This window comes from Miniopterus schreibersii, assembly GCF_964146895.1.
Source record: "Miniopterus schreibersii genome assembly, chromosome: 13".
NCBI lineage: Eukaryota > Metazoa > Chordata > Mammalia > Chiroptera > Miniopteridae > Miniopterus > Miniopterus schreibersii.
This window is the reverse complement of record NC_138113.1, coordinates 29576240-29717734: the sequence shown is the minus strand read 5'-3', so window position 1 is coordinate 29717734 and position 141495 is coordinate 29576240. Positions and strand designations below refer to the sequence as shown.

At 38.2% G+C, this 141495-nt stretch overlaps 1 protein-coding gene across 3 annotated transcripts; it reads left to right on the top strand.

Moving 5' to 3' along the window:
• Nucleotides 1–79557: 79557 nt before the first annotated feature.
• Nucleotides 79558–139351, top strand: EFEMP1 (EGF containing fibulin extracellular matrix protein 1). 3 transcript variants are annotated; one of them, XM_081155829.1, is made up of 11 exons: nt 79558–79868; nt 81115–81202; nt 85602–85650; nt 85821–86231; nt 119372–119494; nt 123687–123806; nt 124796–124915; nt 126469–126588; nt 133096–133219; nt 133304–133499; nt 138727–139351. In XM_081155829.1, exons 1-11 carry the CDS (start codon nt 79567–79569, stop codon nt 138886–138888), a joined length of 1815 nt encoding a protein of 604 aa, XP_081011955.1. In that variant the 5' UTR covers nt 79558–79566; the 3' UTR covers nt 138889–139351. The 3 variants fall into 3 exon arrangements, with proteins under 3 accessions (XP_081011955.1, XP_081011957.1, XP_081011956.1); XM_081155831.1 differs by lacking the exon at nt 79558–79868 and adding an exon at nt 80225–80498; XM_081155830.1 differs by lacking the exon at nt 79558–79868 and adding an exon at nt 80588–80653.
• The last annotated feature ends 2144 nt before the right edge of the window (nt 139352–141495 follow it).

Genomic DNA, 141495 nt, shown 5'->3' with positions numbered 1-141495 from the left:
GGAAGGAAGGGGGGAGGGAGGGAGGGAGGGAGGGAGGGAGGGAGGGAGGGAGGGAGGGAGGGAGGGAGGGAGGGAGGGAGAAGGAAGGAAGGAAGGAAGGAAGGAAGGAAGGAAGGAAGGAAGGAAGGAAGGAAGGAAGGAAGGAAGGAAAGGAGGGAGGAGAACCTAGGACACACTCTGGGAAGTATTGTCTTTGGAATGGGAAGAGTTTTTAGCTCCACTAAAATCACCACCCAACACCAATGAGGCCAGATGTCACTGGGAGAGGCAATCCCTGTCCCCTGCCATGAACTGGGAAAAGAAACTGAGTACAATGTTAGTATAGAAGAATTACAAGCCACTGCACCCTGATATCTCTGAGTAAGCACACTCTTGGCCAGATCATGTCATGCTACAACATTTGCACTTTAACCTAAATATTTACTCTGATTTATAATACTGGCTTGACATGAATTATTAAGCTTTCTGTATTGCTAATAACAAGAGCACACACACACAGAAGCATACACACACAGAAGCACACAAAATAATTCCAGAGCTTTACCTGTAATTGATGCTGTGAAAGAGACAACACTTTTTACTACATTTGAAACAAGGGCAATATTTTCTACTGTGAAAGAGTAGCAGTATCTGGTTTCATAATAAAGAGGATCTTTGTTAAAACAAGATGTTCCTTCCCACTATGATTTCATACCAGTACCTCAGTAGAGAGGAAATGTAGAATTCAAAGGTAACAGAGTTAACTTCTCTGTCCCCAGGAGCTTGAGCAAACTGGACCACCAAAACTCAAAACCACCTTTAAAGGGGTCAGCTTTCAGGTGTGAAATTTCTGGCATCACCCTCCTTTGATGGTAGTAAATGCTGTAGTGGGCATGAGGGGCTACTTCTCGCACCCATCGGGAACCAGAATGATGTAATGGAACTGTTTCTGGTTGACCACACAAGGCACAGATCACAATGGGGATGGTTCAGAGCCATGTACATGGACATTCACTATTTCTATGATCTCTCTCTTGCTGTAAAACCCAAGAAAAGAAATTATAATTGTAATACTCTTGGAGGCTTCAAAGAAAGTCTAGAAAAGGACAAATGATGTGTTTTCTGGAATTCAAAGGCAATTTACTGATACTTTACATAGACTTCATGACTTCACAGAACATGGTAAAGGAAGGTCTGCTCTCCCAAGGATAACCCTGGGAAATGACTGCCCAGAAATATACCCTTCATGACTTGTATGAAGATGGACAATAATCCTGTGGTCAAACCATTATTTCAGTTTTTCAGCAGGTCAAATAATTGGAAAAATGAGACAGAGAAGTGTCTTCACATATCTGTAATCATTAAAGAGCTGCAAGGGGGCATTCTTCAGTCGCAAGGGTAGAAGGTTCCTATTAGGTTTTCTGATGAAAGTGTAACTACAATTGCTATGTATCATCTTCCACTTCTCTTTACTGCCAATCTTCTTGAAAATTGAGCCCACTCTTGATGTCCCCCCTCTATTACTCCCATTCTCATCAGTCTGGCTTCTGCTACTGGGGGGATTCTCATACCACATTCAGTAGGGAATCAACCCCCCCAGTCCAACAACCTCTTCCACACTCACTATCCCTGCTGCCTTTTCTCAAATTCATTATTCGTGCAGTATTTATTGAGATACCACTAGATGCAGGCATTATTCTAGACCCGGGTGAAAACAGCAGTGAACAAGAGAGGCAAGGCCCAGCCCTCATGGAACATTGAGTCTAATAGGGTGAAGGTGAGATAAATAGATAATAACTGAGAGGGAAAAATGAACAGGAGTTTATCAACTAGCAAAAAATACTACAAAAAAAGTCAAATAGAGTACTAGGATAGACAGTGACAAGGAAGGGGGCTACCAAAGACAAAGGAGCTTTTGAGTACTGGAGCCAGACCACCTGTGTTCATATCCTGACTGTGCCACTAATTAGTTGTGTGACCTTAGGGGAGCTGTGTCACTTCCTTGTGCCTCAATTTCCTTGCCCATGAAATGGAAATAATAATAATACATGCCTCACAGGGTGGTTTTGAGGGTTAAATTAATAAGTGCTTTCTATAAGTGCATAGAACAGTGCTTCACATTAAGAGCTTAGTAAATGTTAGCTGCTGGCCCACTATTTCTATTACTATTCTCATTATTACTTACATTGGATGGTGAAGAGAGACCTGTCTGAGGAGGTAGCATTTGAGCTGAAACCTAAATGATGAGTAGAAAGCAGCAGAGGAAAGATATGGGGGAAGATTATTCCAGGCTGAAGAAAAGCCAAGATGGGAAAGTGCTTGAAAGGTTTCCAGGAATAGAATAAAGGACAGTGTGACAGGGTCATGGATGATGGGGAGAGTGGAGAGAAATGAAGTGAAAGTGGTGAGCAAGGCCAGATCAAGTGGGGTTATAAAAATATGGAGTGCCTCTCTGTTCTGTAAGTAACTGAAAAGTTTGCCCATCCACGTGGACTTTAGCAGGCTATTGTCCCCACGAGGGCAACCCAAGCAATAGCATAATTACCAGCATGTGTGTACAGCTTTGCTTCTTACTGACCATCATAAAACACTAGATAGGTAGTCAAGGGATTTGGATGTGGTTCTTACTGGGTAAGTGATAGAAGACAAATGACTTAACTTCTCTACATTTGTTTCTTAATCTGTAAAATAAAATGGATTGAATTAGAGGTCCTTTCCAATCTGTGATTTTATAGCCCCTTTCTTGCATTTCTGCTAGATATGAAAACAGATCTAGGTCAGTAGGGCTACTGCATGCTTTATATAAAGCTATATCCTTCCTTTACCTATCCTATTAATGGGTTTGTTAATTAGAAAATAATAATCTTCTTGAGTTATATTGCTATGTAAAAGTAAAAACAACAACCAAAATCTGCCTTCTCTAAGACTGTGATTTTGTAAAAAAAATCTTAGCTTCTGGTAAATACAAAATCTGACTGCAAGACTTTTCACTTCTTCCTATGTGCAATTAACAGCAAACACCTCGTCATAAACATTTTTGAAAGGTCAGAAATGGCAACAATTTGCTAAAGAGATAAATAGTCAAATAAAACACTGCCCTGGTAATTCCTGGGCTTCAAAAAACAGCATAAATCTGATCAATAATAAGACACACAAAAGGAATTGTGGGATAAAGGGCGGGTCCAAATTGAGGTATTAAAAACTTGCCTTAGTCATTTTTTCCCCCAACACATCTTGTGTTGCAGCTGATACTGAAGCCGTTAATGGAAAACTCATATTTACAATGTTAGAAAAATAAGATTCTGGTTATGAAACAAAAGACTGTTTTAGGTTGAAGAAGTAAATAATAGTAAGAATAGAGACTTTTGCAAAGCCAAGGTAAGAACGTTTTCCCTCTGTAATAAATCAACTATTGAACTCAAATTCTGATTGTTATTTTCCATTGTATTTGTTGACTTTTACGCTTATCCTAGCACAAACCACAAGAGTTCAAAGAATGCTAATTTATTCCTAAAATGTATATGTATATATTTTAAGCTTGTCTAAAAAATAGCATGTTTTATTTATATGTTCCTATCTATTGCTGTTGTCTTAAGTGTAAATTTAACTTTTTATGTGTTGAAGAGGTAAGTTTATTTTTTAATTTTTTCATTGTAAATTTTAATTTTTTTAATCCAGGCTTTCATTTCCAGTTCTTAGTGAAGATTTTATATTCCTGGAAAAAGTATTTTATCACTGAAACTGCATTATACATTGATTATCTATTGTCTGTTCATATTAAGAAGCCTCTATTGTCACTTAATGTTTACTAAACAATCAATAAAATTTAACTGAAACCAGAATAAACTCAAACAAATAAGTGGGCTGAAATTCAGAGAAAATTGAGACCATATCCACTTTAGAAGGGCAGCCTTTGTGAGAAGTCATTTCTGCCTAAAAGAGCTAATTTATCTTTTTTAATGCCATCAAATTTAATAACGGATGACATGTCTTATAGCTTCAGTGATGCAGCAACTTGTCGATAACATGGAGAATTTAGAAACCAATTCATCAATTCATGATTTTTTAATTGGACCATGGATGGTTAATTTTAAGTCATTAGACTCTCCAATAATAAAACCCTAGAAAGAGAGAGTTATTGACTACAGAATTGGGTAGCTGTCCCCTATCTCTTCAATGAAAACTCAGAGCTCCTGTTCTGTCTCAATAACAGGTGGCACTTTTCACTTTGTGCACTTTTGGGGCAGGTTGAAGGTAAGTTGTGTGGAGTGGGAGAAAGTAAGGTAGAAAAAAAAGAAGGGTCTAGATAAGTATATATAATTATATATGTGAGTTATACTTATATTTATATTTATTTTACATATTTATTTACATATAAATATATATTTTGTTATATGTATATACACTTAACAAATACCTCTCTCCCAGACACCCACAGTGAGTCCAATATAGTCTGGGAAAATCAAAAGGAATACAGCTTTCTCTTACTTTTTTACTCAGAGGGGAGGTGGGATGGTTAAAACATTTCCCCATGTCTCAGTTCTGCACTTATTGATGGGTAAGGGGAACCAGAGGCTCAGGGACACTAAGAGACCTGTCCAAGGTCACGCAGCCAGTTAGAGATAGAGTCAGCCATCCTCCAGATTTCCACACCCAGTAATCAGTCCACTCCACCAGGCTACTCTCCTCTCCCCTGACCAATAACATATCCTCTGACACTCACAATAGAGAAATTAATGAGTCTGCAGGTTAAAGATTCATTTTAAACAAATTGGTTCATTATTATTTAATTGAGGAGGCTTTGGAGCAATAAAAACCTTGCTTACCAAAACTAGATAAGCAGCTCATGAAACATTGAGCTGAAGAAATGCAAAAACTGTCACAAGTCAATATGTGCTGCCTTTCTGTTTGATAAATGCCACCCAATAGCTTCAGAAGTATCAGAACTAATGGTGTCCCGGCACTCTGTAGGCATACATTAATGGGATCAGGAGCATAAAATATAAACAATAATGTACATATTGATTATTCCGGACACTCGAAGCCCAACAAACATTTGAAAGGTCAGTCATTCTGCTTGCATCAAATTACAGTTAAGTCATTTGCTTGAAGCTGGAAACTTGGCTCTCCATGTAAATTTAGCTTGTGACCTATAAACTTAATCACGCCATACCTCTATTAGCCCCCTTAGGTTGTCTGGCATGAAAAATATACTGTAGGTGCTTAACCCCATAAAGCATGTACAAATAAACAACAATATACACATTGCCAGGAAGGCAATACAATACACATATTGTATAGGTGAAATCTAGGCTATAGGCTGAATAAATATCATGAAACAGCATTTTTCTCCAACAGAACATTTTCAAAGGTTTCTGTAAGTCAATTACTACATGAGCTTACAAATGGAAATGTATGCTTTCAGGATGTTTCAAAAATATACACATTTAAGAAGTACAATGTCATAATTATTTTTACTTTTACCTAAAAACTAAAATCTGGTTTGACCGGGTCACACTAGAGTTGAGGCAATTTTTTCTACAATGAAAGATTTACTCCTTTTCAGAGCTCCTCTGAAACAAAATTTTAAAATTTGAAGGTTGTATGGTTTCCGTGGAGAGGAGCCCATCCCTTTGCCAGCACTTTCACACCCAAAGGCACCTCTCCTCCAGAGATGGGCTTCTATCTAGCATGCTTGCTGGGGCTCCTACATCTGGACAAACTGGATGGTAGGAGACAGTTCACAATCCCACAGCCCCAGTCCCTTTTCTGAAGTGATAGGTCCCTCAGTGGAGTCAATATCCCCTTGCTGACTTTTAAAAAGGGCAAGAGGGACTTTGAGAGGCTGAAAGAAAGACTTGCAATTTATGTCCCCTTTATGAGAACTGGCAAGGGTTGGAAGTATTCCACCTCTCCTTGACAAGGGCTCCAATTATCCTCAGCTCAGAGAGCTCCCCATTTGCTGCTAAGGATCATTGTCAGGGTAAGAACCAAGCTTTCAGAAATGTCTCCCACTGATCAGGAGGGTGAGGGGAACTGAAGCAGGACAATGCCATCTGTAAGAGGCCTTGCAAGAAAACTTATATAATTTCCTCTGGCAGAAGATATTGCTCTGTCTGTAGAAGAGTGAAAATATACCTGCCTTTAGGCTATCAGTTTTAACCCTAAGTATACTCAACTGTTCCCTTTGAGTAAGGTGACCCAATTCCCTCTTTCTGAATTTTACATTACATGAATCTTTCACACTGATTCATCCCAGATTCTACAACAGCTAAAACCAGACAATTTGAAAATCACATTTCCTTACTCATGAATCACATCAGTTTTAAAAACACTTTTTAAACTCATATGACATTCACTAGCAATTGATAACCATTGTAAAATCATATATTTGCCATTTACATTAAAATATCATAATCCTAATAGTACAGCAGAATTAAAAACTCCAACAGAAAAAAATGGTGATATATTTGGGAGCCAAATGACCTGATTTTAATGTTAAAGATAACATTTTATAGTTTCCTAGTAAAATAATTGTCTAAAAGAGATTATTCTATTTTAAAATATACATAGAACCTTAAATGAACCAAAGGAATTAGTAAATATCAATTTAACCAAAATCCAATTATTACACTTGGTCGAAAAGGGAAGAGCATTTCAAAGACAGACCTTTTGTTTCCTCTTAAAGCAGATTCACTGTGGATAAAGTTCCTAAATGTACGTTGTATTCCATCAAAGTAAGTAAGCTTGCATTGTTGTTTTCCTGCTATGTAGATTTTAAAAGGCTCCAAAAACCTGAGTAGCTCTAACATCTGTTATCATAATCAAAACTCAAGTCAATCACATTAATATTTTGAGGGAAGAGAATTCGGGATTTTCATGTTTGATAAATTAAGTTATATTCTGAAATTCAGGCCATAACTTCATTTTGTTCTAAAGCTATTAGAATGCTAAAGAAAGGCAGCAGCTTTTAATTGCAAACACTATTTTTAGCATATCAAAATGTATCTTTTACTGAGTAAACTTTTAATCACAAAGACCTGCTGGCTAAGCATGCTCTAAAAAATAGTTCTTTGTATTTCAAAAGTTTTTCTGCACTTTAAATTTCAAACCAAGACTTTGATGATCAATGAACAAGAAAAACTTTTAATTTGAAGCCAAAAGGAAAAAAAAAATCCAATTTCCCCACTGCTTATAATAAATTCAAAAAATGTTCACACATCCAAAAATGCAGGTTTATAATGACACTTAAGGACAGAGCCATCTGAAATATCCAGTTGAAGTAACTGCAGAATTCTACTAAGGAGGTCTGCAGAACAAAAATAAATAATAAAAGTATACTTATCATATTCTCCCTTTAAATGTTTCCTCAAATGCTATGCTAATTATTCAAAGCTCAGGTCTAATGGGCAGACTACTTCTTCTCTACTTCTTGTTGACAATGTATCACAGGACCTTGCAATGGCTGTGTACCTCCCAAGCGCTGATCATGCCATTTCAGTTTTAGAAAAATGAAACTAGGCTCTCAGTGTGACCTGAGTTTCAAAGGACCGTGCTCTGCCACAGTACCTAAATGCGAAGGATTTCCTTTTGACACGAGGCTTGCGGTGATGTGAAAGGGAAATGAGAGTCCCTACTGGGACTGCGAACATCATCACATTTGTGAGGCCAACTGCCACACTCCTGCTTTTCTTGTTCCCTGACAAGGCTTGTCCCAGCCCTCTCTCCGGGAAGCCTTTGACAGCCCTTACAAACAACAGAAGCCAGCGGGAACGTGTAAGAACAGGTGCTGGAGCCTCCCAGGGCAGCCGCCTGCAGAGAAGGGGCTCCTCAGAGCAGCCCTGGGACATCCCACTTCCGAGAGCCCTCTTGCTCTCAGCCATTGCAGGATCGTGTTCTTTTCACACAGCAGATGTTTGGAAAGATTTGTGACAATGCATTATGACTTCTAAGCTGCTGTTGGTAAATTTTCTTGGTCAGCTTTTAAGGGAACTTTGGTGGAATCTCCAACAATATAAAGTAAGGATGGAAAAGGTCATTCGTGGGTTTGTGTTCAGATAAGGGAAACAATAGTAATGAAAGGCTAGGACTTCTCCCTGGTACTCCATTATTCCAGTTTACTGTTTTCTACTTCCTACCAATCTCAGCCAAGGGGACATTCCTAGGTTCAGGGGATCTCCAGCATTGGACAGGAAACACATCAGATAACACTTCATCCACAAACAGGACAGGAATATTCACACACTCCAGCATATTAGACCCCACTTCAGGGGCATCTGGCCAACTACTGTTAATCTTTAATCTTTTCATATATTAAAATCGCTTTGTGGTCAGAGTACTATGCACCATGGAGATAGTCACCTATACAAGTGAACAAACCACTCACATGGCTGCTATGGCTGCTTCTCAAAGTGTGGCCCATGGACCAGCAGCAGCGGCGGGAGCAGCAGCAGGCATCACCTGGGAGCTTGAAAAATCCCAGGCCTATCCTAGACTACTGAACAGAATTTAAGGAGATGCCCAGGTGATTCATAGGCAGATTCCAGTCTAAGAAGCTCCAGACTACAGTTTCTTACAGCAGCTCTGTGCTCAGGATTCACCAAGCAAGATGCTGCCCTCTGCCAAGGCAGTGATTTCCACTGCTCCAAGAGCACTCAGGGGCATTATCTAAGCCTCAAACTCCCCACCAAATACAGGCAAGAATCAATGAATCAAAGTTATAGTTGAGAAGACCAAAGTTAAGCAGTAGATGATTGGTGGTAGTAGGACTCAAACTCAGAACTCTCAAACCCTACACTCTGCCCTTTCTGTTGCGTCAGCTAGACCCTAAGGAAGAGCTGGCTCTTTCATGTCTGGGCCAAGAGATCTTTTTTTCCCATTGGTATAATTGGTATAGTAGAAAGAAGACTTCAAATCTTGATTCTGCTTTACTCACCCCCATGAGCTTGAACACATCAATATAAAAAATAATAATAATAATAGGTTGGAAGCCAAATAAAACAAACGATATTTACAAAATAAGGTGAATAAACTAAAAATAGAAAAGTAGGGCCATGGTTTACTAATAAGTAACAATCCTACAAAAATATTCAAGTTATAATCTAATTTGTAATCTAATTTCTGAAAATTTATCCTAAGAAAATACTCCCAAGGAAGTATTTGTGCTGTATGCACAAAAATGATCATTAGAGTATTATCTATAATAGAGAAAAACTGGAGGCAAGCAAAATATTCTATGCTTAGGATATGGCTAATGAAATTATGAAACATTTACTCATTTAAAATGATATTCACCAAGACTTGGCAGCAACATGAAAAATTCTGATATAATGTTAAGAGGAAAGTAGTTATAAAATTATGGTACATTATGATTCCAATTATATAAAGATAGGTACACTTCTAGAAAAAAATGAAAAACATTTGCAAAACCTAATCATATTCTGTCAAGATAAGGTTATAGGTGATTGTTTTCCAAACTTTCAATAGTTATTAAATTGCTTTTATTATTTCTTTTTTAAAAGTAAATATAAAAAAATTAAAACAAATGTAATAACCATGAGACCTAATATAGTAACTATAAATTATTAAACCTGGCGTTGAATTCCACAGATAACAATAACAAAAATGAACAATTCATTGCTCATTAAATCCTCTGAGGTCAGTAATATTACAATCCCCATTTTACAGAGGAGGAAACCAGAACACACAGCACTCAGCCTCTTTGAACCTCAGCTTCTTCTTTTGTGAAGTAGAGGCAATAATAATATCTACCTTTCAGTTTTCTTATGAAAATAAAATAAAATATTGGCTTGTCGACCTGTATGGTTCCATGTAAAGGTCACAAAGAGAGATAGAAACTAAATTGGGGGAGTGGGGGGATACTCTCCACCTTTCTGTCCAGATGAAAGCAGAAGCAACTCCCTGTGGTGGTCCTCACACCCTGTCACCACACAGGGGAACGAATTCAGGTGGCATCCTCAAACATCCTAGAAGCAATATTATTTTCAAGGCACATGTGCTAAGCAATAGAAATCTGTGTTACATTTAAGGTGGGATGGTTCTGCCAGCAATACCTGGCCTAGGAATCAGGAGCAGTGGAACCTAAACCTGAGTATGTCATTTCTTGGGCCTCAGCTGCCCCATCTGTATAATGGGGACATGTTGTTGGTATTGCTCAGCCAATGAGTGGATCAGCTCCTCCCAGGCAAGGATCAACTCTTCCCCAGCTAACCCTTTTCCCACATTCCTTTCAAAGTGGTCATCTCAAAATCTAATTTAATCATGTCAACACATTACGATGCTGCTTCAAACAATCCGTGTGCTCCCAGTTGCTCTTAGGATAAAGCCCCATCATCCTTAGTGCAGTTCTCACTGCCCGGCAAGGCCTGGCCCTCCCCAGCACTCTCCACTTCACATTCCATGCTGCCCCCACACCAGCTTCCTTTGGGTCCTCACACTAGCTTGTAAGCCCTTTGCCTTTGGCCATGCTATTCCCTCTGCCTGGGTATGTCTTTTCTCTCTGCCCTTCCCCAGTACGCCTCAGCTCAGTCATAACTTCCCCAGGGCACCTGGGAGACCTATTGGACAGAAAAGCTCACATTTCATAGCTTCATGTCTCTCTTCCTCTTGCTACTTACAGCAGTCGCAATTTTATAATATTTCTGTGATTCTGTAACTAAGTCCCTGTATGTCCTGTCATCATACCCCTTCCCACCTGCTAAAATGTAGCCTCCATGAAAGCAAGGGCCTTTTTTCAGTCTCCCCAATTGTTAGCACATGACAGGGCCTTGAGAAATCTTTGTTGAATGGCTGAAAGAATATTATCCTGTGCCTCCCCCCAAATTACCACAGAGCTGTACAACTAGCAGATGCTCAATGAATTCAGTAGACTTGAATTGGCTACAAACATAACAGTAAATATGACATTTAGATTCTTCTCCCTCACCAAAAAAAAAAAAAGGTATTATGCCAGATCAACCAAGAAAGTCAGAAAGTCAATGCAAAAGAATATTTTGTAAATTCTAAATTACAGTGTAAACTAAAGACCTGCCTCCACCCTTTTTAGAAACAGCTACAATATAAATATATACATAAAATACAAAATACTGGGTATAATTGTTACTGGCAGACTATAGAGCAAATTAATGTTAAATTCTCTGAAAGGATTTAAACGTAGTCAAGTCTCATTGATATATGGCTTTTTTTAACCAAGATTTGGATAGCCAAGAGTAGACTTGTCTGGGTGTCAGATTCTTTGTCTCATGAAGGGATCCACGAAACAATCCTTAACATCCCTCAAACTCTGAGATTCTGAGATTCTGACAACTAAGAGTATAACACTGAAAATCAAGGAAGTGTGCACATGCACAATGCAAAGCAAGTCCACTCTATGGACACTGACCAGCCCTCCTTAGGTGAAACCCTGAGGAAGCTCAAGGTTGTCTCCCTGGTCTACACCCCTTCTCCATCTGGAGGTGCCTCCCTTCCTGCTCACCTCAGCTTCTCTTTGCTCTCAGAATAACTGGCAGCAAGATTGATTTAAGTCCACGTGCTCCTTTTCCCTCCAAGCATTTGCCTTTGCATCTTCTCTCTCCATGTGGTGAAAGTTGTTTCCTGACCCTAGGAGAAGAGTTCAGTTATTAACACACTGCTGGAAGAAGTGTTTACTGAGCAGGGGCCGTCTGCCAGCAAAGGCAGCTTCCTTCCTCAGCTTCTAAATGAGATCAGCACCTCTTAGGACAAAGGGCAGGTGAGGAAAGCTCAGAGAAGGGGCAAAGCTCCAACTCAAATATTACCTCTTTAGACTTCGTTCAAATGCATTCATGCATATGTTCATGAAAATCTATATGGCTGAAGTCTTTTGCAAAGCTGAGGCACAAATAATCCAATCTTGTAATATTAGAAACTATTTGTTATTACTTAACTCATTTTGACATTGCAAATAAATCATTTCTTGGACACTTTAAACAACAAAATCACCTTCTGGTTGTGCAATTTATTAAAAATATTTTACATAAAGTATTTCAAGCATTTATATGTAGGGCTCTCAAATCTCTGCAAAGTCTACATATAGCACATTGAGCAAAATGCAAATGTAAAAAGTACACACTTGTGTAAATCTAATCATCAATTACTTAAATACTTCTCCACAATATCTTCTTGACAATGATATTACCCATTCAATGAATAATTAGATGCTATAGTATAGTATATCTAGTACCTATAGTGTATCTGCATTATTATTATGACACATAGTATCTTAAATAACAATTTTCAGCATTCGGGAATATTGGAAGAAAGATTAGAAAAAACAAAGAATAAGTCAAAATAAAGCACAAAACTTAACTGAAAATTAAAATTTGGAATAATTCTACTACAAAAGACCTCACTTTTTTCAACTTTTAGATTCTAAACTATTATTATTTTATGATTTTGTGTTTATGGACATTCCTCTAAGTTTTGGAATGAACTGTGTATACTAGAAATGGTATTCTAAATATAAAGATTTTAAATCATACCTAAAAGTAGTCATTAAATATACAAAAAGTTTAAATGTACGTGTGATGCAAAATAAATTAGTACTTCTAAAAATATGTAGCACTTAGTCAAAAGCAATGCCATTTCCAGCTCTTCATATTATCAGTTGATATACTATCTTCCATACAAGTGCAGCATGAGCTAGCTACACCACACTTACTTTAATTGATTTTATTATGATTAGGCTTGTTCATTTTTTAGAATTGATTATGCGAGAGAGAGGAGAGAAAGTGTGCTCTGAATGAGATTCCTTTTTATAAAGCAAGAGTTTAACTCGTTAAAAATCTCTATTTTTTGGAAAGAAGTAAACTTGTTGTTTTATGTGTGTTTAATTAAACTACACTAAGATAAATGTTGAGAACTTTCCAAAACATTCATCATTTTAGCTATGAAGTTGACAAAACTGTACCAAACAGTGTGCATTTTCCTTATTTGTAGTATTAGCTATTTGGAGTGTAATTATGGAGTTCCTCAATCCACACTTTCTTCTGTTGATAACCAACAAGAAAGGACCTAGAAGACCTCACTGAGTTTTCTGAAATTTGATAGATCGCAGAGTGAATTTCTTACCCCAACATCAGCGTTACAATGCACGCAAGTCTAACCACAGTGGGCCTTCCATTCAGTGCTTTCCAGCGTCTTGGAGCGAAGGCGTGATGGGGGAGCGAAGCTCTGACAGATGGCACTCCGCTGGGCCCCCGCCGCGCTCAGCGGGGCCTGTGCTCTCCAAGGCTGGGCTGTCAAAGTGGCTCTGTCTATCAAGCCAGGAAGAAAGTGTAGTCGGCCTGGCTGTTTCTTACACAAAACTTAGGCTTCATGTGCCGTCACTGTCAGTCTTTCTGCTGCTTTAATCACTTCCAAGGAGAACTGAGGGTTCTGATCCAGGCGCACTATTTAAGAAACTACTTGGAAAGGGGATTCTCAAGGGCTGAGAGAGGTAGGCTCAGATCTCGTTTCTTTTTCTTTAGTTTCTCTCTAAGGTTTCACAGTTTGAAAATTATTCAGAGGCCACAAAAGGTCCACTTTTGGCTAAAAGCTAAATGTGAAACTTTCAAAATGAACTTAATTATGACTCCTCAACAGGGTAAAATGTTTCTAGTAAGAATCCTTGGGATGGTTATTCAACTAGAGATATTGACAATGAAAAGGAAATGTTTCTATTATGAAATACATGGATGTGTTTAGATGTGTTCGTCAGGGTTCATTTTTTCACCTTTCATAGATCTTAATATTAACAACACTCCCTCTTTTTTTTTTTCCCACCTGTCTAAAGTCTTCACATGATCAGAGAAAGATAGAAAACTGAATAATGTCATCAAAATTTGCCTTTTGTCTTGTGCTATTACAGCTATTTTTCTTGGTAAGTCTGTTTTTCTATGCATATTTTGTGATTTCAAGATTTCATATTTTGTTATTGACCTCCTGGGAGCCTAATAAAAGGCCTAGTGGCAGATTCATAAGCCCAGGCTTTTTATTAAGATGATGCTAAAGTTAGGATTGTGGAAGTGCCCCTGAATAAGCTACTAACTGTGTATTTCAATGTTTAACATAACATTTAAAGCAAAAATTCTGGACAAAGTAAAATAAAGATGTGGCATATTGAAAGTGACATGCTTTAATCTTGTCCTGTTCCTAAGCACACCCACTGCTATTTTGGACAAGCTGATGTAAGTACATATTTGCCTGTCTTTTGACGCTGGCTTGAGCAGACACATCCACTCGTGTGGCGATTGCTCCCCACAGCATGACCAAGAGAAGACATTCCAGCTGTGCTCTTTCTTCAGCTATATTCTTACTATACCTGAAGAATTTTCCTCTGCAAACACTTAGTTTATATAAGCCCCATGATCATATGGAAATGTTATTTGGAAGGATGACTATTTGTTACTATCATTCCCAGCATATTTAGTTACTTTGAACATTGAAACAAAAGTTTTGAAGTATTTACCTTCTTTTAAAACTTTTTTTAAAAATCCCAACCCAGCAGTCTCCTGTCTGAGACACTATATAGCAGATGTTCAGGAAAGGTTACTAAACTGAAATAAATAGGATATTAAATATTAAAAAGAATAATTCTTGAATTGAAATAAAAGGGTAGAACTTTTACATCAGATTATTATAAGAAATTATCAAATGCCAATTCAGCACAAACCCTTTCCTATTTGTGCTTTTTATCTTGGAAACGTATGATGCTTTTCATCATCTCTGTAGAGAATAATGATATTAAACAAATTTTTTAAAAAATTCTAAACCAAGATGAAATTTTCTTCTTTATCTTTCTCTACCTCTTTGCTTGCTTTGTCCAGTAAGGCAGCTTCTGACCTCCTTTCTAAAAGCCTATACCATCTCCCCAAAGGAGTTTTTGTTAATGGTAAACTTGCTGAATCATATTTGCTTTTCATGTGTTTGCATTTTTGAAGTCTCTGTGGGGTTTCTTTACGTGTCTCTGGGGAAAATATGCTTGTGTAATTTCATTTGAGTTCATAAACTATAAGGCCCTGGAAATTAAATCCATCCTTGGCAGAAAGTCAGCAATCTTAGAGAAAGGAAACAGAACTAAAACAGATATGATGTTCGAGAACTGTTATCATGCACTTAACCACCCACCAAAAACGTTTGGTTCCAACCCACAGCACTGGCCCACAACTCTGGGGCCAAGAAGTCAAAATGTCCAGGGTTGATTAATATAACTAATATGCTCTAATTACACTAGACCTTTCAGTTATTTCTATTTAATTTTTTAAAGTTTTTAATTGTGGTAAAATACACATAACATAAAATTTACCATCTAAACCATTTTTAAATTTACAGGTCAGTTGTGTTAAGTATATTCATATTGTTGTACAACCAATCTCTAGAACTCTTTTCATCTTACAAAACTGAAACTCTACTCATTAAACAACTCCCATTGCCCTTTCCCAGTGCCTATCAACCACCATTCTACTTCTGCCTCTTTGAATTTGGCTACTCTAGCTATCTCATATAAATGGAATCATGCAGTATTTGCTTACTTGTGAATGGCTTATTTCACAGTTTATCCGTGTTGTAACATGTGTCATAAATTCCTTCTTTTATAAGGCTAAATGGTTCCAGTGTATGTACATATCACATTTTATTTACCTATGCATCCACGGATGGACGCTTGGGCTGCTTCCACCTTTTGGCAATTGTAAATAATGCTGCTATGAACATGGGGACACAAACTTCAATTGCTTTATTTTTTTAATCCTCACCTGAGGATATGTTTTTTATTATTTTAGAGAGAGAGGAAGAGAGAGGGAGAGAGAAACATTGATTGGTTGCCTCCCATTGACACCCTGACCGGGGATCTAAACCACAACCTGGGTATGTGCCCTGACCAGAAATTGAACACAAGACCCTTTGGTGCTTGGTGTGATGCTCCAACCAGCTGAGCCACACTGGCCAGGGCATCTTCAGTTGTTTTAGAATGTGATTGTTGCTGCTACAGAGTAAATGAAAACCACAGCACACACTAGATTAAAAAACAGCATAAAATCAAAATAATAAAAACAACATCCAATGTTTATCAAGTGCTTACTATGTGCCAGGCACTGAGCGATGCACATCACTGGTATTAACTCTTTGAGAGATGTACTATTATTATCCTTATTTCATAGAAGTGAAAACTGAAGCACAGAGAGGTTGGTTAACTAGTCCAAAGTCACTCAGCTAGTAAGTCACTGGGATGCAAATCTGTGAAATGGGAGGCAAGACTCTGCCCAGTTGGAGGAGGAGAGAAATCACAGCCATAGCCAGGTAGTGAAGAGCTCCTGGATCTCTGCACAGGGTGTGGCCTGGCCAAAAGAGCATGCAAACGGGAGCAGCAAAAACCCTTTCTATCACCACCTTGGTGGAGGGCCCCTAGCAAGACACCTACTCTTTCTGGGCTCAGTGCTATAAATGGTAGGTTGAATTGGGTATCCAAAGGTCTGTGGTCTCCAACAATCCTTCATTCCAAATGAGGTTTCTATTTAATACTTTATTACTTGGCATATTGTTTCACTTGGACATAAGGGTGTAACTTAATTTTTAATGTGTGCTTACGTCTCTAAGCTTTGATAACGAGTAGTTTTCTGATTCTCACTCCACTATAGCCAAGCCGTTCCTTGTACCCCTCTAAGGAAACTAAAAAGTAAGGCTACAACAATGGTACCAATGCAGATGTGTGGGGTAAAATGAGGTTTCTCTTTCAGAGGGTCTCTAGGTGTGTCTACCCAACAAAAGCAAAATAGAGAATTGTGAACAGCGCTCGTTTAATATATAGTCACATAATTAGGGTCACATAATCCCCATATTCTCCACTGAGTCCCCAGTGAGAGGGGTGAATCTGAGTGAATCCATGTTTTCCTCTTCACAGTCAAAATTCATCACTTCCTCGGGTCTCTAAAACAAAGACTGTATCTAAGGACCCTCACCATCATAAAGAGTTTTATCAGCTCTTTTGGTTCTATGGTTCTGAATTTAGGATCTTCCTGTGTTAATTTTCAGAGCACAACCCTAATTCTTGTTGTAGTGATTAAATTGGTCCGAAGGAAACATAGGAAAAATAATTCTCAAAGAAAAAATTGTAAAGCCTTTTAAAAATTCTAAGGTCCTAAAGAAGAGCATTTGAGTGCCAGTGATCTAATTTATAAGTACATGTTTGGAAATGCATGAAGAATACTTACCAGAAAAGGCCTTGCAACTCAGGCTCAAGAGAAGCCTTGGGTTATTTGAATTCTGTGCAAATCAAGTGACCAATGCTTATGTAACCAAAGCCCATGTATTTCAAATACAGTTCAGACAAGCGATTGATCGGGTCTGCATTTTTTAATAAGTGATATATGCAGATAAAGTACAATATTAACTTTTTTTAAATGTTTTCATTTACAGCAGGGTTGATGATTTTATTTGAAACCAAATTATTACAGTGGAAGCATCCTCCATATTCCAATTCATGGATTGCTATTCCACAGACAGTAACTACATTCATCCTTCAGCCAAGCTAGAGAATTCTGTGATACATACTGTATCTTTCATCTGTGGTTTCAGGAGGTGCAAATTCTCTAAACCAGACAGAAGAGGGAGCTATCCATCTGGAAATTAACTGATCCTTTCAAATATATGTTAAATAAATATAGAAGAAAATTCTAATATGATCAAATCTTACCTTGTTTGGTCTTGTATTTTATAGCAACAGTATAAACTTTCTGGTACATAAAAAAAAGTCAAGAAAAAAACTACCAGCAAAGGCAAAAACATTGAACTGAATTAGAAGAGGCAAAATACAAAAATTATTAAAAGTCCAATTAAACATACACTCATATTTTATGATTTGATCTCACATTTTGTAGTAAAATATGGAACCAGAACACACACCCCAGAAAGGCCAAAATAATATTGTACTTCCATACCCATCACTAATATTTCCTTGCTATAGCTCCTGATCATGAATGGAACTCTCACTTTAAAATTGATAACATCTGGAAATAATGGCAAAATTGAAAAACTGTTGGGCTGCATCTGTCTTGAAAATGCTATGTAATAAGATTTACTTAATATATTTGAAAGGGGAAAAAAATGTTTTGTTCCCCAATTTGTTGCAACATCTGAAAGTTCATGAGGTTATGACCCCTCTTTAAGAAGGCATCTCCCACCACCTGCAAATACCCCAGGAAAAGCAGTTGGAAACAATAAAACACGTGCTAGTTAACTGTTTCCAAGGAAACGGTTCTGGTTCACCAATCTGAGCGCCTGTGCTTCCAGTGGCTTTGTCGGAGGGAGACATGCGCCAGCTGTTAGTGAATAGCCATTGTTATAGATCATCAGGAAATCGCAGTCAGCAGGCAACCCAGCCCCACTGGAAATTTATTTCTCATATTTGTTCATCACCAGGGCAATCCCCCATCTTTAAAAGATCCCCTTAGGCTGCGTTAACTAAATAACACCCTATACGAGCAGGGTCATTGAAAGGAGGCAAGTTGCAATATGGTCTTTCTGTGCAGCAAACGGGAATCTAACTTTGATTCCAATCGCATCACCCTCTTGCTCCCTTCACTTTCCGCTGGGATTACAGAGCAAATATCTGAAGTCAGTACCCCTCGCCTTGATCGGCCACTTAGATACCGCCCCCCCCCCCCCCCACACACACACCCCAAGAGCTTTCGGAGATCACTAGCTTACCCACAGTAATGAAGGGCTCTGCAGAGGCCATTTGGAGAGGCCATCAGGGGAAGGCCTCAGAGGATAAAACTCTGGGTCTCTGCCTCAGCAGCACGTGCTTCAGCCAGAACAACCCCGCTTTTACCAATTTCATATATTATTCTATAACTTATAAATTCATAGATTTTCTTTGAAATAAGATGGCATTGCTTATTTAAAGTTTAAAGGGCAATAAGCTCCAAATCCATCCAATTATCAGACTCATCTTGATAAAGAGATTTCTAGACTTACAGTTTCCTATGTGGCACATAAGGAGCTTAAAGTCACCATTCCGTCTTAACAAGTTGTAAGATGAATAACCTGAAAAATCAGCAACTCATCTTAGATTCATCAGAGAAGTGAGTTCACAGGATAAACACTGCCCCCAAAATTGGAGAGACAGATGAGTACAGAGAATCACAACTTACTAGAGCAGAAACCCAAGAGCAGAAACCTCCACGGGAACCAGTGCCAGGGGAGGAAAACCTGAACTGCGACTGATGAGTTGCTGGAGGCACAGTGTGGACAAGTTTGAGAGTTAAACACTGCAGCCATAGAGGGGCTCCCACGCTTGTGAGTTTTACCTTGAACAACAGGAGATTAGAGTTGCCAACCCCATCCTGCGCAATTGAAAATCCAAGTGTAACTTAAGTTGGCCCTTCACATATGGGAATTCCCAACCTTGAATCAAAAATACAGTTGACCTTTGAACAACACAAGTTTGAACTGCATGGGACAGTTCAAACCCATGTTGTGCAAGGGTCAACTGTATTAGAAAAAAAGGAAACTCTAAAATCAATCATCTAAACTTCCACTTTAGGAAACCAGATAAAGAAAAATAAATTCAAAATAAGCAGAAGAAAAGAAATAAAAATTAGATCAAATATCTATGAAATTGAAAACAAGAAATCAATAGAGAAAAATCAATGAAACCAAAAGATAATTCTTTGAAAAGATCAATAAAATTAATAAGCCTCCAATGAGGCTAATGAAGAAAAAAAAAGACACAAATTACTAATATTAGAAATGAAAGGGAGGAAGGACACCATTACAGATCCCATGAACATTAAAAGGATAGTAAAAGAATATTGCAAACAAGTCCATGCCCACAAATTTGATAGCTTAAATGAAATGGACTGATCTTCCAAAACTTACACAAGATGAAATAGACCATCTGAATGACCTAGAGCTATTTAAAGAAATTAAATCAATAATTAGAAACTTTCCAAAGAGAAAGTACCAGACTCTGATAAGTCACTGGAAAAATTCTACAGAACATCTAAGGAAGAAATTATACCAATTTTCTACAATCTCTTCCATAAAATAGAAGAAGGAATACTTTCTGACTTATTCCATGAGGCCAGCATTACCCTAATACCAACCAAATCCAGATAAAGACTCACAGGAAAATAAAACAATAGACCAATATCTCTCATGAACATAGATGCAAAAATCTTCATCAAAATATTAACAAATTGAGCTCTGGTTGGGCAGCTCGGTTGGTTGGAGTATGATCCCATATATCAAAGATGTTGTGGGTTCAACTCCTGATCAGGGCACATACCTAGGTTGTGGGTTCAGTCCCTGGTCGGGACAGTATAGAAGGCAACTGATCAATATTTCTCTCTCACATCAATGTTTCGTTCTCATCCCCCTTCCTCCCTCTCTAAAATCAATAAAAACATATCCTCAGGTAAGGATTAAGATAAATATATTAGCAAATTGAATGAACAATGTATAAAAAGAATTATACATCATGACCAGCGGGATTGATCTCAGGAATGCAAGGCTGGTTCAACATTCAAAAATATCAATTAATGTCATTTATTACATCAATAGACTAAGGAAAAAAATCACATGATCATATTAGTTGATATAAAAAAAATGACAAAATTTATTCATGATAAAAACTCTCAGCAAACTAGGAATGGGGAGGAGCTTCCTCAGCTCTATAAAAAAATCTACAAAAAATCTACAGCTAATATCATACTTAATGATACGAAACTTAAAGCTTTCCTGCTAAGATCAGAAACAAGGCAAGGACGTTCCCTCTCACTATTCTTTTGAACATTGTACTGGAAGTTTTAGCTAATGCAGTAAGACAAGAAAAGGAAATGGCCCTAGCTGGTATAGCTCAGCTAGCTGGGTGTCATCCGAGTACCAAATGGTTACTGATTCAATTCCCAGTCAGAACACATGCCCAGGTTGCAGGCTTGATTTCCAGTAGGGGGTGTGCCGGAGGCAGCTAATTGATGTATCATTCTCACATTATGTTTCTCTCGCCCTCTCCCTTCCATTCTCTCTCTCTAAAAATCAATTTAAAAAAACCCTTTTTAAAAAAAAGGAAATAAAAGTAGACAGAGCGGGAGGGAATAAATAAAACTGCCTTTGTTTGCATATGACATGACTGTCTATATAGAGAACTTGAAAGAATCAACAAAATAACTCTTGGAACTAATAAGCAATTAAAGCAAGGTTGAAGGACACAAGGTTAGTATGCAAAAGTCAATCACTCTCCTACATACCAGCAATGAATAAGTGGAATTTGAAATTAAAAACACATTGCCATTTACAATAGCACCCCAAAAAGTGAAATACTTAAGTATAAATTAACAAAAGATCTATATGGGGAAAACTAGAAACTCTGATGAAAAGTTTCTAGAAAGTACTAAGTAAATGGAGAGATGTTGCATGTATAGAACAAATTAGAGAGCCCATAAATAGATCCACATATATATAGTCAACTGATCTTTCACAAAATAGCAAAGGCAATGCAATAGAACAAAGATAGCTTTTTCCACAACTGGTGCTGGAACAACTAGACATCCCATGCAAAAAAATTAATTTACACATAGATCTACACCCTTCACGAAAATTAACTTAAAATGGATCGCAGACCTAAATTAAAATATACAACTACAAAAACTCCTAGAAGGTAACATAGGAGAAAATCTAGGTGACTTTGGGTATGACTTTTAAGATACAACACCAAAGGCACAATCCATGAAATAAGTAAGTGGGCTTCATTAAAATTAAAAACTTCTGCTCTTCAAAAGACAAGAGAATAGGAAAATAAACCACAGACTGGGAGAAAATATTTGCAAAAGACACATCTGATAAAGCACCAATACTCAAAATATGCAAAGAACTCCTAAAACTCAACAATAAGAAAACAATCAGATTAAAAAATGGGTTGTTTTTTAATCTCACCAAAGACACTTCACCAAAGAAGAAATATAGATGGCAAGTAAGCATATGAAAAGATGTTCAACATCATATGTCATTAGGGAATTGCAAATTAAATAGCACCCCAAAAAGTGAAATACTTAAGTATAAATCAATAAAAGATCTATATGGGGAAAACTAGAAACTCTGATGAACAATGGGAGACCACTACACATCTATTAAAATGGCCACAACCCAAAACACTGACAACCCTAAATGCTGAAAAGGATTTATAGCAACCAGAACTCTTTTTCATTGCTGAGGGGCATGCACAATGGTACATTCACTTTGGAAGACAGTTTGGCTGTTTCTTAGAAAATTAAATATACTCCTACCATATAATCCAGCAATTGTGCTCCTTGGTATTTACCAAAGTAAATTGAAAAGTTTTGTTCACACAAAAGCCTGCACATGGATGGTTACAGCGGCTTTATTCATAATTGCCAAAACTGAAGCAACTATAAAGTCCTTTATCAGTAGATAAATAGATAAATAAACTGTGGTATATCCAGAGAGTGGGATATTATTCAGTGCCAGAAAGAAATGAGGTATCAAGCTATGAAAAGACGTGGAAGAAATGTAATTGCATATTATTAAGTGAAAGAAGCCAATCCGAAAAGGCTATAATACTGTATGAATCCAACTTTATGACTTTCTGGAAAAGACAAAATTATGAAGACAGTAAAAAGATCAGGGGTTAGAGAGGGAAGGATGAATAGGTGGAACACAGACAATTTTTAGAGTAGTGAAATTATTCTGTATACTACTACAATGGTAGATGCATGTCATCAAATATTTGTCAAAACCCATCCAACAGTAAGAATAACTCTAATTTAAACTATGGACTTCGAGTGGTAATGATGTGCCAGTGTAAGTTCACAGATTGTAACGAATGTATCACTAGAATGCAAATGACCATAGTGGGGAAGGTTATAGGTGTGTAGGAACAGGGAGTGCAGCAGGTTCCTCCAACAATATTGTTTCGTTACAACTTTGATGAGATACATAGGAACTTAACTCTTGTTTATATCAATTAACCTATGGTAAAACTGATTCCCTTACACATTTCACTTAAAGTAGCAGAACCTATTGACATTAAGTACAGACTTACTGTACATGGGAAATCTCTATACTTTCACTCAATTTTGCAGGGAACCTAAAACTTCTCCAAAAAATAAAGTGTATTAATTTTTTTTTTTAAAAAAAAAAAAAAAGAGAGACTTCTCTCTGTAAAGAGAGACTTTACATCTTAGAAGTTCAGATTCAGGAGGTCTTGGTTGGGGCATGGGAATCCATCTTTCTATAAATTCCAAGATGATTCTGATGCTCAGACAGGGTTGAGAACTACTAGTTAGATCTTGGCCTCCTGATCTTTCAAAATGTAACTACACTATTCGTTTTTTTCAGACCTTTCATATCTTCTGGGCACAGTCTTATAAATTTATCTGTACTGATATGTTAATGTCAAATAATGCTTATATATAAAATATTTGCATTTATAACAGAGTCTCTCTCTACATACAGCCCATGTGCCTACAAGACTTTTTAAAACATGCAATACCTGACTATTTAAAACATGCAATACCTGATCTCTTTTCCCTTAGATTGTCATATTAAAAAATGACAACAGCCAACACAATAATAGTCATCCAGTGTGAATGAATCAAAACTATACCTATTTTTTTGTCAGGTTGGCAAAAAATATATTTTTTGGTGTGCTGCAGAATTTTAGTAATTAGTTTATGTGTGCCATGAGATGAAAAAGATTGAAAGTCACTGCTCTACGTAAGTGCATAAACTAACAAGAGCCCTGTGTTACGGGCTGGCTGTCTCTAAAGAGCCTCATCATAGAGCTAAAATGATAATGCTATTCCGAAGCCCTGATCCGTTCATTCCTTCCCATGGAGCAAAGAAACAAGCAAGATATCAACAATCAGGAGCACGGCAACTACGAGTCCATCATTCACAAGTTCAATTTTTTTTTCAAAAGAACAAATAATGCTATTAACCAGACCCTGCGAGCACATATAAAACAAAAAATGGCATAAGAAGCCCTTTCATTCTCCCATAGCCAAAGCATACTAGTCCCACCCTTTGGAGCTTCGATGAACACAGTGAGGATCATGGAGTTCCTAGCACTAGGAACCCAGAATGATGTAGCTCTCTATTTAAAAAAAGAAAAAAGAAAAAAAAAACAGTAAAAAAAAAAAAAGATGAAAATGTTCTCCCTTGAAGCCCAGATGTTTCCTATCTTGCTAAGCTCCAATTATTTCAACACATTATTTAGCTCCACTCACATCAGATCAGGGCCACCTGTTATGTCCTCCACACACTTACGAGAGATTTCATGTTAAGTTTGTATTTGTGGTAAGAGAGTCAGAATGCAATTGAAAGGATGCTTTTAAAGTCATCTTGAGGTCAAAGGATGTGTATATGGCAGATTAACAGATAATCAAGACACTGTATTGTGTAGTGTAAACATAATCAAATCACTTTGGGTATTCATTATTACATAAATTTGGATATAATCCAGGGCTAAAAACTCATTATCTGAAGTAAAGCCACATGCAAGAAAAGCATAATATAACACTATAAGGAAATTACTTTTTAAAGTTCCATTACAATGTATTTTAATAAAGGAATATTCTTTATTACCAAGATATATTTTTCATATTTAAATGCTTTGTTTTTATCTTGTCTGAAATAAAACATATTCACTCTGATATCAATAAAATATGTGGCTTCATGTATATGTATTGCCATTCTAATGGTAAACAAGCATTTGCAAAAAATAAATCCTAAGTAAATTAATGTCCATTCAGTAAATAAATATTATTTACTGCACCTATTATGTGCCAGGAACTGTTCTCTGTGCTTGGGTACACAAAGAAGAAAATATACAATGCCCTTGCTGTAGTAAATGTTGAAATAAATTTACAGTTAACACTGGGGGGAAAAATGTTCTGGCAAAGAACTACAACAAAAAAACAGGAGAGTTAATGATATCACAAAACTCACAAATTAGATTATTCTTAAGCTTCTGAAATAAATATTGCTAATTTTTCATTATTGCAGCACTTTAAAAATTAGCAGTAGGTGATGTCATATATCATAAGATAGCAATTAGGTAGAAGAGAGAGGGGAAATAAACATGAGAAGCACACCTCATTCCACTCATCTTACTTGTAATTAGTTAGGCATAACTGTAAATTAAGAAAGACACAGAAAACCAATTGCAAAGTCTGGCCTTTAGATAAAATTGCTTGAAACTCAAGGATATTTACTTAGATTGTCTGTAAGGCTTTCAGTGTAGCTAAAACTCTGTTACAAATGAGATTGGTTGTGGTTTGGGGAAGCTTTGGATTTCCCATTTTCCTTTATTCTCCTTGGGCTGTGTGGCAGGATTAGAGAGTATCCATTCTCATTTAGTCTCCTGTCTGAACCTCAACTATAATTCCTTTTTCATTCAATTTTCTTTTGAGAGAGAGAGGGGGAAGAGAGAGAAAGAGAGAGAGAAACATTGATGTGCGAGAGAAACATGGATCAGTTGCCTCCTGCACACGCCTGGACAAGGGATCGAACCAGCCACCTTTGGTGTATGGGGTGACCCTCCAAACAAATGAGCCTCACCAGCCAAGACTTTCCATTCAATATTAACCTTAGATAAATATAGTTTTAAATTTTAGCAGTCCTGGGAAAAGCACTGTAGAAAGAAGACAACTTTTTTCCATGTTAAATACAACTTCAAAGTGGCAGACTGGAAAATCTCTGCAGGCAAATGTGATGTCACTAAAGAAATCACACACTTACCTGTAGAGATTCTACAGTCTGACATCTTCAAGCATCAAACCATTTCAGCAGTCATACTTTTCTGTATGCAGTTCCTGTACTACAAATAAATCTGGAGTGGTCAAATAACCAAACTATAGCTAACTTACTGAACTTTAGCTTCTTCTAAACCAAGGGGATGTACATGCCTCATGATAACTGAATCTCACCAAATTAAATTGTAAAATAAGAAGGTTAAAATGGCTAAAAGCAGTTGTTATCCAAGGGTTATCCATATTTAGCATCATCAGCATTACCTGGGAACCCAAAAGACATGCAAATTCTCACACCCACCCCAGACCTCCTGAATCAGAATCTCTGAGAATGAGACCCAGCAATCACCTTCCAGGTGATTCTGACTCACACTCAAGTTTAAGAGCCACTGGCTTAAAGAAAACAAAAAAGTTATTGCTGGAACACTGAACTCAGAGATCTTCTGATGTTCGCGATAATATATTGAAAAAAATCTTACAAAATAATATGCAATCATAAAAATATTGTCTAGTATACATTTCTAAAGTGGTTATCTTAATAATTCGCATAAGAATTAATAATGAAATGAAACATATTCCTTTAACTCTTACTTTGCCAAAGGAATTGCAGAGCTCTGCTTATTTCCTTAAAAACAAAGAGTGAAAAAATCTAATTTAGGACAAAACATTTTCATGTTTGGGAGGATTCAAAGGGTACTGACGTCATCCAAGTCATGAGCCATAATTCTTATTAGATTTTATTGCTGCATTCTTCACACAGCTTTGGAAAGTTATTCCTAAGAGCACAAAATATGTTACTTAGACTGCACACAGAGAAGGAGCATGCTCTCACAATGAAATTATTTTAGCCTGACCCAATAATATTTGAAAGGCTCACAACTTGTTCTCTATGTAACGTATCTTTTCAAAATAAGAGATGAGTTTATATAAATCTCTTTTTCAATATCCTTTTTAATTTTCCCTCTTAACAGCTTAACTTGGCTTTGAAAGATCTAATTTCTGTGTATAATATTTAAAAAAATTATTTTCTTTTCCTCTCTGATATTATAAAAATCTCATGGATGAAGGGTTAAAAAAAAACACACCAAAAATAAAAATTATTCGAAATTATAATCTAACTTGACCTTCCATGGCAATGAACAGAATACACAATTAAGTTCTTGTATATCCTAATGTATTATCTGAAAGGTTGGTGTGCCTATTAATTAATAACTTCTGGTAGCATGTTAAAAATTCATCTTCAGTTTCATTCTTAATGAATTCATTTTTATTATTTCTGGACCACACCAATTTCCCATGATGTGATGGAAAAAAATTGTAACATTCATAAATTGAATTAGATCACACACAAAATGTCAACTCACTCAGATTGTGATAATAAGGTTTCGCTTATTCATTGAAAAGTGAGAGCTCAGCTATGTCCAGATTCTGCAATGACACTGCTAGAGATCAGCAAAATGTTTCAGATACTTCAAACAATCTGAAAAAAGTGCATTTACTTTGAGGATGGAGAGGCTCTCTAGATACCAGGTTTCTTTGCTTTATTACAATTAAATTATGTCAGTATTGATGCAATTGCTGATCAGAAGCTCCAACTGGCAGCCTTAAATACCTTTGATAATAACAAATATATTATTAACAAACATATGCACTTTGATATACCAAATGTTTCAAAACATGGGGCTCATTGGCGGAAACAATAAAAAGGGATGCTATCAATTTAGATCCTCCCAGGCAGTAAGAGAGCTGTTACTATCTGATAGCGACAACTAATAGCTACTACTGCGTGAAACACTCTATGCACGTTTATCTAATTTAGTCCTTGCACAAAACTGGTAAGGAAGGTATTATTAACAGTTCCATTTTACGGATGAAGAGACTGAAGCTCAGAGAGACATAAATGGGAAGGAAGGACATTATCTGAGCCTGCACAACTATACACCTGAGACAAAATAGTACTGAGGAGGAGCAGGTCAGGAAACCTGTATTTTGAATATTCAACTCTCCCACCCTGGCCTCTCTGGGTCTCAGTTTCCTCATCTTTAAAACAAGCAAAGTATCCTGTTTCCTGTTTCCTTTCCATGGCCAGGAAAACACTTGCCAGTGTTAAAGAACTGGAAAGATATAGGATATTATTATTATGCTTGGGGTGAACTGGGCAAGCTTTGGAAATGGCCTGGTCTCCTACGATCCACCCCTCCCCCCCAAAAAACAACACTGCACTCATTGCTGTGGAAACTATAAGGGAGAGGATACTGATGGAAGTATTAATTCACCCCTGTTATTATCCCCACCCAGAAACACTGGCCTTCTGTCTTTGTTCACCCTCCTTTGCAGGTCTAGCCATGCTCCTTTGTCCCAGCTTGTTGATCCCAAAGCCACCCTTCCCTAAAGCAAGCAAACAGCTTCTCTTAAAGGACTGCGCCAGACAAGGCCAGAATGTCTTTCCTCTTTTGACTGGTAGCAGGGTACCTCCTCTTTCTTTCAAGGGATGTCAGGTTTTTCAATAAATGTGTAGCTGAAATAGACCGATGCCCAAGGGCCTAAGCAGAAGTGCAGCCTGGCTACCATGTGCCACACCTCAGGACACTGAAGTTCCTAACTGGATACAATCCTGACACACTGCAGAAGCTAAACCTTTCAGGTCTGGAAAGGAAAAGAGGGACCACTTCACACGGACCCAAATTGAACAGAGACTGTGTGCTGGGTGTTTCACATGCTCTGTCCCGTTGAATCCTTCTCACAACCTTATATGACGTGGGACTATTAGTGGCCCTACTTTGCATATGAGAAAACTGAAGCACCTAGGGGTTTAATAAGGGTCTTGAACCAGGTCTGTTTGATTCCAAAGCCCATCTTCTTAAACACCATCCAATTTTAGGATCCAGAGGTTAAGTGGCCACAGCTGACACTTAACAACTGACTAGTGATAAACCTGAAAGTAGACCTCAGTTTCCTTTACACCATATAACACTTACTCCTAAAGAACTTACTTGAACAGTCGATATTCTTGTAAAAGTGCCTTAAAGAATTATTCAATTTGTCATATAACCGAAATGGCTGACTCAAAAGCAAACCTGCTAACTCATAACCCACTGGCTAGAGTGGACATCAAGGAAGAAAGTTTCATAGCAACTCTGCATTTATTTATACTTTAACCGCAACAAGTAAATGCTAAAATTGTGTCTTTCTATAGCTGAGAACATGACAAACCATCAAATTTACACATTCTTATAAAATAAGTGGCTCATCCTTTCCTAATTTCTGCTGGCAACCAAATATCAAGGCAAAACAAATCATTAATATGTTTGTAGCACAGCAGGGGTCATTTGGAGGTTTTGTAAAAACAGGCTTGACTTAGCACTAATAACAGGTAAACGTTACCAGACTCATCACTCACGGTCCAATTTACACATCGCTTGTCTACTCTGTCTTCTGTAAAGTTTCAACTGCAGGGCCCATTAAGGATATTACCGTCTGTAAAAAAATAGATCATCTTTCCATTTGACAAATGGCTTTTAATTTTCTGTCTTAGTGGTCACCCACCATGGTGGAGAACTCCCTTCAGCTTACAAATAATTACCTACCAAAATAAAAGTAGCACATAATGAAATCGGACCCAATAAAAGGTGTGGTTACGTTCTACGGTAAGTCGTCATGGAAGGAAAAGGAAGGACAAAGGTACCTTCCTGAGCGGCTGTAGCGCACGTTTGTTTTCCCCTCCCGTACTTCTGTTCCTCATCATCTTGCCTCTTATTTTCCTTCCCTCCTTCCCTCCTCTCCCTCCTCTCTGTAAAACGCAACTCTGTGTTTGGTTGTGGGAAAGGGAGGAGGTGAAGGTTGAAATCATTGCAACTGGTGCGTGAAACACATCACCACTCACACAGATGATTCTCTCTCCATGGGGCTCCAGCCAGGAGCTTTGGGAGAACTCAAATCCTATTTCTTTCACAGGTTATCGCTTTAGGGAAACCAGGGGTCTCTGTGTATTCTATGAAAAAGGTAACTTATCACCATTATTATTATTATTATTTGCTGAGCACAGTATGGACTTGGAGCAGTGCCAAATGCTGTATGTTCTTTAAGGCGCCAGGCAGTGAAGACAAGGTATTCCTTGTTTTAGTGGGGATTCCCCCCTTAACTTTAATATTCAATGCCCTAATGGGTTTGGGAGGTGCATAAGACTATCCCTTGCATCAGTATTTAATTATACTTTATTCAGATTTTAATACTCACTTTTATGGATTTTAAGTGTTTTCACCAACTCATGTTTTAGAACAATCCCTTTTCTCATTTTATATATAAAACATCTAACTGGCCACATTTGACTTTAAATATCTATGTTAGAAGGACACAAGTTCATTTAAGAAACGAATCATGTGAAAGCTATGAGTAGTAAATATTTATAAAGATGTAATGTTCTCTTTCTTGACCTGGGTGGGGGTTACATGGGTGTGTTCATTTCCTGATAATTCATCAAACTGTACACTTGTGATTTGTTCATTTTATGTAAGTGTACTTACTTCAATAAAATAATTTTTAAATTTCTATTTATGAAGGGTCTTGACATCCCCTCCCCAAACACATGCAAAGCCACAGTCAGAATAGTGGATTTCAAAGGCAGGTATTTGCTCTCCCTCTCCTGGAGCCCTCATTGCTTGGCCTAGGGACTTTCATTCTTCAACCTCAGTCCTCAGAGGTTGTTCTAGGGCCTCCCTCTCATCAGATATTCTCCCTTTAGGCTTTTTTCCCCATGGGCTTTCTTCTGTAGACTGGACCCCTATCTCCTCTAATAGGTCCCAATCTTTTCTTAGTATCTCAAAAAACAATGCAAAAAAAGTTTCCTTCATTTTTTCCCTCATAGTACTGACGATGCCTCCTCTCTCTCTCTCTCTCCTCCCTCCCTCTTTTTCTCACCATGTCTCTGGAACTTGTATTTCTGGAAAAGAAGTCCCAAGTTGCTTTGTAACTGCATGGTAAAGTACTGCTATTGAACATTCTTCCATTTTCAGTTTCATTTCTGTAAGAACCCTCCTGATACGGTTGTCAAGATCAAATGAAATCATCTACATGATATACTTAATACAAGGCTAGGCACATGGTAATCACTCTGTAAATAGCAGCTCTTATTATTGTTATGAGTAGTAGTATGATTAGCTAAAGTTGTTTTTTGTTTTACAATGTTTTCTCAACCTATGCAAATTATTATGATGCTGAGGAAATAATCAAAGAGCCGTTGCTATTTATTTATATATTTATTTATTAATCCTCACTCTAGGATACTTTTTCCACGGCTTTTCAGAGAGAGTAGAAGAGAGAGACAGAGACAGAGAGAGAAACATCCATGTGAGAGAGACACATCGACTGGTTGCCTCCCACATGTTCCCTGACCAGGGCCAGGGATCGAGCCTGCAACTGAGGTACGTGCCCTCGGCTGGAATCCAACTGGGACCCTTCAGTCCACAGGCCGATGCTCTAACCACTGAGCAAAACTGGCCAGGGCAGCAGTTATTATTTATTAAGTCTTCTATAGCAGGCATTATTAGGCATTTTACATGAATAGTCTTAGTTAAGCCCCTAGCAATTCAATGAACTAGAAATTGGGATCCCATTTTAAAATGAGAAACCTGAGCACTTGTAAGGGTTAAGCCATTTTGCTGGATGACTAGCTAATTAAATTGACCATGGGGACACATTTGCTTCTGCAATAACCATCTTCTTGCAGGATGTGTATCCTGCCAGATTGTGGCATGGCACTCGACCCCTCAATAAGAAGCTGTTGGGCCCCAACTGGGCACAGTAAGTTACAGAAGAAGTCTCAAACTGGGCTGTGCCTCCAAGGAGCAGACAGTGGGTAAGTCAGCCCTGTTGCGACCTTGCCCAACATTTTGTCATTAAAAGTTTGCAGGCTTCAAGTACCTAATTATCTTCCACTCTTTCATTTGTTGCCTTTAGCATCTCCTTCATCACCCCAAACCAAGTATCCTCTTTAAAAACTGTAACAAGCTTACAGACGAAAGTTTATTCTCTGTTTCAAGAATCTTCAGAGGTCTGGGATTCTAGGCACCTTCTCCTAAAAATTTCCAGGATAAACTCCCCTCCTTATTTACTGCAGGTGTAGTCTACAAAATAAGACAGGTTTAAGCTGATTCAGCCACTACAACTACAACCCTGTTGGCCATGAACAGTGCTTTGTCATTGAAGCTAGTTATTGCTAATGTCTGTGGTGACCTTCAAAATATTATCTTTTGTTTTAAGAAAGGGAATGTGGCATAAGCCTAGTCTTAAGGGTTGCACCCCAGTTATACACAGGCAACCTCTAATGACTTCTAATAGCAACTACTTCATGTATTTCTCTTCAGTTACTCACGTCAGCATCACTATCCAACCTGCTAGTGGCTTTCCTTGAAGAGGTTATTTACTCATCTGCTTGGCTCCAGCTATGAAGGATGCACAGCGTCCCTGGGAGTAGAGCTGGTTTCTTTTTAAGGCTTTGTAAAAACTTGAACTGCAGAAGGATGAAGCCTTTTTTATGGGAACCACCCTTTCTATCAGTTACACTTCTGCTCTGTCATGAATTGTGACTGCCTGTTCAGGAATGTCTCCGCCATTCAGAATGTGGAAAGCAAGCCTCTGGGAAGCTCAGCGCAATGGCAGTCCCGGCTCTGGCCTTGGGCTGGACACCACTTCTGCACAGTATGACTCAGACTCCCTTCTCGTAACGCCTGATCTCTAGACACCATTCTCCACGAATCCCTTTCTCTGTTCGTAATCCCTTGTAATCCTCGTGCTCCTCTATCTGACCTTCTCTTCCCACAAAAATTCAGAAAATATGCGCTTAATAAACAAACAAATCCATTGACAAAGATAGATGTGTTCAGGGCAGCTTCACCAAAATTCAGCTTCAAACCGGTATTTAATAAAACTCTAGCCAAAATACTCATTTGTAACTCCAGCCAGCTATTTTATTGAAACCAATTCAAAGCCAAACATTTTCTGAATGCCTACGAGGCAACAAAAATAATAAATAATGTTTGGCTATCTTTCAAACCCTGGAAGATTCAGAGTCCCAATCCCAAAAGAACATGAAGACAAGGTAACAGGAAGCCGACCTGAAACTGTTTATAGCTTTAAGAATGACTCCCACTTGGAAATCGAAGACAGGAACGGTGGGGAAACCTCAGGTTGTCACCAACTGCTAAGAAATAGTTCAGAAGACAGTGACATTAAATAGGTTCTTATAAGTCTTCTCTTCCACCAGCACCTTTTCAGTTAACTTTTTGTAGATTTTCTTCCTTTGTTCTGAGTTAATTTTCAAAAGGGCAACCGCAAAAGACATCCAAATGTGACAAAATTAGTGCTACTCAAGCACCTATGTGAGTCTGAATACCCAAAGACCTGAGATGTTTCAGAATTTAAACTTGAAGACTTCATTGCCATGCCCCCAAAGATGCCTGTAGAAACGTCCTATTATGGATTTAGAGGCTCCTTTCCTTCGGTAAAATCCTGAAGATATTTATACAGGATGTATAGATAGTGTTAGAAATAGCTTATCCTTGATGCTTCACTCTGCTCCTATGGTTTCAGTTCATCTGGCCTATAGACTATCTAGCACATTAGAGTAATTTTGTTACTAAACCTAAACCACTTTATATCAGTTTCCTCCGTTTTCTTTTTAAATGCCCACCACAACAACCCAGAAAGGTGGGCAAGGCAGCAAAGTATGTGTCTGTGCCCTCTCTTCAGAGCCCTCCCAGCTGCAGTGGTGGGCAACACACCCTATGCCTTGGGCTCACCCACAACTATCTCTTCTTCACCAATGTCCAGTACTTCCAGTTACGATCTTCTTTCCCTAATATTTTCCAGTAGAGGGAAGAAGGGCTAACTCCTTACCCGCCCTCTCTCTTTACAGTCACTCTTCACTATAAAACCTCCTAGGGAGAAAGAAACGTCAAATCTAATGCTAAGAGAAAAGAAAAAATGAACCATCACGCATGTTCTTCAAAGTGGGGTTTGATTCATACTAACCCCTGGAGAGAAAAGACATGATAAATGGCAGGCCCTTGTTTCTTATTAGGATAAGGATCTATTTATTTTTGATCTTGAGGAATTTGACTCCAGAAATAAACTTAGCACTATAGTTTAAATGTTCAACTCCGGTGAGCCGACATTTTTATTTTTCAAAAAAGTAGCCTTTTACTTAGGAGCTCATATGAGAAACAAGATTATATCCACTTGTTCTTTCTCAATTGTTCTGTAACTTTATATCTGCCCAAGTTTGTTTTTTCCACACAAAAAGCCATTTTTTTAACTCGGCAAATTATCACTATGCTAATTCTGTCAAGTCTCGGTTATTTAAGGACAACTTAGGAACTGGAATCCATAATTCTTTGCATCAACAAACACTTGATTTAGTTCAACAAATTTTTATTGAGTACTTATTAAATACCAGATGCTATGCTGAGAATGTTATGGCTGAGACTATAAAGATGAATAAGCATGGTCCCTACGTTTAGAAATTCTCCGTCTAATAAGGGACAATAACACATAAGCAAGGAAGTGCCATGTGTGTAACAGGTGCCGGAACGGAAAGAGTACAAGTCGAACGTGGCCGCAGAGAAGGGTGGCTGGAGAGAGAAAGCAGCGTCTGATGTTATCCTAGATTCAGCGTGTGTGCGAGCCTGTGCACGTGTGTGTGCTAGGGAGGGGGGGAGGGAGCAGAGAGCATCCCAGATGTGAGCAAAGGCATAGCACAGCTCATTGGGTTCTTGCAACTTCAGGTGGTTTGTTGTAGCTGCAATGCTCAACGGAGGGCAGAAATGGTCCGGCATGAAACGAAGCTAGAAAGGGGGGGACCTATTCGGTAACAAGCTTCCCTGGTGCTTCTTGGGCTCACTGAAGTTGAACCCCCACAGCCGGTGATGGAGAATCTGTGCCGGCACCTCCCCCTCCCTCCTGCCTTGATCTTAATTCTCCTGTTGATTAGCAGCACCCGGGGGACGGACTGGGCTAGGACTCGTGGCTCCATTCCACTTAGGTGGAAGAAAGCAGCGTGGCAAAGGGAAGGGCACAAAGCTGCCACCTAAGAAAGGTAGAGGCCTGGACCCCCACTTTCGCACCTGCCCCTTTGGTGAGTATATGGGCATTACTTTTTTGACTTATATAATTGGTGGTTTTACTGCGATTAGGAAATATTTTAGGGTGTTTGGTTATGAAGAATTCCTAAATTCTTCACAAAATCTGTTTTAAAATGGTTTTCAAGTGACTGGTTTTATTTACCTATACTGTACTTCTACTTGATCGTATTTCTTCTTATAGAAGGATTAAATAGACAAGTCCTTTCTAAATGCAAAAATTATAGTGTTACAGCGTTACATGCAAGCAGGCACATGCCAGAAATGTGTGAAAATAAGGTTTTAAGTCAGCAAGAGACATAGCTTGATAATTTCTCATCAAGAAAAAAGCAGGGAGACGGGATACTTCAATGCCAGGTTTCCAGCTGGCGCACTCAGCGACCCGCATGATTCTGACCAAGACAGTTGTGTGCTTGTGCTCACGTGATTTTCTTCTTGCAGGTCTAACTTGGATGGCTGTGAGTTGGCTTAATCTCAGCTGGCAACTGTGAGATGTTCACACAATCCCCCACAGTGGTCTCTGGGATTATGCTAAACAGAGCAATTTCCTTGCCCTCGTGTATCAAAGGCCTTGCATGGCCTTGGAAATGAGAGTACATTTCTGTCTCGCGGACCAAGGGGAAAACAGCTGCTATAGTTACTGTTTCGTGTTTAACCTCTTTTAATCTTACTGAAGTCTTTTTCTGAAGCCTTTCTCTGAAGACCCGTTGTACTGAAAAGGCAACCAGTCTTGGGAATTAATTTGCCTTTATTGGTTTCACATGCTATTTAAAGCGGTCCTTCAATGCTATTTGGCTTTTTAAAAAAATTTTAACCAAGGGAGTTTGGGTGTTAGAAGTGGAACCTAAAGTGTTTTCCTTCTGAAAGCTTCTCTCACTCCGTTGATGGGGGCTGCTCGGTGAAATTCCAGGCAGCCCAAAAGAGGATGATCTGCCCGCTCAGGGGGCTCAGTGTTGAGCTTCCACCTAAGAACCAGAGGGTCACAGACTCCAGGTCAGGGCACAGGCCTGGGTTGCGGATGGCCAGTGGGTCCCCAGCAGGGAGCATGCAGGAGGCAGCCAATCAATGACTTATTGTTGATGTTTCTCTCTCTCCCTCTCCCTCTCCCTCTCTCTGAAATCAATTTTTTAAAAAAAAAAAAGAAAAGAAAAGAGGATATCTCCTGCCGGGCCCTCCTCAAACTTCAACTGCCTGATTAGCACGCTGAACGACCTTTCTGTATCGCTTCTGTGAGTGTTTCACATTCACCTGTCCTCACTGATACTGAAATTTAGAATCAACTCTGGCTCAAGCTAAGGTCGCCACAAGACTTGAGCTGTACCTAGCTTTAATTCTCGGTGACTCCTGCAAACAGGAGCAGAAAACTGTATTCTGCAAAAACAATGGGAACAAATGTAATTCCTCAGGGTAAAAAAAGCAAGGCCTGTTCTCTTTCTCATTCACCTAGCAACACAAAACAAATTAGATGGTGCAGATTTGTAATTAAATGTAAGATTAAGTTTAACACCAAAAATTATTAAAGATGCTATTTCGGAGATCTTGAACGGCACCTGCTTCTTGGGTATCTTCAGGAAGACAAGAAGCCCATTTTTCTATCTGATTAAATTACATTTCTGCCATTGAAGCAGATTAGTATGGTATGATATATTAGGTTTTCTTGCCAGAAATTGATGTTGGGTAGCAGGAGGTCGGTTTGAGAACTAATCATTCCCAGACTAACAGGATAAATACTAAACTTTAAACCAAAAAATAACTTACCTTTGGTAAGAAGAGGGCTTCATATTAATTCTCGGGGTTCATTAAGGTCCTTTAAAGCAGCTGAAACTTTCTAAATGTCATCTGTATCTTCCTGGTAGTTGAAATAGCATTTTCCCCCAAACCTTAAAAAATTCCCAATTCTAATTCTTGGTGACAATTTTTCAAACAGGGTTGAAAATTATTATTTTTCAATAGGTAAGAAAATGAATGCAATTCATTTTTAAAATAGTTGAGTACATGCTGTGTGTCAGGAACTGTGCTTGTTGCCATGCTAGTACATGCAGTAACTGAACTGTATTGTTGCAGTCTGTCAGTGTTTGCAGTACTCTCTACACACAGGCACCAGGGGAGCTTCTAGAAATGCCAATGCCAAGGATTGCATCCACCACAGACAGGTGAAATCAGAATGCCTGGGGGTGAGCTTAGCATCACTATTTAGAAGTTACCCAGGGGATTCTAATGTGCATCCATGAGTGAGAACCACTGCATCTGAGCCTGACAAGAAGACTGTGGATGGGATGGAGTGAGCAGAAAACTGGCAGGAAATGAGGTTGGAGGGGTAGTTGGGTGGACCATAGTAAGGATCGGGGGTTTTAATGTGAATGACTTGAGAAACAAGTGGCAAGTTTTAATTAGAGAAGTTGCAAGACTTGTTTATATGTAACATAGATCAGATAAAATTTTCTGAGAACCTAATCATTTATAAACTTTCTCTAAAGAAAAATAGTTACTATGGGTTCCAAATAACTCCCTGGCAATTAAACTTTAGGAGTGTAGACCACAGGATAGGCAGGTTCCTACCAAGAGGAAAACTAGTATGAAAGATCAAAAAGAAAACTGGCTGAGGAATCAGGAGCCCCGATGTTTGGCAACTAATTGGCTGTGTTGCTGTTTGAAGGAAACTAATCACCTATCTTTTCAGCCACATGGAATAAAAAATTCTAGAATTACATCCAGGTAGTAATTAGCATCAAAACAAGGGAAGGCTCTGACAGGAACGGGGCTAAGCTCAGCCAACTTGCTTGACTAAGAAGAAACTCTAGCTTCAAGTTCTGCTCCTCCCAAAATATAGCTGCTTTTCATTTTCCCTCAATAAGAACTTGATGCCTGTGAGGTACCAGGCTCTATATTGGGGATGTGGCTGTGAACAAAGCATCCCTGTTTTCAGTCTAGAGACAGAGGTGTTTGTTAAGTCAATCATGTAAATATCCCCATTGTAATTCTAGATGGTTAACTGCTCTGAGCAAAGAATGGGGAGACCTGGTCCAGACTGAAGATGAGGCAGGGATTCGAAGACGGAGTAGGAGTAATGGGAACAGTGTGGTGAAAATCTTGAGAGAAGAGAGGCATTCAATAAACTCTTGGAACACATAAGGTGCCCCCTACCTGCCTGAGGGTCTTGTCACCTGGAATAGACATACCAAAAGGATCTCTCAGGAAAAACTGTGGGGATATACTCTGGAAAGCATGACCCTCCACTTTTTGGTTCTATTATGGACACCTCAATCAAAGGAAGATGCTCTTAGCCTATATAATTCTCCAAAGGTTGCTAAAATTGTGACCTGGATTTTAGGATTCCCGGCTGTTTCATGATGGCCTATCTCTGAGTTGTCTTCCCTTGTTACCATTTCACACTGTTAACAGGCATACTAGCTATATTTCTAACTCAAGTAATCCAGAGAACTGCAGAGTTTCAATTTTTATGATTTTTCTAGGGTGAAAAGAAATGAAAAGAAGTTGCAGATGTACTCCTAAAAGATCTATAGTCATATAATGATGTCTAACCAGTAACATTCCTGAGCTCCAATAAGTAGTAGGACTTGAACTTTTGTGGGTGCTTGGATTCTGGCCTTTTTCCTTCTAGATCATGACACTCATCACAGTCCTATCTAAGATCACTAGTTTCCAATAGCCCACATAGCCTCAGAACAGGCTGTAGCAGTAGTTCTCAAATTATAGTTCCTGGACTATATCACCAAGGAACTTGTTAAAAATGCAAATTCTTGGGCCTCATCCAAGATCTACTAAATCAGAAACTCTGTGTCTCAGCAATCTGTATTTTAACAAGCCCTCTGGATAATTCTGCTGCATGCACGAGTTTAATGACCACTGGCCTGTGAAGGACCTTCCATCCACCTCCATGAATCCCTCTTCCCTGTAGCAGTTTGTAATGAAAGATGATATTTCCCTATCTAACCATTCCACCCATCCTACCCAGTCAGGACTTTCAAAACGTATTGCAGTCTTACACTAGGCACTCCAAATAGTCAATAGAAGCCTAGAATCTGGACATGTGGGCAATTGGACTCCTGCCCCATTGCTTTTGATAAATGATGCTCCTTAGAGAAGATCACACAGCATATTTGCAGCGATCAAATCTCGAAGGACCCCACTCTTCACCTACTTTTATTTCCTTATCACATTCCTCCTGCTCACAAAATGACACAATACCAAGTAATGTCCCAGCAGCTGTCAGAGAGTTGTTAACTCAGTCCCTAACCTGTCAAATCTAGCTGTAAACACTAAAACTGTAGCTACAGAGAGACCATGAGAAGAGAAGCTATAGGGGACTATCATGACAGGCTGACTTTTTGGGTCCTTCTCCTGGTGTTCCTTCTCCAACAGAGGTCTTTAGGGTCCCTGATACCATTCGCTTTACAAATCCTTTGGCTTACCTACACGTTCTATGCATATAAACCTTAAGAAAATATCTGTTAAAAAAACTGAAATAACATACTTAGATAAGATAATAACAATCATAGATAAGAACTCTATAAAAAAGAAAGAGAGACCAGCTCGTGTGGTTCAGTTGGTTGAGCATCAACCCATGAACCAAGAGGCCCCGGGTTCGATTCCTGGTCCGGGCACATGCCCAGGTTGTGGGATCAATCCCCAGTAGGGGGCGTGCAGGAGGTGGCCCATCCGTGTTTCTCTCTCATCGATGTTTCTATCTCCCTCTCCCTTTCTCTCTCTCTAAAGAGAGAGAGAGAGAATAAGCTGGAAATTATGTCTCTGAAGTCTTAAATGTATTCCAAAATTTCACAATCTATAAAATAAAAATATGAAGAAACCTTAATTCTTAGTCCTAATGGGGATCCAGATAAACGAAGACAGACAGGTAGCAATCAGGGAGTGAACTCTCCAATCCCCATTTTGTCATCTCCACCATTCAGCTCCACCTTTATTCTACTTCCACATCCCATACCCAATTACTTCTAACCCTTTATGTCCCAAATACCCCATGTAAACCAGAAGTTCCCTTGGACAGAAGGATGGATTTGCTAAGTAATACTGGAGGCCTTCATTCCTTCTATATTTGGGGGAATTCTAGAGGATTAATTAGAATTTTCTAATAAGATCATCAAAAGCTGACCTAAAAAGCAATTGATCAGGTAGAAAACCAGTAACATTCTTGGGGTTGTATGTTTGGCCATTACATTCTTCTTGGTAACATGTACCTCCTATATCTGCAAATTCTAATTCTAACCTTATTTCAGTGAGCTGGAATTCTAGTATAGTTAAAAAGACATGATAAACTTATCTTGAAAATGTACATGCAGTTCATCCTAATTAATGAATCTGAAATTAAATGATCATCAGATTATCTCATTCATCTATGCCTTAGGATTTTAATATTTTTAAAACTATCATTATAAAACAGGAATGAGTGGCTTAAGGAAACCTATTTTTCAAATATCCTCTCTAAAAAATACTTATCCACACTAGTTTGCCATGAAATAACTGATTATGCTAAATGAGTGTTAACACACATTAGATTTACAATGTCTCTCTTGGTAAATTGGGGAAATGATCCATTAGTGTGACTTCAAATTGATTTATCATGCGACATGTTAAAAAGTTACTTAATTGAAAATTTCACGTGTAGGAACAGGACAAAACAAAGTTGCTGCATTTGGGGAAAAAACGAGACTTAATATAATGATTACAGAGTTTTTGATGTCGCAGATACTGCATCAGGAACTGATCGGATAAGAATGGGTCACCGTCAGTTCCTAATGCATTGCCTTCAGCATCTAAACAAACATCAGTGAGCACCTCCAGTTAGATTTGCTGTGATGTGTTTATGGTTATACAATGAAATAAGCACTCTTAATTTAACCCTGAAGAGAAATTTTCTAAGAAAGGGGGTCACAATCTGCTAAAATACCAATCATTAGCCTACCACTCAGATTTATCACTGAAACCAGAAAAGTTAATATAGTTCCATGTTTATGCCTATAATACACTTGTACCTTCCTTAATAAATTCATTACTAAATAAAACAACCTAAAAGTTGCTGGTCATTTTTATAACTTGGGAGGAAAATGAGTATATATTTTTGTTTACCATCTTTGCTTACCTTTCTTTTTTAACTTGAGAGTTTATGGAGTTTGAACAGGTATTGCCATTTGAATAGGGGTTATTTCCCACTATTATCACTAAAATTAATGTTTTAAGAGAAAAATTCTACAAAGCAATTGCTATAACAGATAACATGTTAGTTAAATTCTACTTTTAACTAGTCTAAATTCCTTTGCATTTTCTGCATTTTCTAATTGAAGGGTCAAGGTGCATTGATGAGCAAGCTCATTTTATTTCATGTACTAAATTCATTTCTCAAACTTTTATTGAACACCTATTATGTACCGGCTATTATTCTAAGCACTTGTGATACAGCAGTGAGCAAAATACTAGCCTAATGGAGCTTACATACTAGTGAAGAAGGCAGACTAAAAACCAATTTATAATATTCTGTGTGAATTCAAGAGTTTTCAGGGGAGTGACCGTCCTGAAATAGACATTCTTCAACATGGGTTGAACATGATTATATATATATATAAGCGGTAATACCACTTTTGTTGATGCTCATAAAATAAATTTAATAAACAATAAGTTACCATATACTATATACTATACATACACTATATATATTTTCATAGGCTCAGCTGAATATATTCCCCAAAGGGAGAAAAGACTAAGCCCCTCTCTCCCCCTCTCCTTCCCTTTTAAGGCCCTATAGAATGAGGCTCCCTAGCTTCCCCCAGTCAATTCCTGACACTCTCCCTTGCTTTCCATACTCAATTCTTCTTCATTCTCCAGACACTCACATAGTTAACTCTCTCACTTTAAGTCCCTACTCCTTTTCAGAAACACCTTCCCCAACTACCCTATTTAAAATAACCCTTCAATTAATCACTTTCTATCCCCTTACCCAGCTTTATTTTTCTTCGTAGTACCTATCACTTCTTGCATTTGGTTGTATACTTGTTTGGTTTTTTACTGTGTCTTCCTCACCAGTATGTAGATACCTTGAGGTCTGGGACTGTGTAGTGTTTTCACTGTGGTATCCCTAACACCTAGAAGATTTTCTGGCACATAGTAGGCTCTTAGTAATTGTTTGAACAAATGAGCTGTTTGTACTGGAAATCATCATTTTAATTCTTCTTCCCAGAGCAATGATGCATACTTGAATATGAAAGTTTAGAAACTTTCCTAATTAGGTCCTCAGGCCTATTTCTCTATAGTCTCTCCTGAGGGGGTGGGAGTTTCAGTATTGAGTCCCATATCTTTAAATACTACCTAAAAACTACCTATATGCTAATGAATCACAAATTAATATCTCTAGCCCTGACTATTCCCTGAGCTCTACACCAATATAGCCAACTCTCAGATTGGATTGATTGGAATAGGATCCTGAAAGTTGGAAAGGAGATGTGGGAGAAAACCCTGATGAAACAGGGGACATTGAACCCCTAATTTCTGAGAAGCTTTCTTTGTCATTGACGTGGCCTCTCCACCTCCTCCTCACCCCCATCTGAAGTGATTAACTCTGCACTGCCTGAAGAAAACCTAATGGCCTCCACCATGGCAGTTTCCATGCAAAACAATGCTAAGTCTCCTCAGGATCTACCCCTACCACTCCTCTTTGCTTCTAGATCTATAACTAGACACACAATAAATAAACAAGCAGAACAGAAATAGACTCATAGATACAGAGAATACTTTCACAGTTGCCAGATGGGAGGAGAGTTGGGGAAATGGGTGAAAAAGGTAAAGGGATTAAGAAGTACAAATTGGTTGTTACAGAATAGTTATGGGGATGTAAAGTACAGCATAGGGAATAGAGTCAATAATACTCTAATAACTATGTATGGTGTCAGATGGGTGCAAGATTTACTGGGATGATCACTTAATAAGTTATGTAATGTCTAATCACTGGGGTGTACATTTGAAACCAATTTAATAATGTATGTCAACTGTAATTGAAAAATTTAAAAATTATTTAAAATTAAAAATATATTCTGTAATGATTGCACTTTGTCTTAAAGTAATGACAGTTTACAAATTCAGACGGGATATCTTTAAGCCTAGCATTTTGATTTAATTATGAGTACAAAATGAAAATATGGATTTTTGAGAGAAAGGGCACTAGAAGTGACCCATATTGGCCCTAGTGTACTCCCTCTTTAAAAGAGGCAAAGTGCAGTTTGGAGTGTGTCATTTGAAAAGGACTTGTTTGTACTGTAAGGACTCTGAAGAGATCTGCGAGGCCTGAGAAAAGGACTGTGTCTCATTCCTCTGTATCAGGCCATCACCCAGCAAAGCTCCTGGGAGTAAGGCTGGAGGGTAGAAGGGTTTGAGGAACTTTGTGAAATGCTTACCATCCACATCACAGAGGTGAAGTCAGGCCACACCCAGAAACTAACTGCCACCATCTGAGGTGACTTTCAGGAGGCAAGTGACAAACCACAATGCTGTAACTTCTCACCCATTTGACTAAACAATCCCAATCTTATGTTTATTTGGACCAGAGGCATAGAGTGGGCCTGTCTGTTCCCTTTACTAATTCACTTAACTGTACTTAGAAACAATTTGGGAATGGGGAACATGGCCCATATCACATCAGTCACAGATAAACACACACACACACACACACACACACCCTAGTTTATAAATAATAGGCCCTCCGAGAACCCACATGACATCCCAAGTGCTGGATGGTACTTCTGAAAGTTCCGAGAGAGCTGAAAATCACACACAAGCAAGTAAGTCCCTGATGAATACACATCTAAGGAGATGTGCATGCACTGTTTATGCCAGCAACGTTATGGAAGAAATTACACACAACAAATTAGTTTCAGATGGTAGGATATGAATAGCTGATGTGCAGTATAAAGGAAAATGAACTCCCACTTTTGACCCAACTACTTCCCATCTCAAGCATCTCAGACTCAGAATCCAGATGCAATTCATTTTTGAAAATGCAAAGATCAGAAAGTTAGTAAGTGGTGAGGATTAGAGACTTCAAAATGCAATTTATGAGTATTGTTAACCCATAATATTGTCCTATGAGTTTTGGTTGTTTTTGTATGTGAAACCATGGTAAAATTGAACTCATCCTTCCTCCTTCCCTTCATTTTGCACAGCAATCAAAAATAAATCTCTTCCTGACATTTTCTACCTGTACAGAAATTACATAATAGATTCAAATCAACACACATTTCGAAACCTCTTAGCATACCACTCCGGGACGATTACTTATGTTCCTGAAAGAGATATAATGTCTTATTTCACCTAACCAATCTTTATTTTTAATTAACGCAGTAAAAGTGACTTCTTTTGGTGTATAGTTCTATGAATTTTACTACATGTATAGAGTCACGGAACCACCACTGCAGTCAGGGTACAGAATAATTCTATCACCCCCAAAATGCTCTGGTGCTATTACTTTCACCCCTGTCAAACCACTGGTCTATTCTCTGTCACTATGGTTTAATCTTTTCAAGAATGTTATATAACCTTTGTCATGTAACTTTTTGCTCAGAAAAATGCCTTTAAGATTCATCCAAATTTTTGCTTGTCTTAATAGTTTGTTCCTTTTCACTGCCAAGTAGTATTCCACTGTATGAGTGTATCACAATGTGTTTATCCACTTACCCATTGAAGGATGCTTGAGTTATTTCCAGTTTGAGGCAATTATGAATAGAACTGCTATAAACATTTGTGTACATGTTTGTTGTGAACATAAGTTTTCATTTCTCTAGGAGTGGGATTACTGGGTCACATGGTAAACATATGTTTAACTCTATAAGAAACTGCCAAACATTTTCCAGAGTGGCTGTGTATAATATCTTTTACATAAGTAAAATAATAAACTATTAACAGTGACCCCCAATAGCTTGTTCAGTTGTGTTTAGGTGATTCCAAAATATTATTCACCAAGATAAAATATTGTCCCTAAAATAATCAGAAACATCTGACTTCCATTTTTCTTCTTTTCACTTTTAAAGCTTCAATCAAGTATTTAGTATTTTAACATAATTTTAAGAACAAAATTAGATGATTCACAGTTATAGAAATGTAAAACCTGATGAACCTGCTTATGAGGAAATATTAATGAAAGAGGAAGAACCAGGGGAAAGTTTTCATCACAACTAAGTTTGAGAACTTAACCCAGTGTCATATGCATCAAGTCCAATTTTCAATTCATAAATTAGCCTCCCCCTCCCTTCCTCCAAAAACTTCCACCCCAGGCTAACTAGAGAAGAAGAAATCAGAACATGAGCCCCAGCCAAAAAAAAAGATTCACAGTTGCCACTCTTTAGTTGCTACTTTAATGGGAAACACATGTGCAAGATACCACCCAGGAGATGACTGACCAGTGTGCTCTGCAAAAAGGAACGTCACCAGAAAATGAGCCACACGAGATGGCTTACTCTCTTGGACAGGCTGAACCCAGCCAGGAAGAAGGTTGATAGAATTTTTGTTCTTAACAAATATGTGCTGGTCCCAAGATGAGATGCTTGGACAGAAATTAAGCTGTAGCAACAAAGTTGAAAGGCAGTGATGTGAATTAGCCCTCACTACTTATCATCTCAGCCACATGTCCTGCAATCAGTTTACCATCAGATTTCGGGAGTTCTTAGAAAAGTTAACATGAGTAAAAATCCTGCAAAGGAATTGGAAGAAAGAACATAGTGCTGAATGTAATTACTAAATAATAAGGCTAATACTCATTAGCTGTCCCCCACTAGAGGTAACCAGCGCTGATCCAAGAGCTATACACACAGGATCTCATTATATCTCTGATTTACAGGGTAGGGATAATCTCCACTGCATTAGCTTTGGCTGCCATAACAAAATACATATACCGGTGACTTAAACATCAGGAATTTAATTCTCACAGTTCTTGAGAAGAACAAGATCAAGGCACCAGACAATTATATTCTTCATGAGAGCTCTCTTCCTGGCTTGCAGATGGCCACCTTCTCACTGTGCCCTCACATGGCGGGGAGAGAGGGGATGGGGAGGAGAGGGAGAAGGAAGGAGGGAAAGAAGAAAGAAAGGGGGGAGGAAAAGAGGGAGGGAGGAGAGAAAGTTCTCTGGTCTCTTCTTATAAGACTAATTCATCATGAGGTTGTCAACTTCACGACCTCACCAAGCCTAATTAGCTTCCAAAGACTTCATCTCTCATCTCCAAATACCATTATACTGGAGGTTTCAACATATGAATTTGAGAGAAACACAATTCAAACCACAGCATCCACTTTACAAATAAATGTTTTGAAAGGTTACAGAATTTACAATGGATCATTTAGTCAGCAATCAGCAGAACTTGAACTTGAATCCAGGGCTATCTGGCTCTAGAGAATATCTACTATTTATTGACTGTCCACTAAGGTCCAGCTACATCTATACAATATGGCTAATCTTCACAGAAAATCTTCCAAGTCAATATTCTTTTTGGAAACTCTGGCCCAACTTTGGAACCATCTGAACCTAATTTATTGCATACAATGTATCCTAGTGGTTCTAAAAGTATGGTCCTCAGACCAGTATCATCACCATCATTACTTGGAAACTTCTTAGAAATGCAAATTCTTGGGCCAAACAGTGGACCTACTGAATCAGAAACTCTGGTGATGGTATCCACAATCTATATTTAAACATGTCTTATAGGTGATCCTGATCCTTGCTGATGTTTGAGAACCATTTGTTCCATAAATTTACTGTAATAAATTAATACATTAAAAACTCAATAATAAGTGGTAAATCCAAGAATCAAATACAGATCTGTTTTATGCCAAAGCCTGTGGCCTTTTGCTATGCTATCCCAACTTTACCAAGGGAAGATCTTAGGGATGGAACATATTTTAAATGAAGTGTGATTGTAGAGCACAATTCTGAATTCTGCTTGGCCACTACAATGCTTATCAGTTCTACCTACAACCCTGTGATACAGGAAAATTTCTGAAGGACAGTCCCTGAGAATTGACAATGATGCTCTCCACTGACCAAAAAAATATCTCATGGTATGAACTAGAAAACCAAGCTTTGGGAAATTTTTATTCAGGCCTGACAATTATGTATCTCATTCAGTGAAAATGAAAACTAACCTAGAATATGCAAACAGTAAGTATGGAACAGTTACTTCTTTAAAAAAGCAAATCGAATCAACCACAAACCACTCCTTATCTACATGTAGTTACTGGATAGTTACACTATTTTTCCCCTGGAAGGAAAAAAGACAATAATACATACCATTTTGGAAGTCTGGATAATTTACAGAAAGGGATAGAAGTCTCCCAATAATAGAAATAGCTAATTTCTGGAGAGTAGTGCACGAAGGTTCTTGATCTCACACCAAGGACTTTAAAAAATAATTTACAAAGTCAAAGCACTTTGAAAGGGATTATTTTCAATGCAAATATGATCACCTGCTCTTGTGAAACTATCATCTCTAAAATATTAACTATTATGAACATGTGTTGGTCATTGCGCTAAGCTTTTTACATTTGTTAAAACCCTTTCAATCATCACAAATATGTCAGGTAGGATCTACGATTATTTCCATTTCACAGATGACAAAATTGAGACTCGGGTTAAGAAGAAACGTGCCACTGCTCCTCAGCCTCCTAGGAAGTACAGGGCTCCAGGATTAAGCCTATTACAGAGCACCAGCTACACTTTCATTCAGACACAGACGCTGGGCTGAGAATGGATGGGCTCAATGTTGCTCTATATCTAGATTAGCTCCAAAGGTCCATCTGTGAGCCTGCCTGACCCTTGGGTAGGACAGTGCAGCCTTCACAGCCTTGGCACCTCATCTGGATAGAGTGAAGGTGAGCAGCAAAGTGATGATGGTGCAGCAGACCTGGCAGGACCCTCCATCTAGTGGGAGACACAGATAGAAGTGATAAAGGGACACAGTGGGAACTGTAGCTCTATTTCCTTATTTTTTTCCCCCCTCTGAGTCTTAAAAACAGACCTTGTAATCATTTATTTTGTGGTTTTGTTACTTTCACAAAATAACACATTTAAGTCAACGAGGCAAGGATTAGCAAAACCTCTGGATGTCCAAACTTCTCATATGGAAGAGGAATTTAAAACCCTTTGAAAGCATCACAAGCCAGCAGAAAGATTTTAATATTTTTCTGCTGCAGAGTTGTAGATGGATGTGACTTAAGCCCTAATTGGGAAAGACTTTATGTGATTTATAATAGCAGATACTCTTTTAAGTAAACTTCTCATACTCTTTTATTCCATCTACCAAAACCAAAAGCTGTTGAAAGCAAATCTGAAAAGCAGAACATGTTGAGGTGAAAAGGGCATTTTCCAAAGAAACTGTTGTGTGTGATTTTTTTTATTCTGTCCTGATTTGGGGAGTTCATCTGGGCCTAAGATCATTTTGTGCAGCTGACAGGAAGTTTGATCAATGGCTTTTGCCTTGCTCACCCCCCACTAGCTTTCTCTCTACAGGCAGATTTCCGACTTTCACTCTTTTCTCTCTTCTTCTTCCTTCCCTTCACACATGCCTCCACTCCTCCCATCTCCTCTGATTTCTGTGCATTAACACCATAACAAACACTGTTAGGAAAGGAGGCAAAGGTGTTTTATAACATTTGGGCGGCTTTCAGTGCAGTGATTAAGGGCCTGGCTAGACCTGACATTATGGTAAAAATGGTGTAGATGGAGAGCCTCTTATTTTGAGTCCCTCTTTCATTACTTTGTAAGCATTTGAGCTCATTGAATATGCTGGGAACTTCAAATAGAGCAAAGATTCAGTCCCTGCCCTCAAGGAGCTCATGCTTCCTTGCAGGGGGTGGGGGGGGCAGGCGGTACAGTAGGTTTATGGATAACAAAGCTCTCCCAAATTAATCTGGACCCAAGTTGATACATTTAAGGCAATTTTCCTTAAATCTCTTTGTGAAAGACATCATGTGAGGTATCAAATTCACAGCAAATCTTCCTGGGTCGAGGATGGTGAGCTTTCTGGTAAAACAATGGGTTTTGGAATCATATCCAGTTAAGGCCAAATCCCAAATCTGCCTTGGACAAGTCACTAAATCTCATAGAGCCTCAGCTTTCTCTGCTGTAAAATAGAAATGACACCTACCTCAAGAGTCTGCATGAGGATTGAGAAAATGTCATACAAAGTACCTGTTATAGTTCCTGCCACATAGGAGGTGCTCAATAAAGGTCTGTGCCCTGCACCCCCTTCTCTTCCCAGGCCTCACAGGTGTCTTAGTAAGAGGATACAAGGAGACTTTAATAATATTAAACACTTCAATTTCACCTACTATGTCCCAGGCACTATTGTAAGCACTTTATATTTTTAACTCTTTGATTCTTCCTTAAATGCTATGAGATAAGTACTATTGCTATCATCTCCATTTCACAGATGAAAAATCTAAGGCACAGAGATGCCAAGTAACTTGCCAGGGTCACACAGCTAGCATATGGTGGAGCGGTGATTTGTACCCAAGTTGTCTAAATCTTAACATCATGCTATTAGAAAGCAGGTCAACAGAGAGGAGTTAGCTCAGCTGGAATCAGAATATACAAACTGACAGTCCTCCAATAATGAGCTTTGTTTGGTTTGTATGATGTTTTAAAAGTCAAGGGAGTTCACGTTAAAGTTTATATTTCTGACTTCTTTCAATAAAAGCTGGAAAAGCCTGGCCATTGACTGTGACTCTTCTCTGGACTGAGCAAGTGTTCTCTAACACACTACAGTTGCCATTAGGTAGGGTCTGCTTCCCTTCTGACCTGCAAACACATTTGAGCTTGTGATCCAGAATTAGGCAATACTCTAAATGTAGTCTTGTCCACAAAAATATTATAAGAGCTATGTTCAATAATGTGCACCCAATAGTTGAAATGTTTGAATGAAATGAAAGAACAAATGAATGGAGGAATAGATCTAAGTAAAAAGCAATCAACGGCCAGGTTTAAATTACAACCACTTTCAGCTTATGATATTTTCAGCTTAATGATGGGTTTATCAGGACATAACCCCATTGTCAGTTGAGTATCACTTGTAATAGCAATACTCTCCTAGAAACCTAGAAAATGTGGGGAGAGGAAGTCATGGAGCCTTCTCTGGACAAGCCTATAAGAGAAGAGGAATCATCTAGATTTACAAGTAAAGAAATAGGCTGAAAAGTTACCCAGCCCAGCTGGTGTGGCTCAGTTGGTTGAGCATCAGCCCATGTACCAGGAGGTTGCCAGTTTGCTTCCAGGTCAGGGCACATGCCCAGGTCTCAGGCTCAATCCCCAATAGGTGGCATGCAGGAGGCAGCCAACTGATGTTTCTTTCTCATTGACATTTCTCTCTCTCCCTTCCTCTCTCTAAAACCAATAAAAATATATATACATATCTTTTAAACCCAGCATATTCTGAACCTAGTGTATTCTTTCCAAGACCTCAGCCTACTTTTCTCAGAGCCTATCTACCTGATAATTATGTTTAAAGAAGTAATCTATGATATCACCATTTGTACCAAAATATCACACACCCAGCATTTAAAAGTCTTCTAACAAGTATATCTTTGGTCAAGAGGAAGCTCTAACATTACTCATCAATGACCCTGCCTTTGTAAATGTGAATTGTTTTTAGTTTTACCTTCTCAGTTTTATTACACTTGGATTAGAAAAAGCCTCATCTTTTTACCAGTTTAAGATGATTTTATTATGAACATGCCGTAATGTTTATTATATTTACAAATCTCTAAGTGAAATTTTTAAAACAATTTTCCTCCTCTAATCTCGCCCATCCTCCCTTCTTAGAAGTACACAGAGCATTTCAACCACTCCCAAATTCCCTCTTGTAATACCCTAAATGATTCTGAAATATTTTGTCATTCCCCAAACACCGCCCTAAAGACAAATCACTGGACTCCGAGCTCTTTACACTGCCAAGTTGAACAGAGTTCAAATGTTCTATCTAACCAAACTCTAACTTATAACAAAGACACATACAGTAGGTGATGTACAAGATATTCATTCCGAAAACACCAAGGCAACAGGGAGAAAAAATCTGTGTCATCAAGAGGTCCTCACACAACTTCTTGTAATCTGAAGTAATTACTTTTATCAGGATTCTGTAACCTGATTATAGCACACATGTGTAAAGCCATATAACTAATAACAGAAGTCAACTTTCATTTTAGAAATGTATAACTCAAGGTTTCTCACATCCAAAACAATGTTTCAAAATTTATGATTGTTTCTCTACTGTACGCACTGGAGTATGTACAAGGATTTGAGAAGGAAACAAAACAAGAAAAATGATATTAGCATGATAAAATTTAAAAATAAATAAAAGCATAAATCATTTCAAATTAAATCTTGCTTTTTGAATTAACCATTCCTCATCATGGTATCAATGTGAAAACAGAACATGGAAAAGGCATTTTCCAAAAGGATACGGAACCTACTATGGCTTCCTTTTATATTAAAAAATATCCCATGAAAGAACAGTTTTCAGAATGACCAAAACATAGCCAGGCACCTCTTCCACTAGAAGCTTCACCAAAAGGCACACTTACCTTGACCTCAAAGTTTTGATTCCAACCCAGTTCTTGCCCAAATTTACTGAGAGTTTTGCTAAGCTTCAAGCTGATCTCATCTGGAAGATCTTCGGAGACATTTAAAGTTTAAGGTAAATCCCTCTTACTATTTTCAAAATCATATGAATGTAAAAGCAAACTGTGTAAAGCCACATAAAAATGACTGAATTTAATTTTTTTAAACTATAATATCTTAAAGACAAGGATTCTTGTTCTGCATCACTTCTGTATTACTTGTACCTCAAATAACGCATAGCACAGAACAGATACTTAATAAATTCAGTACTTGTATGAATAAACTGAAAACATTCTCAATGACCAATGGGGCAATCCTACAGATCTCCCTATGGCCCGGAAATTTTCAAAGGTTTCATCACACAATTCCCCTACTGGTTCCTTTTAGTCATAAAGTCACATAGCCAGAAAGGAAAGAAATCCCAGAGACAGGAAAGCAGTTTGCCCTGTCCATCAACTCACATATTTATAGTTTTAGAGCTAAAAGGGACCTGAGAATTCACCTTTGAACCCTCGCATCTTACATATGAGAAAAATGAAGTCTAAGCTCACAGGTTAGGTGACTTAGCTTTGATTTCCAGCTGAGATTTGTCAAAGCCCTTCCTATTGTTATTCCCTACATCTGTCCCTGCAGTGAATTCCCACTGCTTCCCTCAGAAAAGTATTTGTGGACTTGAGGATTTCATTCTTAAAATCTTCCCAGAAATCTCAGGTGACTTCTCTTAGGGTATGGTGGAAAGGGCCACAATTTTAATATAATCCAATAGCCAACTAAAGAGTATGCATTGACTAACCTACAAGGTCCTTGCTTTGGGGAAAGGGTCATTTAGTCCATCTGAAAACTTGAAATGTTTTACTATTCTTACACTATTGCATTAATAGCTCCAGGTGGAGAAAAAGAACCTTTTTCCTGCAAGTATTGAGACAGAAAGGAAAAAAAACCCAAAAACCTAATTTGACCACAAGAGGGCAGCTGCATTTTCTCCTTGATCTTTGTAGTTCTAAACCATGACAAATTGGGCATTTTAGACTCAGCCTGCCATAAACATCACAGATAGCACCTTTCAACTGAATCCTCAATATGTCACAAACATTCTTTCATGGTGTTTCTTGGGACTTTTTTTTTGTTTAAGTTTTAAACAAATTATTTTCCAACTTCTTTCCAAATCTAGAGAGCCCTCTTTTAGAACTCTAGCTAAGATTACCATCTACAAAGATCTTTGGAGACCAATAAATCATTAGGTTATTTTGGAAACCCACAGAAAATGTTTTATTTTAATTATGTCTGACCCCAGATAAAAATAAATACAGTAATAATCATCTGATTCTGCCACACTTAATAAAGCTTGCTCTAAGTGCTTTACAAAATTTGCCAAATATTTGCCTCATCTCATAGCCTTCATTTGTCTTTCCCATTTTTGTGATATCCTGAAATTTTTCAAGTCAAAATTTACTGTAGAGTTTTATCACTAAGATAAACAGTGGGAGGTCTGCAAACAACAACAACAAAAAGCAGAGATTAGTGATAGCTAAATTCCAAATCCTTACAGTTCTACAAAAACATAAGATCATATTTATTTCATTTTTCTAGGTAAATGGAGTTGGAGTTAATTTTAAAAGTAAATGCTAGTTTGTGTGTGTGTGTGTACTGACTAATAATTGATAGCTAGTTTGAATGTTTTAAATTTTTTTGTAGTTTTTGAAGATTTAAGGAAACCTCCTTAAAATAGATAATAACCCACTCAATCAGATTTGAAGCATATTTCTTAAAGCAAGTATCATAAACAATACTTGGGTTCATGATTGTTAAAAGTATCCTCTTGGATGTTCAGATCCAGCTAGGCTCTGTTTCAGAAGTCCATCAAACCTGAACTAAATTCTCCACATGAACATGGTCCTCTAAAAGTTGTCACAGCATCACATGAGCAAAGCAGTGGCATAAGGAGTGTGACTTAGCAATAAGGAGTTCAGAGCTCTAGTTCTCTCTTTTATGAGGACACTAATCCCATTCATGAAGGCTCTACCCTCCTGACCTAAGTACCTCCCAAAGAGGTACTGCCACATTGGGAATTAGGTTTCTACATATTAATTTGGGGAGACACAATATTCAATAAATATTTGCTGAACAAATGAATGATAAAAGGCTTTGTGCCAGTGTCCCCCAAGGTATAGAGCTCTGCTAGGTCCTTGCCAGTACTCCCTTCACATAAACCTCTCACCTGCTGACAGATTCCCTGATGCAGGCTGACCAATTAGCAGTCTACACTTCTGAGGGTCGCCTCTTCCTCCATTCTTACTGCTGTATTCAACCACCTTTAGGACTTCTCACTTATTCCACTAGACTCTGTAATGAATCTAATGTAAATTCCATTAGACTGTATGCCTGATCTGCTCTTGGTTGCCATACCCAGTAGAGACCATATCTTACTTGCTACTCTGTACTCCCCTCTCCTAGAATATCTAGAGTGGGTCTGTATCCTCGGGGCCTGCCTCACTTTCCTATTCCAGCTCATGGCTTATACCAGACCACACGGTCCTAACTGTAGATAAGTGAAAGAATGATGTTTAGTCATGCCTATCATGGGCAGAGCCCTGAGAGCATGCCAAAGAGTGTCAGCAGTCCCCAATTTCCAAAAATATTATGTTCCAAAAGTTCGTTAAACAGGTTCTCTACCACTCGGGAATGCATTTCCCAAGCCATCACAAACAACTAATCTATTTTAATAGTCATTCTTTCAACAATATTCATTGAGCTATCTCCCTACTTTGTACTAGTCACTAATCTTGGCACAGGGGAAACAGAGAGGAATGAGACCCAGTCTCTCTCCTCCAGAAGCTTACAGAGGAGACAGTGATAGGAGCAGATAATACGTAACGCAGCATGTATAAAAATAGAGGACTGTCCACAGTACAGCAAGAACAAGAAAGAAGAGGTGATCCCTCTGCCTGGGAGGGTCAGGAAGGTCCCACAAAGAGACATTGCTGCTGAGGCCTGAAGAATGAGAAGCATGCACCAGGCAGATGAGTGGAGAGGGTGTTCCTGGTATGTGACCGTCAGGCTGCCAAACCAACACCCAAGCAGCAATTTAACCCCTAAGGCAGCTCTGCCAATGCTGCAGTACTGTCAGAGACAGAAATGGAGTAGGTTTTGGTAGGCAGACCTGGAAAAACTTGTTTCTGTTAGGAGATTAGTTTTAACACCTTCAATAAAACAGAACTAGCCCTGGGCTCATGCCAGCATTCACTGGCCACCACTACCACCACTCATCATTTGGGGCAGAAGAAAAGCAATGCACTGACAGAAGGAGTAATTCTTGATCTTTTGCTTTCTTGCAAAACACTAGCTGATCCTGTGGATGCAAGGTCATGAATAAGGCTTGTTAGGGACTGCATACACTAGACAGGTCCACACCCGAGGAGCTTAACAATTAGCTGTATAGACAAGACTCATGCATATAAAGAAACTAACAGCCCAAGGCAGTAGCTTCCAAAAGAGTGACACATGCTATAGCACTGTACTCCTGGCCATTGATGCCTTCTTCAGAGAATAATTCAGTTTAGTTCAACAAGTGTTTTATGTAAAATGCCCACTACAGGTCTGTTGATATAAGGCTGTATTCTGAATTTCACAGGGAAGCATCCACCAAGCTCTATAAATGCAAATAAATTTTGCTCTCTAAGGTATTAGCTTAAGTCAACTTTGGGAAGACTCTGGGGAGCCTAATTAATGGGAATTTTGTTTTACTCAATACGGGAAACATATCAACACTGAATAGGTATGAGAAAGAATTTCCCACCAGTTGGAGCTGTCCAAATTAGAAAGAACCGCCTTGGGAGGTAATAAGTTTCCCGTCAGGCTAGATAATTATTTGGCAGTGATTTTGTAGGGGTGACTCAAGCATTCAATGACCAGTAGGCTCCTTTCCAAGCCTGTGATTGTGTGAACTTCTACAGTTCCTCCTTGATAGCACAATAGATGAATCTAGAAACCCACACTGCAGTACTGTCACATGTTAAGATTAGCCATAAATTAGGCTCATTCAGGGTACCAGAGCCCAGTCTGAATGGTGGTGTGCACACAGTGAGAATGGGAATACATAACTTCTACCAAGAGCCTGACCAAACTCCTGGGGTCAGAGTGTCTGGGAGAACCCCATAATGCCAAAATTCATTAGTACTCAAAGGGGATCATGGCTATTAGGCAAAGGGCTCCTCAAGACAAAGGCTAAGTAAAGAACTAAAAATGTAGCCTCTTAAAGAAGAGATATTAAGATTCTAGAGTATTTTGGAAGGCCCACCTGATGCTGACTCTCCTGGTCCCCCCTCTGAGGAGCCATCATGCACATTAAAACATTAAAATTTTGGGGAACCTCCAAGCAAAAGTGTTGTCAAAGGTGTATCCAAGAAGACAGCATCTCCAAAGTGAAACAAGCAAGCGGTAGACAAAGCAGAGTTATACAGGAATCCTAAGTAAAATATGTAGTCACAGGATGGTAACCATAAAAGAGAGGAAACAGTGTGTAGGACCTGACAGCTAAGGAACAATCTATTTAAAGTCCTAGCATTGTGCAACAGGTCAGAACAGATTGCACAGGATGTAATTCACCGGCTCCCGGTTTCCTCTGTCAGAAACAAGGTTGCTGTGTTGATGCAGACAGGTTGGTTAACACACTGTCAGGTAAGAGAAAGAGTCCACATCTGGATCTCTATTTAACCAGTTCCGGGCTCTGCAACTGAAACAGTTTACTCCTGTGAGTTTCAGAAAGTAGGAGGCTGAATTAGAAATTTTCCATCAAGTCCCTTCCAACTTTAATATCCATAATTCCAATGCACAGAGGAGAATGTTTTAAAGTAGAAGAAAACAGTCATCAAACAGGTCATCCCACAACATACGGGAAGAAACTAAATAAAGCAAAAGCCTTGATTCCTGAATTTTCATCTGTGACTTTTCTTTTTTAATCCTTTTTGGACTGAATTTTGATTTAAATAGTTAAGCCAAATGAATGAAAGTAAAACCAATATACCACACACCAGCAGCATTCTTAGTTTTGTGGGAAAAGAAAGCAAATATGTGCTATTTGATCATGTAGGAAAGCCTCAATCTACAAAGTCCATAGACAAAGTCCCATTAACCCAATAGGGGTTCTACCCAGTGCCCAGGAAAACCCATCAAGGGGAGCCAAATTATTCTTTTTTAAAAAAAATCTATCAACTTAACATTACAAATCATTTGCTGGTCTCCAGAGAATCGCCTAGTATTGCAAAACTTGAAAATTACTGATTCATGACTGATTTAGGGAAAACATCGGCTTAAGTAATCAGGCCAGAGTACCGCTGCTGACCGCAATGCTGGCAGGAAACCTGCCCTTTCTTTCATCATCCCTTTCATGAGTGTTTAACTTTCTACAAAATTTAGCTTTCAGCATATTAATAGTGGTCTGATTTTTCCAAAAGTTGGGAATACAGAACATACCAGTTACATATTATGAAGCACCTATATTTTCTCTGACCTTTATTCAAGTATTGCTAACTGGAAACCCAGGAAGCTATAAGAAAGTGATTCAGAAATCAAACTTGGTAAGACACGGATTGCTTTCTGTAAAATATCAGATCTCAGACTCTTTGAAAGGACTCTACAAACACAAAAATATCTCTTCTATAAACTTAGAGTGCGTTCTGTATAAACTAGCAGGAAGAATTTAATTAACGTTTTGAGCAGACCCTACACACCACATGCTGCACATGCCTACATTAGAGTAATGCACACTTCTGTCATAATAAGCTTTGCTAAACAATCACTTCATTCGGCAAGCAGATAACAAGCACATCAGAATATATTCATCTGTACACGCCTGTGGGAAGACGTTTTCTGTAAGTGTATATGACTCTCATATCTGCAGAAAGTTATTCCCTCTCTGTTAGAATTGTTTTTCTGCTTAAAATTAAGAAATTAAGAATATTTTCCTTTCTGCGGCAGAATGACAGAGAAATTCAAGCCAAAATACTGTCCCACAGATTCAAAGAGACTGCCTTTAAAACCATATCAAATTTTCTTTTCAGATTTTTTCTTCTCTGAGATTCTGCTTTCCAAGTAAACATGCTTTTGTTAGTGAAAGGCAAACCCTTGTCATCAACTTAGTTTCTACTACCAGCCCTTTAATGCATGTATCACAGAAATATCTGAATTGTAGGTCTATTCACTAAGACACACCATCAGTGTTTTGGGAGGAAAAAAGTCAAGTATTTAAAGAGTGGAAAATTTAAATAAACATTTTTAGTAAGGCTGTGGTCAGTAGGTACTCTTATAGATTGCTGATATGCAAGTTGCTAGAATTCTATTACAAGAAACTTGACAATACATGTTAAAGTTTTAAATGTTTATACCCTGGATCCAAACAGTCCATTTTAGGGAAGTAATTTTAAAAATCTAGACCGACATTAAGCTTTGTGCACAGAGGTATTTACTGCAGCATTATTTATAATAAAAAAAATAGGACATATTGACCATAGGAAAATGATTAAGAAAAACTTAATATAAACTTTCAATAGAATGCTATGCAGCCATGAGAAATATTTATTAACTTTGGTAATAACATGAAAATGTTTATATTATAATGTTAAATTAAAAAACAGAAGACAAACATATATTAAAGATACACACACATATATATAACATTTGCTTTTAACTATGCTTATAAAAATAAGCAATAGATCTCTACATGTAAAAAAATAATGGAAATATTGGGTAATTCTTCTCTTTTCACATTTTCTATATTTTCCAAATTTACTCCAAAGAGCTCCTTAAGGAAACATTTCAAATAAAACAAGAGGAATTCTAAAATGACAGATTAGAATTGATGCTCAATATTTCTGACCAAAATTAGATTAGGCCTGAGGGAGGCCAGATGTGAAGAAGGGATTTTGGTGTCATTAATATGTATTGAGTTAACTCATAATTAATTCATTCAATGGATAGTCATAAAAATTGACTGTGGGAGGGAGAAAGGGAATCATAGAAGTCATAGTCAAACCAAGAGAATCATCTAGTCCACATTATGCAGCAGCAGGGAGATTGAACCCTGGGGAGACCGAGATGTAATTTAAGAACTGGAATAATATAGCAGCAGAGAATTCATAGGAAGAGAAACTTTCAACAAGGGAGAGAAGATCAGAATGTTAATGCTGCAGAGATGCAGTGAGATCAAGTCAAATGAGGAGAAGGAAAAGGCACTGGATTAAACAAGTTAAAGGCTAATTGGGAAACTCAGGAGAGAAATCAAATCCCAGAGGGTGAGTGGTGAGGAAATGGGGGCCATGGGTACAAAGGGAGAAAAGAAGAAGCAGCAGGTTAGACCTAGGGTCACTTGTTTTTGGTTTTTTTAATATGTTTTTATTGGTTTTAGAAAGAGAGGAAGAGAGAGGGAGAAAGAGAAACATCGATATGAGAGAGAAACATCAATCATTTGTCTCCTGTACATACCCCGACTGGTAATTGAACCTGCAACCTGGGTATGTGCCCTGACCTGGAATAAAACTAATGACCTTTTGATGCACAGGACAACGCTCCACCAACTGGCCACACTGGCCACGGCTAGGGTCACTTGTCTTGTCCTTTACAAAATAAGGAAGACTAGTGTTAGTTTGGAGGCAAGAGGAGGAAAGGCCAACCTTGACAGATAGAAGAGTCAAGATGTAGAAATAGCCCAGAACCATTCTGCCCCCTGCCTATTCCCAGCAGTCAGAGGCTAACCACATACCTGAACTTCAAACTGTTTTTAAGTACTTTGGGGACCCCATCTCTACCATCCCTTGACACAGATCATCTCTTCTGATCAAACTATGCTTGTGCTGCTCCACATATGTGCTCACATGGCTCTTCCCTCCCTCTGGGGCTATTCCTTCTCTGCCTCTTTCATGGGTTCTCCTCTGCTGCCCTTAAGCCAGGGTCTATCCATGATCCTTGCATTAGTCTCCTAGGACTGCAATAGCAGAGTGACACAAATTGGCTAGCCTAAAACAATATAAATATAATCATTCACAATTCTGGAGACTAGAAGTCTGAAGTAGAGTTGTTATCAGGGTCATGCTCACTGTAAAGGCTCTAGAGGAGGTCCGTCCTTACCCCGTCCTCGCTTTTAGTAGTTCCTGGTGATCCTTGGCATTCCAGTCTCTGCCTCTGTCTTCACATAGCCTTCTCCACTGTCTGCATTTCTGTAATCTTTTCTTAGGACACTGGGCCTAGCCTAATCCAGTATGACTTCATCTTAACTAATTATATCTGCAACGACCCTGTTTATGAATAAGGTTACTTTCTGAGGTTCCAGGTTGACATGAATTGAGGGCTGGGAACACTATTCGACCCAGTACAGTTCTCATCCTTTCCTTGGAGAGTGGCCATTCCAATGTGTTGTCATCTACCCCTCAATCCATCCACTCTCTGCTCATGACTCTAAATTCTGTATCCCCAGCCTCAATCTTAACTCCACTCTCCAAACCCGTATCTCCTGTTGCCCACTGGATATAGTTGAGTGAGAAATCCACAGGCCCTTTGAACAAAACATGTCCACTTCAGAAAGAGAGCCCATAGTTCTTCCCGTGGTTTCTGTTTTAGTTTATGATAAACTCATCTTGTCTCCCAAGTGAAATACCTTGGCATTATCCTCAACTTTCTTTTCTTCCTAATCATCTTCCATCACATCTGATCAGACAATAGACTTACAGATTCCATCTCACAAATCTCACTGAAATTTGAAATCTTTCCACCTCTACTGGAGCAAAAGATGTTAAATCAGACCCACTTCCTATGCGCCTCTCATAGTATAAGCAACTCATGATGCTGAGGCTGATTGCTGGGTCTGAAGATAAACTCAAGCCACTTTCTTCAGTGATCTGTTTGTACAGAAGGAAACACTACCTGTACAGAACTCGCTAAGAGACTGTGTGTGTGTCAGTATCTAATGTAGCACATATTTTTGACTATATATACTGAAATTTATGGGTGATTTAAGAGATTTTTTTCAAGAATATGGACTTTAATAGGTTTTATATTGTGTATTGATTAACTTTAGCACCTAACCCTCAAATAAGAGGTGACTCCACTGGTTAAATCAAATGTCCTCTACTGATACTTAACCCCTATTAGGAGCTCTTATAGTATTTGTTGTTTATACTGCTTATTTTGATATTTAGTCATATGTTGTCTTGCATTGCTACTTAATTGCAGAATGTTCAGATCACCTCATCCAGAATGTAAGAAAGTTGGCAACAATCATCACATCTTAAGCTTTTATACTTCACAATGTATATGGCACAGTACTAAGGACAAAGCAAAAGTATTTAATTACTGAAAGGCTATTTTATGTCACTTTCTCTATAATCAAACTCAGAGTCTAAAAGAAATAACTAAATGTGTGAGTTTCATATTCTCTATTGTAGCTTCAAAATGCCTGGCAGGAGGAGAAAATCCCTTGTTTCACCTAAAATTATTTATTAAATATTAAATAACTGACTGGTACCACATTCCATTGAGAAGGCATGGAGAGGTTTAATGCAAAGGGTAATAAAAAAAAAAAGATATTGTCATCAACATTTTTCTAGAGAGACAATAAAAAAAGTCATTTGGGAAAGAGGCCTGCCTTTAATAGTGGCCTGGGAGGGAACATCAAATTAAGCTAAGACCCAACCACTCCGTTAGAGAAAATAGAAAACAACAGAGCAAAATCTCCCAGGATTTACCAACAAAATATAGATATATGAGGAGATTAATCAGGATTTCTTCAGGTTTAAATAAATCATCATGTATCATCTCTAATTTAAAAACAACATTTTTAAAGTAAAATGAACCTTTCCCTGCTGGTTTCTGTTATTTCCGTAAGTCCTTTCATTTTATGAATATAACTCAACCCACAAGGCAGCAGGGATCCAATAAAGGATGAGCAATTACTGAGTTGTCATGGGATTATAAAGATAAGCTATTTGGATAATTTAGATTAAAAAATAATTCTCCTTTATTTCCAGAGTGGGTTTGGGGACCTGGTTATTTGATAATTTGGCAGGCCTACAACTCACATTATCAGAGTAGACATTTTAAATGTGCTTCTAACACTAGAAAGTTATTTCAAACTGTTTTCAACATGTTCAGTAATGAAGAGATGGAAGGTTAAATATCATCCCAGTTAAAAAATGTCCGCTGCTATTTTTACTGTATTGGTCAGCTAGCTCCTTTTAACTCTTGGGTCAAAGTTTTTGGACATTAAAACAAATAAATTCATTTTGTTTTTTCAAGCATAAATGATACGCTTAATAAGCCTCAGAGAACAGAGGTTACTCATTCTGGTTATGTTTTACTTTCTTGCAAACACATACTCATGTTCAATTGAACTTCCTCCAAGTGATTTTTAAGTATTAAAGGTTAACACAGCCCTCCTTTTTCAAGGATATTTTGAGCAACTGTTGTGAAACAAAATGCAAATTATTTTTAAAAAACTGATGTTAAATTTAAAAAGCACTAGTCAAGAAATTACCCAAAGTTTAAGCTCACATAAAAACAAACTAAAATTAATGATGGGTAAGCACCTCATAATGTTGAACAGGAAAAACATTCAGAACTCTTGACAACGGGTTCAGATTTCCTGACCTGCTGGACAACCTTCCCTTTCCATGTCTTTCCTAGATTCCATCAGGTCTGTTTTTCTCTCTGCAATAAACTGTCGTTTATCTAGAATGCAACCAACCAGAAATTTAAAATAAACAGAACCATGTTTTCTTATGCTCCTTTTTCAGTTAATTTACAGGTGTATGTTGAATGCCCACTACGTTCCTAGCACTATGTATCATTTGCCAAGGGCGTATGAAATATGTCACAGATGTTGATCAGAATTGTGTAACTTCTGTTTTATCCTCGCCAGAGGGTAGTTTTTCCATTGCTTTTCAGAGAGAGTGGAAGGAAAAGAGAGGGAGACACACACATCGATTGCCTCCCACGTGCACCCCAACTGGGGCCAGGGATCAAGCCTGCAACTGAGGTACGAGGTACATGCCCTTGGACGGAATCAAACCTGGGACCCTTCAGTCCGCAGGCCGACACTCTAACTACTGAGCCAAACCGTCTAGTTCTGTAACTTATTTTTATTGAGGGAAAAATAGCAAGTACCAAGCTTTCAGAAATTTAGTCTATAAAGCAACTTCCAAAACATCAAAAGGATAATTCTGATTCAATCTCTAACTGCCTTGTTCATGGTCTATAACCACAGTAAATACTCTGATGGTAAGAGGAAAACACTATAAAACCTGGAAGCTACAGAGAGTCAAATCTCTTCCAGATACTTTTAGTTTTGAATGTATTATATCTTTTGACTTTTTAAAATGTAACTAATAATTTATATGTCCTATTAATAAAGATAACCTATTATTCCACATTATAAATAAATGAGAATTGAAATCTCTTCTTATCCTATGCAAGACCCAGCATGGATTTGGAAGGGTCAACAAATAATTGCTGAATGGTTGAGACTGTGTCCATAATTCTAATCCTCTGTTATTTCCACACAGGTCTATGGACACGTGAGCTATGAGTTGCAATTGGAAGTTTAATTTTACTTCTCAGACAGTGAATTTCTAGTTTGCATGGAAATGATTCTACAGATACAAGGAAGCTCAACTAGAAACCACAATTTAATCTATGAAGAAGAGCCTAATACTCTTCCATAGAGATTATACAAGCGTCTCTCTCTCCACCCTCATGGTCCACATCCCTGGGGAAATAAAGGTTCATTTTTCCCTTCCAATTAATTTGTGTCTGTTTCCAATTCTCTACTAGACTACCAATAATTGTGTCACAATGGGGAATTCAATATATGCAAGATTCTGATTATAGAAAAACAGAAAGAACATATACATGGGGTCAGCAAAAATTTCATCTCCCCAGGGTTTCCTGTTTTATTGCCCTATTTTAGAGTATCCTGAGAATTTTTAAGAAAAAATATATCTTCCAAAGTAGGCACTGGCAAGTAAAGCTAAGGAATTAAAAGTCTCTCCTCTTTCCAAGAGTACAAAGACAATTGAGATACTTTTTAAAACACAAAACCATTTATTTTCATAATTGATTTTCCATATTATGGAGCTAATAATGAGTATGATTATAATGTCTATTCAAACACAACTTTTTTTATTGGTGACATTAACTTCAGCTTTTATTATTTCATATTATTTTTTGACAAATGACTTAGATGTTGGGACAACAAGTTAACTGAGAAAAAATCAAATTAGATTTCTACTTCTCATGTTTCATCAAGATGAATTCTAAATAAATTACATATTTGTATATTACAAAATGAAAATATATTAGAATATTTGAATACTCTTGAAGTGAAATGGGACTTCGTAAGTTTAACACCAAAACAAAGCCCATACACAGGGATATTGAGAGATTTGACTGTACCAAAATTTTAAATTTCTAGATTTATAATTCCATAAATATGGTGTACTCCAAGTAATGTTTCTGTACAGGATGCTGAAAAGTTCTGAATAAAACATTTTTAGAAAGCCTTTTAGAAAAATGGTTTAGATGGCAAGAAAATAAAGGAATTCTTTAGAAGCAAAAATGACTTAAAAGATGGAATCCAGAAAGGTAATCAAGCACTATAATGCGTGGTTGCCTGGGACCATTTGCTAATATTTACTGATTTCTGGCAGTTTGTAGATTTCAATGAGGAAGGAAGAAAGGAAGGAAAGAACAAAAAAAAAGGAATAAAAGACAACCTCATAGAAAAATGGTCAAAAGACATGAAAAGGCATTCTTCAGAGAAGCATCCACAAATGATCAATAAGTTTATAAAAAAGATGCTCACCTCATCAGTAATGAGCCAAATACAAAATAAAACCACAAGGAGATACCATTTTACAGCCACCAGTGATTTTAAACCCTAATAATATACTATATTACAATATTACAACAATAATGTCAAACAACAGAATCTCTTAAACACTGATAGTGGGAGTATAAAATGATACAAACACTTTAAATAACAATTTGGCTTTTTTTCCAGCAGAAAATATGCCTACTTTATGACCCAGCAGTTCCAATACTAAGAATAGACTTTTGCCCAGTCTGCAAAGCTCAGCGATTGAGCACTGACCTATGATCCAGGAGATCCTGGTTCAATTCCTCGTCAAGACACATGCCCAGTAGGGGGCATGCAGGAGGCAACTGATCAATGACTCTCATCATTGATGTTTCTGTCTCTTTTCTTCTCCCTTCCTCTCTCTGAAATCAATAAAGATATATATATATTTTAAAAAGAATAGACTTTTTACAGATAAGCTCCAGGAGATATGTACAAGAAGGTTTAAGATATGTACAAGAAGCATTTTTGTGTGTGTAATAGCAAAAAATTGGAAGCAACAGAAAAATGAATAAATAAGTTGTGATATGGCCATATAGTAGAATACCATACATGCATTAAAAATGATGTTTTAACATTATCCATCGGTGGATACTCTTTAGTTTTAAAAAAATAAAAAGAAGTCACAAAAGAATTTATAAAGTATAATTCTAGTTATATATATTTCAAAAATATACAAGATTAAATAATACACTGTTTAAGAATTGCCTATATGTGATAAATCTATAAAGAAAATAAGAACAAAATTAAGGAAATTGGTTACCTTTGGAGAGAAGAGAAAATGTGATATGACAGGAGCTTATACAAGCTTCAAGGGTTTTGGAAATGTACTATTCTTCAACTGGGATGTGAATACAAGGTTACTTCTTAATGATTATTATTATTCAAACAGTATATATATATGGCATTTACGTATTCATTTGTACAAATGATATATTTAATTTTTAAAATAAAAGCTAAAAGTTTAAACTATATATCAAAAATATCAAAACATTAAAAGGCAAGTGACAAAGTAAAAAAATCTTTTCTGAAATCTAATAGGCAAAGAGTTATTACATTTTTTAAATCTTACAAATATATCTAATCAAAGATAGGCTAAACACCAAAACAGATAATCCATTAAAAAAATTATAGATGTTCAAGTAAATACATAAAAAGGCATTAAACATTACTAGTAATTAGTGAAATGGGAATTAAAGAAACCATGTGATGCCATTTTCAACTGTGAGAATGTCAAAGATGAAAAGGATAGTACAGGATAAACAAACAAACAAACAAATAAACAAAGACACTCATTCCATAGAAGGGACTATATATTGATGTGTTATTTCTAGGGAACAATTTGGCAATGGATACACAAGCTTTAATGTGTGCTTACTAGTTCACCTAGGAATTTTGCTTCTAGAAATTCATCCTAAAGAAATAAACAGTTAAATGCACAAGATTTATGTATAAAGACACTGATTGGAAAACTTTTTATAGTAACATAAACATTCAAATGGAAAACAATTTGAATATCCAATAATTAAAGATTAAATAAATTATAGCGATCTATAAAACATCGCATTAGCAATCCTTAGATGATAGCATAGATACATAATTGTGAACAGGAAAATGTGTTGATAATAATATAAAGTGGGGGAAAACAGTTGCAATATAAGTAGACATAGTATAACATCATTATATATATACATGCATTGTGTATGTATATATACTAATATGTGTGTGTATAAACAGAGAAATATTAAGTGATAGACATGAAAATAAAAATGTTAACAGTTGTTACCTCTGGATGGTAGGATTTGAGGTGATTTGAATTTGTCTTTTTGCTTGTCATTATTTTCTTGTTTTCTACAATAATCATATATAATGAATCATTTTAAATGAAAATCATTTTAAATGTAGTACTTAGAAAAATAATGTTGTGTGTAAACAGCACCAGAGATAATACTATTCCAAGTTTTTTAAACTTCACATTTCTCTTTATGGTAAATCTGGCACTTCTCAAAGAGAAGATGCTGAGGCTCAAGAAATAGTTCTATGGAATCCAACACAAGACTATCCAACCACAGATCATAATGGAAGTCACTAGTGAAATGATTGTTAAAAGCCCTATTGGGGCCACAATTTAATACAACAGAGTAAAGAAGTCATAAAAATTAAAATCCAATATGAGAGAATAAATTAGAAAATCTTCAGAAATCTAACATATTTTTTTTTAAGTTATCTAGAATTCTGTGATGGTATATATTAAATATGAGAACCCTACATACAGGATGAGAAATTTTTAAGTTATAAATTGTTTATACATTATGCTTCCATTATGGAAGTTTGATATATCCCCTGACATTATACAGTTAATAATGTAATGAGAAGAAAAACAAAAGGAACCTAAGAGACCATGGGGATTAGTAATAGGACATAGGGACTTTCACCTCTAGTTCATTGTTTGGAACTTAGCCTACAACAACAAATGACTAAGAATTATAGCCTCCACTCCATTCCCAGGGGTTACATGGCCCCCCTTGCCTGGAGAAAAAGTATTCAGCCCAAAGAGCAACCTACCAAGGTGGCACTTCTACTAAGACCCTGCAAGTGCTGTAGAAATTAAAAATCAATCCTGCTTTTTACCCTTTCTCTAAATAACTACACATGTATAAAAAGAGGAAATGAGAGAGTGAAAAATTCAAGCATGCAGGTGGTTTAAATTTCAAGTAAAATCATCCAGCTCTGACTTTCACATAAGTGCTAGTATGTATCCCTTAAACACATTAAACCATGCTGTAATTATGAGACAAACTTGATCAATCCAAAATATTTTAAATTTCATTTCAAATTTGATGCACTAGTATCAAAATTCCAAGATTTCCGTTACATTTAAAACATGGTTTAAACCTCCCAATAAGAACCCCAACTCATATATTTTATATTTTCATAGGAAAACATTTTCCCAATAGAGTTAAGAGTTTTCTATCAGATAATGAACAGTTATGCCACAACTTGCTAACAAATGTTCTTTACAGTTCTTTACAGTGAAGACCCAATTAGTTGTGTCTGTTTGACTCATGCTGGCTTTCATTCAGAGACTGAATTTATGTGGCGAGACCTGTTCTTTCCTAGAGATATGACTCTGGTGATTGAATAATGCTAAGTATACATGGCTAAGATCCCAAAACCTGACAAATTGGATTACTGCTTGTAGAAATTTAAATTCCAGTTGAGAGCATCTCACAGTTCCCAAGGGCCATCACAAACTGTAATCATAAATGTTATTTATTCATGACTAACTAAGACAAAATTAGTAGGTGGGGGTTAGAGGGACAGGGGCGGGAGGTTATTGGGAGAATAAATCTGTCAGCTATTTAGGTTAAACATAACATTCAGAAGCAACTTGTTCAACTATAAAATGATTTGGTAGATTTCTAACAGCAGATTTTCTTTTTGTAATTTACCAGATGCGGAGAACTTAAACAGCATTATATCGTAACATTATAGAATGATAAGAGCCCTCAAATATGCACTTGTTTCAAACTCCTTTCCTACCAAACTTCTGATGAAAGTTTTGTAATCAGAAAATAAAAAGAAAGGACAAAATCAACGAAAGCCACTTAAGAGAAAAATTTGTAATACATGCTAAGGGGATTCTGCCCAACCCAAGATGTTGGCTTTCCATTTTTCCTAAAATCAGCTTTCAGATTTGAAACATGAAAGTAAACTATGCTTTGCATACCAGGTGCTCTTTAAAATATATATATATTGCTGGAGTACAGGGAAAGTGGGGGAGGCCTTAATAGTCTGGGAAAAGCCTGAAATAAACAACCAAACCCTTTCCAGGCTTCTAGAAAGAATTCTTAAGACGAGAGACCAGTCTGAAAACGCAATTACCACAGGAGGATTCAATTAAACACACTCTGTTTCTATGGAATAACATGACTCCATTTGGGTAACATAAATGCTTTGACAGCTGGGTAAAAAAAAAAAAAAGGGGGGGGGATATGATCTGTTCTTTAGCTGCTCAAGGATGAATTTAAAATAGATGAGATTCCTGACTCTGGTTCTGTATTCCACAAGCCCCACACACGCTGGGTATTTTAGTGACAAAATAAATCTTAGGCTGTTTGTATAACAACAGGTATCTGGGTCGTATAAGAAACTATTCAAGGCTATTTTTATTGAATGTTTTTATTGAACGTTTTTATTTTCCCATGGCCATAGTTAATTTAATCCCATATCTTTCAGTTTCTTTTGTCAGATGACTATGTAGCTTTACCCCTCTTTTCTTAAAAAGTAAATTTTCTGATAGCCATTTGAATGTTCTAACAAGCCCTGGCCAGTCTGGCATAGTGGTTGGAGCATCGGCCTGCAGACTAAAGGGTCCCGGGTTTGGTTCTGGCCAAGGGCACATGCCTTGGTTGCAGGCTTGATCCTGGGCCCCTGTCAGGTGAGTGCGGGAGGCAACCAGTCTATGTGTCTCTCTCACATCAATGTTTCTCTCTCTCTCTCTTCCCCTCTCTCTGAAAGGCAATAGGAAAAAATCCTGAGGTGAGGAAAATAAATAAATAAATAAATAAATAAATAAGAAAATAAATAAATAAATATTCTAACAAGATACAGATTATAGACAATCAGTGGATTTTTGAGTGAGTTAATGCTCCCCTAGGGTAGAAAATCAATAAAATACCTTAGCTAGGCAGCTATCTAAAATATGCTAAAAAAAATAAGCATTCATTCACATATATGCTGATGATGCCACAGACAGACTTACACTTGAAGTGCTCGGGATCCCTTTTCTTGTGTGATCTTGGATGTGCACTGAGCCAGCTATGGTCCCTAATAATTCCCTTATGACCAAGGTCATTTGCTTTTAGATATATTTCTCTATTAAGAGTTAATTTTGTTCAGGTATCAAACCTGACCACTTGAACAGTATATATTGACCATTGGAACAATACACAGCAAAGTTAACCACATCCTTAACAGGCAAGCGCAGATCAGTCTCAGCATCTGAGGCCTCCGCTTCCTCATCTGTACAATGCAGACAGCAATGCCTCATATCACTGTTATGAAGATTAATTTGAGCATAGCTCACAGTAAGCCTAAAAAATTGTGGCTTCTTCCTAGGTCACAAAGCCACACACAGATAAAATAAAATTACTTAGATGTAGGAATTTTTTGCTTTGTTGGTTTTCAAAAATAGTCTCTACCCATTATCACCTGTTTATAATTTAAGTGCATGTGCTTCTCCCTCCAGTAGTTTACTTCTCCAATTTTCTTGATAAAGTTCCAGGTAGAAGCTTCAAATCCTTACCATGAAATTCTTTATCAAGGGATTATCTATTACAGAAAAATCAGGGCAGGCCCAGATTTTTGTTGGTTTGAAACTTATACAATTTGAGCACCCTCTTTAAGAAAAAGAAAAGGAAATTATGAACACAAAATTAGGTAGACTGCTGTGCAAGCGAGGGGACCCTGGTTTCATTAAATTCATGGTAAATCCACCTCCAATAGAAGTTTTAACATCAGAAGCATTATCTGTCATTTTCATTTTTAATGCTTATTATAGCCTGAAAGGTAGGCAACATAGTAGTACTGACAGTACAGGTGGGCTGCTTTGCATAATATTATGAAAGCACAATTTTTGTTAACCAAATAATTACATGTGTATAAAAGAGCCAAAGAAATCCTATAGCTAATGTCTTTTATGTCATGAATTCTTGCATAAAATGAATAATCTATTTTCAACAATTAGATTCTTGAGACCTGCCTTTTTTTATAGCAGTAACTATAACTACTTTTAAGTTCTCTCAGTTAGTCACTGTGAGACAGAACTCTGTAGGAACTTATCAGATCTCAGTCAGATATACCATAATTCTTAAGTTAACCTTGATCATAAAAAGGCACTTCTTTTTGGAGGAAACATTTTTATCACCTAACATTATTTACTTCACAATACTCTTGGAAAATAAAATTAGCATACATTAAGAGAGGAATATCATGGTAAACCTATCATCTGTTACTGTAGCCAACCTATAATTCTAAACTAATCCTATATTTTTAATGACATACACACTTTTAAGTGTTTCATAAATCGAATCAACTTCTTGACAGCAACCACTGTCTCTACTCCAGCATTTTTCATTCACTCTTCAACCTGCTGCAATCTGGTATCCACTCCCACTCCTCCCATTAAATGGCTCTCTTCAAGGTCAAATATGACTTCTGTTTCTAAATTCAGTCAACACATTTCAGTTTGAGACACACATACTTGAAACCCACTTATACAGCACCACACAGCCCCAATTGCCTAGTATGGCAAACAAGGGCCTCATGACTCAACCTCAGCTTATCTCTCCAACCTCAACTCCTTCTTCCATCATCCTTGCTCTCTACTCCATTCATACTGAACTACTTACGGCTCCCCTGGAAGTTCTCTGAGCCTTTTACAAAAGTCCAGTTCCTCACTTGCCCTGGCTCACTTGACATCTAAGAATTTGTCTTAGATGTCCTTCCTTCCAGGAAGCAAGCCTTCCTTGACCTCCCAAGGTGGGGTTAATTGCCTCTTCCTTATGCTCCCTGTGGTGCTCCATCCCAAGGAGTTATAATTTCCTGCTTACATGTTTGACACCCCTCCGAACTGTAATATCCTTAGGGGCAATGGTGGTAAACTCAATGCTTATTACATAGCATGTTCTACAAATATTTGTAGAAAAACTTAGGGACCAATAAAAAGTTTTAAAACAAACCATTTAAAGAAATAAATAAATAACACACATCCATACACACAAACCAACCAGAAGATTTTACATAGACATTTGGCTAAGTTTTACTTTCTATTCATAAAATTCAATTAGAGCAACCAAATGCATTTAATAATTTCAAATAAAATGCATTACCACTTAATCAGCACATAATCACCTAATTAAAACTAATCACCAAATTAAACACTTGTATCTCTGTATGGCAATAAAACAAATAATTTAGTCTACATTATAGCCCATAAATGGTTTGGCTATGAGGTTACTGACTTAGCATGCTACTTGAAGAGCATACAGTCACTGGCTTTACAGTAACTTTATAATTTAGAAACACTCTATCAATCAGCTTCAAATATATGACTAAGAGCTTCCTCATATAAATGTTATTTCCACAAATTGGAAGCTAGTCAGACTTAATGCATTACCACTTACAAATAACAGAAATACATGTTCACTTTCATTTGCAAAGGACTTTTGAGTTTGCTTGTATATTAAACATTCTGTGTTTTAAAAATCTCACCGTTGTCCAAATGAAATAGTAAATCAAAAGAATAAAACATAAACCCTTGTTTTCATAAATTTGCACTTTAGGAAATCTAGCTAGAAAGATGAAAACTTACACAAATTAACTCCACTGTATTTCCAAGGTCTATTAAGTTGTGCCTTCAGGTTCTTCAATATCCCAAAGAAAAGAGTAGCAAAACAGAATCATAAAAGATAGCTAATAAGCATTTGTTGAAGACAATCACTCTTGACCAGAGGGTGGGAGGAAAGGAGCCATATTCATCATAACAGTCTCAGGGTGTTCTGTGAGATTCTTCAGTTAAACCACAGCTTCCAAGAAAACACTATTTATTCAATAGTTCATCCAACACATTTTTGTTGAGAACCTATTCCATGGCAAGCATTGTCACAAAAGTGGAAAGGCAGAAAACAGCCACTGCCCCAATGGAGCTTGATGCAGATGTAATGAATGTGTGAAAAAAAGAAATCTGCATCTCTAAACCCTTACCCTAATAATATGCTTTTATAATTTTATTCTGTTCTTATAAACCACTTCCAAGACCTGAATAACTATCCTACAGATATGTGTAGCATGTGTCTCAAAAAATACCTTTGATTCCTTTAGAAAGGTGTAAGCGTTATCTGTCTCCCCTTCAAAATTAGAGTGGGGCTGAGACTGGGCTTTCTTCTTTGTATCCCTGACAACTAGGCCAGGGCCTGGAGTACAGCAGACACTCAAAAAGGAATGAAGAAATAAATATTATATATAATATTATATAGGGATGACTACTGTATATTATCAAGAAAACAGGATTCCAGACTGAGCTCTGCTATTAAGTGTGTGTGTGTGTGTGTGTGTGTGTGTGTGTGTGTGTGTGTGTGTGTTTTAAAGTAAATTTCTTCATCTATATAATAAAGGAGTGGGGTTAAACTTCCAGCTCTGAAGTGTAATCATAAAAAGAACATGAATGGCACAGAAGGTCAAAGAATTAAAGATCTAGGACCTGTTTAATGTGCAGAACCTTTGATAAATGTGAGAATATGGGAATAAGACAGGTGTGATAAATGAACCTCAGGCTAAAATATAGAAGATGGGAATCCAGTTCCTTTTATGTGACTCCAAATGTTTTATTTCATTTAAACTAATTCTCAACTTGTTCAACTCCAGTTTCAAGACTCTTTATAGAAAAATGAGTACGAATGAAAGGAACAAGAGTATTCTTATTTTCAGTGACCCTGTTGTTTGTTACCTATCCTATGTAAACGCAATGATGTAGGTTTAAGAAATCTGGCTTTCCTCAGCAGCTAGAAGAAAAATAAATGAGGGGCTAAAAGATGGTAGGGAGGAAAGACAAACAGTAGATGCTAAGGGGAAGAGAAGAAAAGTGATAGTGATTAGGCACACCAATAAGAGCCAGCGTGTAGTAAGAATAGCAATTGTTCAAAGATTCTTGACTCTGTGGTGGAAGTTCAGAATCTTTTCCAGCTTCATTTCCAACCCGCAGATCATCCTCACAGACTAATGTATAATTTAACATAGAGATACATATGCCATGTTTTCCACTGAAATTCTGACAGAGTTTGTCTGGTGAACAGGGAGGGTGGGTTTGGTGGAAGGTGACTTGCACTGGGGAACTGAGAAGTCTCCCAGGGAGAACCCAAGCTTGATTCAATGACGAAGACACAGTAGTTGGAGAGGAAGAGAAGAGGGTAGCAGCATGTCTGGAGATAAAACGACCACTCAGATTTTTTTCCCTTAGCCAAGGCCTCATACATTGATTCCTAAGGAGAGGTGTTGATGAGAGAAACTGTTTCTGCTATTGACTGTGTAAGTATTAAAGTTCAGTGCAATGCCACTTTGGTGCCTATGTAGCAAAAAGTGGCTCAAGAGGGAGCAAGAGACATTTCCCTCACTTCTGCATGGGTCCGGGACAGTTTCAAAGCACTGGAGGCTCCAGAAACAGTTCGTTTTGGAACCTTGAGGGCTCCAGCCCACATGTGGAAGCTGCAGTGCCCAGTGGGATACCTCAGACTTCATCCCCAAGAGAGTTATGCCATTTTGTAGGCTCAGTAGCTCTCAGCTGTCAGCAGAAGTGACAAAGACGCATTCATGAGCCCCTGTAACAAGTCCCCTCACCGCCCCCCCAACTACCCTGCCCAGAAGGAGAAAATTTGAGACTGAAGGTCCTTCAGTAAAAAATAGACACAAAGACCAGAAAACTGATTATTATTTATCAATGTAGGCATGCTGTGGCCTGGAGTAACTTCAGTAACAAAGAAACTAAGGAGACCAACCCTGCCCTCCGACAAAGAGGCCTAGACAAATCCTACTCTCTGGGACAACTTAGTGTCCCTGGGTCCCCATTTCTTCATTTTCCTTTAATAAACACATATGAAGCACAAACTAGAGCCACTCAGCTGAGAACTGAGCATATCAAGATTAACATGACCTGGTCCAGCAAGGAGCTTTTTGTCCTGTAGGGGATACAGATATACAGACACACATACACATGAGAATCATAGACTATAGGTCAGTGTAATGAAAACAGAAATACATGTGGTGCTGTCACAGTGTAGACAAGTATTTAACCCAATCTGTAAGTGTCATAAAATGAAAGGGGTAATTTTCCCTATTAAAGCTAGATTTTCAATAACCAAAGTGGAGCACGATTATTATCCAGGAAATTATGGTTGTCCATCCAATTCAGTAATGACCAGAACCTAGGACTAGAGATTACTCATAAAAAAGTCAAAGATAAGTTTTACAAAACATTATGCAATATGAGGAAATGTTTAAAATATAATGTTGAGAAACAAAAAACTATGTAAAATCTTGTATATATGTGTAATGTATATGCTCCAAAATACCATTCTCAATATTTGCATATATACTGAGAATAAATATGGGGAGAGAGAGTAAAATCAAGAGAGAGTGAATGAACATATAGACAACTCTAGAAAGAAATATAGCCAAATGTTAACAGCGGTTGTCTCTTAGAGTGATAATATTTAAGTCACTTTCATTATGGATGATTTTAATTTACATCTTTATGTTTCCCTATATTTTATTCAATGTCTACATTGAGCATATATTATTTTTTAATCAGAAAAAAACAAATACTATTGTTTAAAAGAGCCATTAGGAAGAAGAAAACTTCAGAATGTTTAAAAAAATAGTAAATTAATTTGTAAATGTTAGTAAATCACTGAAAAAAGCTGCTAATCAAGATTGCCACTTTTAAACCTATTGCTATACTCCTTTATTATACTTCTGCAGAAGAAAAATAAGTACATTTTGCCTAAAATGTAGCTGATTTACACATTATTTTTAAGTTGCTATTGATTAGTTGGCTTCAGCCCAGAATTTCTGAGAGTGTTTGAAAGACTATGTGATAGAAATTCAGCATGTGTATGTAGCACAACCCCATTTTTTCTTCACTGTTAAAGTTACCCGTTAATAGAGCAAAAACTTATATCCAAACTAAGCCTTCACAATACACAGAGAAGGAGAATAATCACCAGTTATTCACAGAATTTGCCAGGTGTTTAAAGCAGCTCTCTGGAGGTTCAAGACTAAGAGTAAGTTTTATTTATGTATCTAAGTGTGATCAATTGAACCATGAGTCATTTTACATCACACATGGTGCTTAACATCATCTCCAAGCTAAATAGTTGATAAAAAGATGACAAGGATGGGAACAAAGATGACACTCTGAAGTGTTTTTGGTGTGCGTTCCACAGACACATGTTGAGTATCCAAGTGCCAGGCGATCCTCCTGTCTTCAGTAATCAGACATAAGCTATCAATTTCAGCTTCCAGACGGGTGGGACCTGGGCATTAGTATAGTCTAAGGGTAGTGATCTGGAAGCTTAAAGCATGGGCAGATATGGGGGTCACTTCCCCAAGGCCCACAGAGCAGAAATAAAATAAAAGGCAATTTTTAGGAAAGATATCAAAATTAAAGTCAGACTGACCAAGTGGCTTGTCAGTCCAAAGGACGTATAGGCTGAGAGGACAACTCCTAGGATGAGGCAACGGGACAGAAGTCAAAACAAACAAGAGGATTCCTAGGAAAGGGCGGGCGGAGGAATTTCCTGAGGCAGACTGCACACTGCATAAGCTTCATCAAGCATGTTCTGCAATGCGGGCTGGAAGGGAGGTGGGCAAACACAGGCCCTGCCTTCAAGATCACAGCTCGGCGGAAGAGAGGGACAGCACCCATTTATTTCCACACACGTACATGCCAGCTCCACCCAACAGCTCCCTGGCCTGGAAACGCGCCTCAGATGCTCGGTTCGTGTTATATGGATGGATGGTGATAATAAAGACTACGTCAAACACCCAAGGGGGGCTGTGGATAGAGATGGGGCAGGGAAGCGGAATGGTCCAAAGATGAGGAGTCAGACGCCTGGCTTGAGTCCTTGTCTCTGCCACTAACTAGGGTTAACTTTGAGGAGTCATCTAGCTGCAGGTTTCATGATGGAGTTGGAGTAGATGGTTGCTAATACTCTCTCTTTCTTATTTTTCTTTTTCATCATAAAATGAATTCATTTATATTAAATCAGATTGGAAAGTCCTTTCTGATTCTGCCACTCTTCCAACTAAACTGAACAAATTCAAGTGTTTTATAACTCTTGGCCCTTTTAAAAGCTAACTACAATTGAAGCATCTGCTTGAACAGAGTTATTTAAAACAAAACAAAACACTTAAATTTAAGTAATATCCTTGCAATATCTCCCTTGTGGATATGTAAACTTTTAACCTCTTACCTTGAATAGAGTTTCCACATTTGCCCTACTCAGTAAACAATAAAAGTCAGATATGTCATTTCTTATATTTTTCCGTTAGCAGCACACTGTAATTCCAAGTAGAAAGGGTTTTAGGTGGGTTGGTGTGTTTTTTTCTTTTTTCATTCTACAGTAAAAAAGAAGGTAATGCTAGTTTATCAGAATAATTTATGCCTTAAATTCCTCTAAGAGCAGAGAGAAAATAGCCTCCATTCCAACTTAGGCTTTGGTCTAAGCAGTTCCATTGCTATAGGATATGACATACTAAGAAAAAAATTATAAATCAGTATTACTAATGCTATTACACACTTTTTTAACTTCTAGATTTCAACATATACAGTGTCTTTGATTTTGTTTGAATCACTGTTCCTTAAACAATTAAATACCTTTGAAGACATTTAAAAACCAATTTTGGTATCTGTAATCAGTATTGAGGTACACAAAAAGACAGATGAGAAGGATTTTCTATTTTAATAATAATTCACAAAGTGAAGGCAAAAATTCAAGTAAGGTAAAATAAAGTTGGAAAGTAGAACATCGAAAACCCTAAAAGTCAGTAAAGTATGAAAAGGTTCCAAACTGCCAAAAGTAGTTATTTATTTCTTTAAATAACATATCAAAATAAAATTACTAATTTCCAGGGAGTATTATTTCTAATTTTATGCTCTATAAGACAATCATCTTGAAACCCCATAAGCCTTGATTAGCCAAATAAAGTTTCCGGAAACACTAAGTTTGAAAGGAGGGAGGGAGGAATTTGTAGCCAAAAACAAAATAGAGCCTCACATCTGTGTCCGCATCTGAAGCTGCCCTGTAAGATCTGATAACTTATTAGAAAGCAATCTTTTTTACAAGGCACTGGATTTACATCATACATTTTATCTCTCCAAGGAAATTCTAATTACTGGTTCCAAACATTTCTGATTGACTTGTTTTTTATTCATCCAAGGTATTCTCTGCACTATGATGAAATCAAGCCTTCAATAAAATTCCAAAAATTTCAGAACGATTTACAAGCTCCAGATGACTGGAAGTTTTCTCATGTCCATTTGGCATTCAGGAATAGAGTTTCACCAAATATATTCAAAAGAAGAATACATCTGGCACTCACTAAAACAAAGAACTCACCAGTGACATACTTGAGGCAAATTAATGTCACATAAATGCAAATTTGCCAATATTCTTTGAGGCCAAAGCTGCAATCCTATCTCCATGTACTTCAATGAGTTATCTTACAAGGCACAGGCCACCATCTGCATGGGTTAATGTTTGGGGGTATTTTAGAAATTAATTTTAAAAATACACATTATCTTCTATGTACAGGTTTATAATGGGGGGGGGTGCATAGCAGACTTAGCATCTGCTAAAAACTCACTTAAATTCATCTTTCTCTTAGCCTTATGCTGACTCCAGTTCAGTGGCAAAGACAAGACAGAATCAGAGAAGGTTAGCACTTAAAGGAGTATTAGAAGCTATCTCTTCCAAGGACTTGCTTCAACAATAGCAAGTACAACAGAAATCCATATGTAAATTCACCAGAAGAGGATTTTCATGGATAATAATGGTAAACTTAGCTTTTCAAAAAGTATTGAATTTTTAAGTAACAATATGAAAGCAGTCCAAGAACAAAATTTAATCAACATTATTCTTGCAAGAGTATGCTCCTGTGCTACAATAGTCAGTGATCACTTTTTTTTTATCATGTTTCTAAGAAGGCTGGTATTTAACCAATGAACTTTTTCTATGAAAGGCAAAGGCTTATACATCCAATACTGGCTCTCGCATTGGCTTCTCCTTCAACAGCTTCATAAGGGAATATACTTTTACAAACCTGTACAATTTGAAACATCCAGTAGGTGTACAGATGAAGGTAACAAGTCTGCAGTTAGATATACAGAAGAGTTCCAGGCTGGAGATAGAAATTTGGGAGTTTTAACCCACTGTTTCTGAAGAAAGGGTTGAGGATAGGTAGAAAGAATTCAAAAGAAATAAAAGAAAATGTCTGGCCAGATCATTTTACTGTGCAAAATCAAAGATCCAACTTAAAAACAAAGTTTGGAGATCACTAATGACTAGGAAAACAAACATTTGAATTTTGGTAGTAAAAATCTTCAGTACTGTTAGCAAAACCCCATATACTCAAGTAAGGTTCAGGATATGAAGCTCCTCTGATCTTGCCCAGTACTGTGTGGCTTGTAACCAAACTGGCAAGGTCTGAGCAACCCACTGCATACCCCAAAGATAAGGAGAGAGGCTTCCACCTGACAGCCTGTCTTTGCACTCTCTACCACCTTCCCCACAGGAGGGAAGGAAAGGAACTATTCCTTTCCCTCCCATCCTCTGCCTCCAGCTCCGGGTCAAAGTCCTTAATACCTTCAGTTTACACATTGTCTCATTCATGAAACTATTCTTTAAAGCTGTTTGCTTTATAGAAGTTTGCCTTGGAAGCAAACTATCAATCTGATTTTAGAGCTGGAGTCTTCAGAGATAAATGCAATCTGTGTGGTACGATTTGAAGAAGCCAGGAAAAAATTGTTTCCCCTCCAGATTCCTGAAATTCCACCGTTAGTATGAAAGGTGAGAGTGAAATGCCCAGCTTCCAATGACCAGTATTGGGGACTCCCACAAATGAACCAGTGCAAAGGAGAAAAGCAGTAGGTGAGAAAAGGAGGCCATTAAAAAAAATGAGATTTGAGAGAATAGAAACAAACCCCACCTCACATTTTTGTTAGTGTGAGTTCTACTTGGCCCATCCCAACACCGTAGGGCACCAACATTTGTTGAATGAATGCATTATCTTTTCTACCTTCGAGGAAGCGGACCCTCCCCCACTCCAAAACAAACGAACAAAAAGCATCTGAACGAAATGACAAAAGACTCAGCTCTGTGAATGGGATTAATTTACTCTCCTGGAATTCACTAATTAGGAAAAAAAAAATTAAGCAATTTCCTAGGACTCTCAGAACTCCTCCAGAGATGTTTCCCCCTCCACAGGCACCAGAAACTGCCCGGAATCTGGAGCATCACCAAGGCCGACTCAGACCCCAGATATCATATGCCAAACGTGCCATCTTCGGCCTGGGGTTCCGGCGTGTATGGGAACTGGGAAGAGGGGCTGGCAAAGAAGGGAGGCGGGGCGGCGGCGAGAGCGCTGGCAGAGGGGCGCGCCCCCAGCCTCGCAGAGCTCTCCCGCCGGGCTCGCGGCGCTTGGCTCAGCCCACGCGCCTCCCCCGCTCTCTCCTCCGCCCCCCTTCGCCCTCCCTCTTCCCTCCCTCTCTCCTCCTCCTCCTGCGGCAGCCTCCGCCGCTGCCAGACCTCGCCAGTTCCGACCCACGGGGCTGCCCTCCCCTGCACTCTCCCCTCGCTGCCCGGCCCGGAGCGCAGCGCTGCAGCGCAGGTAGGAGCCCCCGACGCGGGGGTCACACCATTGCGCCCAGTGCCCGCAGGGCTGCGCGCCCGCGAGTCAGCGGGCTGAGCTGAGGGGTGCAGTGTACCCGAGAACTGCCCCAGACTGTGCAGGATCTCTCAGGCAGAGAGGGAGGTGGAGGTGTGCGATCTCGGAATGCGATCTGTCAGCATGTGCGAGCACCAGGGTGACATCTGTTTGTATGGGCATGTGTGTGCGCGCCAGCAGTCATCAGTCGGGGCTTCACCCATAGACGAGGGTTTGAAATTTTCAAGGGCTAACGTGAGAGATTTAAGGCGCACCTGGATTCCACGGGAGCTGGCTAGGACTGCCTCCTGGGAGCCTACTGTTAAGAAAAGGGACCTCACTTCACGGGGGGCACCAGGCCCGCCACCCCGAATCTGGTACCTCGGGCTTCGGTGCGGTCCCCCGGTTCCGGCCCTAGGCAGCTTCAGTCCTGAAGGCAGCGCGTCGGGACCGAGGAATTAAAAGGCACCAAGGAATCTCCGCTTCTGCACACATCCTGGCGCTTTTTAAACAAAGCTGCGCGCGGAGAACGGCGTGGAAATACCACGTTGAAAGTTGGTGCTGGGGGATGTGAGAAGGAGCTCCGAGGGGCAGGTATTCTCCTGGAACTGGGAGGAGATTGCCCCCCTCCCCCGCCCCCGAGTTTTGTTGCGGTGTTTTGTTTTGTTTTTAAAGTTTGAGGCCAAGGTAATTTATATTGGTTCTCAGGTATTTCTACTGAGCTGTGCAAAGAACGTCAGTAGCTGGAGGTGAGCTTATAGGTAAAAGCCTTAACTTCCAAGAGAATAGATTTACTGCCCCACCTCCACTCAAATAAATAAATAAATAAATAAATAAATAAATAAATAAATAAATAAGCACGCACCATCTCTTTTGAAATTAATTACTCTCTGTCATTTCCTTTCGCCCCGTTCTGGAGCCTGCCCTGTGGGTGCAGTGTAAGAGGTATGTGCTTTGTGCATGCTGAGCACAGCCCGGTGGAGTGAGGTGAAGTGGAATTCTCAGCCCAGTGACAGACTTTGGTGCCTCGTTTGGCCTCCGGAAGGTTGGGGAGGGGGAGGGGAGGGAAGAAAATGGATTCGAAGTTGGGTACGGTGGAGCCTCGGCTTCCCCCCTCCCTCCCTCCCCAGCTTGTTACTTCACAGCTGACGTTTTGTTATTTACCCCTCAGCCGACACTGAGCATCGGTTTGCCCTGTGTTTTCTTTGAGATTCACGATGCTGAAAGCCCTTTTCCTGACTATGCTGACTCTGGCGCTGGTCAAGTCACAGGACACCGAGGAAACCATCACGTACACGGTAAGAGGCGATGGAATTTGAGATAAGTGCTGTTCAGCGAGATTCTGTGACACAAGGGGGACTTGATCCACTTCTGCCAGGGCATGTGGGCTGCACTCTGGAGAGGGTAATAACGCTGCGCATGGCTCACCTTTGAGTCCTTGTAAATTGCTGGTAGTCCTTTCAAAGGTTCATATAAGTTACCAGTTGAGATAGGGACCAAAATGTAATGATTTGTGTAAGGCCAAAAAAAGAGAACCATTTTAAAACAAAAACCAAAGTAAGCTACATGTTTCCAACACATTCAATAAATTAATGGGTGTAAGGAATTGGAAAGCCTGGATTTCTACATACATGCAGATGAAACCAAAACTGGCAGAGAAAAACTCGAGTCCAAAAAGAAAGTTAAACATTACAAAAGCATTTTGCCTCATTGTACATGCGACTTATGTTCTCAGGTGGCCTTTATAGACTTTATAAAGGCTAATATTCATTTATGGTATAACTGATAACTCATATAAATGCCCTTGAGATAAACTGTATGTGTTACCAGGATGTGGTATTTGCTCAAGTGGTTTCAAAATGCATTGTGTGAAATTTGATTTTGCATTTTCTAATTAGCATATCTGATATTTCCAAATAATATCTGATTAATAAGTTAACTGCATGGGTATAACCAATGTTTACTAAAATATTGAAAATATCGTCTGACCTCTCCCCCTGCCAGGAATGGATGGGGTGAGGACAGAGGGCAGTGCTTACCTCACTTCTGGTGAGTGTGCACCTCTGCTTTGTGTTTTCTACTCTTTAATCAGTGTTGTGAGGCAAATGACATTTTTCCTGGATCAGAATATGAAAAACACATATTTTTACTTATTCCCAATTTAAAATTAAGTAATCCTACTTAGAAGAATATGAAAATTTTTTTTAAATAAAATTCTTAGTTATTGACATTAGCTCACTTTCAATAATAAACATTATCTCACTTTTTGGGTATCATGTTATCCCTAGAATGATAGTATTCATCTGGCAAACCTTTCTTCTTGTTCAGATCAGCTATAAGTCAAATAGGGTTTAATATAAATATTTTGTTAACTTAATGGTAAAACATAATTGCTTCCCCTGCTGAAGACAAATAAAGCAAGAGAAATGAATACATGTGTTGTTTATCTTCAACTGAAAATGTTTTGTTATGCAGGCTAAACTTACCACCTTCTTAGGGAGCTAAAATTAAATTAGCTACTGGCTTTTCTATTCATCTAATAAAGGACACTATTGCTTTTATAATTGCTTATCTTATACCCCCTTCCCTTTGCTTATCACCTAAGTCTTATTCATCTTTAGCAGAGAAAGTTCCCTGTGGTTTAAATACTATTGTTTTAAGACTACTAACTAGGGTTCACTGTTATGACAACAGATTTCCCAGATATGACATCCTTTTTGTGCTAAGATTAGGTCTATTCTATTTTGAATTGCGTATGCCTAATAATTTGTGGTTAAAGGACAAGATGTAACTATTTTTTTAAGTACCCCACTGTGGAAACATTATCCCCTTTCATCCTCACAGCAAAGGATGAGGTAAGTGGAATCATCTTCCTTCTGCAGAGAGTAGAACTGAAGATCTGAGAGAGTATCTCACTTGCTTAAGGCTACACAGCCAGCAAGTGGTTAGCTAAATTCACTCTAGGCTTGTATAATAGTAGATACATATTAAAGGTACTGGAACTAAATACCTAAACAAATTGCAAGTCTTTTCTATTAGCATACAGATTATTCAAGTGAACTGTCATTTTGCCTGGCTTGAAAAGGTACTTTTCAGAAGGATGGGTTCATATGCACAAGATAACATTCCCCTTCCATATTAAAGATAGGGTCCATTCAGTTATTTGCTCATCAGGTATCTGCCATGTGCCTAAGCAGTTCTCATAACTATCAAAAGAATTTAAGTTTATTTGCACTAAGAAAATTCAAGCTTTAACCTCAGGGAATTTACCCTGGGAAGATACTGTTAAAAACCACAAAGTTCTTAAGCAAGTACAAATAATATTACTATACAGATTATACAAGTTGCTAGAGCAATAGAAAAGCAAGGAGGTAATTAATGTCAGTGCTGGCATATTGGAGGAGCTAGAACTCTGTGCTGGCTCTTGAAGGAAGTAATGACTTTGGATTAATTTAGAAAGGCTGAAGAGGCACCTGAATCAGAAAAGAAGAAGAGAAAAAAAAAAGTGGCATAATCAAAGTCTAGAAATGAAAACCAAGACAAGTCCAAGAGGAGATAAGGTCAGATGGGCTGGAGCTGGGTAGTAGGGAGAAACTGGAGATGATAATAATGGGAGATGAGAGGTCTGCAGGCAACTGTGATCTCTTAGATGGAGAAACAACACAACCAAGAGAGCAAGAAAGATAGCCATGGAGGCTGTGAGCACCATGTAGAGATATGGAGACCGGCTAAGGAGCTGAGCCTACTCATGAGGCCAGGAAGGCTTATACTAATTGGTAGATACAGAAATGGACACAAAGTCAGCAGAACTTGAAGGAAAATAATTGGAAAAGTCAATGCTAATGTCAAAATTGTAATCCTGGGTCCTGAGAATGGTGGTAGTGCCTTACTTGAACATGTTGGGGAAACTAGGAAGAATGAGTTTGGGAGATAAAGTAAGTTTTGTGTTTACCATGCTAAGTTTCAGATATCAGTAAAATATCTACACTGGCCCCTCTGTCTCCATTCAGCTATTTACTTGCCAAGCATCTGTAGTGTGCATAAGCACTCTCAGCTCTATTAAAAGAAATTGTTTATTTTTTTGTTTATTCTACTTTTGCTCAATACTTCCTGAAGCATATTTCTTCTTTTCTCCAGAAGTAGCCTGTGCTAAGTGAAATGAGCCAGTCAAAGAAAGACAAGTACCATATGATTTCACTTATATGTGGAATCTAATGAACAAAATAAACGAACAAAATGGAAACAGACTCATTCACACGGATAACAGACTGACAACTGTCAGAGGGGAGGGAGTTGAGGGGCAGGATGAAAAAGATGAAGGGACTGAAAAAAAAAAAAAAAACAAAAAAAAACAACAACAAAAAACTCATAGACACAACACTTTGGTGATTACCAGAGGGGAAGGTGGTGGGAAGAGGCTAAAGGGGGGATAAATGGTGATGAAAGGAGACTTTACCTGGGGTGGTGAACACACAATACAGTACACAGATGATATATTATAGAATTGTACACCTGAAACCTATATATAACTTTATTAACCAATGTCACCCCAATAAATTCAATAAAAAATTTTAAAAATCATCTGTGTAGCACACAGATGATCAGTATCAGAATCACCTTGGGTTCTTGTTAGGAATTCAGATTCCAGGCCTCCTACCCAGAATCTGGACTTTTGAGTGGAACCAGGAACCTGCATTTTAATAAGCATGCTGGGTGATTCTTAACCATAATACAGTTTGAGATTCACTGACCTTCAATAAGAATTGAGTTCCTGTCTGTCCCAAAGAAAGGCTACCCAGATTTGGCCCTGCCTACCTCTCTAACCTCATCCCCACCCACCCAGGAGTACTTGCAGCTCCTCCCCTCTTTAACAATTTTACTCCTGTAATTCCCCACTCACTTGTGGTCTCCTCCATAAAGCCTTTCCTTCCACCCTCTTATGCCCACCCAGAATCCACCACTCCTATATGTATACTTGTGTCATAGCACCTAACATCTTGCTCCAACCTGTCTGTCTGTCTCCTCTTCTGGCCTATGAGCTGCTTGAGGACAGGGCCAAGGTCTGCATGCTCTTTGCATTCCCAGGGACTAGGATGGTGCCTCGTGTGAAAAGGTACTTGATAGACGGCTCAGTGAGTGAACAAGAGGACCTGTGGGAACCGAAACTAGGAGGCAGGCTAGGGTATGAGAAGAAGGCTCTGGACTCAGCTGAACATGATAAGGAAAGCCAGGTGATGGAATGCTCTAAGAGCATTTAAAGAGAGAAGAAAGAGTCAAGGGCTGAAAAAAAGAACTCGTTTGAAAATGTATTTATTTATGTTTTGGTAAAATTACCAAATGCTCTTGAAAAAGCAAATAAAGCAAAAAAGAATAAAGCAGTCATTGGGATTGGAGATTAGTATCAAAACAGGGAAGAATTCCAAAAAGATGGTCACGGTGACTATGCCAAACGCAACAGTAGAACTGAGGCAGTTGGTGATGAGAAAGGAGGCTGGAAGCGAGGCAATACGCAGGTTTGTCTTTAAAAAAAAGAAAAGCTAGAGAATGTAGAGAATGTTACACCACCCATCTCATCATCTATCTGGGACTCTAGAGCAAAGATTGTTGCCATAAGAATGAAGTTTTTAGAGTGACTTTCTAGGGACTGGCTACACCAACTAACTGTCTCCTGGCCCCGTCTTGATGTTTTCTTCACAGCAATGCACAGATGGATATGAGTGGGACCCCGTAAGACAGCAGTGCAAAGGTGAGCCAACTTCAAAGACTTTCCATCTGAACAGAGCTTTCTGTGTCACTCTTCACCTTATGTTACTCTTCCTGTCCTGTTTGTATGATACTGAAAAGGCATGAGCATATGTGTACATTTTCAGTTTCCCCTCTGAGAAGATCCCTGACTTATTTCATTATCCACTGCAGATATTGATGAATGTGACATTGTCCCAGATGCCTGCAAAGGTGGAATGAAATGCGTCAACCATTATGGAGGATACCTCTGTCTTCCTAAATCAGCCCAGATTATTGTCAATAATGAACAACCTCAGCTAGAAACACCAGCATCCGAAAATGTGGGTGCAGCTGCAAATGCAGTCGCAGCCGCGGGTACAAGTGGGGGTGTAGCAGCCAGTGGCATGGCAACCAGTGCAGTGGTGCCCGGGACTGGTTATGTTGCCAGTGCTGCTGCAGTTGCAGGCCCAGAAGTGCAGACCAGCAGAAATAACTTTGTCATCCGGAGGAATCCAGCTGACCCTCAGCGCATTCCCTCTAACCCTTCTCACCGGATCCAGTGTGCAACAGGCTATGAGCAGAGTGAGCATAACATCTGCCAAGGTAAGCATACCTCCTTATACTAGTGAGAAGGTTCTTGCCCAAGTGCACCTTGTGGTGAAAACGTCTCACAAATTGTTGACAGCTTACCACATGTACCAGACATTGTGCTAACTGCTTTGCCTGCATTATCATGTTATCATCACAATAACCCTCAAAGGGGTTGCTGCCCTCCTAGTCATCCTTTTACAAATGAGGAAACTATAGCTCAGAGAGGTCATCAGTGATTCTCAACTTTAGCTGCACATATTTAGAGTCACTTGGGAGCCTTTAAAACTCCTCTATGTCCAAGCCACACCCCAGCCCAATTAAATAACAATCTCAGGGGTGGGTTCCAGGCATCAGTATTTTTTAAAGCTCCCCACGTGGTTCCAGCATGCAGCCAAGTTTGAGAACCTGGGGTCACACAGGTGGTGAGTGCCGAGCCGGCCTTCAAACCCAGGCAGGCAGGGCCAGTCATAGCTGTCGGAAGGAGCAGTCAGGTTATTCAGGGGAATTTGAAATTGTTCTGTCAAGCTACTCCACAAATTTTCCCCTTTGGGGGTCTCAAGCTTTCTTTTCATTGAACTTGTCACTGACATTTTTTCCTTATTGTGGAATAAAGAAATGCGGCTCCTGCTTCTCAGTACCATTGAGGGGAGTTTCCCCCACTCATATTCATATGTCTTTTAAAGCTCTCATTTGAACACATTTCGCTTATACCATGGCACCATCTGCCTGGGTTTTTCTGTTTATGGTCATAAAGAGTATACACATCACTGTGTGTTCTAGAAACAGCTGTAGACTCAGGCTAGCAAAGGAAAGAATCTTGGGCTTTGAAAACACATACGAAATTAGCTAACTGGACTGTGCTAAGGGGTTCTGTTTCCCTCTTCCTACTTAAGCCCTTTCAGATCTGCTTAATGTGGAGACAGTGTTGCTGAGATAGGTCATAGGAGTCCGAGACTCCTTTTTCATTGCAGGGCTGACTGAGTAGACCCCGTGTTATACTATAAATGCCAGGAACACATTAGTCAATGGAAAGAGCCCGGGAGTTCTCACCTTCTACCTGCTTGTGAGTGAGAAAGAAAGCATGTTCCTCCCTTGACACTGAGGGGTTTGATCTGGATCACCTCACTGCTGCATTAAGAGATAAAAGCATCTTCTGGTCCCCTGGAATGCTGCCTCTTATTCACGAGTGTTGAGTTTTATCTTCTGTATAAGAGATAGTGGATTTTAAATCGCTTATAAATGAAGTAAGGAAACCTATCATGCTCTGACTTTTATTTTATATTTTGTGTTCAAATTTTAAGTACCCCACAACAAGAGCTAACCCATGCTGTGATGGTGTCACTTTGCAGAGAGCCCATCATATTAGCATCTGTTTTGTGTTACTGTCATGAGTCAGAATTCCAATATTGATGATGAATGCCTCAACATCTGCTTAATATTCTGATTTTTAATTTAAGGATTATGTCAAGGAGATAATCTCATGAGGTTATTTTATATATATTTAAGTGAATATTGATTAAAAATATCTGAGTTTATTTAAGGCACCAAATTTTAATTGATATTGAAGTAGATTATTATATTTGGAAGGTTGGGTGGTATTTTTCCTGAAACTGAGATGTTTTGCCAAAATTTTTAAGTATGACTTTTATATACTGAATAACTTTTTACATCTCAGATGTATATTTCACTGGTACAGAGGAGGAAAAAAACCCAAAGAATTGAGTGGGTTATTTCCCAAAGTAGTTTATCATTATTGACAACTGTGGTTGAATTCAAGAATGATGCCTATAACCAAATAAATAAGTTCTAGAATAAAATATATTCAGAACTTACAACATTCATTGATTATACTAGAAACCGTATAATAAAATGTGAATAATAAAAATAAAATCCTATTTAATTTTTCTTAAAAAGGTTTAGACTATCTTACAAAGTAAGTTATTTTTCACATGTTAAAACATTTATAATTCTTACTTCTTTGGGAAATTTTTATAGTTATAAGCTAAAACTATGAAATGCCTTGCTTATGGCAGATTCTGAATATATACTTATTGATTTCACATGGGGTATTTCCAAACCAAACTATTCTGCATAATTCAACCAATTTCTAAAACTTGGGATTGGGGGTGGGGGAAGGTCTGTATCATTGGAAGCAGGGTTAAAAGTTTTCTGGATGACATATGACTTAAGTTGGATTTCTTCCCACCTTCCAAATTTTACAAAGTGCCCACAAATGTGGATTTACTTAATTGTTGATAAAAGGGGGTTATTTCATATGATAACAACAGGATAATCTGTCTAGGGAATCTGACTAACAAGTCGAGTCACACTTATGCTCGTTTATTATTGAGCTAATCAGACATGCAGTCCAGCTTCTTCTAATTGCCTACAGATGTATGACATTCTCATTCCAAGCCAGCAGCACAAAATAATATTTTATAACCAGTGTGAAATAGTGGGGACCTCCGCTTAAAACAATCATGTGCTCCAAGGACCTCTATTACTGACATCATTGTGGAGTTTAAGGAGCCTTCTGTTTTAATAAAGATCTCCACTCCCTTTTAAATGATGCATACTTATGCCCAGTAATCCAAACACATTTACCATGGTCGCTGGATTGGAATAAATGAATGCCTGCAGATGAGTCATATTTGTATTAAAATTATTTCTTTTTTCCACATATATTTTTCAACAGGTACAGTTTATCATTACATAACCTAAAGCTGATGACATATTTATGCAATGACTGAAATCTGTACTGTGTTTCAGTGTTAAAGTCAATTGTGCCTTTGAATGCAGTATTATCAATCATAGATGGCCCCTAATAATTTAAATACCACCAGATATTTTTAAATATATTCTATTTTGTAAATATATATTTAACTATCTGTCTGTGTTGTAACATTTAGTGAAAACATGATCCTTTTCTTAAATTTTTCCAGTTTTTCTATTTTGTGCAAAAATGAAGGGTTTAAAATGCAGCCTAACATCCAAATATCAATTCATAGTGAACAGGTTGTTTTTTTTCCAAGTAATTTTTGTCAACTAAGGGTAACGCTGGGGGAGATATTCCAATTTCAAATGACAGGTGGCAGCTATAAAATTACATGAAGATCATTTCAGTGTTATATACCTGGAGTCATATATAAATAAAGTTTTACAAATTAATAGGTTCGCTATGAGCTAGCATCTGCCTCAAAGACAACAGATATTCATCTCCTCCAAAAGAAAGTTGGATGAATGGGGAGTAAACTGTAACCCATTGATGACTCACTTTATTTTTCTACATCTTTAGTGCATAGTCTCTATGTAATTTTTCTCAAAAGAGATGGAATTGGAAATCACTAGTTCAAGCTGAGAAAGGATTTTTTAAAGAGCCACATTCTTGTAGGAAAAAAAACAACATTTGGGAACTGACAAGAGAAGGCATTCATTGCCCAATTTGAAGGAATTTGTTCATGCAATTGAACTTTTGAAAAAAATTAAACAAGACATTTTGTATAACTAGTAATTAAGCCATTACTAAACTCATTCAGGATTTATACATATCATTACTAACTTGCTAAAGAAACTGCGTCATCAAAAAATTAACTCAATACAAATGCTTAATGAAGCTGATTATGGAGCCAAATCCAGAATGCAATACCTGGCTTGTATTATGTAAGGTGAGAAATATGAAAACATATCCTAGAGTTTCCAACCATCCCCGTCTACCCAAGACTGTTCTGATTTGAAAACTGAAAGCCCCACAACCCTAGAAATGCCTCAGTCCTGGGCAAATGGGGTGGTTGATCACCTCAGCATACCCCAATAACCAAATCTCCTGTACTTCACAGCCAAGAGTGAGAAAGTCTCAATATTAAAGCCTTTTTCTTTTTTCCCAGGTTAAGGCATTGTTTGCCCAAGGGGCGTATTTTTTTAAGTTTGTTTTAAACTTTCAAAAACTAAACCTCACTATTTTTATGTACCTGGACAGAGCCTTTTCAGTTGTCAGGATCCTACTTGCCAGTCTGTCAATAAGCTGGTTTCCACACTGTTCTAGATTTCATGTGTAGGATACCTAGACTTCGGCACCTGCATACTTAGATACATGTCATACTGCACTGAGCTCATCTTACCACATTCCTGGGGGGAAAAATTTTACCACATAGCCAAACTACATACTATGCTCCAACTATAAAGTTTTGTTAGCCAAAATTTTTATTTTTTAAAATTGTAGCTCTATTTTCAATTATTGTATTTTGTTTTTAGCTTTATTATCTATGACACAGGGGCAACTGAAAAGCTAAAAAGAAAAAAAAGTGCCTTTAATAAAGTCTAAAGGAACAAAAAAATTATACTCAGGGTTAAAAAAAACCTATACTCTTGAGGACCATCTATTATCTTCCACACATTTCTTTATAAACATAAGGATAACTAAAGTACTATTTTGAAAAAGAGTTGTTATCTATACATCTACTTTAAGAAAGAGAAACTTGAACTAACACGTGCAGATTCTCAGATGTTAGGGACATCTTTCTTTGACTTCTTTCATTTGAAACTTCAATGAAAGGATTTATAAATTATAGTGCAGTTAAGGGATTCAGCATACCTGGCATGGTTATTATCAATCAACTTCCAAACACTACCCTATTGTTGATCCCCACTAATGTCATTGGGGTTTCTGGTTGCTTTTGTTAGTTTGTGAGGAAATGCTTAATTTTTGTTACATATAATTATACAGTCCCTCCCCCAAAAAGCTTTGATCTCAGGAAATAGATATTTTGCAAAAGGAATACTATAATCAAGTCAATTATAATATTAACAGAAAAGAAACACTTCAAGCAGAAAGTAAAATGGGTATTTAGCCAGCTTACAGTTCTTTGTTGTTTTTAGTTATTAATTACCTTTCAGTATCTGAAAATTCTCTAAAGCCACATCAATAGATTGGAGTTAAGTTTATAGGGAAAGCTTAATTATTTTTTAAATAAGCTGATGCAGTGTAATAGAAATAATTGATTTCCTCCTTAAAAAAATCAGCAGTGTTTCATAATTTACTTTTCCAAATATTGCAGTCATTGAATTTCTAGTTAATTTCACACTCTTTTTTTTAAAAAAAATATATCTTTAATGATTTCAGAGAGAGGAAGGGAGAGGGAGAGAGAGATAGAAACATCAATGATGAGAGAGATTGGCTGCCTCCTGCATTCTCCTGATGGCATCGAGCCTGCAACCCAGGCATGTGCCCTGACCTAGAATTGAACCTCAGTCTCCTGGATCCTAAGTCAATGCTCAACCGCTGAGCCACGCCCGGCCGGGCCAGATTCATTTTTAATATACATGTGTAAACAATATGTATAGGTATCTGATTCATGCACACTCAGAAAGGGTCCTTAAAATTCCTTCATAAAAATTGAATGACAGCTATTCCAGGTGGAAGGATGGAAGAGATCAGTGTGACTAAGCTATATAACTGCCTAACTCAATGATTCCCAAAGTGTGGTCCCAGACTGGACACATTAGCATGATCCAGTAACTTATAAATGCAAAATGCTGGGCCCCATCAGACCTACTGAATCAGAAACTCTGGGGATGGGGCTCAGCAATCCGTTTTAACAACCCCATGATTTGGATCCCTGCTCAAGTTTGAGAACCAATATTCTAACTTAATCTTATCTTCAGGAAGCTGCAAAAATCAGAGGGCAGGGTCAGAAGAGGTTTACATGGAATACAGGATGTAGTAAAGAGAAAACATTAAAAATATACAATCTACTTCTAGGATAGAATAATATTTCTAGTTTACTTTTCTCACCTTTTTTATTGTCCTCACCAGTACTGATCCCTAAACATGAGTCCGGGTTAGGACCATATTCCTGAACCAAGAACATCTGTGCAATCTAGAGGAAAAGGTAAAGAAAGAAAACAAGAGATCTTACATCTCTCTATAAAACCTGCAAATGTGAAATACTATCACTGCCTTTAAATCGTCAGTAGGTGAAACTCTAAGTTCTGTTATGGGTATGGTAATATGGTTGGTGCTGAGAGATACCCATATCCTCCGTAGGCAACCTCTTTATGCTCATGGCATAAACTTGTGAGATGAGGCAATGTTGTTTGGAGGTTCAGTTCATGAGTCACAAAAAGAAGAGGCTGACTCTGACTTTGGCCTTAAAGCATCTTTCAGTTATCAAATTACCAGATGCACAGCTGACATCTCATTCTGTTTAGGCTCTATGAATATCATCAGATACTAGAAGAATATTCACATAAACATCTTCTCTTCGATTTAAACTTGATCAAAGCTTTACTTCCTATCAAAGACAAGAAGGTTTTTGTTAAAACTAGTTAACACTTAATCTGTGAAATGAATTTTCCTCTCCTCATAGAAACAAACAAAAAAAGCAGATGAGAGTAGAATGCAAGCCTGGGTAACTTCAGGGATGTGCACTGGTACTGCCTCATTATTTCTTTCTCCAGCAGAAAGTGTTAAACTGTTCTCTGAAATCAAGAAGTTGCCCCATTTGTAAGGATTTCCTTTGCACTTGTTGAATTACTGGCACCATTTTATTCTTTGAAACCAGAGTAAACAAAATTTGCCCCAAATGTGTTTGATTTTGCATGAATGTACAAATAAGTAATTCACGCCACATCTGAAATTCATTAGCCTGCTTGCTCCGTTTTCCAGGAGGTAACTGCAAATTGCACACTCAAAAATAAAACCGATCAAGAAAACTGTATTCAAATATTGGCAGAAGAAAACGGCTGTCATTGCAAGCATTTAGCCACAATTGCAGGCTTGTAGCTTGAACTTAAATGATTTGTAAACATTTAATAAAGAAGTGAAGAAATTACATGAAAGGAAGGCTGAGCGCTAACATACTGGCAGCAGCACAGATAGCTTATTGCTGTCAATTTCATATGCCCACAGATGAAAAGGGGGCAAACATAGCTTATCGGTGTTATGTAAATGTATACTAAGTAGACTAAAGGTCTGAGATTTGAGCTAACTCAAATTCTAAAATGTGAACTACCTTTCAAATAATTGTACATCTATACCAGTCAAGGGTAACCAGGCAAAAATATTGCAAGTGAAGTTGATCAAACTGAACACAAAACCATTCAGTTAGTGTTCAATAAATTCAATCAAGTTTGAGAACCACTTTGTGTTGCAAGGCACTTTGATAGAATCAAAGTAGAAGGAAGAAGTAGTTATAATCCTTAGGGAACTTTGCATCATTGACCCATGAGTTATCAAATAACAATAAAAGAAACAAACAGTTTAATAAAGTAAACGCATGGCACATCACAGGAAGAACATGATAAATTGCGAAAAATAGAAGTAGTGTGTGACAACAGCTAGCCTTACAATTTACTAAAATCCATATTTGGGCAGGAAAAAAAAGCAAACGTCCCCAGAAATGTGGTCAAGAGCAAAAGTCTGGTTCCTCCCTGGAATGGCCCAGATAAGAGGAAATTAGGAGAGAATGATAAGAGGAAATTGGGAGATCTGATGAGGAAACTGAGATCCAAAAAGCAGAGGAAGTAATCATCCTGTAGCCAAGCAGAACAAGCACACAGCAGCATTGCGTCCAGGTTCCTGATGTCTCACAGTGGTTTCCCCGGGAAGCCCCCTAGAAGCAGTGTGCTGCTGATAGGAATGCTAACAAAGCAAGGGGGGGGGGGGGTAGGTGGAGGAATCGGAAAGTACACATGATGTGGAGCAAATATCTATTACCAGTTACCAGTTCCATCTTCAGCAACCCTCCCCAGCAAATACTGATGTGTTTCACTAGCTCTGCCTAAATATCTTCTTGAACTGTGTCCCATTTTACTTATTAATGAATAGGACTAACCAAATGTTTGGTGTGTGTACGGATATGTGTGTGTGTTTGAATAAATAAATGGTTTTTATTTTATTATTATTATTTTATCCTCAGCTGAGGATATGTTTACTGATTTTAGAGAGAAAAGGAGGGGAGGAGAAAGAGAGACATTGATCAGTTAACTCTTATACTTGCCCCAATTGGGGATCAAACCCACAGCCTAGGTATATGGCCTGACCAAGAATCAAACCTTCAACCTTTTGGTGTATGGGACAATACTCCAACCATCTGAGCCACCTGGCTTGGGCATGAATAAGTGAAAGGTTTTTAATCATCAGAGAACTTAGTCTTAAAGTTTACTCTGAGTTCTAAAACTATCTTTGAAAATCAGCTATTGAGTACCATGTGGATATAAGGTATATTTCCCAAATATATGTTTCAAATTTCTCATTAATTTTGGAGGGCTTAGATATTCTGATCCCATTTGGAGTTTAAGCCACTTGAAAGAAGGAGCTATAAAGCCTATTCTTCATGTCTTGGATTGTTAGGTTTTTAATAAACATTGGTGAATTAGCAGGTTGCTGTTATTCCTAGAACAAGACTAGTAATTGGAAATAGTTAAAATCTTTACTTTCTGGCAAGCCACTTAACCAATGAATGCATCTCTGTGTCAAATATATCCATCTTAAAAATCTAACAGTAAATAATGATGATGATACAGTTGAATTGAGGAAATGTTAATATTTATGATATTTGAAGTGAAAAAATCATAAGGCAGGTAAATATTTATGTGAGCTGTCTGATATTGTGAAGAAACTCAAGACACTTGAAGCTCTACACAATAAGAGTAAGAAAGAAGAAGGGATCAGAACAATCTATCTTGGTCATTTCCCTCTAACTGCAGGGCAGAAATTATCCTTTTAAAATCTACTTTGTCCAAATGCTAAAGAGTAAAATTCAGGAAAGTCACTTAGTTGGGTGTAGGTGACATAAAGAAGCTCAGTTCTAATCTGGTCCCAAAGTAGAAAAAGCTGAATTGCTAGAGAAGTGAGATAGAAATCCTTGGATCCCAGGTGTTCAGGAAGAAAGAAACCAGCTTACTGAGGACCCCTTGAGAGCTGATAACTAACTTATACTTGAACTGTAGGTGAAATAAGGGTGTGAAGTAGGGAATGGAACTAGAGACAACCATGAAGAGCTCTGTGTATAGCTTTCTGTGTGCCCTGCTAAAGTGAGAATCATGATGGGAATTGGAACTGCCTTTGTGCATATAGTTAAATCTCAAAAAGCTCCAGGGACTGTAGTGAGGTAAGTTTTGCACTCTGAAAGATCTGTGTGTGCTTCAAGGAATCTAATCCTACTTCCTTAAGTGCAGGTATGGAACACAATCCAAAATGGGAAATAACTCATGAGGTCCTCCTCAGTGTTCACCCTGGAGACCACCTGGTCTATCATGATCTGGATCTGGATGGTGATTAGATTTTTACTTGTGAAATATTTTGCAGCCAAGCCCTTCTCTCATACATACAATCATAATACGAGCATGCCATTAAATTGTTGTTGACATTTTTTACTATTCACTGAAAAACTTAAATATCTCAATATCTTTTAATACACCAAAATTAAAAAGAGCCATATACATCTGTTTTTCAGTCTGCTGTTGAATCTTTCAAATTGTTGGTTTCAAGAGGCTTCTTAGAGAATTAGATCAACTTTAATCATTCTCCTAAAATATTGAGCAAGTTAGATATCCAGCATTGTTCTAATCACTGCTTTCTGTAATTGAGGCCTAAAGAGGACTGTTTGTAAGGTTTATCCATGTCTTCACCTGAGCAGTTTGTGATATCAGATATACCTCATCTAAAATAGAAAGGACATTCCAAAAGAAGTTGTTAAAGGACACCTTAGAAACCTGTCTATGCAAGCTGAATGCACTCATTCTTGCCTAGATTTAGTTTATTCCAGCTATTTACACTCACACATGTGCATGCATACATATACCCACTCAAGTTCATGTCTATATATACACAGGTGCACAAATATACCACGTGTCATTATTTTTGGTAGGAAAGTAACATCAAAACTGATCAAAGCTGATAATGCTTCTAAAATGATTCAAAACACAATTTCCCTCTCATTATTCTCGTAAAATCCACACTAGAAACTGCTTTCTAAATTCTACCTATCACAGGAGAATAGGGCACCTTGGACAGCTACTACACTATTAAATCAACAAAGAATTTTGTTAGATGGACTATAGAAAGAGTCAACAAAATAGAAGTAAAAGTATTAAGGCGTAATCGCTAAGGCTGCCTTGTCTCACAGTTCTGCAGCATCCTGGCCTTTTCTCGACTAATCTTTCTTAGACGTTTACCTAGATTCCATCCTGACCCACCTTTGTAATCTATAATGAGCAACTGAATTTTTAACAAAACTTTTTAGATAGACCACCATAGATTGGATTAGAAAATAACTTATCTGGGACTGACATTGAATCCCCAAGCACTTTCAATCTTCAGACTTCAGTAAATTATGCAATCAGGAGATAGCCCAGAATTAAACGCCACTGAACGAGCAAAGTAGAAAATTCCAGTCATTCGTGATTAATTAAACTTTTCCAGTAAAAGCTGTGGGCCCTTGTTGTAAAAATAGTTCACGACCTAGAGTATCAGAAGAACCCTAATCCAGAGAGGCAGCCAGAGAACAAAGTCCGCCCACACAATCTGGCAAAGATTCAGGGCTTTGTTCTGAACTTCAATTGCATGACCTCCCTTCTTTAAAGAATGGGGGGGGTGGGGAATAAGCTAAGTGAAAGAGAGAAATTTAATTGTGGTGCAATTTAAGCAGGTAATGATTGTCCTAAAAAAATAGGGAAGACTATTTGGTAAAATTGCTCATTCAAAAAAATGTTAAATAGCAAAACCATTGTAAATTAAAATTCAACTCTAAGTAAACTAAAAAATCTTTTTATTTTTCAATTTTAAGCAGAAAAATGGATTGTGTAAACATGCGAGAACGATAGTTTCCAATAAAACAAGCTATCACAGGTGATTAATACCCCAAATAGACTATCACTCCATTAGAAAAAGAGCTTGGACTATTTAGTTGTCATCATAAAAACCTGGCCATGAGCAATATTAGGGTTCTGATAGAGTTTTAAAGAATAATTGGAAAATAGGACTATGATATCAAAGTCAGGAGTAGGCAGAATTACACATTACCAGAAGTATTATGAATCTATTACAAAGTGGTTTTAACTGTATATTTTTCTTGGTAAGAAAGTTCCCTGTTCTCATCTTAAGGGAACAGTTGATAGTGACAAGAGAAAATAAGAAAAACCTCAATAAGGAAGATTGTATGAATTATTTGATTAAATGTGAGTGATGTTTTGAATTTTCTCATGAGCTTAGAAAGTCAAGTAAAGGTCCTGAGAAGTGGAAAACTAACTGCAAGCAATGGGTCTGCCTATTTCTCAGTGCAGATCTCGAATTAGAAAAAGAAGAATCAGTGTAGATTCAAATTCAGACCAAGCCTTTGCAGTTGATTTGGAAAGCTGCATTTTTTTTAATTTTTAAAATTTATTTTTGTTTAAAATATTACAGATGTTCCTTTTTCTCCCCAATGACCCATTCCACCCCGTCCCATCCCCATCCCCAGTCCCTCTCCCCACCATTGTCCGTGTCCTTGGGTTGTGCATATATGCATATAAATTCTTTGGTTACTCTCTCCCCCTCCACCCACCCGCCCTCCTCCATCCCTCTGACATTCATCAGTCTCATCTATGCTTCCATGTCATTGAATCTATTCTGTTCATCAGTTTATTAAGTTCTTTAGGTTCCACGTATAAGCAAGATCATGTGATGTTTGTCTTTCTCTGCCTGGCTTATTTCACTAAGCATAATATTCTCCAGGTCCATCCATACTGTCCCAAAGGGTACGAGATCCTTCTTTACAGCTGCATAGTATTCCATGGTGTAAATGTCCCACAGCTTTTTTATCCACTTGAGCTGTTTCCAGATCTTAGCTATTGTAAACTGTGCTGCTATGAACATCGGGGTGCATATATTCTTTCTGATTATTGTTTCAGGATTCTTAGGATACATTCCTAGGAATAGAATCACTAGGTCAAAAGGCAGCTCCATTTTTAATTTTTTGAGGAACCTCCATACTGTTTTCCATAGTGGCTGCCCCAGTCTGCATTCCCACCAGCAGTGTACTAGGGTTCCCCTGTCTCCACACCCTCGCCAGCACACGTTATTTGTTGATTTGTTGATGGAGCCATTCTGACAGGTGTGAAGTGACACCTCATTGTGATTTTAATTTGCATCTCTCTGATGATTAGCGGCGTTGAGCATTTTCTCATGTGTCTCTTGGACATCTGTATGTCCTCTTTGGAGAAATGTCTATTCAGGTTCTTTGCCCATTTCTTAATTGGGTTGTTTCTCTTCCTCTTGCTGAGTAATATGAGTTCTTTGTACACTTTGGAAATTAGCCCCTTATCAGATACATCCTTGGCAAATATGTTTTCCCAGACCGTGGGGTTCCTTTGTATTTTGAGGCTGTTTTCTTTTGCTGTGCAGAAGCTTTTTAGTTTGATGTGGAAAGCTGCATTTAAAGATTACTCTAGCCCAGCCAGCATGGCTCAGGGGTTGAGCATCTACCTATGACCCAGGAGATCGCGGTTCAATTCCCAATCAGGGTACATGCCCGGGTTGTGGGCTAGAACCCCAGCAGGGGGCGTGCAGGAGGCAGTGGGTCAATGACTCATCATTGATATTTCTCTCTCTCTCTCCTCCCTTCCTCTCTCTGAAATCAATAAAAATATATATTTTTTAAAAAGTTTATTCTAATAGATGGCACCTCATGGTTATGTCAACTAACTCAGCAGAAAGACAGCACCAATACCACTTTCCCTCTTCACTGGTACAGTTAGGTGAATTTTAACCACAAAGATCACAACTGGGTAACTGCAGTCACTAAAATTTTATGATTTAAATGTTGCTTGCCCATTGATTGATTTTAAATATATGTATACCACATATTATTAGGATGAAACTGTGAAGCCAGTTATGGGACTTCCCTGACTCCTCTGCTGAGTGACTCAAGTAACAGTGACATTCTCCCCACAATACCACCTGCCACCACCACACACTACTCGGTATAAAAGTCAGTCATCTAAGGAAAAAACAAAAATGCAGGGAGGCCAAGACTGTATTCACACATTTGTAGAGAAAAGAGCAAAGTAGAGCAAACAGCTGAGTCATATCTTTCTCTTCCAGGAACCAACTCTTACCCTGAGAGATAGGAGTAAGAGGAATGAGAGGCAGAAGGGGGAAAAAAAAAAAGATGTATAATGGAACTGGAAGAGAGAGAAGAGAGCAAGATAGGATGGTAGAGCACATTGAGCAAGTGTAAGACTGTACTAATCGAAAATAGGTTCTACTGTAGTAACTCATAAAATGGTATTATAATTACCAATTTTCCATCTATGTATATATGAATAAGTGCATTTTCTCCTCAAAAGAATGATGAAGGAAAAAAGAAAAGGTGACACCTGAATAAATCAGTTTTGCTGTTTTTAAAAAATTGGCTATGGGAGTCTTTAGATTGGGGTTCAGTTGTTTATTATGTTTTGGGGAATCTCCTATATACTATGTGTGATAGACCAGTGCTTCTCAAACTTTAGTGAACATACAGATTATCTTGGGGACCCTATTAAAATGGAGATTCTGAATTAATAGGTTTGGCATGAGGCCCAAGATTTCACATTTCCAACAATCTCCCAGATTTTGTTGATATGCATAGCCTGTCTTCCAGTAGCTGACAGTTTGTTCTTCCCACCAAGAAGCTGATAGGTCTATCAATTGAAGACCTGCAGTTTTCTGCAGTTAGCAAAATGTGGTATAATTTGGATAGAATCAGATTTGCATGTAGTGTTTTTCCAACCAAAAATATTTTTCTCCTCTGGTTACATACTCACTTGCTCTGATATAAATTCTATTGTAACAGCTACAGTTGTAATACATGGATATTTCCCTTTCTTTTTAATTAATAGCATTTTCTCATGTAGTGGAATGTTTTTAATGCTCGAGTGCTCAGGAGGACCTCAGAAAGTAGTCTTTGGCAGCAAAGAGTGGCAGAAACCCCATGAAACTCCCATTTGAGTCATCCCCTAAGTGACTCTAACCCTAACTGAATTAAACCAGTTAACCTCTCTGGGCCTCAGTTTTCTCAGCTGTTAAAAATAAGAGTTGTCCTTTCCAGCTCTTATTCAACATAATTTTGGAGAGAGAGGGGAGAAAGAAGAGAGAGAAAGAAAGGGGAGGGGAGGGGAGGGGAGGGGAGGGGAGGGGAGGGGAGGGGAGGGGAGGGGAGGGGAGGGGAGGGGAGGGGAGGGGAGGGGAGGGGAGGGGAGGGGAGGGGAGAGAGAGCACACTTTGTCTAGGTTGCAAGCCTTGGAAGTATGGTAACATGTGGTTCTTGATTCATACAAGCCTGGAATTTAAGCTGTTTCTATTGATAGGAGTTCTTTGCTTTTCAAATGGCATTTTTCTCAGGAAAACATACCAGAGCAAGTTAAAATCTGCCCTGGGAAGAATGCAGGTGTATTTTGTGATTATATAGCATTAATGACTCAGAAACAAAAAGCAGACATTCTAATGACCTGAATCTTTATTGACTAAACAGTTCACACCTTGTGCTGGTTGTTTGCTAAAAGTCTGGACCAAATCACTGAAGCTTTAAAAGCTGGATCACTGAAGTCTTTTCCCTAGGCAATGACAAGGGTAATTATTTTGGTTCATGCCACAGCCCAGGGCTGCATTTCAATCCTAGCTTAGAAAGGAGTTATTTTTATTTTGGTGTATAAATATACTTTTTGCATATATCACTATAAACTCCTTTAAAATGTAAAGGTGCCAACACTAAGTGTTGTAGGCTCTTTATTTCCTTGATTTTAAATTGATTTCCTACTTTCATTGGGGAACATGAGTACCTACAAGCAAAGAACAATCTGTTTAAAGTCTATGAGTTTATTCATTTCACATTTTGGGATTTTTTTTCCAGCCTCAGTCTTAAACCATACTTCCAGCCAAAGCAATCAGTCTTTCCTGAGCTTATGCATTATTATCCATCACATAAGGAGGTCTATGAGCCAGTTATCTGTTGCCATCTAACAAACTGCCCCAAAATGTAGGCGCTTAAAACAGCAGACATTTATTACCTTGTAATTTCTCTAGGTCAGGAATCAAGATGTGGCTGAGTGGGTCCTCGGGCTTTGAGTCTTTCCCAAGGCTGCAGTTGTCTCCAGGCCAACTGTGAAGGATCCACTTCCTAGATCACTCACTCAAGGTTGTTGCCAGGACTCACTTCCTGCCTCCTTGCCTCATGAGTTCTTCCTTTTTCAGTACCTTGCCACATACACCTCTCCAAAGAGCATCTTACAACATGGCAGCCGTCTTCATTAGGGGGAGCAAGTGAAGGGCAGGAGAAGATGTCAGCCAGAGGGAAAGTACTAATGAGACCGAAGTCACAGTCTTTTGTAATTTCAGCACTGAAGTAACAACTCATCACTTTTACCATATTCTGTTCATTAGGAACCAGTCACTAGATCCAGCCCACATTCAGGGGCATGGATGCCAGGAGAATGGGATCATTGGGATCCAGGTCAGAAGCTGCCTACCACAATCTGTAATTAAAATCCCCCCTGAACTGATTCCGGCCAAACCTTTAGAGTTAAATCTAGAATTTTAAATAGTTTCTAAAAGCAAAATATGAGTTAAAAAGCAAAATGCACCCACCTCCCCAGGAGTGCAGGAGACTAGATGAGTCATTCAGATATGTAGCCTGATGGGTGTGGTTGAAACAGGCAAAGCACTGTCCAAAAGAAGAACCTTGCTGCTTCTAACAGCTCCTTTTGTATGAAAGTATCCCTTTCTTCTTCATGGATTTGGGATTTCTAAAATGCTATCAATCCTTTCCAAAACCACTCCTTAATAATTATAACTATATCCTTTGATTTTAAAACCTCTTTTTTAATTAAAATCCTCCTTTATTCCACTCTACAAACAAACAATATCCATGTTGAAACAAAAACTTTATGAGTAAAGACAAAACTCCCTTTATTTTGCAGATTAGCATGTACTCACATGCCTGTTACATAAAAGAAATTTAAACTGTTCTTGCTTCATGTTAACTTTTGTCCTAGACATCTGTGATATTTTTGGTTGTTAGGAAATCATGGAAAATGTTCTCCATCTCTCCCCCTAGAAATCTCTGTTCTGTTTTGGTCACATTTTTCCTCCTACAGCCTATTCAAAAGCCTGCTCCTAGGATCATTGTTTTTATGTTTTAACTATGTTTATCTTTTTTCTTTTGCCTCAGAAGTCTACTAGGAGACATGTGCTGACCATAACCTAAGTTTATAATAATAGGTTGAGTAATAGTTAAAAATTCAGAAGCCATAAAATCCAACATGAACTTTCTTGGGATTCTGAGGAGTAGGTATCTTGATAGGAGGGGGAATAGTGGCTTGTTTTTCAACAAGAAGGCAATAAGGAAGTAGACTGCCACTCTAAGGGAAAGAAAAAGATAAATTAGCAGAAACAGGAAAATCAGTAAAGGTGGAAATCAAGAAATTAAATCCATGTATAGGAGGACCTATAAATTGGTGACATGTATGAAAGGCTGCCAGCTACATATTTCCCCTAGAAGAATATTCTAGTAGTCAGATTGTGAATTAACCAAAGGGAAAGGATAAAGGCTAATGTAACTATTAAAAGGAGTAAGTACAATCCAAAGGAAGGGTGTGTTTTTTCCCTTAAAGAGCATGGAAATGGACCAAATGTTCTTAAATTGCTTTTTAAAGTACATAATGCAGCTCTGTATGGAGCGTAGTACATTTTCTCCTGGTTCACTCTCCTCAAGAATTATTTTCCAGATTTGGACAGGTGTCTCTGATGCCAATAATAAAACCTCCATAAGCCTGTGGAGTGGGTAGTAGGATAAATGGGTGCCTCAGCAGCCAGGTAGAAGCCAGGCTCTGGCCTCTGGCCTAGGGCATCCTAGGGAGGCTGGTCTGGTCCATGGAACAGGCAGTGAGAGCTGGGGCAGCCCTCAGGTGGACTCCCAGTCATATCTGGTTCCCTTTACTGGGAAGCCCAGAGGGAGAAAAAGCATTATGCTCATAAGATTTCCTCATATCCAGCCATCCATTTACTAAAACATTCTCTTGACATAAGTAGCACCACTAAATTCCTCTTTCCTCATCACTAACTCTAAAATGACAGTTTAAGGATTATCCTTTCTGCCACTTGCCATGAAGCACGGCTCCAACTCAGTTTGTTGTAGGTTTCTGAGCTTAACCACATAGCTCACAACTGAGTGGATAATCAATCATTCTATGACTAAATCCACCTGGAACAAATTTGAAGAAGTGGCCATGTAGGTTTATTTTGAAAAAGAAAAAAAAAAATTTAACTGAAACCAGAGTAGATCTTTTAAAAGGTTCAGAAGGAAGAAATAAATAAATAAATATATATATATATATATATGACTCAGCAATGAGACTTCCCCCCAGCCCAGAACTGGTGCATACTCTCTGAGTAAGATTGGGTCTGTCTTACACCCATTTTGCATTTGCTTCAGAGGAGAGTCCACTTCCCAAAGAATGAGGTCACAAACCCTCCTTAGATAGAAGGAAAGGGAAACATTGTGTGGCCAGGTTCTCACCATAACTTCGTGCTGATCTTAAATTCCCAAAAACACAGTGCTCAATAGAGGGATTATGGAACCAAAAGGGCCTGTTTCCAGCCATTCTGGCTGGATCCACTACTTTTTTGCCCTGTGGGCATTAAAGGATGATTTAAATATCAAGAGCCTTGGCTTTTAAGAACTCTGTCTTTCCCTCTGTAGACCCCAAATTGTTAGTGTAAATTTAGGCTATATTTTTTCCATGTATACTCTGAAATCTATACCATTCATGCATTCATTTGTTCAAATTTTAGTCACTTATTCATCAGTTCATGCATCAATGCATTCACTTAATATGTGTTCAAATTGTACTAGACGCCTACACACCACCTGTCTTGCAAGGACTTTTCAGTCTATCTGAAGAGGTAGGTTAAGGTCAGATTTTAAAATATTAAATGATACAAATAATTCAGCTCAACAATTCAAGTCAACAAAACCCTAGTGGAGAGCCTCAGTCCTGTGTAACCAATGGTAAACAGTGGAGGAGTCCAGGGGAGAGATTGGTTGCTGTAACAGGGGCCAGTTAGGACTTTGTGGAGAGAGTGGAAGTGATCTCCTGGGTCATGAAGGATGAACTGGATGTGAATCATACTGAGAAGAGGAAGGTAGACATTGCTGGGTAGACACCCAGGATACAAAATAATGGTAGCAGTGTTGTGTCCTTGTTTGGCGTGGGGGAAATCAGGGTACTATGGGGCAGCAGGAAACAAGATAGGAAAAGTCACTGGAGGACAGTTATGTAGAACCCTGAATTCTTAGTTAAGCCATTTAGATTTAGTACTGTCATAACTAGTGAAAGATTTTGAGCCAGGAGTGGCATAATGAAAATGCTACTTCTAGATAGTTGTAGGATGAGGAAGAAAAATAAGTATACATAGAGAGTTAAATGTGTAAATCATCCTAACAGACTGGGGTGCAGAACGGGGATGGAGAGGGCATGTGTTAGTCTGATTTATCGAAAGATGAGGGAGTTTCTCAAGAAAGAAATGCATTAACTTTCAAGTACTGTACATATATTAACATTGCTAATAAGAAGCATAAAAATAGAGTTTGATCCACAAGGATTATGTTCAGGATTATAATAATTTGTTTGAAACTATTTCTAACAGACACGTTTATTATTTTTACATGCAAGTGCTTCTCCTGAGTCAAATGATGATTCTATACAAGTGCTACTCCAAGTAGGGCAAACTGTTCATAATATTGTTTAGCAATATATTTATTTAAAGGTATTGCAAAGGTAAACATCAAATTCTAAACAAATAAGGTTTTTGTATAATTTCAGGTCCTGCACCCATGAAATTACCAATTAGGAGTAAAATAAGTACTTAAATGATCTTCTTGAACAATCAGCCTTTCTGACTTGGGCCCATAGCCATTAAACTATAGAATGTTCATCAGTCATAATATATGACTGAAGGAATATGGAGCGAGTCTAACCATAAACTATGTCTAAACCTAGACCATTAACAGCAGTTACTCTTATTTTAACATGTTTAAGGCAGTGACACTGCAAAATATAATGAACATAATGTAAGCAGAGTCATGCCCTGATTATAACAAGGTTTTTGCAATTGTAGGAAATTATAGAAAGAGGCAATTATCCATAGGCCCACTCTCCCCTATGAGTCCTCTACCATCTAATTTGCACATAAGAATGAACTAAGCAATAATCTGGTTATAAGTAGAGGAGAGCAACAAGTTCTCCTGATTTGTTTAGGGGAAATGAATTTTCCAGTTAAAAATTATCTTTGTTTAACAATAAGAACTTAAGTGGAGTACAAAAAGAGGAACAGCAGTTTGGGAGTAAGAGTAAGGCTGGACAGCTAAGCCAATAGAACAAGAACTTGAGAACGTAAGAATATATAGTTTAGTTTATAGAATAATCCAAAGGAATTTTAACTGGATTTAAAGACCGCTTCACTAAGTCATGATACTGTTTGTTGTTTGTTTTTGAAGACCTACCCACAGCTAGAATTTTGCAAAGGTAAGGCACCTGGCTTGTCCATTTATTGATCTATTTAAGTTTCCATTCTGGAACACTTCATAAACAAGTCAGGCCTATACTTTTCCTTCTCTAGAATGGGGTCTGAGGAGATGATGTGTCAGTTGTCTGGATTTACTTTCTTATTTTATGTTGGATTTGGGAACAGAGATGGGGAAAGAAAAATTTAACATTTGCTTTGTTATTTACAGTTTGGGAGATGGCACAAGACCACAGACTAGATATCCTGGAGCTGGATCCCTAAACATAATTTCAAAGTGTGAGATTATTCAACAAACCTGAGTTGAGAGTAACTACTGTGTGCAAAGCACAGCAGATGCTGATAATACAAGATAAAAGCATATAGTCCCTGCCCTCAGAGAGCTCACAGTTTAAGAGGAAGCGGACAGTAATTACAATGTGGCATTTTGGATTCCATTTTAGAGACTTCCCAGAGAAGGTAACACCAGGCCTTAGTCTTAGGAAGTTGTGGAAATTAGCCTTTAACAAACTGGGGGAAAGGAAGTCCGGGGGAGGGGGGGCACGTTCCATGCAGAGGCAACAACATTTGCTAAGGTTGTGAGTAGAAGACAGAGAAGGGAACAAGCGTTCTATATGATTCAGTGTGCAGCACATGAGGGTAAGCAAGACTCAGATCATGAAGGGCCCCTGCCTGTCATGTTAAAAAGTTTGGATTTCATCTTGAAGGTACTGGAAAGTGACATAATCAGACTTCCTCTGCACCAAGTGAAAGATGCCCTAAACCAATCTGAAATGTACTTATGTAAATGCAAATGAAGTCCACCCTCTTTGTTCACAAAAGAAGTAAACACATCATTTGCTTTTAAAACTTATTTCTGAATTCTAAATTTGTTAACCAGTTAGGTAATTTTGTTGTAACTAATTAAAACTGGTTTTGTTTTCCATTTATAACAGTGCTTCAAAGGCATATGTATTTATTTATTTCGTTCAACAAATAGCACAGCTCTATTTGTAAGCTTAAGTTATTATCAAATATAATGTAGTGGAGAAAATACCATAGCTTAGGAAAAGTTTTTAAAAAATCCTGCCCTAGGCAGTTTGCTCAGTGGTTAGAGTGTTGGCCCATGTACTGAAGGGTCTCAGGTTCAATTCCAGTCAAGGGCACATACCTCAGTTGCAGGCTCGATCCCTGGTCCCGGTCTGGGTGCGTATGGGAAGCAGCCAATAGATGTGTCTCTCTCACGTCGATGTTTCTCTCTCTCTCTGTCCCCCTTCCACTCACTCTGAAAAGCAATGGAAAAAATATCCTTGGGTGAGGATTAAAAATAAAATAAAGAGTCAACTCCAGCCTTAAAAATCTACTCAGCATTTAGTGCATTGTTCCAGGCCATTTTGATTTTATCCACACAGAATATTACTGTAACTCTTAAACGATTTTTACTGCTTGGGGTTTGTTCCACCCTAAAGTTTGTATGAAAACTTATTGGGAGCCTAGTTTGAAAATAAAATTGTAACTCAGCCTTTGCAGAAACTACAAGAGGTTGTACACACGCACTTTATTTGGCACAGCATCCCGTACTCTTATAAAAAATTTGTTTTAGTGACAATATAATTGTACAAATATTATGGAAGCATTGAGTGTTATTTATCTTAAGTGTTTTGCCACTTTATAATAGAACAGTGAGCGAATTTATACATCAAACCTAATGGAGAGCTCAATTGGTACCTTCAACAGACTGAGGCTATAAAAGTATGTAGGCCACTGACGTGTGCCTAGGGTTATCCATCTGCTGGTTTCCTAATGGGAAAAGCCAGAATTCCGTAATCAGGGCAAAACTTGTTTAGGGCCCTGAGCCAAAGTGCCAGGGGCATCCCTTCATCCTTAAGGTGGCTCTAGCTAAGGTGAGGCGGAGAACAGCCCTCCAAGACCTCACTAAGGCAGCTGACTTTCCCGAGCTAGTGGGTTTGCTGCTACACTTCTTTCTTAACAAAGATAGTTTGTGGATACAGCTGTCCCAAAGATCAGCTGGACAAGCTATTTTCTGTAGTGATCTTACATTGGCCAAAGGAACCTGAAAAAAGAAGCATAAAGAAGGTGGGCATGGGCTGGACCTTGAAGGGGAATCTATTCTGTTAAAGTAGAGAGGTTGGCAAGGGTAGATTAATGGCAACATGTATGTTGCACAAAGCAGCAAGTTGGAATCTAAGGAAGAGACTAGCTTTTACATGAAACCACTTCTTATTGCTGCAGTGAGGTTCAAACCAGTCATAAAGTACCTCCTGCATTTTATTGATATCTATGTGCATATTGATATCTATGTACAAGATTAGCTGGCAGGTGTTGGAGTCCTGAGGGCCTGGACAGCAGCCCAACCTCACTGAGGAGATGAAGATGTCAGGGGCAGCCTTGCCGAGCTCCCAGTGGTGGGGGGTGCACTAAAGAGCCACAGTGCTGAGCCAGATAAACAGTACTCACAAACGACGGCTGAAGTGCACAATGTTAAATACAATTTGTTGAACACTTAGTGTCAACCTGGTACCATTTGCATTATTTCAGTTAGTGCTCACAATAATATTATGAAATGGGTGTTATCCCTACTTGACAAATGTGGTAGTGAGACTTGGAAAGATTAAATAATTACCCTTTCCGGACACATAACTAAAATGTGGTGTTGCTTGAATTTGAACTGAGACTTATTTGACTCTAAAACCCATGATCTTACCCACTGTTCTGTCTCAGTCATACTTTATATCTTCCTGTTAGTGAGTTGAATAAGACAAAATTATATTCTGTGGTTCTCAGACTTTCTCAAAAGATCAACAAGTCCTCCCATAAACTCTAATTCTTGGTATAATAAATTCTTGGTATAATAAGGCTAGAAAAAAACCTAGCATAATCAACTAAAGAAAGATACTATCTCAAAGAAAATAATTTAGACCTTCAAAAGACTATGCAGTGAGAAAATAGAATGATTATTCTAATTCTGAATGCCATAGAAAGAGATCCATAGTTGAAGGTCACTGACCAAGGACCTCCTTACACCTATCTGGAAGCCTCACAGTCATCCATCTGCATCAACCACATATGTGCCTGAAGCCAAAGGTTTTCATTTAAAGGTTTCCATAAACAAATTATTGCATTTCTAAGGAAAAATAATTCTAGGCTAATTTTAAAATTAACAATATGAATTGCTCAATTTTTCCATTTTCTTCTAAAATGAAAACTTGGAACATGATAGACTACATGGATGTGCTTCATGCAGTAACCATTTTAAGTATATAAAATAGATCTAAGAACATAGACTTTTTTTACCTGTGTTTATTCATGCCAAGAAATTCTCTTAAAGACTGCCTTAGTTTGGAATCTACCATTAGCACATCAGCTGCATAACTGGTGCAAGTCCATCTCCTTTTGTGCTCCACACACATAAGAACAGTGTACAGGAAATGTTTCCCCATGAGACTTTTTTCCAGAGTTTATGCTGCCAAATGGGCATTAAGATACTCTACATTCCTGACAAGTGTATAACCTTACAGGTACACAGTAGTGCATTTAAACATTGAGGAGAACTTTCTGTTCATCTTACTCTGCAAACAGAGCCATTTAATCCTGTCCCTAAAGATGAGCTCATTTTAGACCCTCCATTGATTCTACAGATTAGAAGAAGGGACAAATCTCTGCAAAAAAAAAAATGAAAAAGAAAAAGAGAAGATACAGAGACTCATGATCATGGTCCTCCCAAAAGCAAGAGCATCTTATTCAGGTTTCTCAGGAGTCAACATTTCAAGTTAGAGAGGGCAGGAGAGAGAAGAACTGGAGAATAAATACTTTTTACAACAGCAATCAGGAATTCAGCAGAGTTTTAATTTCAGATTCTTAAAGCTAACAGAATTAGCTTTAAAGCTAATATCTTTGGGTATATGTAGTTCAAAATTTTTTTGCCCCCTTGCCCTCTTCCACTCCCCCCACTCCCTTTTACCTCTGGTAATAACCATGCTGTTGTCTCTGTCTACGAGCTGTGATGTTTGTTTGTTTGTTTGCTTGCTTACTTGCTTTTTAGATTCTTTTTATTGATTTTTAGAGAGAGAGAGAAGGAGGGAGGGAGAGGGAGAGAGAGAGAGGAACATCAATGTGAGAGTGAAACATTGATCGGCTGCCTCTTGTTGGTCCCATACCAGGGATTGAGCCTACAACTGGGGCATGTGCCCTGACTGGAAGGGAATCTTTGGGGGCACAGGACGATGCCCAGCCAACTGAGCCACACTGGCCAGGGTGTGTGTCTATGAGTTTTTGTTTTGTTTGCTTGATCCCTTCACCTTTTTCACCTAGCCTCCCAGTCCCCTTCCCCTCTGACAGCTAACAGTCTGTTCTCTGTCTCTGTGGGTCTGTTTCTATTTTCTTTGTTAGTTTATTTTATTCATTAGATTCCACATATAAGTGAAATCCTATGGTATTTGTCCACTCGTCTACTGATGGGCACTTGGGTTGCTTCCAAATCTTGGCTGTTGTAAATAACACTGCAGTGAATATAGGAGCGCATATATTCTTTCAAATTAGTGTTTTGGGATCCTTCAGTTATATTCCCAGAAGTGGAATTGCTGGGTCATAAGGCAGTTCTATTTTTACGTTTTGAAGGTAACTCCATACTGCTTTCCACAGTAGCTACACCAATCTGCATTCTCACCAACAGTGCAGAAGGGTCGGTTTCCTTTTCTCCACATCCTCACCAGCACTTGTTGTTTATTGTGTGAGGTGATATCTCATTGTGGTTTTAATTTTCATCTCTCTGCTGATTAGTGACATTGAGCATTCTTCATATTCTATTGGTCATCTGTATGTTCTCTGTAGAGAAGTGTCTATTTGGGTCTTTTGCCCATTTTTTAATCAGATTGTTTCTTCCTGGTGTTGAGTTGTATAAGTTCTTTATAAATTTTGGATATTAACTCCTTATCAGATGTATCATTGGTGAATATGTTCTCCCATTCAGTGGGTTGTCTTTTCCTTTGCTATACAAAACCTTTTTAGTTTGATGTAGTCCCATTGTTTATTTTTTCTTTTGTTTCCCTTTCCCAAAAAGATATATCAGAAAAAATATTGCTACAAAAAATGCCTGAGATTTTACTGTCTATGCTTTCTTCTAGGATTTTTATGGTTTTGAGACTAACATTTAAGTCTTTTATCCATTTTGAGTTTATTCTTGTGTATGGTGTAAGGTGATCTAGTCTCATTTTCTTTTTTGCATGTATCTGTCCAATTTTCCCAACACCATTTACTGAATAGACTACCTTTGCTCCAGTGTATGTTTTTTCTTTAATCTATCAATGCTATTATATTTAAGTTATGTTTCTTGAAACAGCTTATGAAGTCTGTGTTTTTAATCAACCTAAGAATTTTGGAGTTTTAGTAGGAGTATTTAATCTACTTACATATACTATAACTATTTATATGTTTAGGTTCAAACTACCATTTTAGTATTTGCCTTCTATGGGTTCAGTACATTTTAGTTTCTTTTTTTTCCTGTTCTTGCCTTCTCTAAAATGATGGAATATTTTGTATTCTATTTTCCCTTGTATTAGCTTTGTAGTTTCATACTTTTTACAATTTCTTTAGTGTTTTCCCCAGGGATTACTTTAACATGCATCCTTGACTTATCAAAGTCTAAAATAAATTAGTAGTTTTACCTCTTCCCAGACATGCAAGGACCTTAAATTTCTTAAACTCTATTTACCCTCTTGCCAATCTATATGCTATTATTCTCACATATTTTCATTCTATAATTTTTATAAATCCCCAAAGACCTTACTATTATAGTTTTATGTATTCAGTATTCATTTAGATTTACCTACATATTTATACTCTCGTTGCTTTTCATTGTGCTGAAATTTTAAATCAAAAAGAGAAAATAAAAAGGTATTTAGTGCAGTTTTGGTGAGTCACCCCCCTCCCCTTCATTATACCTCTCTGCTCCATTTGGAATTCAGAAGAACATAAGGGACCTGAGGCATATGGGGAAACATTGTACAGAAACATCGTAGGCAAGATGTAATGAAATGGGTAGGAAAATACACACAAGAAGGTAACATGCTCTAAGGGCAAGAGGCACAAAGATATACTTTATTTCAAAGCCTTAGGCACTTAATGATTTAGAGAAGTATTGCCAAGTTACACTCAGCAAATTTAGTAGTATGCCTCAATTTAGAGAGCGCAAAGGCTGTTTATTGTTGAACGAACAACAAGTATAATGTAATTGGTCTCATACAATTAGGAGGTCACCAAGCCACCCTTGTTGTAATTGGCATTGCCATAGCCAGGGGCTTATGTGACCTCAAGTGATGATTTGCCTGAAGGAGTAAGCCAGGAATGTGTGTACTTTGGGCTAGAGAGACTGACTAATCTGGCTGTAAGGACTCAGGAAAAGGGGCCAGGAATAAAATCACAGCACTCAGGCAGTGCATGGTGGACTCAGTTGAATGTAGTCAGTCTCCATTCAGTTCATCACTTTCCAGGGATTTGATCTGGAGCTGGGGGTGGGAGGGGGTAGGAGGGTCAATGTGAAGTGGTGGTGTACCAGGAAAACACAAGTGAAATGTCAGTACATAGGCATCCTATAATAAGGTGGCACCCTAATTCCTGCACAGGCTAGGTGCACAGCTTGTATGAGATGTGCTTGAACTTTCCCACAGAGGGTTTTTAATTCCTGGTACTGAGCCACCCCGGAGCAAAGGCTGATGGTGCTCCTTGTTTCAAATACAGCGTTACCTCCAAATACTAGGACCATCTTTTCCCAAACATTTGCTTAATGGATAATTAAGTTTAAGGATAAAAAAGGGAGATTAGCTAGGTATGACATTCACAGAGATGCCAGAGAACATCCCTGACAATTAACAATTATTTATTCATAGAAAATGTTTTTTCTTTAAGATTCTGAAAGCAATGAGCTTCCCTTTGCCAGGGTACAAAATCACCTGCAGAAGGCGAAGCAAGCCTTTGTTTCCCTGCCCGTTCTCCTTCTTTGGCCTGTGACTGAGGGTTTGTTTGGCTTGTGTGTAATACAGGCGCGTCACAAGCTGCGTATCCACCTCTATCAGTTGGTTTCCCCCCCACATTCTCGAACCCTCTGTCTACCCTCATCCAATCATCTTGCAAATGAACACTATTAGCTACAGGGGAGACTAGGTAGGAGAGGGCCGATTTGCAGGGCAAACCCATCATCATTGTTGGAAAAAGCAACTCCAAGCACACGTAGCATTTTTCCATATGGGAACAGCATATTTCAAGGTTTTGATAGAACACAGTGCAGAGCCAAGGACATCAGGACACTTGCCTCACTTTCTAAAACAAAAACATGAACTATCAGGGAGGCTGATATTTGTTGATTTTGGTGATGTTTTTGTTTATCATTTAAAGCACACCAAGTTATTAACAATCTTTTTTGCCAGAACAGATAAGAATCTAGAACTATAAATCTACTGCTGGCCATGGATGAAGACAGACTTCTTTTGTTACTTAATATCAGTATTTATTTTCTCCACTAGAACTGCTTAGCTTGGGTGAATTCTGGTTGATAATTTCAGAAGGGTGAAAAGCTAACTAGAATTGGGCATTTGGCCCAGATAAATCTGATTCCAGTACTATGAAAGAAGCAGCAAGGGAAATAGAAAGTCTTTGACAAAAATTGTTGATAATTGGCTAAAGAGTGGGAAGGGAAACAGAAGACTTGGAGAGCTATGAATGTTATTCTAACATAGAAGAAAGACACAAGGGAGGAATCAAGGCGCTACAGATTAACAACCTTCTCTTTAATTCTAAGAAAAATTAAATATATATAACTACAATAAAACTTCTGCTATCTAGAATTCTTAGGAAATAAGTCTTTCTGGAGGCCTAAAATGCAGAGGCAAAATGGAAATTTTGGGTTTGAATTTCTGCTCTGTGTGACCTTGGGCAGGCTACCTCACCAATCTACATTTCATTGACATCCTCCTGCCTCACCCATAAATTGTGGATGATGTAACCACTTATTCCACAGAGCTCTTATTAGGATTAAGTCAGAGTCTGTAGATCTGATTTCCTAATCAAATAGTAGGTGTTTAGATATTGCTAAGCATCCATCTATTTTTACACCAATTAATTTTAGACTTTCACAAATTTGTAGAGAATTTTAACAAACTGTACACTCATTCTTAATCAGGTTTCAATCAACATAATATACTCAGGTTTTTGTTATCAATAGCCATTAATGGATGAGGCAGCAGGAAAACAGCAATGCCCTCAGCTCTTGTTGAGGTAGTTCCTACCTTCAAGGATCATGTTGAAAAATAGGATGAATACCCCAAGTAACTGTAAGATCTTCACCCAATGAGTCCCTTTTATTTAAAAAGTTTTGTAGAGTAAGTAGAAAGAGTACTTTCCTAGGAACTAATTTATTGTCCTGTCAGTAGAAAGGATTAGGACCAATCACTCTGAGCAGATGGGTATCTATCTAAATCTTTAAACATGTGAAGAAAATAGAGAGAAAAGGAAAGAAAGAGGCCAGGAGTAAAGTAACTCCTTACAGCAAACATGAATGCATGATCCCCGCCCCGCCTACTTTACTCCCTTTATGAGATTAGATCAACATGATTGGGGGAAATATAACAAAGTTTAAAATCAACACAGATCAAGAATTAACAGCAACCTGAATTTAACCACTACCTTTTTTTTAACCACAGGAGTTCAAGGGACAGCACACTCAAGTAATATTTCCAAATATGCACAGTGCCCCACACAGAACTAGTAAAGATATGGTTCTTTTACTCTAAGATTTACAGTCTGGATACAAAAAATATATATTTTGAATATTCTGAACATTTTTTTAAAAACCTGTACACTGTTATGAGGGATACACAGTGTCTTTTACAGACGGAGAAGCAGAGAGAAAAAGAATTGATACCATAGCCCTGGATTACACAGGCAGTGACAGACTCAAAATAATTTCAATCCCCTTCCTCCTATGTTAGTGCATTCTCATCACTTGGCAATGGTAGGTTATTCCAAAGTAGTTCTGAATTATTCCTTAAACCTAAAGCAGCACAAATTAGAAAAGTCTAATTGGTAATCTACAGCATTTAAGATGCACAAAAATTTTTCCTGTGAAACACACTAAGTGACTTCATGTCGTGGTAAGTTATCAAATAGTGGAAAGAACATTGAAGAGATTAAAATGTTGCATAAGAGAGAAAAGCAGCATGAGTCAGGGGTTTGGGAAATATGAGTCAGACGGAAGGGAAGGAGCCAAAACATAGAGAATGAGGGTACACAGGGACTTAATGGGCACCACAGAGACATGGACAGAAACCTCCGTTAACGTGGAGAGAAAACTAAACGTGCAGTTGCATAGACTGGGCGTCAGTATGGTAAAGAGGCTAGGAATGCGAGCTGAGCAAAGATCAGACTGTATTATTTAAAGCAATTATGGTGCCAAAGTCAGCAAGAGAGGGACCTGAAATAGTATAAATCACTAGGAGCGAGAACATGGGCACATTTTTGAAAAATGAGGGAATCACCAAATATTGCCATTAGCTATTAATGCATTAGAATGGTGAAATGTGAGTTGATTTACGTGTTGTGATATTTTAGGAAGCACACTCTATTATTTTGTTCTTTGGTAATGTTTACATTAGGCTATGTCTACATGGTTCAAAGCTGTTCCCTATGGTGTTCAATCCAAACTCTAATCCCACCTTTAAGGCCCTGAATTTTGCTCATGACTTGAACTACCATGAGCCCAGACAACCGCGCACTGCACCAGGCTGCTCCCGCAGCAGCGCCTCCAGCCAGGCTGACTCCGGCTCTCAGCCATTCTCATGCAAACCACTTTTGTCTCCTCAGTGTTTTCTAATGCAACCTGCCTTCTGCCTAGAAATAGCCTCCTATTTCTGTCAACCCCTGTACCTCACCTTCTTCAAAACGTGGCTCAAAACCCACCTCTTCAGCAAACCCACTATAGCCGTCCCCCCCATCAAGGCTGCCTTACCCCCCCCCCCAAGGCTGCCTTATGCCTCTTGGCCTCCGCTCCTCCAAGCCCCTGCCCCGCATCCTTTCCCACTCGCTGACGCCTTGATGACTTTGCTGGGGGCTTTTTCACATCTTGCCTGTTAACCTATCTTGTAAATGTTTAGTTCCATGAGATAAAACACTGGTTCCACTTTCCTAAAACTCCAGACCTCAGTTTTCAGCAATCATGACTCATTCATCCATTTATTAACAAATATTTACTGAAAACCCACCATGTTTCATGGGTTCTGCTAGGCACAAGGAATACAGAGAAAAGGAAACACATAGACCCCGTCCTCAAAGAGTTTCAGCCCAGGGTCCAGGGTGCAGGGTCCAGGAAGTGTGTTAACTGATGGCATAAGAACTTAGTGAGTTTAACTGTCAAGGATCAATTATAGACAGTTTAAAAGCAAAGCAAAAACTCCTCTCCCCAGAGTCCTTTTTAGATTATCAGGAAAACCATGGCTGACCTGAGTACTTTTCCTTATGAATAAAGTATTGCTCTTGCCACTACAGATATTCTCCCCACAGCGGGCTTTCATAGTCACACCTTGGAGAGCCAGGTTGTCTGGTACATCTACCCAAGGATGGATATGCTGCTTTGAGTTCCTGACACAGATGTATATTGTACTTATTTTTTTTTTTATCACATTGAACTTTCTGACATCTGAGATAAATAGAAATGCATACAAGTAGAAAAGAGAAGCATAAAAGTATTTGACAGTGTACAGCAATTCTTATATGACTTTGTATATTCTTATGTAACTTTCTAATACGGCTTATATGCTTTGTGAATACCATAACAGAATCTCAAAGTACAACTTTCAAAATAATACAATTGTTTTATTTAAATAAACCAATAAATTGACAGTACAATTGAATATAGCTCAAAGAAATCATATATATATGTGTATATCCTTCAGCATTAGATAACCTGCTAAGAGCAGAGGAGAGAATAAATATTCTACACTCAAGTCAAAGAGCCACAAATGAAAATGTAGTCAGTTCATGTACTAGCAGATGCAACTCAAGCTGTATGATGAAGCAGGCCCTCAAGTCCTTTGGAATAATTTCTCAAAGGGAATTTCATACAACTGCATTTTATTGAATTTCAGAAGGTTTCCTCTCTGAAAGAATTAAAAATAAAAGTGAATTCACGCCCGGCCGGGCGTGGCTCAGCGGTTGAGCGTCGACCTAGGATCCAGGCGATCGGGGTTCAATTCCCGGTCAGGGCACATGCCCCGGTTGCGGGCTTGATCAATGACTCTCTCATCTTTGATGTTTCTATCTCTGTCTCTCCCTCTCCTTTCCTCTCTCTGAAATCAATAAAGATATATTTTAAAAAAAAAAAAATGAATTCACATATATATGTATTAAAAATATTAGCAGTCAATCCTAAGTAAGGTGAGTCCTGTTGCAGTTTTGTTTGTTTTTTTTAATAGAGAAAGGAAAAGAATTGCAGTGGTAGGAGAGGCAGTGGTATTTTACTTGTTTGTTATTTTGCTTGTTTTTATTAAATTACCTTAGCTCACCCAATATTTTTATTAAATAACCCTTCTCAGAAGATAAGTTGACCTGTTTTTAAGGAGGAGAAGGTCCAGGGAACACGGTTTTTATGTTTAAAATCTATTTAATGATATATTAATTCCACTAGAAATGTTATGCTATATATCAAAGAGACTTGGAACTGAAGGACAAGAAAGTAGGAAGGGAACTGTGGGACGTCAGGAACATGATGGGGTGGAGGCAGTTTTCAGAGAGAGTTCTCAGAAAGAAGCCTCAGCCACTGGCGAGGCCTCCTCTAGAAAGTGCAGCAGCCAGCCAGCCCTTGATCTTCTGCCCGCATGTACTGAGGAAACCTGCCACATCTGAATCTCACATTGCAGTTTCTCTCAGGGCTGTTATCACTGCAAATGCTGGCAAATGTTCTTGACATAAAACAACAGGAATTCTGTTGTCATTTCTGCATTAGCAAGTCATAAAGCCTGAAGAAACCTCAGTAGAAATGTTTTCATCACGTGCATATGGGAAAATAATAAAAGACACCAACAAAAATTTCAAAGCAAGATTGCTACACCTTTGCATAGTACCTCAAAAGGATAGAGTTCTAATCGGTGATTTGAAAATAATAATAAATTCAAAACAAAAATTTAAAAACAGTAACAAAAATAAATTCACCAAAACTTAAAAACCAGGTTCAAAGAATTATGTAAGTAGGTTATTATCCATAATAGCTATATGTCCCATAAGTATTTTTCATCTCCCCTCCCTCATTCTTTTGGAATCTCTTGTATCATTTCCACACCCAGCTAATTGAAGCCCATATCTAAGAACAACACTCTTACAACCAGAGCTTCCTACATTATTACACCAGGTACTGTAAGTGCAGTAATTCTCCTTGGGAATATTAGAAAGGTGAATGGCAACATTCTGAGCTTCTTAAAGAGAAGGGCAGGAATTAAAGAATAAATTCTAACCAAAGGCTCATTTTTTAAAAATTATTGATTCTTGACCCAAAGCACCACCCTGGGTCTACCACAGTGATGTTCTAAGACCCCCTAAGCTTGTCACAGTTTTTATGCTAAATTGTCATCAAGGAATTACAAGGCTATATTTTTAATGAAACTTAAGTTGAGTCTTAAATTGTTGAAGAATGCCACAATCACATAATTCTTTCATTTGTGCTGTTTCACTTTGTAATGTGAGAGAGCAATATATGAATGAATGCACAGGTGATGTACATAAGGCAAAATTAAATATCACATAAATTATTGTGTAATATAAGTGTACACATAGATTCACATCTCACTTTGATCCCACAGAAATATAACAGTCATATATTATGACTAGACATTTTTTTTACTTTTCTAAAACTATAACCTACCTATTCCCTAAGTTACCTTTACTACGTTGTTCCCGGAATTGAAATGCTTTGGGAAAATAAGTATTTTACACTACACCAGCCTATCTCTCCTAGAGAAATATGACCAAATTAAATCCTTTCTAAAGTTTGAACACACCAACAGCAACAGGGAATGCATAATATTAAAGTTTGGTTTATACCCTGTTATTTGGCAGACTTTTAGAGATTTGTCAATAAAAATTATTTCAGATTTATGTGTTGGGTGGAAAAAACAGTATCATACAATTTACTTACATTTGAAAACACACAAAACAATACTGTATGTTTCAATGGGTGTACCTCAGTACATTAAAAGTATAAAAAATCTCGGGGAAGGATTCATCCCTACCAGGACAGTGGTAGGTGGGGGGGCAAGGGGGTGAGGATGGAGCAAGGCTTTAGCTATATCTGATATGTTTCATTTCTTAACAAAATAAAGTGAGCTGAGGCAAGCAGAGCAAATGTTAGCATTTGTTAAACCTGAGTAGTACATACTGGCATCTATGCAATTCTTTCCTGAACACTAAAAATAATTTATCATTTTAAATATTTCCCATACAACAATATTGCAGAGTACTGTTTTAAGAGTAAAGTGAAAACTCAGTTTCTTTAGGAAAAGTCTTATGACAATATGGAGGAAATATTAACATCTTCACAACCAACTCAAACCCTTTCTATGTTGTGTGTCTTTAACAGACATAGATGAGTGCACCGCAGGGACACACAACTGTAGAGCCGACCAGGTGTGCATCAATTTACGTGGCTCCTTCGCCTGCCAGTGTCCTATAGGGTATCAGAAGCGAGGAGATCAGTGTGTGGGTAAGTACAACAGTGCAGTAAAGAGTCCTATTTTGAGCATCTTAATTGTTAAACCTTAGGCATTCAAAACAAAGCACTCATGTTTATTTGGAGAATGATAGCCAACAACTGCTTATTCTTTCACTGAATGCCAACTCATTTTCCACATTCACAAGAAAGAACTAGCCCTAAAATTTCAGCATATTCTGGTCTGGTCAGCGTGACTCAGTGGTTGATTGTCAACCCAAGAACCAGGAGGTCACAGTTCAATTCCCAGTCAGGGCACATGGCCGAGTTGCTGGCTTGATCCCCAGTATGAAGTGTGCAGGAGGCAGCCAATCAATGACTCTCTCATCACTGATGTTTCTCTCTCTCCCTCTCCCTTTGTCTCTCTGAAATCAATAAAAAATATTTTAAAAAATAAAGGTTCAGCATATTCTGAATATCAAAGTGTTAATTACATGCAAAAGCAGAAATTTGGAGCATAAATGAGACCATAAAAGCAACTGAAAAAATAATTTTAAATTAGCTATTTGGGACCATAACACTTAAACGCTGATGATTCGGGCTTCATTCACTGGTTTCAGCATAATATAGTTTATAAGACAAATGGTGAGGTTCAAATCCCATCACCACCCTTAACTCACATTGAGGCTTTGGGTGAGTTACTGAAACTCTCATCTCACTATTTCCCTGTGTACTGTGGAGATAATACTAGCCTCTACTTCAGAAGCTCATGTGTGGGAATGCTTAGAACAGAGCCTGCTCCTAGGCTGAATAGCTGTGTGCTATCATTATGTAATGAGTTAACATACTAAACATTCTTTATGCTGCAAGCAGGTGCAGTGCTAGGAATGCAAAGCCAAGTGCAGTATGTGCCTCTACTTGAGAGCTCTCCTTGAGCTCCCTCAAGGCAGGGGCCAGGTCTGGTTTGTGTCACTGTTGTCTCCTTAGTCCCTGAAGAGTGCCCACCAAGTAGATGCTCTAGGCATCTCTTTTTGAATGACTGGAAGAACATGGTATGGAAAAGCTGACTGGCAAATAAGATGTAAACTAAAGTTTTCTGGGTTCATTTGTAAGGCCCAGCACTATGCATGCAACTCTTTAATTGGCTCCCTCTGTCCAATGATGTACATACCACCTCTTACCATAGGAGTAAAGAGTCCTTATTTTCTCTTAGAAACAGAAGATCAGGATGTGGGGGACAGACAACTAGTACCCATTTTTGCCTGAGAATGTGAGCTGTTGATGTCAGGATGTCAACACTGAGCTCCTCATGGGACCAAGTGGAGTCCTGCCTGCCATGGGCTGTTCCTAGAGGCTGGGGTTACTGTCCAGCCTCCGAGAAAGGCCCAGGGTTTGCAGTGACTGAAGCTGTGATTTAGGATAAGATTGTGTAGAAAACTCCACAGACACCAAAGTTTTGCTCACTGTATTAGGAAAATAAACAATTGAGAATATAAAAAGTACAGAAAAAAATCTATCCCAAACTACAGTGGGAAGAACCAAAGAGAATGGAACATATGGTTATAGCTCTTTATGAAATGATAGTAGGAGACATTCTTAAATTCAATCTAATCATGTGGTATTTCTCTCATCTACAGAGCCAATTCTACATTCTTTAGCAGAGCATATAAGGTCTCCCTTAACCTAATCCTTGCCCAGCTCTGAACACCCCTCTCCCACCAAAAAAAAAAAAAAATGCACTCCAACTTTATCCCACTACTAGTAATTCCCACATAAAATACATCACATAGGTTCACATGTTGGTGCCTCTACATAAGCTTTTTCAGCACCAGGAACATATACTCCTGGCAAACTCCTATTTAAATCTCAAATCCCAGCTCAGGTTCATTTCTTCTGGGAAGTTGTCTATGATCTACTCCAAAAATGAGCCACCCTCTCCTCTATGCTATCACTTCTCAATTTTTTTTTTTTTAAATATATCTTTATTGATTTCAGAGAGAGGAAAGGAGAGGGAGAGAGAGAGAGACAGAAACATCAATGATGAGTCATTGATCGAGCCCACGACCTGGGCATGTGCCCTGACCGGGAATCGAACCCCGATGGCCTGGATCCTAGGTCGATGCTCAACCGCTGAGCCACGCCCGGCCAGGCCACTTCTCAAATTTTGATGTATCCTTTTTGTAAATGTCCTCTCTGTTGCAGATTAATTCTTCTATAAACGACAATAAACTACAATTAATTCTTCTATAAACACCAAATCGCTATTCTTAAACAACTACTCTAATTTCCTGTACTTATTGTTGCAGACTGAGCCAAATAGTCCATGTACTAGCAGTGGTCAGCAGGTCACACTTTGAGTAGCACACTGTCCCTCTGTCCCTTACACACCTTTCTATTGTTGACCTATCATTCCCTTCAGTAATCTGTTTTCATGCACATCTTCCATACTAGAAAGGGATAGAACTTACACATATTGATCATCATTATAAACTTGCAGTGCTAAACACAATGCTAGCAAATAACAATGGTTTGATGAATGTTTACTAGCTGTAAAGGCACGCATCATTTATTCATCAAATATTTACTGAGGGCTGACTGTGTACCTGGCATTGTCCTAGGCTCTGTGACATCATGGTGAACAGATTATACAGAATCACAGCCCTCATGGAGCTATTAGAAAGTACCATTTATACAAATTAGCTATCGAGACTGGCACCTGGGTATATCTGGGTACTAGGAAGAACTATGTTAAAATTGCTCTTAGTTGGTATGATGTTTCCATTTACTCAACTAATTGTTGAGTATGTGCTATACCAGGCTCTGTTCCAGGTACTAAGCATACAGCAGTGAACAGACAAAAAATACTCTACTTCCACCTCAAGAGGAAGAGACAGGTGTTGTCTGCCATGGATTATAGTGAGGGAGACAGACAAGAAGCAAATAAGCGCATAACATAATGTCAAAGCATGTCAGTGGCTACAAAGAAATGCAAAGCAGGATAAGGGGAGAGTGCAGAAGAAGCTATTTTATATGGATGGTCAGAGATGGTCTTCCAAAGTGACATTTGAGCAGACACCTAAATAAATGAGAGAGGAAGCCATGTTCATATCATTACCATTTGTTTCAATATTCAAGTTAAATCAAATAAATTTTGCAACTTATCAGTAATAGTTGCCATTTGTTTTTACCTGTTTTGTGTAAGGACATTTGCCTACATTTTGTCATGTAATCCTCCCAACAGTTCTACCACATCATCTTATTACTTACAGAGGAGGAAATGGGAGCTCCAAGAGGTTAACACCAAGATAATAATTGCCAGAAGATTCAAACTCAGATTACTCTGAAGCAACTTGAGCACAATGCTTCCCACACTTTTAGTTATTAAAGTACCAGAAGAGATCAGCATAAAGTTTTGGTTTTGCTTTTTTTTTTTTTTTTTACTCTAAGGCAGTGTCACTACCTAGTCTTACATTGTACATATATAATTGTCATTTTAAATTATGCATGCCATGTTGGAGTTGTCACAAAGTGTACACTCATGAATCAATGAAATTTTATTATGCTTCTAAAATGTTAATCCTGCTCTGCAAGTTCTCAGTTGAGCACTTTATAGTTGGAAATGTTTATATGAGAAGAACATGGGCTGGAGCATTTCATCAATGTGTCAGAAGGGCACTTTGGTTTAGCATCCTATTCCTTCCACAGTGTTCTTTTATTTGATTATCACAGAAACATCATAAGATACACATACTAGCATTACTATCCACATTTTACAAGAGAAAAAAACAAGATACCGAACGTTTAAATGACTTCACCAAAGTCACCAACGAAATAGCATCCCACTCCTTCTTTCTCTTAGTTTAATGCACATCATTTGATTCTCTGATAGTTCTTTTTTACTTTTGTCATTATAAATCAGCTTTTAGATTCTCAAACTGACATTCTCATATATATGTGAAATAGTCTTATTTTTCTCTTTTAAATCTCAATCCACCCAACCAGGTTTATGAAGTCTTTGTTCCTAACATCTCACTTAACTGCAGAATGCAGGCCAAAGTATATTTAGAACACGTATACCCTAATTTGAAAATAAAATAAAAATTATTATTTTTAAAATGAAGTTTTCTCTAGATAATGCTCTCCTGAAAACTTGAGAGCAAACAGCTGTGAATAATCAGTAATGTAGTTCTCTTTGTGTGTGTGTGTGTGTGTGTGTGTGTGTGTGTGTGTGTGTCCGGTAATCTAGACATAGATGAATGCACCATGCCTCCATATTGCCACCAAAGATGCGTGAACACACCAGGATCGTTTTATTGCCAGTGCAGTCCTGGGTTTCAGTTGGCGGCCAACAATTATACCTGCGTAGGTAAGCCTTTTGGGAATCACCATCCTGACTAACTGATTTCTGTCTTCAAAAAAAAAGCAAACTCCATGCCACATTGCAGTATTTCTAGTTTTCTATGCTCTTCTGTGAACTGGTTTCCATCAACTTCCCTGAATAAAGCTGAAAAGACAGTAACCAATCTATTTCTTAAAATACATCAAGATGTGAATGGAAAACTTTGTTAACCTTGGTTTTAGCTCTCCACTGTGGGTGTATAAAAAAAAAACAAAAACAGATCCATTGATATACACACACCAATTAGTCAACAGTGTGTGATATAAAAGCTGAAGGTGCCAAAGGGGTTACTGCAAGTTCAAGTACATAAACTTTCCACTGAAAGCGCATTTGATTTTTACATGCTGCTTCTCCCCTTTCAGAATGCAATGTCACGGCACACAATTTTAAGATTGGCATGACATGGAAAGAATCTAGTGCAGAAAAAATGCCTTTTCACAATATTTTCAGTGCCTTACAGCATTGCAAAACTCTGTATGGGTCTCAAAGGCTTATGTTATAATTGTAATGGAATTTAACAGAACCCATTTAAAAAGTAATAAATAGCACAGATAAATCTTCACTACAGCATGCTGAGAGACCGTATCAGTATGGGTGTCTTATATCAATTATTTATAGACTTGGCATTTTGCATCTGAACAACAATAAAAGAAAATAGATACTGGAATGTATATTTATTAGAATCATTAAATTCTTTTGGAAAGATTCATCAAACCCCAAAATAACTGTCATTCCCAGAAAAAAAATATTCTGGTATTTCTAAAAGAAGTATGCAACAGATGTTTGAAGTTGTTCCAACAAATATGAAACCTGAATGGATGTTCTCCAATGAGCTTCTGCAGGGCAAAGAATCCAGCTAGGGAATCACTCACTTATCGTCAACTGACATAGGTACAAAATAGCAAGGATATGTTTAAAGACATAGATATATGAATGTATATAACTTTTCCTTTTAGACATAAATGAATGTGATGCCAGCAATCAATGTGCCCAGCAATGCTACAACATTCTTGGTTCATTCATCTGTCAGTGTAATCAAGGATATGAGCTAAGTAGTGACAGGCTCAACTGTGAAGGTAAAATATTTTCCAAACAACTTTTAATAATTCTCTTGATTGTTGTTTTTTTATTTGATTATGTACCTGTTTATGAAAACAGTGTTTTATCCATGAAAATTCTATTCTAAAATCCAGTTAATTCAATTGCAACATTGACTTCTTAGTGTGTTATTAAGAAAAAGGAGAAGAAAATGACTGAAATATTAAATGCAAAGTGGGCTAATAATTAGAAAGGTGTGCTAGTGTCTTGCTTCTCAGAGTGTGATCCAATGACCAGCAGCATCAGCACCTCCTGGGAGCTTGTGAGAAATGCAGAATCTCAGGCCCTAACCCAGACCTACTGAATCAGAGTCTACATCTAACTCTGGGTGACTACTGTACACATTTAAGCTTGAAAAATGCTGACTGCCCATCAGAAGCATTAGAATAGAAACCAAGAGACCTGGCCCCTAGTCTTATTCCTGCCAGGGTATGACTTGACCACATATCTTAAGTTGCCTGGGTTTTACTTTCCACGTAAGTAAAGAGGGCTATTTAACTGAAGGGATGACCTTCAGAGTCCATTGCACATGCATGTTCCACTATGTAATTTAAAAAGCATAAGACATCCTGAGGGAGTGCCATCGACACCTGATGTCCCTGACTTCTTCATGAACCCTCCCTGCTTTACTTGGGGCTATAAAGGTCATACTTCACCCAGAGAGGCCTCACATCATGCTACTGTGCTCAAAACCAAAAGGGGCTGAATCTGGATACCTGCCTCCACCCTTCTAAGCAAATTATAAGGGCATCACCATTGAAAAATGCAAAGCATTCTTTCCCTGAAGGCCAGATCCTGCCAGGATGTCACCTCTAGGAGCTAGCACAGTGATGGGACTTGAAGTCCAAAGCTCAGATGAGCTTGGCAGCAAAGCCACCCAATTTCTGAGAAATCAAATATGAATCTGCATCGTGTGTGGGTCTTCAGAACCCGAAGTAAAATGCATCAGCCATAAGCCAGTTCATTCATTCTGCTCAGTTCATATGGTTCAGTCCAGGATTTGACAAACTGTCAGCAATGACTGAGTAAAACTAATGGTAAGACAAACTCTTTATGCTGTGAAGTTCAAGAGTAGCGATTTTCAACCAGTGTGCTGCGGCACACTGGTGTGCCACAAGAATTTTTAAAACATACAATAACCGACTATTTAGTCAGGGGCACTCACCTCTTTTCCCTTAGAGGTTTTTGTTTTCCTTTCTTAAAATATAAATTTTTGTAATTTTATCAAATTATGAAAAGATGAAAGCCAACACAACAATTGCTATCCAGTGTGAATGAATCAAAATTATACCTATTTTTTGTCAGCAAAAAACATAATATATATTTTGGTGTGAAGCAGAATTTTAGTGATTAGTTTATGTGTGCCATGAAATGAAAAAAGTTGAAAATCACGGTTCTAGGGGAAATGAGCCAATATTGTTAGAATTTGCCCTTGAGAGTTTGCAGCATTTTTACTCTCTTACTTCAACTAAAAAATAATGACCAAAGTAGTTTTTCAATTCTATGTCCTTGCTCTTCTCTGATTCAACAGACATTGATGAATGCAGAACCTCAAGTTACCTGTGTCAATATCAATGTGTCAATGAGCCTGGGAAATTCTCGTGTATGTGCCCCCAGGGATACCAAGTGGTGAGAGGTAGAACATGTCAGGGTAAGTTTACTGTTTTTGTATCTGCTATGTTGAGTTTAACCAGGAAAAGCAGGGAGGAATTATAAGATTCTCTACCATAGGCTTCTCATTTTTTCCACCCTGAATATACAATTTGAGCTCTTTCTTCCCCCCTGTTCATTATGAAATATGCACATCTCATAAAGAGGGTATTCACACACACAAAAAGAGGGTATTTACTGTTAATACCTACTTTCCTTGAAATTTAAAGTAACTGTTTTTCTTTCTTAAAATATAAATAATTTTAATGAAATATTGATATCCCTTCTATATAGCCTACATAATCTCCATGATATACGTCTTCTAAGCATCCACCAGAAAAGATTCTATTATTAAAATACTTCATCATGAGTCTGAGTACAGAGCATAAACTTTATATGTGGATTAAGCATACCTTAAACCAGTCTTGGTTCTCTAAAACACCAAGATTAAAATAGAGTAGTAGTTTAGATGCTGAGAAAATCAGCTTCATGCATATATTAAATATGCTTGAATTCTTTGGCAAAAAACTATTGATTCAAAATAGCTAATGTCCTTGGGCCCAGTTTTAAAATGAGCATGCAGGTGATCTTCACACATACACATAGGTAGAAGAAGTAGCTCTCTACATGGTATGATTTCAATCAGAGTCCCTCCAGAAGATCTGAAAATATGCACCCTCTTCTCCCTACCATCAATGCTGCATGTAACTTGAAATTTCTTCAACAGTGAAAAGGCTGCTCAGATAAAACCAAAAATGTAGATAATTCTGGAAGAGCTAGTACAAACACACTTACAGAAAGCAATGAGAGAATGAAAAAAATGACTGAACTTGAAGACAGAGAATCTGTTTGAGTTCTGTGTTGCAGTCTGTTGGTACAATCTTGAACAGATTATCAAACTCCTCTGAGTCTCAGCTTTCTCATTTGGAAAAGGGAGTTGGGGGAGGGAAATGGAATAATATACATAAAAATTATTTGTAAAGTATAAACCCTATATAAATCAAGATGTTTATGTGAAATTTACCTAACAACATAAATTACAGGTGGCAAATCTTCTCTAAAAAGTCCTTTTTAATCAGAATTGAGACAGGGCACACAGGGCAGGGAAATCTTGTTAAGAAAGGAAAAGATTAAGGAGACACTGGGGATTATCAGTCTATATCATGATTTTACAGAAAAATATTAACTCAGAGGAATATCCATTGACCTGGAATTTATTAGTAGGTATATGATTATTCAACTAGATCCCAGACACCAAATATGAGCACAATTAGAATGTCATTCACTACACAGTGAACATCTTTATACCCCTTTCTAGATTACTAAAGACTCTGTAATGTTAATTATGGAAAAACATTGCATTCCAATGGTTTTGCTTTTTGAACCCTAATTGAGACTTTTAACATGAATATTACAGGCTGGAAAATGTTAGCCAGTGGGACATTTTAACCAATTTCCCTGGAGTCCTTCATACAAATGTTTGTGTGTTTCTCACTGTAAATGGATTTGGTACTCAGCAAAAGACAAAGCGAATTAATGTACAGTGGAATCATACCTGCCTAGTCTGTATATCTGGAAACATTAATTGTTATAATTAAAGGTGAAAACGCACTGAAATTTCAAATAGGGGATTCATGAATGTTATATCTCTTTTTATTATTGATTGATTTTAGAGAGAAAGAGAGAGAGAGATTTATTGTTCTACTTATTTATGCATTCATTGGTTGCTTCTTATATGTGCCCTGATTGGAGATCGAACCTCCAACCGTGGTGTATGAGAGGATGCTCTAACCAACTGAGCTACACAGCCATGGCCAGATGAAGATTATATCTTGAAGATATACAGCTTCAGAATGTTTGGCTAAGCCAAAACGTGTGTGTGTGTGTGTGTGTGTGTGTGTAAGAGACATTCTTTTAAAGTACAAAGCCATTGGTTTCCCCCACTGAAATCATCCCTTCCCAACTTCATTCACAGACTAAGGTAAAACTGAAAGAGTTTGAATTCTTACATTCCTCCAAAAGGCTTATTTTGAGTGTGAAATAACTTTTCTCATTCCCATGGTCTTGCAAAAATAAAAATGGGGTGGGAAGGGTAGGAGAGAGGAAGTCAGAAAAATAGAGGCAGAGAGAGAATACACATACACATAGATACACTCATCAAATATTTTAACACTATTAATAATTTCTGGAAAACCTTCCAGAATGATTAAGATCTTTTGGGATCCAGATAGCTTTAGCCAGTTTGGAAACTAAAAGAAAGTTGTTGTTTTCTCTCTCTCTGTCTCCACAAAAGACAAGGCATGGAATTACTCTCACTAGAGGATGCAGAACCTTACAGTAGAAAGTTGCCTATTACTAACTGTATGAATTTGGGTCAGCTATTTAACCCTTATTTGTTTTTTCTCCACATGTCAAATAGAGATAATATCTTTCTCACCTATCTCCATGTGGTTTGTGAGGGATAATTTAGTTCAATTCAATAGTTCTTAAAAATTCTGGTGCCCCATTGCATTGATTCTAGGTGATGAAGATAATATCTAGGTGACATAAAGATGTGTTTGATAGCCCTTGCCCTTAGGGAGTTTACAAGCAATTAGAAGGGTGAAGACAAACATGCGCCTTTCAATAATGGAAAGCAGAAAGCAATAAAGGTCCAAAAAGAAGAAGAGGTAGAATTCAGAGAGGAGAAAGGTCATATCCCAGCAACCAGCCCATGCCTGGCTTGCAGCAAGGATTCAATAAATTACTCATGGAATGAGTAAATAACAAATGAAAATATCCAACTGGAGAAAGAATGATTCAAAAGAGGCTTGTATTGGATAAAATCTAAATCACTATTCAAATGCAAAAGGAAATAGACATAGTTAGGAATGTGGATATTAATATAATTGTTGTTGTTATCATTAATGTAATGGCTCTCTAGTGAAACTCTTCTCTCAGATGTTACCTGGGTGCTCCTAATTCCTAAATCTAAAATCAGCCTTTGTGCAGCCTGACCTGTCCACAACTCCCTCTGATTTTCTTGTACTGCCTTTTCCAGGGTTGCTTCTCACTTTTGAAAGCCCCTTCCTCAGTTCCTCTTCTTCCACACTGTCTTTTTTTCTTTTCTTTTCCTTAGCTATCAGAATTAGGGGTTTTTATCTAGGTTTAGGGTTATGGGTTGTGTGGTTGTTTTTAATTTATCTTTATTGTTGAAAGTATTACAGGTATCCCATTTTTTCCCCCCATTGACCTGCTCCACCTCACTTCCACCCCGTCCCCAGGCCTTCACCCTGTTATTGTCCATGTCCATGGGTTGTGCATATATGCATATAACTTCTTTGGTTAATCTCTTCCCATCCCCCAACCCCCTTCCCTCTTCTCTTTGAGATATGACAGTCTGTTGCATGCTTCAATGTCTCTGGGTCTATTTTGTTTGTCAGTTTCTTTTGTTCATTAGCTTCTTCTTAAAGGAGACCCTTCAACATTTCATGTAGTACTGGTTTGATGGTGATGAACTCTTTTAGCTTTTTCTTATCTGTGAAGCTCTTTATCTGACCTTCAGTTCTAAATGATAGCTTTGCTGGGTAGAGCAATCTTGGTTGTAGGTTCATGCTTTTCATCACTTTGAATATTTCTTGCCACTCTCTCCTGGCCTGCAAAGTTTCTGTTGAGAAATCAGCTGAGAGTTGTATGAGTACTCCCTGGTAGGTATCTAAATGCTTTTCTTTTGCTGCTTTTAAGATTCTCTCTTTGTATTTAAACTTTAGCATTTTAATTATGATGTGTCTTGGTGTGGGCCTCTTTAGGTTCCTCTTGTTTGGAACTCTCTGTGTTTCCTGGACTTATAAGTCTTTTTCTTTCCCCAGGTAGGGGAAGTGTTCTGTAATTATTTTTTCAAATAGGTTTTCAATTTCTTGCTCTCTTTCTTCCCCTTCTGGCACTCCCATAATGTGAATGTTGGGCTGCTTGAAGTTGTCCCAGAGACTCCATACGTTATCTTCATATTTCTGGATCCTTTTTTCTTTTTGCTCTTCTGGTTGGGTGTTTTTTGCTTCCTCATGTTCCAAATTGCTGATTTGATTCTCAGCATCCTCTACTCTACTGTTGATTCCTTGTAAATTATTCTTCCTTTCATTTAGTGTAGGCTTTGTTTCTGACTGGCTCTTTATTATGTCAGTGATGATCTCACTAGTTTCCTTAATAGTCTTACTACGATCCTTGAGCATCCTTATAACCATTGTTTTGAACTCTGTATCTAGTAGCTTGCTTGGCTCTATTTCATTTAGTTCTTTTTCTGGAGATTTCTTTTGTTCTTTCATTTGTGACATGTTTCTTTGCCTCCACATTTTGGCTGCTTCCAGGTGTTTGTTTCTATGTATTAGGTAGAGCTGCTATGTCTTCTGGAATTTGTAGAGTGGCTTTGTGTAGTAGGTGTCCTGTACAGTCCCATGGCTCAGCCTCCCCAGTCACCTGAGCTGCCTTCTAGGTGCTCCCCTGTGTGGGCTGTGTGCACTGTCCTGTTGTAGTTGAGCCTTGGTTGCTATTGGCATCACTGGGAGGATTTGACCCCAAGGGCCAATGGGCTATGAGGACCAGCTGCAACTACAGCCAAAGAGCTGCTGTGCTGGAGACACCCCTATGGAGCAGGATTGACTTCAGTGTAGCTTTGGTGTTCACCAAGTGCACCCCTTGAGTGTGTCCCTCAAAGTAGGGTTGTAATCCAGCATGGTCAAAACTGACCACTGGGTGCACTGTCCCTGGGGCCTCCCAGGAGGTACAAAATCAGCCTCTGCTTATGCCCTGCTCAGGGGCACCCAACATGAGCTATACAGCAATCCCTAGATGGCTGCTACTTGTGCTGGGCTTGGAAGTGTCCAGAAGAGGCCAAGCTATCATCCAATGCAGGCTGCCACTAGTGCCAGGCCTGGGGCCACTTATCAAGAGGTATGGGTCATGCTGAGCCAGTTGCTGCTTGTTTGAGAGATTTTAGGAAAGTCCTAAGCATAAAGCTAGAGGGGTCCACTTGGGTAGAAAAGCCACTGGAAATGGCTTGGATGAGCTTGCAAATAGGAAGGGGCGGGGTCTCTAGGAATCACCAGGGCAGAGTGAAAGGTGTGAGTCAGTTGATGGAGATTCAGAAAAGGTGCCTGCCTGCCTGCCAGCTCTGTGGAGGGAATGCTTGTCAAAGGAGCAATGGCCTCTGCCAGCTCTTCTGTCTGTGAGAAAGCTGCCCCTCCAGCTCTCACCCTGATTCCAAGCAACTTAGTTCCTTGCCAGATGTCTCAAGTTATTTTCAAGCGGCTGCCCAGCTCTGGAGCTCAGAGGGAGTGCCTCTAAGTAAGTCCAAGCTCCGGCCCTTTAAGAGGAATGTCCGGCAGGCTCTGTGTCACTCAGCCACAATCCCTGCTGGTTTTTACAGCCTGAAGTTGTGGGGACTTCTCTTCCCAGCACTGGAACCCTGGGCTGGGGGGCTTGATGTGGGGCTGGGACCCCTTGCTCCTCTGGGAAACTTCCATAGTCAAGATATCCTTCCAGGGTTTAAACCACTGCACTTGGGTGTAGGACCACAGCCATGGCTCCTCCATTCAGTCCAGATTCTGCCCCTCTTACCAGTCTCGTCGCTTCTTCAATTTCCTTATTGTAGGACTTCTGTTCAGCTAGATTTCAGGAGGTTCTGAACGATGGTTGTTCTGTATTTTAGTTGTAATTTTGATGTGGTTGTGGGAGGCGGCAGGTACCGCTGTTACCTATGCCGCCATCTTGTTGTCCAGCCTCCATACTGTCTTTAAATAGCTTTGTTCTACAAGGTGGAACACTTCATAGCTCCATTCTTGAGCTGTGCTTCCTCTGGAGAGTATAGCCCACTCCCAGAGCATCAACTATCCACCAGCATGTTATCATTTATAGAAACCACACCTCTAGCCTCTACATTTCTCCAAAGCTTCTGAGACAGTAAACTGCCCTCCCCATAGTTTTAGCTTGCTGCTTTCTCAGCCTGGAAGGCCCTTCCTACCCCAGCCATGAAAATCCCATCCAACCACCACCCTTAAAGGCCAAGTTGAGATGCCTCCTCCTTCGCTCAGCCTTCCCTAGTTCCCCAGGCAGAATTTATCAATTCTGCTTCTAATCTTCCACTGCACTTATCAATCTCGTATTTAATTCCATTTTATTTTATAATTAACTGTTGCCGTTTCTATATTCCTAACTAAATTATAATCGGATGGCAAAAAGTGCTGTCTTTCACTTTTACATAAGCAGGATCAATGGCTAGCAGTTGGATTTGAATTCAGCACATGAACAATAGGTGCTTGATAAAATATCATGAAATGACACATATCAATTTACAATGGCTCAGCTGTGTATATGCTGAATTAAATGCAATGAACTCAAGTCTCATCCAGTCCTGTGTCTAAAATCAAATTAAATGCAGTCCAGATTCCCAAACTCCCCTTTCCTTGCAAACCTGAATCTGCCACTTATACAATTTACTTAGATCAGTAAACTCTTTGACCCTATGTCTCTACAGATATAAATGAGTGTGAGACCACAAATGAATGTCGGGAAGATGAAATGTGTTGGAATTATCATGGAGGCTTCCGTTGTTACCCACGAAATCCTTGTCAGGATCCCTACATTCTAGCATCAGAGAAGTAAGAAAAATCAAAACTTCAGAAAGTGAGAATTTTCTAATTTTACCAAGCCAAACTGTTGAATATTTTTGTTTGCCTTTGCAGCCGATGTATTTGCACAGTCACAAATGCAGTGTGCCGAGAACTCCCCCAGTCCATAGTCTACAAATATATGAGCATCCGATCTGATAGGTCTGTGCCATCAGACATCTTCCAGATACAGGCTACAACTGTTTATGCCAACACTATCAATACTTTTCAGATTAAATCTGGAAATGAAAATGGAGAATTCTACCTAAGAGTAAGTATCCTGAGGGCAGCCTTAGCTGTTGAGAAGGTTTCAGGTTTCTTGTTGTTGTTGTTTGGTAGTATTCACATGGAAGGAAAGCTAACATTTAAAGTGTTTATGTGCAGGCATTGTGTAAGGCCTGCCTGTGTGCATTACTGCATTCAATCCTCTTGGTAACACTGTAAGATATTAAATATATATCTCCATTTTTTACAGAAGAGAAAAGTGAGACTCGTTGAGATTAAGTAGCTTCTCTAAAGTCATTCAGATAAATTGTAGATTCTAATGGAATTGTGTGTGATCATCAAAACACAAGCCTATATACATACATGCATACACACCAAATAGATACTATAAATTAGTGACAGTTATTTAATTGTACCCATAAAAAATAATTCCTGGAGAGCTTTTCAAAAACCATGAATTCCTTATTGTTACATTCACAGGAGTATTTATATTTTTACAAAACTAAAGCTCGGAAGTCTCTAAGAAGTGATCCCAACCCCCTGCAATGTATGTGTCAATAGCTGTACCACTCTTGCAAACCTCCAGGCAGAAAATTTGAGGTCACCATTGTTGTTTTCCCTTTCTTTCGTTTCCTGTATGAAATCTTTTTCTGAGTTCCACCATTTCTTTCTTCAATGTCTCCTGGGTTATTTCCTTTTAAAAATGTCTAATGATTTCAGAAAGAGGAAGGGAGAGGGAAAGAGACAGACAGAAACATCAATGATGAGAGAGTCATTGATCGGCTGCCTCCTGCATGCCCCCTACTTTGGGGGAGATTGAGCACATAACCCTGGGGATGTGCCCTGACCAGGAATTGAACCGTGATGCTCAACCGATGAGCCACAGAGGCCAGGCTCCTGGGTTATTTTGCTTCCCCATGCCTCTGTCTCTCTTCCTTTGCACTTGCTCTTAGCACTTCCCCAATCCCTCCAACAGATTCCAAGTATATCTCCCTGATTCCAGTGCCTCAGCCTTTCAGTCCCCCGGCAAAATCTCAGCAAGTTCATTTTAGGTTAAAATTCTGACATATTTTAAATACGGCTCACAACTTCATGTGAAAGTGATGGCACCCCACCAAGCAGTTTACAGGGTTACGGTAACTGTTTCACGCTAAGGATGTCATTCATCCAATTCCAATTTTCTCAAAACTCCTTTGGGCACTCTTCATTTTTAATCAAATTTTAAAGTCAATATTTTAGTCTGAGAATATGAAAAGTAAATTGGGAAATTCATCCTTGTGGTCAAGTTTACAGATTTTTAATGTTTGCACTTTTACGCTGTTCTTTGCTATTTAAGTTCCCTTCCAGTTCCAGAATTATGTGATTCTGTTTCTTTGCCAGTAAATTAGAAATGATTAATTTCTCATGACCAACTTCTGAAGAGAAAAAACAAACCCAAAATACAATCTATTACTATTCTTTTTCCTAATAGCTAAGAATAAACTTCTGTGACATTTGATGCTTTAAATTTGAGGTAGAGTAGATAATGTAAGAAGTTTACTCTAAATGAATTTCACACAGTTCAGATAATACCAATGTAATAATTCTAGCCCAAACAAATGACATTGTTTGTAACCCATGGCAATAAAATAGGTTCATCTAAAAATCTTCTTTAAAAATAATTTTCCATTTTGAACTCTTAGCTATAATTTAAGAAAATAAAATTTCCTAGCAGAATCAACAAACAGTGAAGTAAAGGTCCAGCATGTTTTTTTCCTTGCAATAAACATGGCACTTTAAAAGTTTTATGATTCATATCAGTGCATTTATCGACTTGATATTTTCAAATATACTTAGTGTTTTGCTCAAGTAAATTCCTTTTTTCTCATGAATGATCTAAACCATTGCCAATTTTTATCATAAGAGAGTTAAATAGTATTAAGTCATTTGAAACAAAAACTATTTAAAATAAAAAGACATTTCAAGACTATTTCTTATCACATAATTCAAAAATTAGTTGGATCAAATCCTACAAAATTTCTCTACTGAAATTCCACTTGTAAGGAGTGTATTGAATGCATAAGAATCAATTAGCAGACCTTAATTAAGCATCTACTGCATGCTCAGCTTCATGCTAGGTGCACGTAATACATAGTTCCTTATTTCAAAGAGCTTTAAATATCACTATGTGGTAAAAGTTAACATCTATGAAAAAAGAAGGGAAAATTTTTGAGTTTAAATTTGTGGTCCAAGACATCAAAAATTAATATGGGCTGGAATGGGCAAAGAATGTTTCTTGATGGTCATGAGACTGGACCTGAGCCTTGAGAGGGTCTGTGGTATATAGGATTTTATTTATATTCCTTTGGGGAGAATACTGAGAAAACCTTCTTCCCTAGAAAAGGGGACATGTTGTAAAGAAGTACTACATAATACCATCCTCCTCCCATCTTGCCCCATATCTATCCTCCCTTACTGAACCTTACTTTTCTTCAAAGCCCTTACCAGCACTTGCATAGTATTCATTTGTCTGTGTCACCCACAACAGGGTGAGTGGAATGAAAGCAGAGACTTTAGCTGTCTGTTCTCTTTTCTGTGCACAGCACATAGAATGGTATCTGGCATAATGCACGTGCTCAAAAAATATTTTTTAATGAATTACAAGGGGCAAGCACCATTCTAGGTCCTAGAGACCTAACAGTGAATAAAACTAAGCCAGTTCCTGCCCCAGTGTAGCTGACAGTCAAGACATCAAACAAGTGCTCATACGTTTGCTGAATGTTACAACTGAGCATTGTAAGTTGCTCATGAGTGCATAACAAGCCAACCCCTAACCAAGACAGGAGTGGTCTGTGAGCCTCTTAGAAGTTTATTTAAGCTGAAAACTAGAAATTAGAGACCAGCAAATGTAAGGAATAAAAACAAAACCAGTTGGTCTGGAACTCCAAATGCTGTAGGCAGAGTGGCTTGAGAGGAGCCTGGAGAGATGAACAAGGCCTAGATCACACAATGCCTTACAGACCATATTAAAGGTTTCAAGCAGAGGCATCCCTATCAGATTTTCATGTTAAAAACGTGTGGCTACACTGTAGAACATGGATTGGAGTGGAGCAAGAATGGAAATGGAGAAACCAGTAAGTAGTTCAAGAAATGGGAGACTAGGGTTGTAGCAATGAGTCCAAAGGAAGTGAACAGACTTTGAAGATGTAGGAAGAACTACGTGACTTGTTGACCCATGTGCTATGGATAGGTGGAGGAAAAGGTGGCAACAAGAATAACCTCCAAATTTCTGTTGTGAGCAATAGTAAATGATGATGGCATTTACTAAGACAGGGCAGAAGGAGCCAGTGTAGAGAAGAAGGTGAGGAGTTTGGACATATTGAGTCCTGGTCCCCATGAGATATCCAAGTAGAGATGAGTAATGTTGGAAATGGGAGCTTAGAATTCAAAGTACAGACTTTCAAGTCACTGACAAATACATGATAATTGAAGCTATAGCTATGGATGAAATAACTCATGGAGAGTATATAGGGAGTGGGTGAGATCACTCAGAAAAGAAGGGGACCTGGGATAAAGAGAAGCTAGATTATGAAGAATTTTCCTTTTGGTAAGCTGATTTGGGCGCCTGTCCAGTATCTTAGCATACAATTCCCTGTCCATCTCGTCCCCCATGATGTTCAGCTTCATGCCACTCTGCCACCAACTCCATGGCCACACACTGGACTTTGTTATCATTCAGAACAATTTCATATCAGAATCTTAGCCTCCAGTGACATACTCAATGACTGACTCTCCTGCTCCCTTGTGCCCTCACTTCCACTCTATCTTCTCTTCACCCTCAAAGTGATGCTAGCTCCCTGACACCTCACCCTCAACTTTCTTCCAGTCAGTCAACTGTTCAGTGAACCATTGAACTACTCTATCACCAACACCTCAACTCCCTGACCAGAAACCTGGATCAATCTCATAATCCATATGTATTTTAATACCCAGTTTGTCAGCGCAGATTGGAAATACTATAAGTCTTCAACTTTAGATACATCTTCAGTATGCTCAACAATCCTATTACTTTCTTTTGTTTCTTCTCTTCAGCTCCTGATTTCAAATGTCCCCACACTCTTTAAATCTTTATGCCAATCATTTTTAGTAAGTGACCTCACCTCCTAATCTTCTGAAACCACTGAGGCCAACAGGCATGAATTACCTGAACTTTGCATCCCATTCCCTATAAATTTAAGTCTATGTATCCTTTTTCCTACATCTCCCTCAAGTTTTCCAGAGACAGAGTTTCACTTCTGTCAATCTACTGACATTGTTCTGGCAAAAAGCCAACACCAACATCCATACTGCTAACTCCAGGAGGGTATTTTTCAGTTCCAGTCATCCTCAACCTCTCCTACTCAATTAGACACTGCTGGTCACTCATTTGTTTTCCACTTAATCATCTATTTCTTAGCAGCTTCCTTCAATGCTTCTCCTCTGCCCACTCCTTAAATGTTGGCCTCTGTCAGACCCAGGCTTATCACCTATATATTCTCTCCCTTGGTTTGATGCACCCACTGAAGTGACTACTAAATCTTAATCTACTATCTGTACCCCTTCCCTCCTCTTGGTATTGAGATTCACACATTTATTTACCTGCCTCTCCAACCTCATTTCCCTCCACTCTTCAGCACCCACCACATTCTTTATCAAAATGAAATTGCATCCAGTTCTTCTGAACATTCTTCTTTACAAAATTTCCATTTGTCTTGGGTGACTCTCCTCAGTCATTCAAAAGCCTTCCCTCTGTTTTTGAGGGACCCTCTTCCTTTTCCCTATGTGTATATATACCTTTATGTTTCTGCATACATACCTTGCATTTCCTCATATAAATTAGCATTTGCCACATTCTATTAAAATCAACCATTTACATGTATCTTCATCTACTGGAATATAAATTTTGAGAAGTGAAAGATGACAACTTTGTTCACCAGTTCAAAAATTATAAGATTCTCACCTGAAATCCAGTCTCTATAAAGCCCGATAATACTCAATAAAAGTGAAGAGAACATTAACAGAGGGACAAATAGAAAACATAGAAAAAAGGAGGCTCCTGTGACTTCGAACTAATTATATGTGGACAAGGGATAAGAACCAAGATGGGTTGGAGCTAAGAAGGGACTAAGAAGTGACTTTTATCCCACCTTTAAAATTCTTCCCCTAATTCTTTTAGGAGGTATACTCACAAAAGAATAGAAACTTCAATCCAAGAAAAATTATTTTTCCCTTCCTCTTTTTTTCTTTTATTTTAGCAAACAAGTCCTGTAAGTGCAATGCTGGTGCTGGTGAAGTCGCTAACAGGACCAAGAGAATATATTGTGGACCTGGAGATGCTGACAGTCAACAGTATAGGAACCTTCCGCACAAGCTCAGTGTTAAGATTGACAATAATAGTGGGGCCATTTTCATTTTAGTCTTTTAAAAGAGTCCACTAGAGGCATTTAAATCAGCCAAAGAATATTGTTACCTTAAAGCACTATTTTATTTATAGACATACCTAGTACATCTACATCTATATACTGTACACTCACCAATAATTCAAACAATTACACCATGGTATAAAGTGGGCATTTAATCTGTAAAGATTCAAAGTTTGCCTTTATTACTATATGTAAATTAGACATTAATCCACTAAACTGGTCTTCTGCAAGAGAGCTAAGCATACTCTATCCGGTGAAACTTGGATTCTTTTCTGTAAAAGTGGGACCAAGCAATGATTATCTTCTGTGGTGCTTAAGGAAACTTACTACAGCTCCACTGACAGTCTCATTAGGAGGCACCCATCATAACATTGAATAGCAAGTTCAAGAATGAGGTTTTTTTAACTGCTTTGTAAGAAAATGGAAAAAGTCAATAAAGATATATTTCTTTAGAAAATGAGGATCTACCACATTTGTGTTTATTTTCATGATCAGTCTTAACATGGTTGCTTATAACACAGTAATAAATCATTATTATAGGATATTTTAATTTTTGTCACAAACTTTTGATTATGAATGTAAAAACACAGTAAGAAAAATTCTCAAAATAAAGAAGGTATCCCCTGTAAAATTATTGAGAAATCTATGGGAAGGAGATAAGAAAACAAATTCTTTCTAAACCACATTGGAGTTGACCTGAAAAAGCAAACGCAGTATCTTAGTTTGAGATGTTAGGACAAATTATAGACTGGGTGGCTTACAAAGAACAGAAATTTGTTTTTCATAGTCTGAAAAACTGGCAGCCCAAGACCAGGGTGCCAGCATGGTCAGGTTCTGGTAGGATCCCTCTTCTGGGTTGCAGACTCATAACCTATCATGGTAGAAAGAGAGAGGGAGAGCTCTCTGAGGTCCCTTTTATAAGAGCACCAATCCCATTAATGAGGCTTTCACCCTCATGACCTAATGGCCTCCCACCTCCTAATACCATCACATTGGGAGTTAGGACTTCAACATATGGATTTTGGAAGGACACAAGCATTTGTTCCATAACACCCAGTAAATATAATAACATTCCTGAATTCAGGAGTTCTGCAAGATGTGGCACAAAATGAAGAAAAGGTATTTTACTGAAGAAGTTTTAATTTCTGAATAAAATTAAAACCCTGAAACTTCACTAACTTATAACTAAAATTTCTCATCTTTATATTTGATGCTCACAGAGGAAGAAAATGATGATGGTTCTTATTCTTGGCATCCAGAATGACAGTAAACTAAAGCAAATTACCCTCCCTCCTAATTCTGTGAAAAAGTTTTGTCTTATTTGTATAAAATGTAACTGTTTCACTTTGATGGATCATAGTTTTAAATAAAAACAAATATTCTTTTAGAGGATCACCCAATCTTTGGAGGGTTTTTAAAAATATAACCAATAACATCCAATATAATTTTTATGTCTGGGAAAAAGTTAGTTATAGCTGCCAGAGAAAAAACAACCATTTTATTTTTTTAAATTAATAATCTAGGACATGAGAAAACAAAAAGACATTTAAAATCATGCCACAAAAAGGTGTGCAGCCAATTTTCTCTTATATCCAGTTTCAAAAATACATATGAATAAACTTGGACACCAGGTAACCTTGACATTGAAACAAATGTTTCTCAAGCATTGACTAAATGTGCAGTAATTGTCCAAAAGAAATCACCAAAAGACCAAGGAACAAAACACAAACTTCTTGTGTGAGCAGAGCAGGGGATGGGCTTATAAAGGTTGAAGGGGCATAGAAACAATGATGAGAACAGGTCTAAACAAGGCCCAGACAAGGAAGCAGAGTAAACAACCTGCAACACAGCAGGACTACTAAAGGTGTTCCTGTCACCCTGGTCACATGATTACCTGCAGTCGGGATAAATTGAGGCTTCATCTAAATGCTTCTGTTTTTAATCAATATAGTGATTTTTCTACATAGACACAGTTCTCAAGTCAGAGTTAGGAATGGTAAAAGTTTTCTTAAAAGTCTAAGACCTTCTTAAGATTTTTCACTCTTAAACAAGAAGGCAGAACCTTATCTATAACTCCACAGAGGACTGTAGAAGAAACAGGAATCTCTCTGAAATTACTCTACATAAGCCCTAACTGCTAAATGTATATATTATTATATAATTATACAGGATATAATTATATATTATTGAAGAATTACATATATACATATATGTGTATGTGTATATATGTATGTATTCTGGGTCTACAGAAACCATTAACTGCAGACAAGATGTTGCCCCTTAATCCAAAGGCCTAGTCCTATTCACAGATCATAGACACATGGAAAGGGTTGATGTACTGAAGTGTCACTGATGTATTTCCTTTTTTCAATGTAAAATACACATAAAATTCATCTTAAAGTGTACAGCTCAGTGGCATTTAGTATACTCCAGTGTTATGCAAATATCACCACTATCTAGTTCCCTAACATTTTTATCACTTAAAAATAAACTCCATACACATTAGCAGTCACTCCCCATTCCCTTCTCCCACAATACCTGGGGGGAGTTACCACTAATCTACTCTCTGTCTCTATGAATTTGCCTATTCTGGATGTTTTC

What these genes read in the sequence shown, in the direction of transcription:
- EFEMP1 (XM_081155829.1), top strand. Translation starts at nt 79,567, where the DNA reads ATGGGAACTGGGAAGAGGGGCTGGCAAAGAAGGGAGGCGGGGCGGCGG. An exon ending in AGGAAACCATCACGTACACG is followed by an intron (nt 81,203 to 85,601) that starts GTAAGAGGCGAT and finishes TTTTCTTCACAG; the next exon opens with CAATGCACAGATGGATATGA. An exon ending in ATGGAGAATTCTACCTAAGA is followed by an intron (nt 133,500 to 138,726) that starts GTAAGTATCCTG and finishes CTTTTATTTTAG; the next exon opens with CAAACAAGTCCTGTAAGTGC.